Consider the following 113,292-nt stretch of genomic DNA (forward strand, 5'->3'; position numbering starts at 1 on the left):
CATTTGTGTTGAAAATGTCTGCTCTGACCCCTCTTTTCTAATTACTTTTATTCTTGCATCTGTTAAATCAGCCCGTTTGCAAGTTTCCATCAGACAACTTGTGCACATCTTGAATGTTCATTTTAATTCTTCAATTCAAATGTGTGTATTATTCACACACGAGGGAGGGACTAAAGCAATGTTACAGTCTGTAGCTCCTCAATGTGTTTTTGAAGACGTTTACCATCCGTAACGAAACCAAAAGCATGACAAATGCAGATTTTGATACACATAATAATGATACACATTAATCTCTTCACACACACAAATACACAATGTTGTGTCTACCACCATATAGACTTGTCTTCTCCATGATTAAAATAAGTTATTATACCAAATGTTCTATACCTTCTCACATGGACCTACAGTATGTCGGCTACCTGGAGAAAATAACGAACGCTGCATTCCAGCAGGTTTTGATGACGTGCAGTGACAAACCCTCGACCAATCACAGCAGACGGGGCATGATTATAATAAACAACATTTCATCTCCACAAAATCACTGTTTTCAGTGGGTGGGGCTTAAGCACCTTAGTTTGCACTTAAAGAATGATCAAAGGTCTCTTTGTAGTAGTTTGTCAAGTCAAGGAGCAAAGCGTTGCATCTAGTGATGCTTCATGAAGCTTCACCAGCTCATCAGTGACTCTCTGAGTGAGAGAAATGATTCCTACTTGTCTTGACAACTTGTTAAGATTCACCAAGAAAACAACGTAGATGCACTGCTGGTGTTGGTTCGGTCAGATGGCCTCACCGACGGTTCATCTCAACCCTGGGTTGTTTTCATATGAGCATGAAAACTCTTCTCAAATTAGGGTTGTGGATCATATCTTCATGTTTGTATTATATTTGTATACGTTTGTCTGCCCATCTTCATCCCACATACCACCTGATGGTTGACACGTCGGGAAAAAAGAACAAAAACCCTCTTCGTTGTCCGGATCTCTTCAGGGATCCCTAAGCCCCTCCCTCGACTGGTCACATGATGTTATGATGCCGATACATCAACATCAAGCTCAACAACAAACGGATTTATCGGGAATCTGCTTATCCGGCCTCCTCGCTGGGCAAAACACCATTTGGGATTAAGTGATCCGCTTCTCCAATTCCTGGTGTACGACTTGTTATGTTTGTGGGATTACAATGATGGAGGCAAATCTGCGTGGCTTCATCCCACTTGACTTAATCGTCCGTTTCCCCAAAAACACGTTTCCCGAGAGAGAAGGCCTGTGATTGGTGCACTGTGATGACGGTCTGCCGTGACCTCAGCTGACCTGCTGACAGGAGCCCTGATGGCTCCTGGAGAGCTGAGCAGGATTCCTAGGAACAATCAAATGAAATGACGTTATTGTCCAGATAAACACGCGCTACGACAACAAGGAAGAACAGAACAACAACAAAGAGTAGATTTATACAAAACCAGACGCTAAACCTTTGAATAAACCAGAATAAAAAAGTGAATTGAGAGTCTTCTGTGGCGACTAAAGCTGATGACATTTCTTTTAACTTTGTGCTGACACTTCCTCAGACACGTTCACCATCACTGATGTTGTCGTCGGCATCTTAAATCATTGAAGAATGTTATTTAGGTATAGATGTTCTGCTTCTATAGCAAAATAAAATATTTTAAAGTAGGATTCACATCATCCTTTTTAACTGTATTGATTAGAACTAAGTCATTTTAGATTTGTGTTTACATTTAGGAAAAAACATTTGAGCATTTACCAATAGAAAAGAAGCTGCTTTTATTAAGAACCAGACAAGCGAAAATGCTATCCTGACCCACGACTGAACAAGCGGTACCAGAGCAGGACAAAATGTTCTTCCATCGGTTCTTATCGCTGACAATCATCAAACAATAAACACTATAGTGTGTGGATTTATTGTGAGTTCTAACCCATATAGCATTGTTGTTTATCTCGGCTCAAACTCATCTGACGTGACACAGGTGAGTGCTCTCGAGATCAAACATTATTTCACTGTCTTTAAAAAATATATTTTCAAGGGATGCAGACAACAAAAAACGGTAAAGATAGTTCATCCAAAATTCAAATGTCACTCATTTTCTACTCACGCCGACTTAGAGTTGGGATCATTTTCCGAGTAATATTTTTTAGTTGTAGGTAAAAATGTATATACATTTTAATGTAGGAGTAAGAACCCAGTTGTCTTCGTCTTCATGTTTTCCCTAAAATGACACTTAAAACTTAAAATTGTTCCTAAAAGTAGTAGCATGTTAGCTTTTTAACTTTTGCTACGAACAAATTTAAAATAAAGACTTGTTTAATTGTTTTTCCGAACAATTCCTCATGTCGGGGCTTCAATACAAAATGAACATTACAGAAGAGCAACATGGAGGGATTTGGATGTTTTGTGTGTCTTTTTAAACGAGGTGGACGAACAAAACGAGCCTTGTTTGGAACCATCGCTCCAAAAACACATGGATTATTCTAAAAATAATCCCAACCCTGAGTCGACATGAGAGTAAATAATTTTAGTTGAACATGCAGCGTAGATTTATTTTTTCAAAGCACATTAGTGTTGCAAGCATCAGGTCTTACAGTCCAATCAGAAGTCACGAAAAATATGGTTTTCAACAGAACAAAGGTGCATAAATCAAACCTAATCCTGAAGCCTTTGCTGGAATTAAAATGAAAACACCACACATGGAGCGCAACACTGCCCCCTGTTGACCAAAGTGATATTCTCAACTCAAATATGTAAACATAACACAGAAAGTACACACAGGTACAGATAGATAGATAGTATACAGCCAGCCATGACATTGGCTGCTGGAAGCACATTTAAGACGATGTCCATGTGTTAATCCTTGTAAACTCACCACTGCATATATTATATTATAAGTAAGGGAGGTTGTTCACCTTGACCCAGAGACAACACAAGAGTTCAATGACTGATTAAACAAGAATAAAATATCTGGATAAATGGAGGAAACTTAAAAATGAATTTATTTTGTATTGTTTGTGTTGAGAACTGAAAATGATGAGAATTTTTACACACTTTATTTTATAGAATATTTAACATTGGCTTACGTCACATGCCAGCATCATACATATGTTATTAAGCAGATCTTTTAAAATTGATTAGAATTTCTAATATCAAATCAAAACATATCCAGGTTTTAAAGACAATACTAAGGCTTTTAAAAAAAAAAAAAAAAAACAGTTATTATATACATGTCGCATCCCTTTTTAATGCAAATCCCCAGATAAATGAAAATAATCATAAGAAATCCACATGAAAAACAAAATCTTGGGTCTAAAAGGCACGTCCGGACATTTCTGGCTTCCCCTGGTGCATCTATAAGGAGTCAGAGGAGGGCCGTGAAAAGTTGGAAAAGGTTGAGAATCACTCATGGAACTCATCAGTAAAAATCTATGGTTAAATTCTGCTCTCATATATTCGTCTTTGAGCTCTGAACAGTCTTGGTTGAGTCTAGAGACCATATTCTGTGACTCCTACTGATGTGCATTGATGGACTTCATGAAGCTTCATGAAGCATCGTCAGTCCACTAGACTCTTTGTTTTATAATCTTTGACTTTAAGCAACTATTGAAATAAAACATCATTGATACAGTTTCTCTAGACGGCGACTGTACCAGCCGTGATGGGCTGATGAAGCTTCATGATGCAGGGTCAAAGGTTAGACAACTAAGAGTGACATCTAGCGACAATGTTTCATAAAGGTCGATCAGTCCATCACTAAAAAAAAGGTTCCCAACAGAATGACATCAAGCAAATGTATATGAAGAGAAATAGCCATTTTATTCAAGGTGATAGCATATCCAGTTAAGAGTGTGTTTGTAATACAAGGAATCAGATCATCTCAGATCATCTCAACCCGAGTCTTGACCCGATTCAGGCTGAAGAAGCTGCTTTAACTCCGGATCATCGAAAGCTCGTTGAACAGCTGACATCTTCAGTGTTGTCAGAATAAAACTCTTTCTCTCCCACACGTGTCTCTACATCTGTTTGTTCATCCGCTTGGAATGTTGATGCACTGCTTCCACAAATGCTCCCACGTTCTCTGGGTCCATGTCGGGGTACAGGCCGTGACCCAGGTTGGCGATGTGGCCCCGCGTACCAAAACCCTCCAGCATCGTCTTCACAATGTCAGAAATTCTTTCCTGCACAGGCAAGAAGAACATTTTCGGTAAAAGCTATCGCTATAACTGAGCAAAGATATTTTACTTATTATTATTATTGAATCATCTGCTGAGGAAAAATGACTTCTATACTGTTGTTGTGACTCATTAACCCTTGTGTTGTCTCTGGATCAAGAGGATCGACCTTCACCCCTGGATATGTATTCATGGAAGCCAGGGAGGTCGTTCACCTTGACCCAGAGACAACACAAGGGATAAGAATCCTTAAAATCAATATGAAAAAAATAATTATATTTGAATATGAGCTAGAAAGGATTAAATCATTGGTAAAATTATGACTATATTGAAAAGTAAAAGAGGAAGAAATGAGAATTATCAATGATTATAATCTCACATTTATTATCCCATTTTAATTATAGGAAACAACAATAACAACATTTTGGATTCGGAAATGTATGAAAGATAAAATCTGTTTACTATTAAACATCTCGAGTAGAAAGAAGATTTATATTTGGAATGTTATAATCTCATTAAAAAATATTTCAAAGATGGTTTTCAATAAAATGTAAAATATGAAGAATAAAAGGTATAAACAATATGACTTATTCATATTCATTGAGACTATTAAAGAGAAAAACGAGTATTTGAAGGAAAGAATAATAAAAAAAGAAAATTGGGTGAAAAAGGGATGTTAAATTTAAATAAAAAAGGCAATATATGTAGGTAAAGTTGAAAAAAGATAAAGTAACAATCATTTAATAAATCGACTACATGTCGACACATAATGAGTACATCTTTTAAAAAAGCCAAATTCTTAAAGTGGGATAAGAAAATGCACAAAATCAAAAAGAAATAAATGTTTCATTATTTTGAATAGACATGATGAAGCGAGGGTCAGAGCGAAGAAGAAGGATGAAGGGAGGATCTCACCTTTGGAGAATAAAGGGCACAAGGATCCATGTTGCCCTGCAGACTCACCTTCCCTCCAGTTCTCTCCCTACAGTCACAGAGAAGCACAAAAGAGACACGATGACGCCACAGGAAGATGTTGATGTTGATTTTATGAATCTATGCAGCAGTTTATCATTAACTTTGTGTGTCTGTGTGTGTTACCGTGCTGCACGTGGGTCCATGGTCCAGTCCAGACCGACCACCTCGTAATAAGACTGGGACAGATCTTCTAGAGCGTAGTGAGCATCTTTGGCGAACACGATCTGTGACACAAAAGTACATCAGCAGGAAGAATCTGGTGAAGTGGCGCCATCTGTTGGTGCTTCTCGGCACCGCAACACTTCCTCCATGTTTAACAAGGTTCTCGAGAGAGATTTTCGTTGCAGGATATAAAGATAACGAACAGTTGCACATGTGAAAGTGGGAAAGTCGCAGGGAGTTGTTCCAGCTATGAAACATAATATTTGTTAAAAACAAAAGTCATACACATCATCAGTAAACGAAGAATATATTTCTTCTATACTGATCCGTCTTCCTCCTCTCCATGGTAACACAAGGCGACCATGCTGACTCAGCACTTGGATGGTTTCACTCATTTACAAACACACAAGGATTGAACTAGTCTTTTGTGTCAGTGTTGCTCAAGAACACAGAGACACATATGCCTTAGGAGCAGGAGAACCATGTGATCAGAGCTGCTGGACATACATGGTTCGGTCAACCTTTAGACACTTTCTTTCTCTTGACACTGCCACGACAACAACAACACACAACCGCATACAACCGCTCACTCACACAACCACACACAAGCGCATACAGCCGCACACTCACACAAGCGCATACAGCTGCACACTCATACTACCACAGGCAAGTGCATACAACTGCATACTCACATTAATGCATACAAGCGGATACAACAACAGACTCATACGAGCGCATACAACCGCTCACTCACAAAACCACACACAAGTGCATACAGCTGCACACTCATACTCCCACATGCGCATACAACCCCTCACTCAAACAAGCGCACACCAACACACTCACACACGACAACAGTGACTTGTTTGTACTTAATAATAAATTGTTTATACAGATTTTTATGATTTAGTTACATTGTTTCACCAACAGATTCATATTTAAAGATCATTCATTGAACTGGTGTGTGCACTTGAAAGGAGACAGGAGAGAGAAAGGGTTGAAGAACCGTCTCACCAGGGGAATGTCCTGCTGAGCCTCCTTCAGCTGGTCTTTGATGCGGCGAGCGATGTCTCGTAGATAAGGAAGTGAGAACTCTTTGAACTCCACTGGTCCCAAAATACCAGCATGGGAGTCAAACACCTGCAGCGCCTGCAAGAATAGACGGTTGTTTTATCTCCATGATTAACAGTTTCACATTTATATGCACAAAGCATGTTTTTTAAATAGTTAGAAAAGAAAATTTACTTTATTCGTTTTAGCTCAAGTCACAAATAACGTCAAATATGATTTGTCACAACAGGTCCAACTGATTGATTCGCTCATTTCAACTCTTAGACAAGAAGGTTTCATCAAAAGATGATATCATAAAGACTGTTCCTCGGTGTGTGTTGTACCTGCGCTCCAGCTGCCGCCTGTCCCAGCATATAGTCCACGATCACGTCGGTCAGCATCTTCAGCAGTATGTGACTGGCCTCCGGGTGGCGGTAGAGCCAACGCTTGGCCTTGGAGTGAGTGGTGGAGCCGCCTCCTTCGATCATGTAGGACATCAGGGTCCACTGCGGTCAGACAAACTGCCGTTACTCTTGATGTCGACCCTCACGTGCACGTCCTTCGCTGCTCACCGGAGCGCCGCTGAAGCCGATGAGCGGGACTTTGCCCTCGATCTTGTGCCGCGTCAGCGTGATGGCTTTGAAGACGTAGCCCAGCTCCTTCTGCACGTCCACTTTAGCTCGAAGACGCTGCAGGTCTTCAGGCTCTTTCAGAGGTTCTGTGAAAGTGGGGCCTTTTCCTGGCAACATCTTCACATCCATCCCCAGCGCCTGAAACCACAACTCACTTATATAGCAGTGGCAGCTGGTGAAAAATATCCTAGGTGGGCTTCTTTTCCAGTACATTTCTCTGACTGATTGACAGAATCAGTCGAATATTGTCTAAACAATATTATTTACATGTAGAAATCAACCCTTTGAAAGCTAATGATGAATAATATTGTTTATTATGCTCCTCGTTTATATAAAAATGAAGAAAAGATTTTAATTATACTTGGACATACAGTATATTATACACAATAAAACAAATTATTAAAATATTACTAAAGGAAAGCTTTTAACAACATCTGCACCAAGACATCAGATATACTTTTTACCCACTCATCACAGACAAAGACACTGCAAATAAAAATAATAATACTTTCTTTTAAAACTCCAAAAAAAAAGTAAATTTCCAGAGCCGGAATCAAACCGCTGAAACCTCCAAAACTTCCAAAAAAAGTTGTGCGCACTACCAATTGAGCTAACCGATCTCCTGCAGCCTAACGTTAACAACCAGGGGCGCTTTTTACCAGCGCCCCGAAATTATATTCAGAGACAACGCTTCTCTGTTGCTTTTGCAGCGCTGTATGATTGGCTGAGTTACAGAAACGTGACGTCACTGACGAGCTCACCTAGATAAACCGAATATGACAAACCAAGATTATAATCATAACGTGGATCAGCGTAAATAATACTTCAAACGTACAAAATCATCATTGTTGACAATTATATAAAAAAAGTAATAATAAAAAATTAAATACAAGATAAAAGATAAAGAATAAATAAAACAGCCAATTTATGGGCCAGCCGCCACTATTATAAAGCATCATGACGGTGACAAGAATAGCATAAACACACAATATACACTATATAATCTCATTTGACCTCTGAATAATCAAACTGATATGAAGTTGAGTTGCACAGACCTGTGGTACCACCAGGATGTCTGAGAAGATGATGGCAGCATCGAAAGCATAACGTCTCAGAGGCTGAAACAAAGGAGTTTAGAATTCTGTTAGAAAAGAATGGTGAACCAAGATAGGAAGAAATATATAACAAATATTCAATTACTTGTTTAAGATTATTTGGATTATACTTCAGAGTATACACCCACCTCTAGCTGAGAGGGTGTTTATTTTGCCGACGATACAAACATTCTGATCCAAGTCAAATAGTTGCTCATTATGATTTTTGTTAGTTTTATTGGATAACCATGAGCAGAACAGACCAGAAAACTATCCACTGTTAAACGATGTGTACAGGAAAACATATTCACTTAATAACAAAGAAAAATAACCACAAAAAAAAAATATATATATATTCAGATTCTCCATCGTGTCCAAACAGTGCAAATTCAAGGATTTGTTAATTAAAAAAGATTATGGCTTTAGTTGTGTCCACTTCTCATTTATTCTTCCCTTAAAACACTGGTATACCATAAAATTTAAATAATAATAATAATGACAAAAAACATATTGTTGCTTTAAGTCTAATTCACAACTTTCATTCTTTTAATCTACGTTATTTCTTCATCATATTTTCTTAAACATTTAAGGTATAACATCAAAAAGTCTCCACCTGAAGAGTGAGTTCACAGCAGGCTTCCGGGGATCTGCATGTATCGAAAAAGTCCTTCCCAGCCCTGAACTCACGAAACTCTGCCAAGATGATTTGTAAGGGAACAAGTCAAGGAAACTTAAGTACAAAAAAATAGGATGTAATGCTAGACTACCTGGCAGATACCGGCCTGCTTGTCTCATACACCAGACTGGAACATGTTCCGTTTCTTCTCCTCGCGCTGCTCGCAGGAACGTGTCGTTCTGGAGTTGAGGGAAGTCTTTGGGGCTGCAAGACAACAGTGAACCAAATATTGTTTTATTTTCATTCATAAATATATCTTTATATAAACTAAATTGGACAAACTACATTTTTCTTGAATAGCTTGTGTATTGTGCTGGATTATTGTTCATGGTGCAGAAGGTTTAAGGAGTCTTAATCTTCCTTGAAATTAAATTTTAACTATTTGTTTGATGGCTGTGACCAAATATGAATGCATCAATAAACTTACAACTGTATTTGTCTCATCCTTTTTCATCTTTTTCAGTTAAACATAAAAGAAAAACTAAATTAAAATGTTTATTTTCTAAATACAGTTAGCCACCATGATTGGCCCTAAATGTTACCATTATGTTTATTTTTTTGCAGTTTTTACAACAGTATTTTCCCCTTTTGATATAATAATTGAAACCAATTTTTTCTCCAACATCTTTTTGCACCATGAGCCGGTTTCATGTGGGTATTATATTTACAGACTTACCATCATATGAAAACATTTCCTCCTAGTTTACAGATTAACTTTTGGAGTAAAAGCTGGAACAAGCGTATTGACGTCAAATGAGTCACAGGCTGATGTTACCCAAGAGAAAATACCATCTTTTTTGAAAAATACTACACCTTTAATAGAGTAATAATCAATATAACAGAATTTACTGTATCATTTATGTAACAAATGCCTCATGGACCGGTACCGGAGTAAAACAGTACATACATACTAATAATATGCAGTCAGTTCTTGGTAAATAACATAACAAACTGATTTCCATTGTCGTTTGTGTACTACTGACGCTGTAATTGTAACACAACTCAGTTCAAACAGTTGATTGTAAAGACACCTTAAGGGTGGTTTGTTAGAAGCAGTAGTGGGGTTATCTCTGAGAACAGCAGGCTCCACCCGAAGACAATGCAAGGATTCGGTTGAAACGGTCAGAATGATGCTGACTGATAAATCTTATCAACCTCTGGCGGATCATTTACGGTATTATAAGGCGCGCCTTCAAAGTTGAGGACGATTATAATCTATGAACATGTTTCAGTGAGAAGTTTGCCAATTTTAAATGCGAAATAACAACATGAAACTGTGGCAAACAGCATTTATTTTTTCAAAATTGTAAGGAAAATTAATGTTTTGTATTTTAATGTAAATGTCAAATCAAAAAATGCACATCTTATTCGAACAAGAGATTAAAGAACGTCTGTAATGCAGTTTCATAAATAAATGATGCATTGTTGTGATAATAAAACGACTATTATAAGAGGAATGACTCAGGTGACAGTTTTATAACAACAATTTGTTGGATAACAAGGAACAACGACCGATTTGAAAGAGAGACGAATACTTACAGTATTAGGTCGTCTTTGCTCATGTTATTTTGGAAAGATGACAACTGTTTGGAGAAGCGTTGGTTCTTACAAGTTCTTTCTTCGGTCACTGGAGCAGCTTCTGTCAAGATGTCCCTTCAACTATCAAGTGCTGCCGCTTCAGGGGGCGGCCATCTTACTCTCACGTGACCTGTCCAGGAAGCACTTTCTTCCTTCAAAATAAAATACAATACAAGCCCAATTCTATCGTGTTAAATTCGCGAATAATATCTTACCGAATAATATTATTATTTATTTGATCTCTTTCAAAGCCTGCTACTGTCTAACTCTCTACCACTTGACTGACACATCGACACGAGAGCATTTTCTCCAAAGTTTCGTTCATTGAGTCAACAGCGCGAACATCTATTATATATTTAATCTTTACATCAATTCAACTTAAACATAAGAATGTTGGTATTCACAAGTTTGACTGAATAAATCTAAATATATTTAAATTTTCTATGGTAATAATAATAATAACAATAATAATGAACATGCTTTAATTTTCTCTACAAGTTAAACTACTCTTTAAAAATGGCACAAAAATAATTAAACTTCTTATAGGATTCCATTTTTTTTAAACATGCTAGGTAAAATAAGTGTCCAACACTGAGAATGGCTGAGTTGACTATAGCCACACTTCTGTCATAATAAAGAACAACAGAGGCAAAGATACAAACTAGGGTGACGTGTTTATTCATTTGTATAAAATCATGTACTAGACAAGACAGAAACTCAACAGAATCATGCACTTTCCCTCATGCAGAAGTTCACCGTGTTTAGAATCATGAATGTTCCATTTTCACAAATCAACACAGCTGGCCTGGATCCATTTTTAAAGATGACATGCACGACAGTATTGTAGACGTGAACCATTTTAGATTACAACTCTCTTTTTCTTTGAATACAGCAATTTAGGTAAACTACTCGTACACATTATTACATATGAACATGTGTCATATCCAGCACTTATATTTCATCAGTCTTTTTCCTCACACTCACTGACACACAATGAAATCAAGGTACCTACGACTGTGCAAATAAAAAGGAGATGTAAATGCTAACAAACATGATGTCAATTATTTCAATCATCAGGAGCTTTTTTTTTTTCCAGATTGCGAAAACAATAAATAAAAAACTAGTAAAGCTAGTTTTATTATTTTACCCTAAAACAAAACTTGTTTGTAAAGTTATTTTCAAGTCATGAAATTAAAATCACCCACATTTGAATAGAGTGTACCTCAAATATTGACGAGTTCATTTAAATCACTGTGTTGGCTTTTCCCACTTATAGAGCTGATGGTGGAATTAAACACACAAAATATGTTTTGTATGTGTTTTTCCCACCAGCAACAAGGTTATCATCATGTTCACAGTGTTTAATGGGAAATAAAGTTAAAAATAAAAGATAAAAGTAACAGCTGAGAACTGGGTTAAATGAAAAAGTGATGAATGAGCGCAAAATGTTTGTATTTATTTAGTCTTGATAGTCAGTAAAAATGTGAATGTAATGAACAGACATAACTATTTATCCACATACTGTTGTGTAAAATAACTAGTTTCTTCTTTACAACCGGAAAGTCATTTGCAGTAACATTTTTGATCAGGGAACATATATTTACCATTAATGAACTACTTGTGTATTATGTATTAGATATGTGTGATAACAGCATTTTTGGCAGTCAAGTAATCATGTAGTAAAGTGACTCTTAAGAATCTCTTACCGAATTAGTGATTATTTACAGTAAATAAGGAATTAGATACTTTATTAATAGATGACGTCGTTGATGTTTCCATTATGAGTGAAGCATATCTTATTACCAATATCTTATTTAGGAGTCAAACTATGGCAGTACTGGTGAGCAGTAAGTTAGTCTGTAAAATCGGTTACTTTCAAATGTACTTTTTTGTGCACTCACGTTAACCTCATTATAAAAAAATACAGACACAGTACATTTGATTATTTGGTAAGTAAACTGAAGTAGTGAATGTTTGCATGTGAGTGGTTGTCCTTCTGTTCATGCCGTATGATGGTCTGATGTCACGTAGAGAGGTGGTGATGAAGCTTCATTTTTACAATATGTGGCTCTCTGGGCTTAAACCTGAATTGATTTTAAATAAATAAATAAAAAACTCCCTCTGATACAAGAATGATACCTTGAAATGTTGCTATAATAATAACAACACTATTGTGGATTGTATGGTTCAAATCAAAGTGTTGAACAATGCACTCAAATCTGTGTCGACATGTTGCCTATTACACCAAAGTATTGATGTAATGGCACATTTTTCTTTTAAACAGTTCACGTAGCTTAACAAAAACTCTTGGTAAGCTTGTCATCACAACCCTGGGTGAAGTAGCTGCATGTTTGCTCTTGCATATTGCCCAATAAAAAAAGATTACAGTGTAAAACTAAGTTTTGAATGGTTAATGTTTAGGAAGCACTAGTATTTAAGAGTTCATGTCACTTGGCTGCTCTGGCTATGACCCGTATTACACACGATTCTCGAACAAGTAAAGTAGCATTTTACATTTTACTGAAAGTCTATCCGTGTAGATACAGTCACCGTCATGCACAGTGAAGCAGAGGGCACAAGAGAGTTCGCATCCTGATCCTTTGAAGCTTGTGTGGCTAGGATGCGACAAGGTAGTCGCCTCAGCAGTGGTGGTGCATAGACCCAAGACCTTCCATTGGACGACGAGGTTTCAATCACAGTGGCAAATTTCATTTGTTTAGTTCTTAGCTGTTCCTAGACTGAGCTTCCCTCTGAGCCGAAGTTGGGGATCTTTGGGAGTCCTCAATGTCCTCTCCATCTGTTTGCACACAAAGAAAAAAAAGATGTAAGGTTTGTATAGTTGTTACACCTATGATGTGCGAGTGTACCTCCAGCACTGATCTGAAGATGGGCCAGAGACAGACTGAGGGGAAGCTCTCGGCCCTCCGGGTCACTGGGACTTCTGAGAATGTCATGCAGGGCGTTCCTTCGACCCGTCCGGCCAGAGGCGATGAAGTCTGCGTAGGTGAGCTCAACATCAGACATCACTCGAGCATCCCTCTCACACACAATACCTGCAATACAAAAGTGACATCCCAATGTAAATAAACACCTCTTTTATGACACAATTATCCAGACCGTGTTTACATTCAGAGTAAAAATGAGCAATAATATTCAGTAATATCACCTTAAAAATACTGATAAAAATATTTACATTAGTATATTATTATTAGACGTGTTTCTTACGGATCAATGGTTTCTAAGCTAGCAAGATAGCTTTTCTCGCAAGTCAGCAATGCTTCTACAAACATAGATAACGAGGTAAACCTATTTTCGCTGTTTTAGTCTCGTCAAAGAAAACCTTTTACCGTCAGTAGTTGTGATGATCAAACGCTGCAGTTATACATGGAACACAAGTGAAGGGCCTGACATCACCTCCCAGCACCCGGTCTGTCCATCTCACGCTCTGGCGAATAACATCACGGTTTTAATGGACAACAACAACAAGGGTCTTCAAGCGGAGACAGGCAATGATCGAAAACGAGAAGTATGACTTGACAATATAAACGTATTATTGAGAGATGCTGTTTAAAAGCCCTTAGTCTGCAGTAGCATCATCCTCCTCCTCGGTAGCCAATGAGAAGCAGCCGCACGGCGTATCCAGGCGCTGATTGGCTGCTGCTCGAGCGTCACCGCGTGTGTTGCCTTCGCTGATCCTCAGAAAATTAATGAACGAGTTATTGACCCGTTAATCGTGAAACGAAATACAATAAACATTACATTTAAATTTAAATTATGTGAATATATATACTGCTTTCCTAAGTTGACAAGCCTCTGAAAAACTTTAAAATATAAACTATAGAACAATCTTGAATGAAAAACATCAATCGGCACCACAGACACATGGACGTTTTGAATTATGTGTTAAATTTAAACCTATTGAATAAAAATGTGTTGAAGACATTTTAAATCAGTAGAAGGGCAGTCCAAGTCTGACTGACTCAACCTAATTGTAATAACATTGTTATGAACATTTTTCTTTTCTTTAACACCCACACACTAGTGAGCTGGTTTATTTGAGGGGCCTTGAAAAACATGTTGACATTGTTGATTTATTGTGCTTTCCCTTCCCTTCTTCCGTTGTTGTTTAACATACCCTTAAATAATGTAGCACACAATGGGTTTCATTTTTCCAGACATCTGTAGTCAGTTGAGAAAAAAATAAGTATATAACTATAAATCCTAATGTTGCGACTTGGCTATGTTCTATTATAAAGAATATGGATCTCAGTTTCAGGTCTGGTAATGTACAATATAAAAAACAAAAATGCAGGTGTTGTTCAGTAAAGTGGTTGGGTCTGGTTAAATATTATATGGGTAAATCATCAGTAACTCACTTTCTGCTCACAAGATGTCGCTATAGCATAACAAACATCACGTTTCCGCCGTAAAAAAGCCAATCAAGTTTAAGTATGGTTACATTTCTGTCTGTTTTTTTTAACCAAAAAAGGGGCCTCTTGACATTTAAAAACAATCCTTATTTTTGTGACCTTTCATCTTAACCTGGTCTGCTGCACTGATGGACGGCACAACATCTGATTTCTGTACTTGGTTTGCTACACAGAGTAGAAATTCCATTCAGTGTCTTAGCTTGATGGACCAGTTGCTTACTGGAACCAGGACGCTGTTGTGCCTGTTCACGGATCACCGATCTGGTCAACTGCCAGTTACCCTCCCTGCTCAATAATTGTGCAGCTACAACAAGTCTCAAATTTACTACATTCAGCCTTGTGCCAACGCGACATTGATCCCTTAGTGTCATGAAGGGATAAACAACAAGCCTGTCTGTGTGCAGCAGACACATTTTATTCGTCAGTGTCATTGCTGACATTTGCAGTTAAGAAAAGTTAAAAATAAATAAATAATTAAAACAGGGGAAAAAAACAGAATAATAAGTAGATTGTTTGTTAAAATACTTTTCATTTTTAAACCAGATTTAACTAAAACTTGAATTCAAGTGTAAACACTTTTCTTTTTGGATGGTGTATTTTTGGGATTTTTAAGAAGACAACTAAGAGACACTTAGAGGAAAGTACCTTCTTGACAATTTGTCTTGGGAAAAACCCCTAAATTGACGCGCCAGTGATTCTATGCTATCAGGTGATTGGCTGAGAGTTCAAGTAGCTCAGTTAGTGTCACTGTTATACCAGCATTTCATATTGATTCAAAAAGGCTTTGCATTTTTTAATATTGTATTTAAAAGGCTTTGAATTTTTGAAATATTAAATTAAAAACATGTATTTTTATTATTGGAATAAGCATATCAAACCCTACGTGTAAAAATAGATAGTCTATTTTTAAAATACTCGATTTTTAATTTAATTTTTTTTTAAGATATTTGTTTATTGATTTTTTACATAAAACAACCAGTACAGCTCAACAATGTAAATGGTATGATGCACAGAGAAAATTAAAAAAAAATATGAAAGAAGAAAATGTCCATCAGAAGAAAGGAAATAACATTTTTGCAGCTGTAAAAATAAAAGTATATATATATATATACAGTATATATATATATATATATATATATATATATATATATATATATATATATATATATATATATATCCACACACACTCAAACATATACAGTATATTCATAAAAAAAGATGTAAAGATACATACTTGTATAATTAACAGAAAAGATAAAAAAGAACTAAAACAAAAAACAAAATATAAAAACCAAAAACAAAACAACAATAAAAAGAAAGAAAAACACAAACAAAACAAAACATGCCTGGTCCGTACATACACACACCCCACCCCACATCCCGTAGATAATGACATTGACAATGTAAACAAGCATTTATCATAAACAAGAAATAATAGAAAAGATTTTCATGAGGTGACAGTCAAGTGCATTGTCCTTGCATATGCCGATGAGGCGTCGAGCCAGTAATGTTGCAAAGGCTACTACATCTTTTTGGAGTTTCGTTAGAGGTAGATCAGAAATACCAAATAAAGCGGTTAAAGTATTCGGTCCGATATTGGTCTCGGTGACCTCTGACAATGACCTAAAGATGTTCTCCCAAAAGATGTTCAGAGAGGGACATGACCAAAACATGTGTAGATGGTTAGCTGTTCCATTATGGCACCTCTCACAAACTGCATCAACGTGGTCGTATATTTTAGAGAGTTTCAATTTAGTCCAGTGTGTGCGGTGAACAATCTTGCATTGGATCAGTCCATGTCTGGCACAAATATTTGAAGTATGAACACGCTTCAGAACTCTGTCCCATTGGTCCACAGAAATGATCTCCCCAATCTCCTCCTCCCAGAGAGCCTTGATCCCATCCAGAGATGTTGAAGTGAGATTTTGGATTCTATTGTAGTTATGTGTTATTAAGCTCTTCATCATTGGAATGTGATGAAGATGAAAATGTGTTTTGGACAAAAGTACGGATTTGTAAATATCTGAAGAAGTGTTGTTTAGGAAGAGAGTGTGATTCTGATAATTCTTCAAAGGTCGCAAATGTGTTGTCCTTGAATAGATCTTTAAAAGTGTTGATCCCACATCTTGACCAGGTCAAGAATGCATCGTCTACTAATGAGGGGGCAAATATGTGGTTTCTAATGATGGGAGCAGTGATGGGGATTGACTGAAGATTGAAATGACGTTTAAACTGAGTCCAAATCTTTAAGGTGTTTTTGATTATAATATTCTTAATAGGGGATAAGTGGGACAGTTAACAGAAGGATGTATCAGGGCAGACAGTGAAACTGGTTTGGAACATGCAGCTTCCATAGATATCCAAGACGGGGGATTGTAAGACGCCTCAAAGTTGATCCAGTACTCAACAATACGGATGTTTGTGGCCCAATAATAGTGTTTTAGATTGGGTAAAGCCAACCCTCCATGTGACTTTGACCTTTGCAGAAGTTCTTTACGTATCCTTGGGTTCTTTTTATTCCAAATAAATTCCAAAATTGATGTGTCTATTTTTCAAGATAGACAGAACTTTCACGTGCAACCTTTCAATATACAGATTTTTTAATTCATTCAAAAAATAATTCAATGTTTGAAATGATTAATTCAACCATTCAATATTCCGATGGCACTGATATACTTCTATAGGCCTGGCATATGTACTAAAAGATTTTTTTTCCCTCCAGGAGAAAAGAGATGTTCATGCTGATCCAAACTTTAACTGCTATTGCATTGTTAACTGCTCAGTTCATTCATAGTTCAACAATAAAATCAGATTACAACTACACTGCTCAAGAATGTTGGAGGTTTGATAACCCAATGTCTCCATCATAACTTTTTCATTTAGCTTTATGAATACATAGGGAATGTTCACAGTTCATTTTCGTGCATGCTGCCATCAGCTTATCCATATGATTGCACAGATTTTCTGAACAGTTAGAAGGAGAAGTCAAAACCATTTTGTGTATAATGAAGCAAATGGTGCGTGCAAGAACAATGTGTTCAATATTTAGTTTGCCAGTGATGCCTTTGACTCCGGCATTTGAAAAGCACACGCTCGACTGAATAAGGAGATCAGTGGAAGAAAAGAAGAGAACAATAAAAGGAGAGAAGAAAATATGGAGATGATCGCAGTGCACCCATGGATTTAATAAATGGTTCTTGCTTTATTTTTATTCATGTCACCAATTAGGTGTTGCTTTCAGACACTTGATGCATAATATACTCAGGGTTCAGTATCACATTAGAGGACATCATAACTGGCCTATAGCAAACCCTTTAAACTTTTTTGTGAATTATCATTTTGTAATATCAACACAACCCTAAACCAGTAATTAATGACAAAGTAAATGTTAACTGGTTGTAGTCTACCTGTAGTGTAACCGTGGCCCCCCTGTGACCCGGGGGACTCTCACCGGCGGCTTGGGCCCCCGTGTCTGGATCCTGCTGTGCTAGGTATGTGCCCTCTGGCCTGGCTATTTCAACCCCCCCCCCCGCCCTCCCCTCTATATATCTTCACCGTCACCGGAGTCTGTATACCTGTGTATTGTATACATTTGTCCCAAACCCACACCTTTTAATTCTCTCCCGGAGCCCCAGGGATCCACCTCCAGAGCTGCTGCTGATCCAGGGATCCACCTCCAGAGCTGCTGCTGATCCAGGATCTTCACCACGTCATCAGATCCCGAGTTCTCTCCAGCACCCCCATGGACTCTCCTACACTCTCCTCTTTTCTCTCACTATATCCTCCCTCACTCCTCTCCTTATCCATCTATCTACCCCCCCATCCTTCCTCCCAGCCGGTCAAAGCGGCAGGCCGTCAACAATGAGTCTGGTTCTGCTCGAGGTTTCTGCCTTCTAAAAGGAAGTTTTTCCTCGCCATAGCTCACTGTACAGCTCACTGTACAGTGTTTTGTTTCTTGCTCTTTGTTGAATTGCTGGGATCTATTTTTCCTTAATCAACTGTAGTCTTATTTCAACTGTATAGTGTCCTGAGATAACTTTGTTATGATAAGACACTTTAAATAAAATTGAATTGAATTGAATAGTCTTTCAAAAGATCTGAAAAGGCTCTGAAAATAAGAATACGGGTCCTTGAATGTTCGTACAGCCTAATAAGACTTCAGTTGACAGCGCTTTTAGCTTAATAATTATGGAAGGTTTCAATAAAATATTTGCTCAAGGACAAAGATTAAACCCCATCTAGCAGGCTATTAAAAGAGTGTGATGCTTCATGAAGCTTCATTGACATATCAGTACTCTTCAGCACCCGAGTCAGCAACATTTAGGTGTCTATGAAGTTAGTTGTTTTCTTGACTTTCTTAGCATAGTGTCCCCCTGGCGACTCAGCAAGTAAGGTAAGGTAAGGTAAGGTAAAACTTTATTGATCCCTCAGGAGGTCTCCTTCGGGAAATTGTTTTTTTTCCAATAGCCAAAATTTTTTTTTTTTATAAAAAAATAAATCAAAATAAAACAAAAACAAGAACATAAAGAGAAAGAACAAGATGACACAATCAAAGTCTAAAGATAAAGATAAAGAACATAGTTCTAAGATCTAAGATCTAAAGTATGTTAAGAGAGAAAGTTGTTTGGATGTATCCATGGTTACAATTTTTTTTACTTTTTACTATGACTATGTCTTTGGATAACGTTGGTACCTTTTTGATTTTGAAATCTAAAACTGTAAGCATAAAATGGTAGACAGATTTCAATGTATGAATGATGAAATCCTCATTCTCCATAAATGTTGCTAAAGCTCCTCTCTTTATCTAGGTATATTTGGTCTCTGCCTTGGTCACTGCTATGGAAATGAATAATGAATGCTGCTAACGTGTAGCAAGAAGCATCAAAAGGCCATAACAGTTTACAATACCCCCAAAAAGAATGCACCTGACCTACTTGTGTCTTGTATCGTGCAACTCTCATCTGAATGCGATTTTCATAGATTGTCTCAACTCTTGGGTTGACATCAAAGAAAAAACTTTTTTCTTTTTTTTTCTAGTTTTCCCCCATTAACCCTTTTCATCAGAGGTGAGTTAATTTTCTCAAAGTATTCTCATTTATTTCCAATTCAGCCTCAGTTCATCGTGTCTCACTCTGTGTACTGTTTTTATCTGTGTTTCTTTCTGGGCCCTTGTCTACAATACCATTTAGGGGTTCTCTCTTTTAACAGCCATAGGAGACCAGGTCTTTGAACCTGCAGGTTATGGTTCCATCCCGCGAACACCCACAATGGTAGAAACCTTACCTTTGTTTACTGACAAATACTGTAGCTGTTGAGCTTGTTTTGACACCACTACCATAGAATCACTAGTACTGACAGACACTTTCAATGTCAGGTTACTTACGGTTCGCAGGGGTTTCACTGTTACCCACACCTAAGGTATCACACGAACAGGGCTGGGTGTCGAACTTTGGTTCTTTTGTGGCACCAGCTGAAATGCTTCACAGAGTACCAAGTGTCTAAAGTCTAGAGTATCAAAACCTGCGTTGCGTTTCCATGCTTAGTTTCGATAATCAAAACTTGATAATGTGTTGATTTTTAGGGAGAAAAAAGAGACGAAGGCATTGAACCTGAGATTGATTTGTTACTTTCTAGTAGTAGTACTAGTAGTAGTACTTCTCAAGTGTTTTTTTGCATTAAAAATTACAAGTTTATTTTTCAGTAGGACTGGAAATTTACCCCAAACTGAAAAATTCAACTAAATATCGTTATGTCATTTTTGTTTTGTTAGAATTGATCTTATGAAATTGCTTTCGAAAAAAGTATTGCATAGGAACCGGTATCGAAGTGAAAACTTTTGATCGCCTTTCACACATCTTTCTCAGATACTGCTGTAAATATCAAGAAATTAGATGCTAAAATAAACATTATTTATACCTATGTTTAAACGTTTAAATGTCACAGTTGAATCAATAGGTCAATACAACCTTTAAAAATGTTTAATAAAACCTAATAATATGGCAGATTGTGGTTATGCAGTAGGTCACGTGCCTTTTCTTTTACGATTATATCTCACTAACATAATAGTTCCTCTCATCACCTGCTGGTGCCGCTGCTGCTCGCGTTGTCTGTCAGTCCGTCCAGTCAGGGATGGAGAGAGACACCGAGAGAGGGGGAGAGAGAGGGGAAGAGAGACTCCAAGAGCGAGGGAGGGGGAGAGAGAGAGAGCACCTCTGCCGCTCCTGCTGCCTCATCTCCTGTGCGCAGTGCTCCGGCTGGCCGCTCCTTCCTTCCTTCCATCCTTCCTTCCATCCATCCTCGTTTCCTTCCCCTGGCAGCCTCCGCTCTTGTCGGGAGCCGGGGCGTTCTCGCACGAGGGCTGCTCGACAAACAATTCTGCCGATGGAATGACTGACATCCTGCTTTTATTGGTCTGAATTTTTGGGGGAAAACGTCGCACGCTGGAAAAGGAGGGGAGTCGCGAGGACACCGGAGGCTCCATCCCCCGCGGGAGCTGATTCTACAGTAAGCGTCAATGTCATCCCTCTCCCAGCATCCTCTCATCCTCAGCCACAAAATCTGTCGTTTCTCCCCGAGATGCGCCCGTTTGTCGTGTGTGTTTGGCTAAAGGGCTGTGGTAGTGATGCTCTCGCATCGATCAAACATGGAAACCCCCTCCTTCATCCGGGCCTGTCCGTGTGGGGGTCGCAGGAAGGATGACTGAAATAGGACTTACTTCTAGACTGACCTAAATTTCAGTGATGTATGCGTTAGATTATGGCGACTGACAGCCGTCGGTGTGGGATTGTGGTGCGTCTTACGTGAGCGAGGGAGGAGGAGGAGGATGCTGATGAAGAGCATGAACATCTGCATGTTTATCCTAGGAGCTGTGGTGTGTTCGCACTCCCTTGGCTCTGCCTCCTCTGTCGAGAGATTAATCTCATTCATGGCTGAGATCACTGTGTCACCAGAGCGCCTTCATGTCTGACTGTCAGTGGTCTGTGGTTGTGACCCGGCAGCAGTTAGGCCTGTTCTCTGCGAACTAGCAGCCTCGTGTCCCCCCCTCTTTGAGATGCTAAATACACATAATATTCAACAGTCAGTGTCAGATCACAGATTTAAGCAGAAAGTTAAATGTCCATAATTTCAAGGTGTAAACCTGGTACATTTGCAGGGCTAGTATCCCTGTCTTATGCACTTACTGGGTAAGACGTTGTGATTTCATCTATTTGATATTTGGCTGACTTTCTTACAGTAATCCTTTTATTGTCATGCCTGAGTTTATCGCCATTATCACAGTCTTTCTGTTTTCCCTTCTTGACAGCCATACAATAAATATATATGATAGTGAAAGTCATTTCAAATCCCAAATATTACATTTGTTTTCAAGCATATCATTTTTGAAATGTGCCAATTAATATGTGAGTTTTCACAAGCTTTTATGAAGATTTAGCCAGTGAGTTTTATCTCATAAACATCTTGTGAAGCAACAGTTCAACGAGCTGGGTATTTTAAAGATTGTTTTCTTGGAAGCAGCAGTCTACCAGTGTTAGTTATGGCACACCACAGTGAGCACGATCTGTCTATTAATCTAATACAATCCATCAACGTCTCTATCAACCATGTCATAAATGCATATCCAATAAGTTACAATCGCAATATATATCATTCACTTTTTTATTTTTATGAAGCATCGTCCTCATTTTTAGAAACCACTAGATTGAACTCTTTGCTGTATATAACGTTTGGATTTGAGCAACTATTTTAATGAAGCCTCTCATTCATTTTTAGGCCAAAAGCCAACTCCATAATATGATGATCAGCCCATTTCTACTTTTATATCACCCAGCTTTGTCATAGTCTCTGGTTTCATTTCTCAATGAATTCTAATGGAGAAGTTCATTGACTAAAGCTCCAAATTCCCATTCTCTCATGATGCACACAAGTTTATTATATAATACTTTTTACTCTCCTTCATTAATCAGTATAGAGGGAACTGTTAAGCTGCTCTGGGTAACAATAGAGTGTAAACCTCTTTATTACTTCTTTACCAATGGTTTTCTGTGAACAGAGCAGTGACACAGCAACCATGTGAGAAGCAGTAAAAGTGAGGAGGTTCAAGCATTGTTAAGAGTTCGCTTTAATTCTTGAGAACTTCTATTCCTCTTCACACTTAACATTTTTTTTTCTACAAGGTCGTACATGAATGTAGAGAGGACTGATTTATCTAGCTTATCTTAACCGGAGTCCAGCTAAAAGTTAAAAAAAAAAAAAGAAGAAAAACAGTTTTAAAGAAAAGTGTTGCATTGGTTTGTTTGTTATATTAACAATTCATAATCTCAATATTACTTATTAAAGAATTATTCCTAAACAAGAGAGAATTGTCACTTGTTATTTAATGGTGGGGCATTAAAAAAAACACTTGTCCTTCTTGTCCTTCTTTAAAACAAAGTAATGATGTTTAAAAAAAAATGGAAATAGTAAAAAACATGTGGAACTGAGAAACATCAAGAAAGAAAGGTTTAAGTATAATGTGTAGTGACTATTTTATCTTTCTTGCAGCACATCAACTTCCATGTCCTTCAGAACAACTTAATTTTTCTCACACTGTCTTCTTCCTCACACACCAGCGAGTACTCGATTCAGGTGAAAAATATAGGTGACATCTGTGGACACAAACTGTCTACAGCAACGTGGTCGTCCCTTTATTATATTTTTTTTCAAAGCAGAAATAAATCAACCTGAACTCAAGTATTGTGGCACACAATTGAATTTTCCATTCGCATTGACTTGAAATATGTTGGCTTGTGTTTATCTGTTGGAGTCCTAGGGTAGCTGGTACTAGCATGAGGATTGAGTCATGTTTTCTAGTTTAGCCATGTGACGCCACATAAAGCCTGTGTCTTCAATCAATTTGATTGGCTCCACTAGTGGAGGGAATATGAGTAGATACTCACGACAGTGCCAGTTTTATTTGCAAACTAGTATAATTTATATGTATTTTATGGACACACTGATGTTTACAGAGACTTCTCCTAAACCTAGCCACTTTCGGTTCATCCAAGTAGTGTAGTATCACATGCATTTATAGATAGTAAACAAGGTTATGATTACATTTATTTTAGAAATATTTGTCCGTAGTGGATGCAGTGGGTGAATATCTGTTTTATCTGATATGATCTTTTACTGACTAGCACAGAACCAAGAGCAGTTGAACACTGGCCCCAACTCTTTAAAAAATATAGTGCATCAATGAATTGTATGTGAGTAGTTTGTATGCGTGTGAGTAGTTTGTATGCGTGTGAGTAGTTTGCCACAGCCGTGTACTTCGATGACTTCTGTTATAATCCCAAGAGACACAACGTATAAGAGTATGTATAGGAGCCGGACAAATAATAAGTAGGAAGGATTCTATGACCCACTTCTGAAACAGTATTTTCAGGCTGTATCAGGTTCAAAGTTGTTTCCTGTCTCTTATTCCCAGAAGAGCTCGTGGTTGTACAGTAGAAACAGGCAGATGCTAATGAGGGAATTCTGAATAGATTAAGGAATATAAGCTCCGTTGATGAACACCATTACATAGATTCAAAGCCAACGAGCAATAATATGTTTGCGCTCATTTAAAATGATTCACTTCTGTTGATTAAAAGAGTCACATTAAAAGGTTGCGTCTTTAGGGTCTTCTTAAAAGGGTCTGACACGTTTATGTGAAATGGTTGAATACTTAATGTTTGATAATAATAATACACTTTAATTTAGATCAGACTAGGATTTCACCACCATGTTTCATGATACCTCGCATTCCTGATTTAAAGGTATGATGTTTGGAACAATGAACATCCATCTAAAAGTTTACAGAATGGTATAATTTTGTGTAAATATACTAAAATATACTGTTGTTTGGTGCTGGAGTGTGTTTCTGTGTATTGGCACACCAGTCCTTTGCTTTCTTGAGGAGAGTTCACACAAACAGTATTCTGTTGTTGTTTTTTTTACACCGGTAAACAAACAGTGAGTAAACAACCACCTCATGGAAGTAATAACAGTGATACACCTGAGATAACTATGTGCTTTTCATGTGTGCCAACCACCAGAATCACAAAGCAAGTACCGAAACAATCTACAGCCAGTTTGACAGCAATTCATTCTCCCGACATGATTATCTGTCGATGACCTTGAGAGACTACAATGCCATGTTCCCAGGTCAGTCTGATTCTTATCGCTCCTCCTTCATGTACAGAATCATGAGGATACAAACCTTTTAGAGGCGAAACACATAAGAGATGCACTATACAAAAAACTGCTCCAACTGCTTCTAGTGACCCAGCGTAATGATTTGGTTTATTTTGAAGCTCTTTGAGTTTTTTACTTCAAAGCAAAAGATAATGAGAAAAGCATAAATACTGTCTGACAAAGGAAAGGAAGCTATAATTAGCAAGCATCTTTTTTCTCCGGGTCTTTTAAATACAGAAATTAGCAAAGCAAGGTATGATGAGGACAGTTGAACTTCTTTGACATGCTATTTCTTGTTTAAAATATCGGCAGCAATAATAACTGACAGGCAACATTTAGTATTAAGTGTGGTCAATAAGAAAGTTCAAAAATAGCTGAAGTTTAATAAGCGTCTGGCTGCTGAAAGACAGGAAGTCACACCAAGTAAAAAATCATACAGTATTAAAAAAAAAACAGCTTAGGCCATAAACACTACTTTCAATTGACGGATGGAATTTTCGCTTTTGATTTTGCTGAATTTGACTAAAAAGGGCCGTGTTTGACTTGATTTACACCGTATTATTCACACTAGCCTAAACTAAATGTGCGGAGATTCATCACCCAATAACAATTCTTCCCAAAATCTGCCTGTTAAACAGAGTCTGGCTAAAGAGGAAAACAGGGTATCCAAGATGACCACGACCCCAAAAGCATCTTCAAAACCTTGGTTAGAAACAGGTGACATCACGGATGATACTTCCGTATCTTACACAGTCTACTCTCTCTCCACCTATTCATAGAGTTACATTTGGTAAATACACAGTAATGTTTTCTTCCCGAGCATTTAAATAATTTGGGGACTTTATGTTTTGTTTTTTTTTAGGAGGAAACCTGTGAAAGAACCTACTGCCCTAAAATCTTTGACCTGTTTTAACTAACTATGTTTTAAGATAACGCAGATGCAACGCTGATGATGAACACGAACAAATTTTAGGCCTGAAAAGAGCCTTGTTTCTGTTTTTGATTCTAGCTTTTACTACTAATGGACGGTGGCAGTCAGTGGCTGCACTTTGCCTCTCCATTTCTATCTTCTGAGTGGTTTTCCCTCTTCCCTGACCTGAGCTCCGAGAAGCACTGGAGAGGGTAAATGCTTGCTTGTTCCAAGTGTAATTTTGTCATTGAGTGTGCACTTCAACGCTTTCTTGAACACCTCTGGAGCTCGCAAACCTCGTCTGGGATCCGTGGACATGTGATAATGTACTGTCTTAATCTGTCATGTTCTTATGACGTACCTGGGCAGTGGGTCAGACACCACAACTTGTCCTGTGTGGAAAAGGCGTAATACTCCTCCTAATCCACCCCTCACAGCACTCCTCTCCCAATCAATCCCCAGCGGAGTGGAACGTTGCCAAGAAGTAGTTGCCAAGTTGTTGTTTCCATAGCGACAAGGAACCAGGGTTTCGCTGTGATGTCAGCCAGGTGCAGTCAGTGCCCTTACAAAGGTGACCATTGTGGAGCATAATGAGCATGACTCCGCTGCCATGACGATGTCTCTTGTTGAGTGTCAGTGAAGGTCAGCGGGGATGACCATCAATTAGCTGACTGTGTGAGGTGCTGCGAGTGAAATGTACCCCGGTTGCATAATCATTCAGAAGGATCCTGACCGTGTCAGCAGAGAGCAATCAAAACCAAAATAAGACGTTGTTTAAAGACAAGATTTTCCTTTAAAATAAATTTTCATGTTGAAACATATTTCCTTGTGTCATTACGTTTTTTTATGCACATATATAATTTGAATTTATGCATGTCATTTGGGGATTTGACTTTTGGGGTCACCAAATACATTTTGTATGCAGTATTTTGAGTTCCATACTGTTAACTGAAACAATGAATTGAATTGCCTTAATCAAAAATGTGTTTCTGCTAAGTTCTAAACCCATTTTGAATATTTGTTGCAAGAGCTGGTAAAGTATCTTGACTTGAAGTAAAACCATTATTTGGCTGTAATGAATGAATACATGAGAAATTATTATTTACAGTTAAAATATGTTTTGCTGTGTTTGTGTACGTACCATATTCACAAATGTTTTATCAAGGGGTGGAGACCAGAAGACTCTTGGTGGTCTTGAGACTGTCTTGTTATTCTCCCAGAAAAGAGAGAAAAGGTTTCTAAGGGAAAGTCTGGGCCTTTTTTCCTCTGGCTGTCACCTATGTTACCCGACCTTGGATAAGCAGTAACAGATCCATGGATTTAATTTTTGTCTGCGTATAATTTCCCTTCTTTTAAAAATTTCCCTCCTCTGCTTCTGAAGTGTAAAGTGAGACATTTAAAAAAAAAAAATTACAACATGAAGACAAGGTTTTTAGTAAATCAACCCCTAATTTAAGTTTCAATATACTGATCCCTAAGATGGTCATAACTGAATGCTAAATATCCTAAAATAAAGCTAAACTTTTTGAAGACTTAAAAGGGCGTCTTGCACCTCCAGCCATAATTAACTTCTTGCTGTGTGAGAGCAATTGCTCGCCTGCATGATTGTGTGTCCATGCATGCGTGGGTCTCTGCATGTGTGTATTTGGGCCTGTGTGTTTGTCTACGTGTAGAGGAAGTGGCGTCAGGCCAACGCTGCTCAGTATTGTCTGACTTAAATGCCTCTTCATTCACTTGACTCACATTGATCCAGAACTCTGACTGCTTCTAAGCTCCGCTTTGTCCTAAAGGTTTGCTCAGCACTTCCACTTTAGACTGCAGCAAACATTTTAAGGACTTTTTTTTGCTGTTTTCTTAAAGCATATACTGTATATAAATTGGAATTTGAATGAAATGTCATGTAAGATATCCAGAGAGATATAACGAACAAAGACATCATCTTTATATATAAACTAGTACGTCGCTGTGTGTAAATGTGTCCAAAAACAGCTCCAAAAAATTTCCAAAGGTTAATAAAGGGGCCCGACGGCCATTGAAATCCAAATACACCCGATTTCAATTTTAATCCTAAATGTAAACCATGTGTTTTAAATACATACAACATTTTAGTAAAGAAGACATTTAAGTGAAGAAGATTTCATGAATTTAGAATGAATTTCATTTGACGTTATTTTCTTTTCTAATCTTTATAATACTTATTTTATTGTCCTTTGTCAATCCTTTTTATTGTCTTTTTTCTATTCCAGTCATTCATCCCACCCTTTTCTTCAGATCTTTACTAAGTCCATCTAATGTATTTTATGTGGTCATGATACTTTGTTCTCATGTGTCTTGTCATGCCTCTTATTAAATATGTCTTGTTTGACCCAACTGCAGGACTACATGAAAGATTAGTAAGATTTTCTTTGAAAATAGAAAAAGCAAGACAATAGCAGGATAAAAAGAAAATTGCTTGTTTTATTTAGACTCAGTGATGAAAATCGCATTTGTTTCAGTTGCTATTTTCACCTGCCAAAAGTCAGAGTGGCTCCCTAACTGCTGGTTTCCACCGACTATGTTGTGTTACTGGAGCGTTGTGCCACAAATTGAAAGCATTTACCAAACATAGCAAACATCAATGAGCGCCATCACAATCCTAACCATCGGACGTTTCAAGGTTTTAGAAATAACTTGTCCTTTGTGTAGTTGAAAAGCTCATCAGCCTCTTTGTTTAACACCTTGCATTTTTTTTCATTCCTTCTAGCAATGCTGTAGACACCGTTTTTTTAATGTGTTCTTGAAAAACAGCTGTTCTTGGTGCTGTAATTTGATCTATTTTGTGTGGTTTTCGCAGTAAAAAGCAATTGCAGTGAGCTCAGCTGCTTCATAACTAGAACACATGATTCAAGGAGCTGGCACAAAAATCCAAGGGTGGTATGAGGTAGACCGAATGAGCCAGAGACAACAGAGTGGGCTGAAGAACTAGCATATTGTCTCACTAGTGTGGAAATGTGTCAGCACTGATGGATGCATGAACTGTGTTCATGTTACGATGAATAATCACGGTGATGTATCAGTCTCTGACTTAGTTTGAACCAGTTGCCGAAACACACTAGTCATGGGTCAAGAATAATTTTGTAGTTTCTACAGGTGTTTGCTTTCATATTGTTATACAGATCCCCAAATCCTAAAAAAGAAGTGATATATGTATTAAACAGAGATACATTTTTGCAAACTATGACCCTGTGACAATTGAGTTATTGTTGCCAATGTTTCTGGACTGTCGGAGACATGCTATCAAAGATCAATTTGTTAATTTAAAATGGCTTGTGCTGTGACTGCGACTCTTGTATTAGCTAAGGTGCATATTTTTGTATTATACAGGATACACTATGTTGCACCTTCGATGCAAACTCATAATCTTGATGTTCTGAGAGCTGGTAAACCAAGTGATTGACGTTATTTCTGTCAGTAACTGGTTAAACATTTTGAAATGGGATTTGCTGCTTCGGTGTCATCATTCATTAAAAATCACTAAATGTGGTCTTTGTCTTGACAATCGAAATTCCCAAATATTAGACTGCTAAAGTGCATTACTTAAAACCTGTTTTTCCATGATTTACTTAAATGTATCTTTGAACGTGGAAGAACTTAAAAAAGATACATTTTTGTACTTGGAATACAAACTGAATATTTTATCATCATATAGCAAAAAAATATTTTGCTTCTTTGAATCTATTTATTTATTTATTTATTTAAGTAGAGTGTCAGAGGAAGAGGAATGTCTGAAGACGATTTCAATCTTTCTGTCATTATGCCGGCTTTTGTCATTTAAGAAAGTCTAAATTGTTTTTTTACATGAATGTGTTATTATTAATGTTTCACAATTTAAAACGTTTTATGGTTTTCCCATGAAACCACTATCCGAGATCAGCTAAAGCATGCTAAGACACTGTAATAGTCGACTATGGGAAGAATCATTGGATTGAGTCAAACATCTGCCAGAATGTTTGTATTTAAAATCTCAAGAGGCGTCACAGGAATGTCAAAACCCCTGAGAAGTTAAATAGAGACTTACTTAAGACGGTCAATGCAATATTATTATTATTTCAAAAATAGTTGAGCAGCTACAACAGATTAATTTACGTGTTTAATTCATTAGAAAGATGCTGTTTAAAATAAGCTTCATCCACAGGCCTTCATGTTGATTTCCACTCAAACGGAAGCTGGGGGGTTGTTGTGCCATTCGCATTAGTGTTGTTGCTTTGTAACAACTCAACCATCTGTAGATATTGCGCTATACAAGCCTTGTGCAGCTAAAAATGGATCCTTGCTGCTGGGAACATCACAGTATGAGCGGGTCAGCGATCAAATGAAGCTGCAGAGAAAAGAAAGTCAACATCGTGAAAAAAGGGGAATTTTAAGTCAAAGGACGTTTGGATGTGGTTTGGCCGATCAGAAGGATGGTTTGGCTGTGAGGCTGTGAGGCTGCAGGCGAGTTGTGATTTTTGACCAACTCTCTGTTTTAGCCCAGAGATTGTTTATGTAAAACATTGTTTACCCACATCTGTAATTGCCCTCCCCCTAAAACCTCCATTCAGGGGTCAGTATCTACAAGATCATTTCAAAGCAAATTGTATCGAGCGGTTTGGGAGGCTATAAGACATTAAGATGGACACACACACATAATTGAACTCGTGTTTGTGAAGTTAGAGTACATCCCCAAAGTGTAGGAGAGAAAAAAGAAACAGCGTCAAAGTGATGGTGATCTATTATGGATGGTGCTACAGTAGCACAGCGGCAGCCTTTGAGAGCCTGTAGTTGTTCTCTGTGCTGAGAATAGTAACTGTGAGCTTCTCTCTTCTCCCACAGTCATCACTGCTGCACTGGAATGATGCTTGTTCCACCATTGTGTAGTTGAACAGCTCATCGGCCTGGTTGTTTAACATTGAGAAAATGTTTTTTTCACTTTTTCTAGCACTGCTGTAATCACATTCCTTTAAACGTTTTCTTCAAAAACAGCTATTCTTGGTGCTGTAGGTTTAGGTTACCAGCCTCTGTAAAGCGTTTTTTCCGAGGGCATTACCAAGTTGTTACACACATCTGGAATAGTAAAGTTTGAATATAAATATCAAAACACCAAAAACAACTTGGCTGGCTTTGCAGCAGGACCTGATCGAAGCTTTGTGAAGATTGCGACGTCTTGAATAAATATGTTACATATATGTAAAAATGTATCTTATAGTAAGTTTCACATGCTCCCTTTAAAAAAACTAACTCAACTGGATCTTTATCTGTGAACAATATTTGTACTTCACTGCATAGCCTAGTGCAGGGGTGGCCAACCCAGTCCTCAAAGAGCCGCACTGGCTGCAGGTTTTTGTTCCAACCAATCCAGGATGCCCAGTTTAACCAATGAGGTTTCAGCTAAAACAAGCAACACCAGACTGACGATCAACTGATTACACTCCTAAGACACCTGATTGGTGAAAAGTTGTCTACTTGATTGGTTGGAACAAAAACCTGCACCCACTGCGGCCCTTTGGTATTGGTCCTGCAACACGATTCCCAAAAAACCCAGGCCTTGTTTTATTTTTATTTTACTTCATAAAATAATTCGCTTCAGTTTCTTAGTAAGTCTTGCCATAATGTTTTACAAATAAAACATTAAAAAGTGGATAAAAGTAAGGAAACACACTCTGAACGTTAATGTTTCTTCATAAATGTTGAAGCATTTTATGTGTCATTCAAAGGGGATCCCGGCCATAGGCTAATGTTGTATGGGTGGTGAGGGAACCCCTGGGCTACAAAACTATTGGCCTGAAGCTGGATTAGGAAAACTGTTGGTCCTGTAATCAATTTTCATGAGAAAGATAGGGATTCAGCCTATTGTAATGTAATGGAGAAGCTTGTTAGTGATCTTCAAGAAGTTGGGACCCCGGACACCAAGACACCCATGGATAAAAATCCTGTGAAGTCCTTTGTGGGTAGATTGTTGCCAAATGATTTTACTTCTTTAATAATGGGATGAGTCACCTTTGACTTTGTCAAGTACATTGTTGTGTGAAATAGTTAAGCCCTTTAAATGCACCCTATTGGCAGGTCCTAGGGAGGCGCCGTACCAAGGTATTATCCTGGTTTGCATGTACTTGAACACTTGAAATCAAGATAAACAAAACATTTAAGTGCTGTCATAAAGACAAAAAAGTCAACATATCCCACACGGTTCCTTAATGCCCATTATATCACCCTAACCCTAATCAAGAGGCACTGTCTTGAGATCTGTTTGAGTCTCTTTAACTCATCAATGGATGAACATATTTCAATTACATTTCAGGATTTGTCGATCATCAGACTATAAACTGATGATTTCATTCTTTTACTATTTTTGTACTGATACACTGATGTAGCTGAATGTAGAATTTTCATTATTTTCAGTAGATGTCGCTCTTGATATTAAAAGCATGGAAGATTTCATTAAAAAAGTTCACAATACTCCATGAAGCCACATCACTAGTCAACTGTAGCTCCATCTGGAGAACCTTTTGAAGGTTTCGTCATTTACTTGTATTTATGGCTTCTGACTGCTGCTCCTCACATGCCTTGCTCCTATAACTACCAGCAAAAAAAAGAAATCCATGTGACTGTAGTGACAAAATGTTTTGCAATTGATCATTTGACACGTTTTAGTTTTAGTAAAACATTAAATGCTTAACGATGATAGTTTTTGCAATGACCCCGAATAGTTCTTGAATTGAAGAAGTTATTTCTGTTTTTAAAGGTTGCTTTGTTAATCAATTAGTTATTTAAAGTGATCTTCTAGGTGGAGCCATGTGCTCTCTTAGTGTGATGTTGTGAAATATTTTTTTACTGGTCTATGCAAAAGCCCAATGACCACATGTACTATCTTTTGGCCTATTTAGGTTATTGAATTTTGCATGTGCACAAAAGCTGTTTGTTTTTCATGCTGAGCCCTCAAGGTTAAAGACTTTTGACTGGTGGTGTCAACTGGGTTAACCATTAATGATCATGAAGGTCATCACTTGTTAAGCTAATGCATGTATTTTGATTATAGATTAACTCAGATTTGCACATATGATGGACTTCAACATGTCTGTTGGTTTATTAGTTTCCTCAATCTAAATCTTCTGGCTAATTAAACCCACCATTACTTTACTTTATGACATGTCTTCGTGGATTAATAGTGAAAACATCTCAAACCAGGGAAAGTGCTGTAAATGCAACAACTGTGCTGTGTGAGGATTCAGAGGGGATTAAAAAAGAGGAAGGGAAACCAAAGCAAAGGAATTTACTCAGGGATTAAATTTGTTTTGGTTTGCGTGCAGAAAATGAAGAAATAAATGAGATTGTTTGCTTCAGATACAAATCCTGAGACAGTTTTGATGACATTTGATACAAGCAGAAAGCGTGGAGAAAAAACAATACAGAGGATGATATATTTAGAGCAAATTTAGGACATAAATAAAACAAGTCTACTAACTGAAATCCAGACAAAGCATAAGACAATGACTCATTAGATGATCACAGCCCAACTTTGTAGGCAGATGGAAATAAACATTTGTTATCATGTGCAGCGTAAACAGTATTCTTGAACTGCCATGCTCAAATCAAATCCAACCCCCACTAAAAATGTTTTGGCAGAATCTTTTCTATATAAACCTGTTGATGAATATAGGCCTGTTATTGTTTTTGCACGTCTGATATATTAACCGGGTTGTCAGTGAGTGTTGTATATGTAACACAACTTGTGACTGTGTTTTAACGGCGATAGCTTAATTTTTTTAAATTTTTTAGCCACAAGAGTCTTTGGTGTCTTTGTGTGTTCGTGATGGCCTCCATATATACAAAAGTGTGGTTTTATCCCAACAATGAGTCTCAGTTTTGTTAAATGTTTGATGACAACTTAACGCTATGGTTTGCTGTGGATATTACATTTATGTTCCATAGTCTAGGAATAGTGAACCAGCGACGTCATAAATTCTCCATTTCCCCAATGCCAAAACAAGACAAAAACAACCCAAACATACCATAGAAAGTGACACAAAGAGAGACTGACTTTGTAATCAAATTCATATGTAGCCTTTGAGAACTAAGAACATAGTTTTAAAATTACAGTTACAGTGTTCAGACACAGGGGGAGCCAGAAAAAATGTTCTAGAACTTGCAAACTGTTGCTTTAATCAATAAACTACTTGAGAAATGTCCTAAGCAAAACTGAATAATCGAAAAAGCACGTACTTTATATTTTGAATCAGCATTTATTTAATTAATTTGATTTAAAAATGACAACAAAGGCCAATTTGCAGTTAATATATTTCAACTAAGTAGGTTAGGTGTCAGTAATGGATGGGTTATGAACTGATGATTCTGGGGCATGTAAGAGTCAGGTATCCTCTGTTGGTTGTAACATTTTGAGTACAACAACTCTTGCAAGTAAAGAGCATGTTGCCTGTTTCACATGCCAGACGAACAAATCAAAGCCAGCAGGAGCAAGAATCAGCTAGAATTCCTAGAAATACATGAGCCATTGATTACGATTCATTATTTCATTTCAATTTTGGCCAACCTACAGAAATCTATTCATAACTTTAATGGTCCACTTCATGGAGGTAATACAACTTTGTGTCAAACGCTTTTCAACAGATTTGTTCTCGCCAACAAACAAAAAATAACAAACTTAATCTGTGAATGTACCAGAAACGTAATGAGACGTGAGTAATTACATTACAAACACAATGTTAATTTGAGTCGTGGGGCAACAAAAGGATGGCTGACTGATGAAACCCAAACAAAACACCGGAGCAAGTTTTAATGAGACGGCGAGGGACTGGCCTTCAAACACATGACAAACACTGAGACACACAACTACACAACTTGGGGCCCCAGAGTGTGGAGGAATCTACTCAAGCATGCAGGTGCAACAAAAACTTGGCGTCCACATCAGGAGCTGATTTGTTGCTGATCTGTGATGAATTGAGCTCAACACGTCTGTCTCAGACACACTCTGATGAGCTTTGAGGGTCATGAGATTAAGCTTGATATTCCTCATGGCGGCCAATAAAACCACAGCGTTAGCTGCATGTACAATGCCACAGCAAACATCCCAGATTACGAGTTTGAAATGCATGTCTAAATACCCCTGCATTATCGAATATAGACGGCAAAATCCAAGATTATACTTCCGTGAAATAAAGCCTTTAGGCCTAATCCAAATTCAAAGTGTCATCTGTGGCCGGGGCTCTGGGTCCCGTAACCCAGTTCTGGCGGCTGTTATTGGGCAAAGCTGCTTTCTACTGGTCACTTCTGATGACGGATGCTGTGTTGACCTATATTTGGCTGTCTGCCCTGTCTGCAAGTCAAGGAGAGCGTTCCTCCTGTTTCTAATGGTCACACTCGACTACCAGCAGTCTCTCTGCTCTGAATGTAACGTTCTGTTTCATGGCTCCTTTGAGACGAGGAAATGAGAGAATTCAAGCATGATAAACAATTGCTGCTCATTATCAGTGTGCACCAGTTTGAGACGTTAAAAAACGTTTGAGTCCAGAATGCTCGGCCAGTTCCTGAACATTTGAATGACAACAGGCTTATTGTCATGCCAGGTGTGGTCCAACGACGCCACATTCTCAACTTTTAATACAAATAAAAATGAATAACATTAAAAAAAAGAAATTCAAATACATTTGTTATGAGGGGTGAAACCCTTTTTTTTCACTTTTTCTTTACAACGATGCTCAGTGATGTTGTTGATCAATGTGACTTGATGAGTTTCAAATCATCAGAAGTATTTTCTTTTAATTTCATCTTACAATCTTTTAGCTACTTTATATCAACTGTTTCTCTAAAGAACAATTCTGTCATTTGCGCAATCAAAGTGTCTTTTTTTGTTGAGCTGTATAACTTGTGGCATTTGTGGAGCTGGATATTTGTTCAATTATTTGTGTTTGCTAGATAAAAAAAAAAAAAAGTCAAAAAGATTATTGAGAACAAACATTGCTGCCAGAATTGCCGCTCTGTCAGTTGCATCCACTCTTTTTCATTATTGCACTATATTATGAATGTTGGTAGTGGAAAAATGCAAATATTATCAATGTTGTTTTGATTTAAAGCCAGCATAGAGCTACCAAAATCCATTCTTCCGGCCTGCATCATGCATCGCACACTCACACCAAATGTTTCCTGTCCAAAGAGTGTTGGGGGCTGCACATGTAATCCGTCATTTAATCACATTATAATTTTTGTCCATCCTCTTTGGTATTTTGTTCTGTTAATGTACAATCCAACTATCAATTAAAATTACCACGTTTAAAGTGTTATTATTAAATGTGTCAGATTTGAAAGCATTAAAAAGCATTTTAACATCTACAGATTTTGAAAAATTAGAACTCCATTCTATTTTAAAACACTGGACCAATTTGATGTTTGCCAAGACACAAAGTTAGCTTAGATAAGATAAATGTAAGATAAAGTTGTGCAGATTCAGAAGCCTTTGTAGTATCTACTAATATGATAATGGAGAGTTTCTTGTTTATAACATTTGATATGGAACCAAAGACTGTGAGATTTTCTCCATACATTTAAGCTTTATGTGTTGGACAGGTGAGCCTAAGGATCCAAACTTTGATATGAAACATCCCTTTGTAATCCTTAGTCATTGTAACTACTCAGTTATATACAAATTCTCCATAAATCCCTTGTTAGTACTCCAAAAAAGAGCTCTGAGAATCTTAAATCATGCCAACTACAGGGCTCATACAAATCAGTTATAAATCAAATCCAACATTCTTAATTTAAATGACTGTTTTATATCACTGCACAAATGATGTACAAGGCTGCAAACAAAAGCCTCCCTCACAAAAAAACCCGGTAAACTCAACCATTGATCGGTACAAAATGGTACATGATGGCTGATAAAGGTCAGAGACGCAAGCCAGACATGGTGTTGAGACGACATGGGAGTATAAACAAAAGACATTTTGTACCCAAACAATGAGTTGAACTAGAGAAACCTGTGTCAGTTTGTACATAGCAGGATGTTACATAATGTGTATCAACAAGGTGAGGATCAGCTACAAGAGGAGACTGATGCTGCCTATTGTTGTAACATGTTATGTCAAATGTCTAAGAGCCAATCAGCTGCCATAATTGACACAACCAATTTCAACTGAATCTAGACTAGCTCTGTGTGTGGTGTTTAAGATCATCAAAATGTACCTGCACTTATCTACTGCCTTTTCTCATATCCAATAGTCCAGCTCCAAAAATCATTGAAGTAACCATTTGTAAAGGTAATTGAATGACAAGATGTATTCTCCTGCTAACTTGGCTAATGTCTGACACTGGTGTGCTTAATGGTTATTTCCATCTCCTGGTGTGGATTGTATTGTTTGACTATGTGCTAAATTGCTTTTTTAAGCCAAACCTTGAGTTGCTATGGTGAGTAATAAGAAATGTATATTATTTTTCAGTTCAGTACAACTCATCTGCTTTGGTTTATTATATAATAACACATTAAAATGTGCAAATAACAAGTTAAAATAGCAAAAGAACAACAACAATGTATTTATACATTATTTAAAAAAAAAATGAAACGGCAGTTTCAGTTGAGGCAGACAGCAGAGGAAAATAAATTGTTGTCAAACCTACCTAAGGGGCGAGTTTCAACGCGCTTGCAAAGTGATACAAATATGATGAAATCGTACCAGCATGTATCAATTTCCTGGAGAAAGGAAACTCCTTCTATGCAGGATATATAATCCTCAGTGGTCACTGTCAAAAAACTCAAATATAATTTAAATATAAAGCAAAGCATCTCTGTCTCGTCTCCTCATAAGCTCCTCATTTCGCTTGTGGTTTGTCGTCAAGTGTCTGGTTTGATTGACAGCGTATTTTCAAACCATGCCTTAAAAAAAAAAAAAAAAAGGCAAGTGAAGACATTTCTTAACTGATATTGTGAGTCAGCTGGAACCCAAAGAGATTTAAATCAAATGTTTCAACAGAAACTTTGTTGCTGATTCATCAGCTGCTGTCTTCGCTGACAGATGTGAGAGAAAAGAGCCGATGTGTCTCTGCAGCGTCACAATTTTGATTTAACAAAAACCTGAAACAAATCATTCTTAGGCTGTCGTACAGAAATTGAGATAAGAGGACGTGAACTAGCAAATAATCAGATTTTTAATATGATAGAAGTCAGGCTGACGTCATCACCTAATGTGCATAAGAAATTGAGGGCTGTACTTTCTAACAGAGGACTGGATCAATTTAAAGCAGTTTGTAATCAACAAAGGAGACAAACTAGTACAATTACTTGTAGCTCTGCCTCCTCCTCAAGTTGACCTCACTTCTGTTATAAAGGTAGTTTATTTTTAAAACTCTTCTTTCTTACTAAAACATTAATGTACAATCTTTTTTCTCCCAATACTTTTATTTTATTTAAAATAAACAATTTCAATATTGTTTCCCCTATCATATGAATGAATGAATGAATGAATAAATATTGTTTATTTTGGGCATGTCAGTTTAAATCATCAACATCACACTTCATGCTAATTCACATATAACATGCATTTTCCCTATCATATTATATTATAATCAAAAGCACTTTTTACATGATAATGATAATATCATAGGCACACCATAATGCCCACATGAGCCTTTCGTATCATCCCCTGATCACCACACCTCTTTATCCTCTTCCTTTATGTGTATATCAATCTCAAACTATCTAATTCCCAAACTATCTGGGTCTTGTTGACGAACCTCTTCACATGAGCGGTCAATCTGATTTCTTATCTTCTCCACTCACACAAACATGTATATTGTCTTGCTTCAATGGATCTACATCTCTCTCCCCTCTGGCTTTTACTCCAACTCATATGTAAGTTCAAATAACTATATAATCAGCAAACATCATGGTCCAAGGAGACTTCTCCCTAATCGTGTTTGTCAGTCCATAATCATAGCTAACAAGAAGGGTCTGGGATCTAACCCCTGATGGGGGTCAATCCTAGTCTCACTTTGAAAACCTATTTCACTCCCACAGTTCACAGTCTTACATATCCTGAACCACCCTTGCATACATCTCACCTGACTTTCACATACTATACCTCTACTCTTGGAAGTCTTATTCTAGAAAAACATTAAACATCTCTGATCGTTCTTTGTACAACGGATGAATCTTAATGAGGCATGTCCTCATTTTCAGAGTCCACTAGAAAGCACTCTTTGCTGTATATGCTTTGTGTCACTATCTAAATGATTAACGACGATGACATTTATTTCTAAACCAAGATACCAAAGTGCCATGTGATCAAATACTCAGCGGTGTGTTGCCGGGGTTAATAGGAAATAGAAGGATACAGATTAATTGCAGCGTTATGGGATCCAGTGTAACCCATAACCTTTGAGGCTGCTCTGCCTCTGTCACCCTCTGCTAGACGCTGCTTAATAAAGCAGAAATATGCTGAAAAGAGGAGATGGAGAAAATAGGTCAGTTGAAAGAAGAGAGGGAGGGAACGTGGTAAGGCAGAACACAAGCAGGAAGATCGGGAGTGGGAAGATTGTATGGTTGAAATGGTGTCGAGGCACAGATCTGGAGTCACGCAGGTTAGTCACTTTTGGTCTGCCAATAACCGTCGTACCGTCTCGTCATATATGCAGCTTCTAATGGGATTACAAGCCACACATGGAGAATGTGTCTTCTGCATCTGAGTATGGTGGAAACATGACTTCCACTGTGTCCGTCTAATGTAACGAGATGGCTTCGCTGGGAGAGAAATATTGTTGCAGGTACAGGTAGAAGGTTCACGAAGCAGGTTCTCCAGCCACAACCATCCATAAGAGTGGACTTCAAACTCTACCCCCCCCGGGCCTTTCACAACAGTTCAGAATCAGTGTTGGAGCTGATGTTATTAAATAATTGTAGGCCTTTCATTTTTATTGATCGATCAAGCTACTATTATCGCTAGCATCGGCTTCAGCGTCGGCCATGTTGATGATGATGTGAAGCCCTGACGATGGGGCGGAAATAGCAGGGACCAATCAGAGCGCTTCGTCCACAGTTGGGACTAATTATGGAATTCCAAACATAAGCAGGTCAAGCGATCCAAGATAATCTTTTTAGGGTAGCGCGTGTATGAGCCCCCGGTAGAAATAGGATGGCACCCAGGCTAATTTAAAGTTATATTTGCTATAAATTATTTCATACAAGGTAAGGTAATTAACAGACAAAGAGAAAACCAACCAATGCAAATAATTTTTTCAGATATTAACGTAGTATCAGTAGCTAAAAGTGTGTTTATTACTAAGGAAGAGGAGGAGGTTGGGGAGAAGTAGTGGATCATTTGAATCACTTCTTGATAGCTTTCATACTATTGGATAAGCTGGATGACAATTTCTGACTATCTGGCCCAGGAAATGGACCAACTGTCACTTTCTTAACTTCATTGATTATAAGGTGTTCGAATGTGAGTTCATGGATTTCCCTGCAAAAAGAATCCACGTACATTGTATTCTTACTGTTCAGGACCAGGTCGTCTCTCAGTGGACAGACGAGGACTTTGAATACTTCACATGGTGCTCTGGGAGCAGAGACAAGGTTTCATCCATTGGATAAACAAGTTCAATTGCTAAACTAAAAATATGGTTTTAGTATCTCTATTATATCCCTTTTGGTTAAACGCTCTTTTATTTTTAATTGAGTGTCTCCCTATGTGACAGTGAGTCACTACATCTTGTGGTTCAGGAAACATCTTAATCTTATTTTCATTATTTATTCACAAGTGAGAGGAAACAGAAAAGAATAAAATGTTTGGTGTGCTTTTGCAGAAAACAACAACACCACTACTAATTCAATTGATGCCTTAATGTTATTTGATCAATGTATGTGTAAAAAAAAAAAAAAAAGATAGGCACATTGTTATAACTTCATGTTTGTGTCTTTCTTGTATCCAGTCAGAATATTGTTCATAATAATGTGTTCAAAAATATTTAATAATGGGCAGATGATCTTTTTTTCTTCTGTTCAATGGAAACATGAACTGGGTTAAGATAATTAAGCCTGTTTATGTCAATAAACGTTTCACAAAGAATACTGTTTGTCATAAAATGTGTGCGAGTGAAAACGCCAATGTGCAAATTCCTGCATGTGTATCAGTAGTAAAAGTCGATGACCTCTTGTCTTTCAGGAGGTATGCCAGTGCCCGAGGTGAGGTCTGAGACTGCCAGCGCTGCGACCATGTTGAGCCCCGTACTTCATGCCTCCAACGGAGACGGATCGGAATCCGAAACCACGTCTGCCATCCTGGCCTCGGTCAAAGAACAGGTATGTTGGGGGTCTAACACATAAAGAGCTGTCACATGAGATCGTATTGCCACCGTGGGGCAGCGATCATCAACTCAGTGGCACTAAACAATCGGGACAAGAGCTGTGATGTCCGACTTAATTATTTTGACACAGATATGGTGCCTCTTTTGATGGCGACAAACCCTGTGGCTGCCAAAAAAGTTGTGCTAATGTGACAGGATGTTTTCTAAGTAAACAGAATAGTGACACTGAAGGGCTGGGAAAGCACAGAGCTGCTATTTTAGTCAACAATTTCATGCTCTATGTTGTGTTAGTTAAGTATTTATAAAGCTCAGAATATTTATGACTGCACCATCGGTCCATCTGGCTTCAGTCCTTTCAATTTGGTCCCTTCAATATATTTCTCAAGAAGACTGAGCTGTTGTTTGATTGATGCACAGCAAACAGGGTTTCAAATAGTAGCCTTGTTCTCCTTTTGTAAACATGTTTGTATTTTGTAATACATTTTTAATTTTAAAATAGTTATTTAGGGATGACCTGGGTCTGAGAGGTCAAAAATGGATGCTGGCAAACAGGATGTGACCTAGCATGCTAACCAAATTCTAAATACCTGGACAAACCTGCAGGCAAAATGAGGAATATAGAATTGATGAAAAAACAACAACCACACCAATAAACAAAACAAAAGCTGCTAGTCCTCCCAATTGATCTGGAATATTTAACCTTTTTCACATCTTTGTTTTTGAAAATCTTTCCACTTGTTTTGAGTTATTTTGCTGATCACAGTGGAGGTAATTAATGTACAAGAAATGTTCACAACATTACATCCCCTTTAAAAAAATAAATGGAAATTCAACATTTTCATAGATAATAGATTAACTTTACATTAAAAAACGAAAATAAAAACAACAAAGTTCACAAAAATTCTTTCTTTAACAAGCGGATAGCAGGAGAATGATAGTGTATTTTTTGGACAAAGAAAAATAAAATAAATATGTTGTTTTGCTCAGCACACAAAGTTTAGAAAGTACCAATGCTATTTTCATGCAACAGGCAAAGGCGGAAAGTCCATCTTTTAGCCTTGATACTGTTGATACTGTTGATCATAAACATTTTACCAAGGCACTCATCCATTCAAAAACAGATGTTCTAGTATTTATTTTAAAACCTGCCTTGGTTGAGAACGTACTTGGCAACTTCTCAAAGAACACTATTCTCTCACCACAATAATAACAAATTCCATACCTAAATAGAAACAGAAAGGTAGACCACAGTCCAGCTCTAGATTTGGGATCTCGGCCCAAATCTGTGCTTGGTAGGTATTATTTTAAACAATTTTGAGAAAAAATAACCAATTGAAAACTTTTCGGGCTAAGAATCCTTTGTTTTAAACTGAAGTCTTTTTACTTGTACCTCTTCTCTCGCTTGAACGTGCCACTTGGTTTAGGTAATTTGTAGTAGAAGCTGTTTTAAAAAAGATCAAGTTTGTTTACATTAATTTTTGAATTGCCTCAAGTCTTTGGGATAGACTTCAACCCCCTGTGGCCCAATTAAGGAAAACAGTGATAAAATATGAATGAAGCAATGTTTATGCAGAAACGTGATTGGACAGAGATAAACAGAACTTTTATCTGACAGTTGAGCATCTGCTTCATTCGCTTTAATCTCAATTCAAGATGAATAATTAAAGTTCACTGTGGCATGAACAGCAGCATTGTCATAATGTCTGCCTTGAAGAAAAAAGATTAAAGAAGAAAATCAAAAAGCTGATTAGATTAGTGACGTAAAAATGAGCACAATTGAACAAGCTGACCTTTTTTAAAAGCATTGAATAGTGGAGATTACTTTTCTTTTTCTAAATAGAACAGTGGAGCTTGCAGCGCTTGCGGGTATAATCTTACATGGACTTAAAAATGATCTTACGACATGGCAGAGCAGCTCATACACATGTGGCCAGCTGTTCTGCGAGAGTTATCGGTATAGTTCTGACACAGATCACTAGCTATGGGTTTATTTAGGTTTTATCCAACACCGGTGCCAAACCGAGACTCTAGATATGGTGCTAGTGCATAAATAGGGCTTGAAGAATGAACGCAAAAAAACGAACCCCAGAAAAAAACATGTATTTTTAAATAATAATAATAATAATGATATAATATGAATAATGATAATGGAAAAAATTCTCAGTTATGTCATGTCAGTTTTAACTTACATTTATGTCAGGTGCCATTATGGCACGATCTCCAGATGACCCACTAAATTCTTCAGTCGGAATCAAGTTTATTCAAGAGAGACCATGATAAGACGATACAGGGGTTGTAGGGCGGTGGTTTCAGGATTATCTGATGCTGTACATTTGTGTAGGTTTTGACTCTGCCTAGCCTGTTTAGTAATAGACTAATTACTGATCCAGATTTGGATAACCACTGAACATGTCATACAACACAGAAACTAGCTTCATACCAATTGCATTATCAGATTATCATCTTTTCTCCAAATCATGTGTGTTGTTGGTATTGACAAAAGGTTACCATATTCCTTTAGATAGTTCTTGAAAGCTTGAGTGCCTCGTCCCACTCCATAGTAGAACGTTTCTTAATACAAAACTGAAGTCTCGGATTGATGCGATAATTGCACACACAAATTTAGATCAATAATTGATTTACCTTGATTTACCTTGGGTTGTGGTTTCTATGATATCCTCACTTTCCTTCAAGGTATTGTAATAATTACACCTGAGAGAGCAGATTTCTAGCATCTGGATGGTTCTCTGGATATCTCTAAGGAAGGTTTTCAGTTGCATGCAACACTTTTCATGATAATCCGTTAAGAAATATTTTAATGATAAAGAAAAATGTTGAAAAAATGGCTAATTTACACCTAGTTTCACCCGCAGAAGACTAGTGTTGTGTTTTTAAAGTGACTTTAAATCTGTTTATATTCTTAATAAAGAATGTGGACCAATCATCTGGGATTAACTATAATGTCAGATGCTGATGTGTTCATTGCTCTGTTGTTGGCTTCTGTAGGGCTTGATGCAAAGGCATTGGGTGGTTCTAATGCATTAACAAATGTATTTTGTATTTATTATTAATTTACATTTTCACATAACACTTCACTCCTTTTTGTGTGTAATTTTTTGGGTATATATTAATCCCTCAAAATATATATTTTTAAGTTAATTGAAGAAATGTTTAGAAAAAAACTCATCTATACAGGAATACAATTGCAGCTTATTTAGTTCAATAAATGTCATGACCTAATGCCCACCCCTGACCTAAACTAGTATGTACTAACATTATTCAATGTAAGGAGCACCAATCAAAGATGGTGTTGTTCACTGTTCAAGAAATGTTGTTGTTGGCTTGAAATACATACATATCTGGAACACACTAGACATTTTCATGGCAACTAATATATTTACTTGATTCAATCTTTTTTCAAGATTTTTTTTTATATATATTTGCCAGACACCATCATTCAGAGTCTACCAAACATGGACTGGTGATGAGACTGCTGACTCCCAACAGGAGGTCCCTGCTGCTATTTTCCCTGCTGCCCTCCAGACCGTATGAGGCTGATTAGTCATTCAGCAGCAAATCTATCACATCTGTCGGCCTTTGTCTTGTTATCATTCATCATCTTCGCTGTCGACACTTCTGCCGCTGCGGAGCTCAGCTTCAAGTGCCAGACGTGAAAGACTTCCATTACCATTTGAGATATTGACAAATCTGACACATTGTCCAAGTAACTGTTACATAAAGAGGAACTGGATCAGGATTATCCATTTTTTAAGAACATGTCACGGTAAGATCGGAGAGTTTATTGTGAAAAAACAAAATATGATAAGCATAGTCGGAAATTATTGTATGGTTACTTGTATCTACTCATCCTCCTTTAATATATTTTTTAATGAAGACAAAATGGCTGCAAACGTTCAGTGTTTGCTGAAACAGGTTAACAAACATTTTTCAAAGAAGAGGAAAAAGATGTAGTAAATGTATTTTCACGCACCTGAGCATGTAAAGTGAAATTGATATTTAAGACCTAAATATTTTTTCCATAATATAACAATAAAATAATCCCATCATATGCACTACAATCTCTCATAGTCTTATTCTTCAATTAAATATACTCCCTCTTTTTTAAACACAATATTGCTGCTTGGTTGAATGTTTTGTTTTAGAGACGATCTATTTTTTCTAGACATGATGTTTTTGCTTATTTTGTCTGCTTTGTCACAGCTTTTAGTAAAACAAAATTGCTCTTTCAGCCAGACGAAAACCAAAAAAAAAAAAAGACAAATTACCTTGTTTAATAGAAAGCCTTTTTTGTGAATCAAGTAAAAGAAATACGTGACTTCTCTTGTGTTCATATCCAGTATTTTTGTATCATTGTATTTTGTTCTTTGTGGTTAAAAAGTAACATCACAGTTTTCCTGTTCATTAACTCTAAGTAATGTACAAAGGAAATAGATAGAGATAATAGATACAATGTAAAATAAAAATAGAGTGATCCACGTCATTTTTTTAGAAGGTTTCAACCCTCCTCAATTACTTATTTTCAAATGTTGATGGGCTCTGCTCTGCCCCAGTCATGTCTATGTAAGCTCCCCCTCTGTGTTCTAATAAAATCTACAATAACAATGAGTGTATTAAATAATTCATTCATTCATAAAAAATGAAAAAAATCGAGGCTATATGAAGAAAGAAAAAGGCAATTTATATTTTTATTGCCAAATAAGATCAGTCTGCAACGCAGTAGTGGTTCCTTCTTGGTTACCGTTGCTTACCAGTTATTCTCACAGATGGATCCGAGTCATCCTATTGATGAAGTTCAGCACTTTCACCTGGGATTCAATAAATGATATAGCATGTCCAGACACAGCAGAATGGTGTGGTTGGGTTGATGAGATTTTATCTAAGACGTAAGAAATGTTTTCAGTGGGCAGGCCTTAAGCACATTTTATAATGTATGTAATTTCAATTAAATGAGAGTTTTGTGCAAACAGACACTTACTAATGAGTACAATAGAGGTCAAAGATCAATTTTATGGACACTCAAATCAATACTTTACTTGCTTTTTAATGGACTATTGTTTATTTAGCAGATTTATCAAAACTAACTTGACCAAGATGTTCAACACAATGTTTAAAATGACTTATTAGAACGTTTACTGTGGAGTCATTTTCTGACATTTGGAACAGGAAGGAAACCTCAGAGTGCAAATGAGGCAATTACAACAATAAAAAGTTTTAATCACAAAAAATAATTGTCCAGAATCACACGCACAATAACAAAGTCCAAAGTTCTTAAGAAGTGCAAAAACCCAGAGTCTTAAACAAATGAGAGGCTCTGCATAGGAAATTGGAAAGTCTGCTTCGAAAAGGCAAATGATGTGTGGTCGTTAAATCGTTATATAAAAAAATATAGATATATATTTATATAAAAACAAGGAAAGTCTGCTGGGCTGAGAGAACAGATGAGGCTGATTCATGCAATACAAACTGGTACAATGTGAAGACGGTCAACTACTAGATAAGTGATTAGATTAGTTTTTTTTAATCTGTGGCCTCTGACACACAGAAGATAAAGCTGAGTTTTGTAAATCAAGAGATTGTTGGGAATATTATCTGAAACCATGCCTGAAAAGCTGCACAGCATTGGAGTGATATCTCTTCCTCATGGCTCAAAGCAGTGGAGATTGACACGTCTGAATCCAATTACCACAAACAGGCTCCTCACAAGACTCTATAGTCCACAGGTGACTTGAATGTTTCAATTTAGGGTTTGAGCATTTCATACATGCCAGCAGACACCAGGACACTGACAACAACAAGAATGAACAAGACTTAGACCAATGCCGTGTCTCAAACCGCATACTTCTCTTAGTGCACTGGGGGTAAGTATGCATCAGGATAGTGTACGTACTAACTAGTACGCAAATTCAGCTTCTTCTTCTACTACTATTTAACGATGATTGCAACCAGCTGTAGGAACACTATCGCCGACACCTGCTCGCAGCACGTTTTGCAAGAAAGCGTCCATCGATCCAATTTAGTGTGCATGGCGCACTACATTTCGATGCTAAAAATTGAGACGCACTTATGCAAATACTAAGTTTAAGTACACAAGTATACGATTTGAGACACTGCTCAAGAATTTTCCAGATCAAGACCAAAACTGAGACCAACAAAAAAAACATCAGTCATGAACAAACTCTTTTTAAAAGTTTAAGAATTTGAGACATTTTTCATCAATTATACCAATGACTTACCGTTAACATCAAGGTACCATGTTAGTACTATTTGATAATTCCAAAGATTGCTTTGATAATTAATGAAAAGGAAAAAAAAAAGACAATCCACAAAGATTTATTAATGATAACGATTTTAACGTTACAATATATTTCAGCACAATTTAGTTTCATAACCACATTTAGTCCAGTTCTTTTTTTGATATCAATTTTGTATTATACAGCTTGCATTAAGTGCTATCCTCACACGACCAGCATTTGCGGTGTGGCCCGGGCTTGACAGAGTGAACGCGATACAAAGCCAAGTCCATGAATAAGTGCTCTCGACAACTACGACACTAGCTGCAGTAAAGTGTGAAGAGGATTTCAAGCAATAAAGTAAAAAGGATCGACCTATTTAAAAATGACAAAATCACATTGTTTTCATGTAAAAACACACACAAATAAATATGGAAAGAATACTGACTTATAAACAACTCTAAACACTGGATCTTTACGGACGAGAGCAGTCATGTGAAACGCTTCACAGACTTGTGTGAGAAATGTTTGCGAGAGGCAAAAACCCACGGGCAGAGTCACATTATTCACCAGCTCTTTGTCTGACTCAACCTGACAGAGTGCAGGATGGTAAACTCTATTCTTCCTTCGTTCTCTTCTATTTTTGCTTCCGTCTCACCAAGCTGCTCTTCCATGTCAGGTGAGGTTACATCGGAACCTAGCCTCCGTGCTAACGTCTGACAGACGAGGATATATCCCTTTATCAATGTGTCGATTCAAGAGGATGTTTCTTGTCATTGTTTACTGAACCACCAACTACTGTCTTCTGGTGTAAATACGAGCATGTGTCTGGTTCATTGCCGGAAACTAGTTGGACGAGTGTTCAATTAGGTCTTGACCATCTTTTTTTACATTTGATGTGCTTGTCTCTGTCAGAACATTTGGGAGAGATTAGCCACTTTAAAGATACAAAAGACTATCTTATATAATGAGATTTGAATCAATACAGTCAAAATTTCTCTGTTGTTGAACGATAACTGATGATTTAATACATCTGATACAACTTTTACAACATCGTAATTCTTAGAAAGAGGAATATATAAGATATAGAGATTTGTCTCCGTGCGCTCTTGTGATAATATCAACATTTGTTCATCGTTCTCTTGACTTGTTTGTTTGTAATTCCTGAAGCCTATTTGCTAAATCCCACTAATTGAAGACCCAAATACAGTTTCTGGCACACACCTCACAAGCTATTCCCAAATGCATCCCACACTTGCTCTGTGTGTTGTCTCACTCAGGTTCTATACAGGGAGAGAAAAAGTCACACGTTTACAGGAAAACAGAAATGTTCTTGACTCTCCTGCCTGTTGGAAACATCCTGGCCTTTGAGAAAGTCTCAGTTATTTTCAGTTTGAAGTATAAACCCAGTACATTGGACTAGTTGCCTTATCTGACTTGCAAAAGTAATTTGGAATATTTTAGTGTCAATATCTAAGATCTTATGATAACGTATTACAGGGTTTATATAGCATTACAAGTGGTGGCTTTAATGCATGAGAAATCTAGCTTTCACAATGTTCCTAATAATGTTATATAATTCCCTGCAAAAGCAACAAATCAACTTAATTCACCCCATATAATTACTGTATTATAACTTAATTTGGTTATAAGTGATTAGACATATAATGAATTAATTTACAAATATTAAATATTGAAGTCTAGGAGGACTTTAATATATATAAGTCAAGTGTCAACACTGTATTGTGTTATTACAAATTGCACTTTATACTGTTGATGTACGATTTTAACATTTTTAGAATAAAATAGTATGTCATTTTCCCCTTTTTAGTGTGTCTTAATGTTGCAGCTCAGCGACTACTGTAAACATGTGTTGCACACTGGCGGAATCTCTTTTCTTTTCTTTTTTTACACCTAGGGGGAAAATACCGTTTACATTTTTAAAAAGGTAATAAGTCCTGAATTTAAAGCGTTGCAGTATTTAAATTCTGAAAAATACATTGTTTCTTAACAATGCCAGATGCGCCAATACATCAATGCTGGCTAATGCTAATCACAAATGTTAATAATAGGATATTAGGATAATACACATTATTTATTCTCTTGTGAGGATATTTAGTTGACAAAAGAAAGTACATTACAACTAAGCGCAAAAAATGTATAACACAAGCAACAACAAAATAATAAGCAATGACAATATTTTGTGACATAGCTCAGACAGAAGAGAGGATGGCCAGTGAATGACAGGTTCCTAGTTGGATTTCCCAGACATTTATTTTGTACATTTTAGAGTCTGAAACTAAGTTTGCATTAATTGGATAAATACTATGTATGACAATGACTTAACAATGAAGCCTTTCTTGAATGCATTTTTGCTCTCTTTCTTCTGTAAAATAGGAACAATATTGTGTGTGTGTATGCGTGTGTGTGGTGGATGGCTTCCGCAAGGTGTTTTACTGTGATTAGGGAACCCATGTTGAAAATCTCCAGAGATCATGTAACCTTTAGCTGTTTACCTTCTGTGTCACTTTCAATATGCTCCAAAACATTTTAGTCATGCAGCAGCAAAACAAAAGATACATTAAAGCAGAATAATTCCTCTCCGACAGTAAACCTTGAATTGTGTACTTTAGTTAAATCCAGTTTTCCCATCAGGGGGTCGTGACATGGTCTTAAACCCCACAGGAGCAGCTAACAGGGAAGCTAAATCTGTCTGGTTGGGATGAAAATGTTGGGCTAAACCTTCACCAATCCACTATCTTTGGGCAAGTTCCCCCTCCCCTTTATTGGCTTTCAATCCTGGATTTCTTATCACCAGACTCAGACTGGAGCCTCATTATTTTCAGGAAGACAATAGTGAACTCCAAATAGTGGTGCTCTTAGCCCTCCATACAGTGACATTTTACCAACACCCAAATGTCAGGTGGACACTAAAGGGCATAATCAGAAGCACAAATGAGACTCCCATAACTATACCAGACCAGAGCTCCCACTGTCCTGCACCTTATTCCAAGAGTTATTATGATCAATTCAGTACAGAATTCATAGACTATAGTATATAATTAATCATTTTATTGACCAAGGTTGACAATTCTTTAGAAAGAGGAATCACCTGTTGCACGCTTAGTACTATTAGTTCTGAACACTATTGGATCTCTTTAACAGACTCATCAATATATTTGGATCTGTCAAACTCAACTTCCATTTGAGAGTCTAAGAAAAGGGGGGTTGGACTTTTAGATCATGCCAGGGTCAATTTCACCCAAAGGCCCATTTTTGTACTTTCCCTCATGTTTCTTCTGGGTCAAGGTAAACAACCTCCGGAGCTTCCATAGGCAACGTTTGTCTTTGAGTCGCCTTGACCTTGAGATTAGGACAAGGGTTAAGAGCGACTCATTTTCTGTCAGAGATTGACCCATTAGAATATCGAGGGGTCATGAGATTTACTAGTGGACTGAAAACACTTTTGCATACGTACACCAAACTACACAAACAGAAAAACAATCCTACCCAACATTGTAGGTACTGTCGCCCATGCACCTCGACATGAACACTTAAAAACCGTACAAACTACATACAACTGATCAAAAACCATTTCCTTCAACTGAGTAAAATCTACAAAGTTAGGAAAATGATGTCACAACACGATCTGGGGCTTATAATACATGTGTTTTTGTTTTCTTGTTTAGACTAGTTATTACAGTTTATTTTTGTGTCTAAACAAGAAGGAGCTTTCTCGCTTGCAGTTAATACAAAACTATGCAGCAAGAATTTTGACCGCTCTAGTAGGAGAACTCACATTTCCCCGATCCTTAAAACTCTTCACTGGCTGCCAGTTTCTTTTATGATCAATTTTAAAATTCTGGTTCTTACTTTCAGGGGGCTGTTGTGTTTGTCATTGTGTTTTCTTTTCTTTTTTGTTAAATTTTTTTTTTTTTTTAACTGTCTATTGTTCTGTTGTTTAAGCGCTTTGTAACCCTGGTCTGTGAAAGGCGCTTTACAAATATAAATTACTTACTTACTTACTTAAGCTGTATGCAATCAACAAAGACATAAACATATCAATAGTCTTTGACTCTGTGAGCTATTATAACACCAAGGGTACAATTCAGTTGAACTGTGTGTGTGATATAATGTTCTAGCATCTGCTTTCCTGCTCACTAAAGTTGAGTATGACAAGCTGGCTCCACATTTGAATAAAGAAATGAGAAGAGAGGCTTTGCATGTGGAGAGTTCTGACAGGTAAAAGTCATTAAAATAGAAACCGTGTATAGGCTGAGTTCAGTACAGGTGTAATACAATCTTAATTAACAATATCCAGAAGTCTTTAAAACAAACAATAAAAGGAAATACACTGTTCTCATTAAATTACTTACATTGTGTGGCTTATTTAATATTTGTACATCCTGTGACCACCAAAGTGTTCACCAAATCTCTCACGCTCCCTCATTAGTCTCTGTCCAACAAAGTTTCATTTAACAATGTGAAATGGATTCAGGAACATGTGAAGTCCATAAGCATTTTTTTCCAGGTGGGAAAACACTTAAAAATATATATATAATCCACACAAAAATAGGTCTCACTGGAATACTAATTTTTGAAAAATGACACTATCCGTTCTTTGTGCCGGATCTGATAAGAATATTTCCCAGCGGAGTTAAGTGGAGGAAAGATCCCACCAAATGGAACTGGCAGTGAAAAGGCCCAAATGCTAGAATTACCACTCACCAGTAATAGTGTTCCTTACTCTTCGGAACATCTGCTAAAGGTGGTCAGGAAATGTTTCAGGCCTGGATGCTTTGCAAGAGCACAGTAGTAGATCAACACAAAACCCTCCCCACTGATGAAGTGCCAATCTGCTGTGAGGCTGACGGAGTGAAGACCTTCAGATCTTTTTAGTCCTCATTGAACAGATGCATTAGGATGGTTTTATTGAGGTGTCACAATCTGCCTGAGGTGCTACAAGATTCTGTTTCAGAAACCTGATAGCGCCATTTGGATTTCCATCGCCTGATCTCAAAGAAACATCCCGATCCTGAGATCTGAGCTTTTTTTGCGGACAATTATTTGTGTTATTTGGGTGTTTTCTGACATGGATCAAATGTACGCAGACTTTTCCTTTTCCTGATCCGAAGACTTTTGCCAAATCTCTGGATGAAGTTAACCTAAATTCCCTTAGCAGCTTTGGTTTGTTTGTTGGAAAAAGACTCTTGAAGTTGTATGGATGTACATCTAAAATACTTTCAGAGCTCAATTTAACAAGACCAGTCTGTGTCCTTTTTTATTGTTTGTATTTGTTTGAGACTGAAAATGATTGGCTGTATTACACCCGATCTCGTTCTTGTATCAATGGTGTTGGTTAAATATAATGAAGATTATGGAAACTATATTTATGTTTCCTACTTTCACAAGAACTCCTTGAATGACACTTGTTTATCAATATTAATGTTATATTATTTACTATAATGGGCTGATGTGTGGCGATCTCTCGAGTGTGCTGGTATGCATGTATATGAGTGTGTGTGAGTGTGTGTGCCCCCTTCATCCTCTGTGTGTCCCCTGCTATTCAGTGACTGAGGGTGGGGTGGGGTGCAGATGGTCTGTGCACGGGGAGGATAAAGACAGAGAGAGAGGTAAAGAGTAATGGGCGAGCGGCCGGTTCTTTGCTGGGGTGGGCCGGTGGGAGGGTCCTTTGTGATGCAACGTTGCATAAATAATGCCACGGGGCTCCTAAATGCTCCGTCGCCATGGGTACCTTTGTGCCTGAGTGAACACAATACGAGTGTGTATGCCTGTGTCTGTCTGTGGAAGAGAGAAAGAGAGAGGGACTGAGGGGAGTCAGCTCAAGTGACATTTGTAGTCTCTTACTCCATTGCTGGTGGAACTTTGAGCAGAATAAAGTTGTTGTTCTGGCTGATGGAAGGGGGAGAATATCAGGATATTTGGTGTTGGGTCTGAAGTATGGTCCATGTGAAGGTATGCTCATGTTTTTCCTTTTTTTACTTACTGCAGTAACAAGTAGTTTTGAGGAGAGAAACGGTTTGGAAAACAAGTTTTGTTTTAGTTAAATGTCGTCACTGCTGGTCAAGGCTGAACAATCCAAACGTAGTTCTGTGTCCAATTAAATACCTGCAAACTTCTAATGAAGTTCCTTCAGTTTCAAATAGCTTGTATTAACAAAGATGAGGGATAGAACAACAGCTCGATGCATGTACAATCAACATCAGTTTTGGTTACAACATGTTACAAGAAGAGATTGTACTAGTTCCTCATTGTCAGCAGGACGAAGTTTGTCAAGTTTGTAGCGACACGAGGGGACAAAGCCGTGCGATACAACACATTTAATGGAGCTTGAGTTGTACAAACACAAAAACCATTCATAAAAGTGCAACCTTCAGCTGCATTTCCTTCTCCTCCTCAGGTAGTATTCAAACTAAGTGTAAACAATAGCAAATTGCATATTTAGGCAACATAAGTACTTAGTGTTAGTTTGTATATTTGATGCAAACCATTTGCATGCTCTTGGCTCAATTTGTATGTTTTTTTAGCATGAGCAAACAGGTCCATGTGTGTTTTGATACCATGAAACCGAGCTTGTTTAGTGATTGCATTAGAGGATCTTTCTTGATCTTGTTATTGAGCAACCATTCCTCAATCCCTCTAGAAAAACACAGGCTTTAGATGTTTGTGAGTTTTAAGTGTCAGAGTGGCAGGAGCTGAATTATCCATTGATTCAAAGAGTGCGACAGATGAGTGGTGATATGAGTTTTACACCAATATTAAGCCCTGACAACAACACACATGGAATACATCGAATATGTGTCAAGGGTAGCAATATACGGTTTACTGTAATGACATGAGCTTAGTACATCTACCTTTTAAAAACAAGGCTTTAAAGAAAATGTTATTCAAAAGGGTTTTAAAGAAATGCAACAATAATAACCACCACTGACTTTGTCTCAAGCTTACCATGGTGTGTTCTGTCGTCTAACTGAGCTCAACTATTGAATGATAACCAAGGCAAACACCGACAAGACTCATGTACAAACAGCTGACCTCCACTCATCATAGTCAAGACAGCAACAGGTATACCTGGAGTTACACAGATTGAACTGTAACTTAGGGCCCATAGGGACAGCCAGCGACCAAACGTCAAGGAGGTCGACTCTGGCAAAAGTCAAGATTGAGGAAAAAGACATAGAACTGTAGCCGCTAAAGTGATAGCTCCATGGGTAAAGGGAGGACTCAGATCCTGGATCCACTACCACCCACTGCCAGGCACAGATGTATGAAAGTGCATTTTAACCTATAAGAAAAAATCCAAAAGAGATAGATTGGATCACTTTGCTTGAACAACTCAATGCAGGAGTAGGATTGGCAGGGATGATAAAAGGCAAGCTGAACCTTGCTAGTTAGAAAGGAAGCTATTCTCCACCTGGTTCTCCAATAGATCCCCCAGAATATTGTAGCAGAATATTGTTCTGTTCGGCAAATCTGAATGTCTTTGAGTTTGCTTCCTGGTTATATCCTGCATATTCCTGGTAGGAGCGGTCCGGGGGTGAAAGATTGCTGCACTTGCTTTGGCCCTGAACAGACTGCAGGCTACCCTCTAAACTGCAGACTCGACAGAGTTCTTCTTGCTTGGGACAGACTTGCCTTCCAGGAAAGAAATAGGCAGAGTGGACTGTGAGCAACAGACTCCTTTCGTGATGCATGATGGCTTCATCTTCTCTTCCTTGCATTGATATTCAGAGGCCCCATTAGCACCAGGAGGGCCAACAAGGGGCTGAGAAAACGGGTGGGAGTTAAATTCTCATGTGGCAAGCCGAGGCTTAGTCCAACTGCTTAAACCCTTCCCACTGCTCCAGAAAGCCTTCGGAAGTGCTGGCCAGGCCATACAGTACATGCACAAATAACCACTGTCAGAGATACTTGACTAGGAACACAGACAAAATGAAGGAAGTGGTAGTTTGTTAGTTTGTTAGCAAGTTTGTTGAGCCTCCATAGCTCTGAGGCAGTGCCTCCGAGAATCAACCAATAGCAAAGCTCATCTAGAGAACAGAGCACTCTGACGTGGAACTTGTTGCTTGCTAGATTTAAATGTCTTTCACCATTGTCGTAGTTCTCACTACAATATGGAAAACTGTCATACATAAGTGTGAAGAGCATAATTGTTGATTATACGTGTTGGTTTTATGGTGTCTTAGATGATTTCACAGGCATTAAACTAGGTTGTGTTTAATCAGCACTTGTGATCTAAACAGTAGACAGATACGCCGTAATCATCTGTTCCTTTGTTTGAATACTAGCTTATTAGTTCTCATCGCGACTTCAGAAGAACTGTCACACTTCTCTGTTGTCTAAATTCTAGAGACTTAAAGAAAAGAAGACAGCGATGTTTCTCAAAAACTCAATTTGAAAAATGTTCAATTTGATTACATTTTTTTTAACCAAAGCTCTACAAATATCCTTTAAGGTCAATCAACAATCCATAACTTGTTTTTTGTGTCCTCTCCTCATATCCATGTTTTAAGGTAAGGTAAGGTAAGGTAAAACTTTATTGATAAATTGTTGACTAAATTGACTAAATTGTTTAATTTTGCTAGATAAGGTGAAAAGAACACAAAGCGAGAGTTGAATAACAACTTCTAATGAACATTATCCATCCTGCAGGAGCTGCAGTTTGAACGTCTGACCAGGGAGCTGGAAGCTGAACGACAGATCGTGGCCAGTCAGCTGGAGAGATGCAAGCTCGGCTCTGAGACTGGAAGCATGACCAGCATCAGGTGTTTTTCCTTTTCAGTCTGAGTGTTCAAACGTGTGTGTGTGCTTCATATTTGTCGCTTGTGCTTTTCACAATTATAAATTACTTACTTACTTTGCTTTGCTTAATTTGCTTACTTGGATGGATATTGTTTTAAAAAGAACATTTGTGTTGCAACTAACTTAAGTTCTGATCAATAAAGTTATGCCTTTAATTATCTTTCTCAAATACAAAATGAACTCCTGTTTGAGAAAAAACTGCAACGACGAGTTTTTAATGATCATACTTTCTTTCCTTCAGTTAAACTACATTACTAGCATTAGCTCAACCAGTGCATTTGGCTAAAAACATTTCTAGAAAAATCTCAATTTCAAGCACCAATGACTTTAATACACACATTTTTTAGTAGTGGAAGTGTGGAGGTAATGACAGTGATACACTTAGACCGGCGCTCTGGATAAAGCCAAATGATTAAAACACCGTACTCTGGGTCACACTCATTCCATTATCTTCTCTCTTTATCATTTGAGTATGTGTACAGGGATTCGGTCTGTATCGGAGTAATTACTCACAGCAGCATTCCCTTTGACTTCTTTAATTTGGAGGCAAAAAAAGAAAAATAGATTAAAAGAAAAATAATAATAATCACCTACCAGCACAATACATGGTTGAATTCAAATCACAAGTTGATAAATTAGTTTTTGTACTTCATCGAAATGTGTACATGTAAATTTGTAAATATAGAATGGCTGAAAAACCGTTTTCTAATGACTTCTAAAGAGCGATTTTGTTTACTAGCATGAAACAATGAAAATATCTAGATATCATTAACTAATCCTATTCTAATAATAATGCACATATTATCTTTCTTGTTATGACTGTTTTTCACAAATGAATGTACCTTTACTTATCTTCCATTTATTTGTACCAGACAATTAAATGAACAATGACTTAAGGAAAACAAGGATGCTCGAGTTCTTTGTTCCTTGACTGTACAGCAAGTTTGCGAGAAATACCCACACATTAGTGATGTCACACAAAGACCATTTAAATCTGTAAATGTAACATTTTTTTTTTTCTCTGGTTGGGAATTAAACTGTAACTTAATTTACTCGATTTTTATAGCTGTTAAACTTTACACAGGAATAAAAAGACCATAAGAAAACGGTATTTTACACATAAGAGAAATTATACAAAAATCTACTTAAATAGGTAGCAAATTGATGTTTTAATAATTTAAATTTATGTTAATATGCTCTTTATTATGTAGAGTCTGTGTGTGTCATGTGACCACTAAATTGCTACAGCAGTGGGTCGGAGACATTGTTTTCATAGGTTTCATAAGTACTGAGAGACTTTTTGTATTTACCAAGAAAATAAAACAAAAATCTGACACAACAAGAGTCTTTATCTTGTTTTGTTACAAATAAAAAGTGCATGTTGTTCATAACAACCGCAAGCAAAGGGAGCTATAACAATGCAGTTGCACTGTTATGACACACGGGTGGCCAGAAACAATATGTTCATCCTTAGGTATGGCTGCTTTAATGCACTAAACAAGAATGTTATACGTCGTATATTTCAGTGCAGTATGCATTGTATCGTTGCTATCCTAGGTTCTCACTGCTACTCCTTAAACACTGTTTTATTCGACTCTCAAAACCATTACCAGCATAGCACTACATAAATATGCAAGAGGGTCTAAAACATTGTAAGATTGATGGTTTGCTATCTGGGGAAACATTTACTGCCGAAAACTAAAGAGTGGGTTGCAATGTTCCCGTGAAGAGAAGCCACAAGCATTTATTTGTCAGCCACAAATCCTCCTGCACTGATTTATCGGCCTCATGTTTCACACAGACACCGGGCTGATGTGCCGGAAAACAATGGATTTAAGGAACGGCTAACTTCTCTGTAGTGAATTTGCAATCTGTCTTTGCTCACTTAAAGTCAGGATGGATCTGCAGTAAAGAACTCTGATGGAAAGGAATTCAGGAGACACGTGTGGGGTTACACAAGGACATAAAGAAGAGGCTGAAATAGGGGTTTGATACTGCCTTGAGGCATTGGAGACGACTGCATGAAGAACTGACTCAATGCAAACAGATTGGTAAAGCTTTCAGAGGAAATAAAAGAAGATGGCTTAAATTTAACAATGCTGGTTTTTTTTTTTTATCTTGCTGTGTTACTGCTGTGTTACAAGCATGGTTTGGGAAAAAATACAAATATAATTTAAAAAAAACAACCCACTAATCTACTACACAGGTGCAGCCTATATATTTAAAGAATGTTTTAAATGTAATGCAACTTATATCAAGTTTCACTCTATAGTCCAGTTATGGTATTTTGCCAAAACCAGTGTGTGAAAAATGGATGACTGTAGTGTGAAGTGTCAAGCTGTGGTGGGTGTGAGTTCCCAGAAAAAGCTGCTGTGTTGTGCTGATGAAGGATTACAGCAGGTCTGAGAGGTGCTAATGAATATTCTCTAATGCCTTTATCTCCTTCGCTTATCAATCACCATCAGTCGACTCATGCTGCTGCTTCACCGGCGTGTGTGTCTCAGTTTGAGCCTTTAGAAATCAGCCATGAAAAGTGATGAGGTGTCACTGAAACAATGCAGGAAGTTTCCTGCATTTAACACATCAAGGCATCACATCCTGGCTTTTTTCCTTTTTTAAATCATTTTTCTTTTCACCTTCCTTCACGGCAGGCAAGCATCCTCCATATCTATTCTATTCTATTTAGATTTTTTTCGTTTTATTATTTCATTTCTGGGTGTTTTATTTGTGGTATATTGCTCTTGCTGTTGTTTAAACCGAATTTCCCCTCACGGGACAAATAAAGGATTTCTGATTCTGATTCTGATATGAGCCTATCCTGGTGTCCTTTCTAGTAACACCCGTACTCATCATCCACTGCTTTATCACATATATTTTCTTTATTGCTTGTATATGAAGACAATTCATGATGTTAAAGAAAATAATGTAAATCTGTTATAAAGACATTGGTAGAGGGAAAAATAAAAAAACTATAATACAAATACAAACATTTACACATGCATTAATAATAAATTGTAATAAATGACTAGATATAATAATAAGAAATGTTTTCATAGTCCTTGGTCAAGTACAAGAATGGCAGAATCAAATAAAATGTCCTATTTTACCATTTAAAAAAAGGGTCAAAATTAAAAAAGAATGGAAATATTAGTGGTTAGTCACAATGTCAACAGCACAGTGAAAGTATAAATAGAACGAACGGGAATCAAATAAACGCACAAACTGAAACACAGACACAGAAACACACTATTCATCTTGGAATTCGTCAAATATTTAGCAGCAGTGAGCGCTTTCATGAGGTCCTCACGCTCTTATGGCTGCTCTTGCCAAGCCGTTTGCTTCCAGACAGTTAAGCTGCAGAGCTCTTATCATGCAACAGGGAAAACTGTTGCAGATTGTCTGGTGCGAAAAACATCACCCCGCCCCCGCCCCAGTGGGCTTATTACGCACGAGCCTGCAAGAGTGACATACTGCCAGCTCACCTCCAGACACTTGCAGGATCCTTGTTCATCTGTGCTTCTCAAAGGTTACGTTTCCTCCTCTGAGCCAGCATAAGATACATTCATCTGTGCAGCAGCTAATACCTCTTCTCTACTGTACTGCTCATGTGAATCGAGGGCTGTAGACATTTATTCATATGGAGATAATAAAATAAGAATTACAGTGAATAAGCCAGTGTAAAAGGAATCTTTATGTGAATATAAAAAAACACATTAAAAATAGGTCATTTTTGTGTGTTGATCAGTGGAAGGGAGTTAGATAAATATTGATAGACTGTTTTGATAAACTTGTTTTCTTTTTATCATTAAAGAAATTAAAAATGTATGCAGATGCTTGGTGCTTGGATCTGCTTTTTTTTTTTCTTTCTTTTTTTGTGTGTTATCTTATTTATTTTTATTCTGTACTGATTCTTGTAAAATTCAAATGTGTCTAATAATAATGCACATATTATCTTTCTTGTTATGACTGTTTTTCACAAATGAATGTACCTTTACTTATCTTCCATTTATTTGTACCAGACATTTAAATGAACAATGACTTAAGGAAAACAAGGATGCTCGAGTTCTTTGTTCCTTGACTGTACAGCAAGTTTGCGAGAAATACCCACACATTAGTGATGTCACACAAAGACCATTTAAATCTGTAAATGTAAATTTTTTTTTTTTCTCTGGTTGGGAATTAAACTGTATCTCAATGTACTAGATTTTTAGAGCTGTTAAACTTTACACAGGAATAAAAAGACCATAAGAAAACGGTATTTTACACATAAGAGAAATTCAAATGTGTAGGATTTCAATATCTAACATCAGGCTCCACAAAAAGAATAACATCCTATAAACACGATATCAAATTAAAAAAAACGATTTCAGTTGATAAAATACTTCAAATAGAAAGATTAATAATTATCAAATTAAGTTTTCAGTAAGAATTGTATTGACGTCTGATCCTGGAGTCTCTCACAAGTCCGAGGACGACTATAAAATCTTGTTTATTAGCCGGGGCATGATGAGATCGAATAATGGAAGATCAGTGATCTAGAAAAAAGGTCATCTGGCTGGTGCTGCAGATACATGTGTGTTTTTGTCATCGATCCCGTGGCAGAGGAAACAGGAAGAGAGATTCAGGTTGCATTTTAAAAACGAACATTAGCTCTTTTACTGCTAAGGATTGATCGTCTATTTAAAAATGTTCTTTTCCTTGAAAACCTAGAAGATCTGCGGCTGACATTTAGCTAACAGTCAGAGGCAGATTGTTCACGTCTGCTGGTTTTCTGTTTGACTTGTTGGACAAAATCACGTCTGTTGTCAACTTGCTGCCAGTCGGAGCTGTGTCAGTCGCAGCTCATGGTGACAAAACTCCCTCAGACTGTCAAGTATTCTGCGTGAGTTAGTTCACATTACAGATGATCATTTCAAACTGTCCTAATTGATTACCAGTTCATTAGAACTAGAAGGTTCTTAAAGCAATCTTATAGAAAATATGTGAAAAAATCCAAGCACTTCACAGATTGCAGGGTTTGCAGCACTTGATACGTTTTGTCAGAGGAACAAGACAGCTTTTAACACCTGGAACCTCTGAATAACAGTGTGGTTGAAGGCTGTTTGTGTCGTTAAATATAATGTTTTTTTTACAAGTCTATTGCTATTTTAACACCGGAGATTTTATTACACACACCACAGACTTTATTACACGCACCAGAGACTGATCCATCTAGATCTGGGATGGATAATTACATTTTCTAGGGGCCACATTAAATACTGCGACAGTTGTAAGGGGCCATCAAGCGAAAGAAAATAACCCAAAAAATAGAGGTTGTCTGTATATTACAAAGTGTAATTATAACATCATAGAAATTAGTTGGATTACGATTTTATTTCTCATACATTTTATTCCATCATAAATCATTCAAGATCTGTAGACAAAATTTGTAAATTTAATATTAAAAATGTCAATTTATCAATTATAATTTTAAATTATATATATTTTTAAGTACAAGAAATGCTCAACAAAAACATCAGCAGGAAATACAATTAATTTAGATTGTCACTGACTTGATAAGGGCCATGTATAGGCAGTCAAAGGGCTACCAGTTGCTCCAGAACCCATGCCCGATTACTCTGGAACAATAAAAACGTTTTAACGTAAACATTTTTAAAAAAGGGAACCATTAAAATGAATAGAACTTTTAAACAAAATTACAATATATAAAATATGAGATTCAAATCTTTTTGGAAATTTTATCACTGTCCATCATTTATGTAACTGTAGTGCAATTTATCAGTTTTTAACTAAGGAATATATTTTATGTGTACTGTGTATATATATATATATATATAATAATTAATTATTTATAATTTATAATTGTGAAGGAAAAATCGAAATTAAAATTAATTTTACATTTTAATGTTTTTTTTAGTACAGTACGTACATACACAAAAACAGACAAAGCAACTCAATTAAAGTAACATAAGTGAATGTAATTAGTTGTTCATGAAGAGATGAGTTGTTTTTTTTTACAGATGTAAATGACAGCTTTGAATCCATTATGAAAGTAAAAGCTTTCTTCTAATAAACAAGAAGTAGAAGCAGACTAAGCATAAGAAAAAGTTGAATGTGAGAATCACTCCACCAGGTCTGTTCATTGTAGAAATATAGTATTAAATCGAAACAAAGCTTTTATGGAAGAGAGAGACCTGACAGAGGTGTTGACCGGACCATCCAATGCATTTTGCTGTGTTTAGCCTTCCTGATGCTGTCCAGTGGAAGGGTTGCAGGAGCAGATCGATACTGATGAAGAGACCGGCACATGTCTGATAGCGAGCTTTGGCGTGTGCAGTGGACCAATTTCAAAAGCTGGGAATTGATTTTACGTTACATTGGCTTCATGGAGCAGCTCAGGAGTAAATGGCCACAGCTTTGGCCTGTCAATCTTGTAAGGCTGCTGCTGTGTCTCCTATTTATTGCTAGTGTGAGACTTCTATAGTGTTCAAGTAATGTTGGGAGAACTTTTTGACTGATCGATGAATCAGTCGATTGATCAGTATCTATTCCCCATTAGCATCTTGTTTGGTGGTGATTCTGTTGTTGGTTTGTTTGTATGTAACCAGCATAAACATTTTAGTTTTAGAATTTATAGGCGTTTTTTCAAAATTGTTGTCCAAAGCCAAAGATTATACAGGGAAGAGTGCCATCTAGTGGGCTCCTAAATGAGGACAAGGCATCAGGAAGTCTCATAAGTGTGTCATGATGTTGAAAGGCAAATGTCATGTAAACTAATCTTGACCTCAGTTACAAAGTAGTAAAATAACCTCAGTATCAAATGTCTTTTTTTCTGTATTATTGTCACAATGTACTTGATTATTCTGTGTATTTCAAATTATTATGTATTTTATCTTTCATCTTTCTATGAATTTCTCTTTGAATTTGTTCTATGAACAACAAATATAAAACATTTGATTTAACAAAAATCGATTTATCGATGACCTATGAAATATAACACTTTCTTTGATTTATGTTTAAATTGCAATGAGATATGCAGGTGACTCCGTTTCATCAAATGTCATCACTAATAAAATCAAATTCATATTTTTCAAATTAAAAACGCTGCACAAAAAGCTGAACCCAGTTCGCACTTGGACAACTATAATAGAAACGCCATGAAAGACATGACATGTTGTGTGTATTTAAGTTTCTTTACCTTGAAGAACAGTCATCTGGTTGAATCAGAGGTGATTGAAAATGTTTCTTTTTTGTCTTATTCTGCATATCCGGACTGTAATGGAGGTAGCAGCAAAAACACCATGGCAACATTCTGCTCATCTTCTTTGTAATGGACATGTCAAAAGAATGTTTCTAGAATCCAATATAATCCACTTCTTTGGGTTCTTAATAAAAAACAAACTCGCACACATCCTGTGAGTACACGTGAAGCACACAAAATGTCCTTGATGTTTTTAATTAAAATCATTAAGAGTAGTTTTTGTGTTTATTTATTTGCCAGTACATCTTTCTTTATAAGAGAAAATCTTGTCTATTGAAGCTGCCACAGATTTTTGCTCAGCCATTTTGATGCTTTTGAGCTTTTTTTATTGCTCTTGACATGATATTTTAATGGGCAGAAAAGAGGAGACGAGCATGATTCTGTCTCTAAAATTAAAGAAGATATTAAGGCCGGTTTTAATCTTTTAACAGCAGATTTTGGAGACATTTTTGTATCCTTCACTGGAGAAACGTGACCCGATGAACAGAAGGGTAAAGAAGGACACCGACATGGAGATCTCCGCGTCTCTCTCTGGGCAATCCAGGGTGAGAAGCAACATGTCCTCACCTTCACTTCACATCTAACTCCAGTTAACATAGCTGCCACCCACCTTGGCAGCCTCGGAAGTCAGTCTGACCGATTTAGCAACTCACAGGAGACTTGTGTTCCTCTAGCTCACACACTCTTCGCCGACCATTTGGTCTGGAGCAGGTAGATGACAAGAAGAAATGGTGTTACTGTTCCTCCCCCGACTTTCATCACTCGATTCAAAGACTCATTTCTGTCTCTGATGGCGGAGAGGGGGAAAAATGAAGTGCTTCAGCGCTTGAATTCGATTCCTGCAGCTCAGACGAATATCAACCTCCTATGTCCTTGCATTTTGAGTTGTTTGTATTGATTTTACTGTGTGTACTTTATTTTTTTCGGAGGATTCACAGTAGCACTAGTGGCTGGCGGAATGACTTTACCCTCTAATGTTTCCATCACTCTGAACTAGCTCATCTTTTTAGATGCTCTCCAGAGATTTGTAAACACAGTCAGGTGTGACAAACCAATGTTTGAACAAATACTTACAGCATTACTGCTGCAACATGCTTTTCCTTGGAGTCATAGAATGGAATCAGTCCACCGCAGTTGTGTTTATTACTTGTCATTTCATCTATAAAATAACTGTGCTTGTTAACTCATGGTGATGTCATAGTCCTCCGCAGTCTGGTCCATATCTTGATATCACTTATTTAATGTCTTGGTCTGGACAATATATGGTCTTGGCCTGGTTTTTTGGGCTATAATAGTTGTCTGGAAGAATCATGGGCTATCATTTTTCCCCTGCTCTTGTGATAAGGAAAAACATGCCTCCTTACAGTTGTCTCTGAATTGAGAAAACAGAATGTTGTATAAATTAGATCCAATTGTATGTCTAATCATTTGTAACTTGTTATTTATATCAAATGTGTAAAAAAAAAAATTATCTTGGTCTCGACAGTGTCTTTGACTACAAGACTCCTGTCCTTGGCCCTTGGGGAACTCCTTGTTTTCACACCTCTGTCATAAATCCTGGTGTACAACAGCATTCAGGGGAAGACTCAGAAGATAAATACAATCTGTAACCAATGTAACCAGCTTTTGAATACTAGAGAGCTCTTTGCATGATTACCAACTAAATGCTTACTGTGTGATAATTTTGTAATAAAAACACATTTTTAATGGCTATTATATTTACGCTGAGTAACCTGATCATTTGCACTGACAAGGGGTACGATTGGTATCGAGTACAGATATACCGACAGAGATCTTTAGATGTTTGGCTTGACAGTATCAGCTAAAGGTACCTGATAATTCATTGGTTATTCACAAAGTGCACTAGGCCGAAAGACCATCACCTCTGTTTTTCAATTGCTAAAATGTTAAAATGGCATTGAGGACGTAAACGTCTGTCAAAGTGAGTTCTTTAATAAAACAAAGTTATTTAGCATTAAAAGGTAAATGTGTCATAGCAAGTAATATGATGTCGTATATAATTAATACTTTTTACAGACTAATGTGAAAAGATCTATAAACAATATCAAAGTTCAATCACCCTAAATCTACCGTGTCTCTAAAAGAATGTGTATCTTTTACCCGTGCACACAGACAGTGTATAGAGATGTCATTAGCAGCGATAAAGTGCTTGGCTGAAGAGTAACCTGCAGCAACAAGGTCAATGATGCAGTCTATATGTTCCCGCCAACAGCACTAATTATACTGTCTCCTTCCATTGTCCACTTGTCATGACAACATACCTTATTTTTAATACAGATTAAGTCCAAGTTTGATTACAGCATGATGTTGATCTCCGTCAGTTACACATCCTTTGAATAATGAAAGATTCTACTGGCAGTCAAGATCACTAAACGTTTAACATTTCTAATATCTTCTGATCGGAGCAGTATCAGCTGTTAGTTGCTCCATAACTGGATCCAGATGGAACTACAGAAAGCGACCAAAAAAGAAATACCCTTAAAGTTCAAATTTAAATTTAAGGTGCTGTTTAAGTTATTTTCAGATAAATTCTTTATTATGGCATTATGTTTTAAATGACTCTGACAAATCAGTACTTACAATGTAGCACAATGTCCAAAGACTCTTATTAATATTAGGTCATAATTAAAATATATTTTTGTGATTAATAATTAGGATCATCTACCATCAACACCATCTCTGAGCTTCTAAAGAGACGCTCACATGACAAAGAGGGTACAAATAATGACCAAAGGTTGCCATTTCTTTTGGGACAGCAGTTGGGAAATCATACGTTTTAAGCTCATCCACATTGCATCGGATTGATTGACTCCCCTGACTTCCTCCTTCACCGGCTTTGTGAGCTTAGATGATTCTTGTTGTCCTGGGATTGAACCTCCACTCTAATGCACTTATGTTAAGCTGTGGGTAATAACATTTGCTAAATAACAAAGATTTCAAATAACCATCCTGCACAAATAGTCGAAAACCCGTGATGTGCTGACGTAACACCTGCCTACACACACTCGAATATCTGCTGCCTGGATGAGGAATAGTCAGTGCTGGCAAACCAGTATGATAGTAGTTCTCTACAAAAAGCTGTGTGTTTACCTGTGTCTCGCATTAGTGTATTCGCCACAGTACATCAGAAATTCTCTCTTTACAAGCATTGGAAGTCAACTGTAAGTGGCATTTTTGGGTTGTAAAGAAAGGTGTTCATAAATGTGTAGAGGAGTTTCTCTACTTAATTTGAATTTCAATAGAAATGTAAATAAAAATAAAACATTTTTTCTAGTGCCTTTTGAAAATGATTATTAGAAGACAAAGCAAAAGAACAGGCCTTATTATCGACCATTATCGATAAATGAACTACTTACCAAAAAGTGTTTGTTTGTGTCTCTTTGCAATATAAACAGGAAAATCGATTTCAATCACATTTTCTGAACACATTAAAAAATGTGCTTTTTGGAAACAAGTTCCAAAATGTTACTACTACCTGCTGTCCCATCCGTATCATCTATGTGTTTGTTAGCCCAGTGGACCACAAATTCGATGCATCTAGACACTTCATCTGAACCAGGTATCATAGTGAAGACGAATGAAAACACTGCAGCGCCATGTCTCTGTTCTTTCTTCATAAACGTGGTCAGAATAGGGAAGAGTTTATAGTAGCAGCTGTTAAGCTTGCAGGAAATATTGACTGAGCACAATGCAACTCCACGCACAGGCCTAGCATGTACACAACAGCGTTTTCAATCTTTTACAGCAGATTCATGTGGAAAGACAAATCAAATGAATAATGTCGCTTCACTTTTTTTTAACTGACAGAGGAGATACAGATTCGTGCTGACAGGCCCCTATTGGCTTTCAAAATTGCTGCTTGAGGTATAAACACAACAGATTGCAGCTGGTACCAGAAATAAGAACTCAAAAATTCATGACTTATTTATTTAAATATTAAGTTTGATTTAAAAAAAATAAACATAAGCCATAGCAAAGATGTGTAGGTTTGCAAATCTTTCCCCAGGTGGAGGAATTTTGGTATCTTTTGATTTTGTTATTTTTGTTGGTTTTCTTTCTGTTTCTCACATGTTGAATGTCTATCTTTCTCTAATGTGTTATTTTTTTCTTTCTTTCTCTCGTTTGTTTTTAATAGTTCGGCTGAGGAGAAGTTTCGATGGAACAACCAAGGTACTATTTCCTTTATGCATTTCCAACTAGATGCACATACAGAAGGTTGAATCTAATATGTCGGTTTGTCTTTCTGAGGATCTAAAGCAGGGTGTGTCATAAAATGTATCGAGCTAAAAGTCATTAAGAATGAAAAGATAGAGCCTTAGTATGATAGAAAAACTTAAGGTAAAAAAGGACAAAATGAAAAAAATAAAATGGTGTAAACTAGAATAAGAATTGTAATCATCTCATCAAGTTATTACGTTATTAATATTTATCTATCAATTATAAAATATTAGGGACACAACATTTTTGTCCATCTTCAAAGTGACAGCATTGATTCATTCGAAAGGGCTGTTTACTTTTCAGCTTTGATACTTTAGGAAATGGTTCTAATCCTGACACATCTCGTCTTTGGAAGATGGGTTTATCTATTTTTCAATTTTATTGCTGAAAAAAAAAACGGCACGGTGCCTGACATCTCCTACTCTGTCTTTGTCAGTCTGTTCTGGAAGGAAATGAATGACCTCTCCAAATAAGTTGAAAACCAACAGGAGGACGGTTGAAACTATACAAACTTTCAATGTTTTGTTGTGTCATTAACTGAGTTAGAAAGAAAAAAGAAGAAAAATAAAATAATTATACAATAAATACAATACAATTAAAAAAAAGCTGAGTAGGACAAGACTCTCAATATCCTGATCATGTGTTTCATGCAAAATAAATAAAATAGCAGTATATTTGTAGAAAAACATAGTAGTTTAAATATTAGGACTGTATCTGTAGTGATGGATTGATATTACTCCATGAACAATTGTCAATTTCCTATCTCAAAAGATGGAGCTTTTGTCTTTAAAATGATGGCAAATGAGAAGATAGTAGAACACAGCATGTATTTCTTTGTATCCTGACTTCCACTCTCTCTCTTGAAGATGGTCAGAAGGATATCGAAGAGGAGCTGACCACAGGCCTTGAGCTTGTGGACTCTTGCATCCGCTCGCTGCAGGAGTCAGGCATCTTAGACTCACAGGACACATCCACAGGAGATAGTAAGTACAAAATACATTTTAAAATCTCTGAATATTCCCTGTTGAACCTTGCAGTCACTGTAGACCATGTCAAAAGTTCAAAGTAGATCCAGCAGAGAATTGTTCTACTGATTCAATTTTGTTGTTGAGCATCCTCAAAACACACCAAGTCTCTGCAGACCTTAAATTAATAAAAGGTACAAAATTAATGAGGTTCACTTTTAGCACGATGGTTTGTTTGGGGTTGTTAGCATATTTTTTTTTTATCATGAAGGTCTGCTAATATTTCTTTCTTTCAACACTTGTGTGTTCTGAGCGGCTGCTGTGGATTTTCTTGAAGTTTATTTTGTTCTTCTCGTCTCACCTCAAGTGCATCGATATGGAGGGATTTTAAAGTCTAGACTCCAACTGTTCCTGCTGTTGTGTCAGAGGTTAACTTTGCCAACTTTATTGCCAAAGGCTTACACAGGAAATAAGCTGAATATCACTGCATGTAATTGCTCATTAATATGATGTCTGATTACAGCAACTCTCTCATTAAAGTTCTTTAATGAAAGAGATCCAGGTCTTAAATACACTTTATTGAGAAGAGCGAATAATGGCATCTTGTTCTGCCCTTTTCCATAATTGGAGATTATATTGTCTGTTAAAAAGATAAATTAATACATATAATTATAATAAAATAGATATATTTTCAAATGTATTTTATGTACAGTATTTCTATCAGAAGCATTATTTACATAATAAAGATAATTTATATAACATAAATTATTTATTATATTTATTATAACATAAAACATCATTTTTAATAGCCACTTGGTTCCGTCTCTGTTTTTTAATCTCTTATTTGAGCAGTTACTAACAAAGTTAGTCTGCTGGAACCTGTCAACCAACATTAGTTTCTCAACAGATAGTTGTCAATAAAAATATCTGAAACAGAGCTCTTGACCCTGAAGAATCACTCGTGTCACAGTAACTACTGACATGATTGAGAGTTCATATTAGTACTCTTCCCATAAGGCCGTGATCACACAGATGTCATATGAGTTCACAGATCAGTCTCTCCTACATACATATCTGATGTTTAGCGTGAGCGTACCTGCAACTTTTGAAACATCGCCCTCCGATTAGTTTGTAAAAAACAGATCTAAATCTCTGTCTGTGCTGCTGATCTGTAACTTTTAGAAAACAAAATTGACAGATACTAAACAACTTCCGGTTCATGCTAACGTAGACAGTGCTCAGTCTCATTTCTGAGAAGGTCCAGGTATTTCTTCTTGATGGTTGTTGAAGAATAACAGAACCACACTCTGGCACACAGTTTCAGTCACAGACCGAAGCACATTAACAGCTGTTGAAGTCGATGCCTCCCTGCAGAAGCTCCAGCTTTCTTGATGATGCCAAACAGAACTTACACGAAGTTCAGAAAGTTTGTCCATGGGTTAGTTGCGGTGTGCCTCTGTGTTTTTTTAAGAACCCTGAGAGAAAGCTTCTCTGCTGCACTCTCATTTCTCTGGAGCGGTCATGGAGATGACACTTTTCCACAGCGGACCCCGAGAGAGGGAGAGGAAGCTGTCAGCAGACACAGCCACTGGTTTGATATGCTAATCCGCCCGTGCTGAGGTGTCAGCTGGCACCCTGCGAGATGACACACTCACACACACACACCAAACGCATCCACACGCACACACACACACGCACATTTAACTTTAAAAAGTCTGGCGCAGAAGTATCATTGCTGTTGTGTTTGATATTGGAATAATGCTTATATAATGCCAGAGGCAGACGGACGGACGAAAAGAGAATTTTGCAAAAGACTCAAGTCAAAGATCAGCTGAGCTCATTTCCTAATGAAACAACATAAACCCAGCTTTATTTGTGGATACATTTATGTAACTAGAAAGCTTTACCGCAGCTTTTTTCAGCCCATTATGAACAAATGTCTCCTTATCTCATGAAAGTTCAGATGTAGGACTTAAGCAGTTATTCCTAAAGGATAGTGAGTTCGGAAGTTTGCAGGGCTGACCCAGTCAAACATATTAGTTTAGTCCAAAAAATGTATTCAAAAATCCAGGAAACAGAACATTCTTAAAAAACTGAAATAAACCCCTGACAGACTGTATCCTGGAATCTCAGAGGAGTAAACAAGTTTTGAGTCCAGGAAAGGCTAAACATAATAATGTTTTTTTGAGGAAAGGTTAAATGTGTTATTATTCTTGTCAGAATACAGCTGCCACTGATGTAAAAACAACCAACAATTTAAGGCACCAGAAATATAGTGTTTTTTTTGCTTGCTGACTTGTCAATGCATTTCACCAGTCATTTATCCAGGCACACTCGTTTCCTCTCAAAGTACAAAGAGGTTGATTGATTACTCTAGTTTATCTGTAGGTGTGAGCCGTTGTTTGTGTCAGTGTCACAGGGTGTGTCCCCCCTCCTGCCCTATGTAGCTGGGATAAGCTCCACCTCCACACGTCCCCTATATGTGATGAGGAACTTACTCTACAGTACAGTACTATCTTCTTACTGTTAAAGTTAAATATTGCATTTGCCAGACCATCTGGGATGTGAAGAACACCACAATTCTAAATGAGATCAGTGCAGTGGGCTGGTTCAGCTTTTTTTTCGAGCACTTATGGGTTTATTCCAGTATGCAAAGTGCTCATATAAATAGACGAGTGATAAAATATAGAAATATGTCAATAGAGAATCACTCAAGGGACGGTGAACTACTCATGTGGATGCAGTTTGTGTGTTCCTTAACCATGTCCAGTTGTTCTAATGCGTCTATATTCAGCACAGTATTAAATTTGTAAAAGATATTTTGAAGGTTACTTTGCCTCTAAAAGCTGGATTCAGCCTAAACACTCCACTCACCTCAGATGGAGTTGCTGCTGTCTCTGTGATGATGTATTTATGAGGTTCTTCTCTGTAGGCCTCTCAGCCTCATGACACACATGAAAGTGTCAGAGATCTAGAGGTGTGTACATACAGCTGCTCCAATCGAATCATGGGCACAAAGGGTGGCGCATTGTATATTTTCTCATTCAAAGATGGGCCGATATAGGATAAGAAGGCCTCGACCCAGTAAACTCAGGTGGGACCCTCAGATGTGTATCACCTCCTCAATAATGCAGAAGCGTCAGCCTTTGCTGTGCCTCAAAGTGGCTTTTCACTTTAGCGGCGCTCTACTTCCCATCATCCGGAGTGACTGCATTTGCTATTAACTGCTGACTGTGGCTTTCGCTTTGGATACTGATGGCCGCTACTTTCAGAAGCTCTATCTGGTTGTTAACAGAAAGTATTCAGTCTCTCCATTTTTCCCAGAAAACTTGTCCACACACTCGTGTCTTTCTTCCTTCCTCATGTCCCTTATTTCTTTCTCCTGACTTCCTTTTATACTTGCTTTGATACTGCATGTTCAGTTCCAATATCATGTATCAAAGCATGGTTGAAATTTTTTTGTATCAAAATACGTCTCAGATTAAGAGAAGAGTCTTAAATCTTGATGTAGAATCATCAACTAATACAATCTTAAAGTTTCTTTTAGTCCATGAAGCATTGTCATCTTGTTTTGAGCTCACATAAAACGATCTTGGTTTAAGCCAAAACTGACATCAGCATGAGAAAGCTTTGTTGATGGAAACTTTGTTATCTTTGTAGCAGCGGATCTGAATTCCCTTAACTTAAGATTCACAACTATGAAGTGTCAAAAAACTCAATATATTTCATCAATTGTATTTTTATCATTATTTAAATTGTAAAATAGACAACCTATATAACTTAATGAAAATGAAAATGAAAACCCTTTTTGAGGTACACCAGTTCTTATTGGTTAGATTCAACAACAAACGAAAACAAACGGTATACGTCTCGTTTAAAGGAACACAATTATAAAGACTCATTACATGGCAGAGAGAGAAAGAGTCCACTAAACCTGAGGTGCACAGACTTCACCTCAGGGATCTGTTGCCTCATACAATAAGATTGTGGAAACTGCCAGATCTGATTACATTCAACTGGTAACAACAAATAACAAAAACCCCAAAGTGCTGACATGATAAATTCTGTCATGTGTCCTGCTGCTCCAATTACCACATTGTGGTCCTCCTTAAATGTTAATGTAATGCCGGCCTATATTTCGGCGGCAAGTGAGCAAGATGAAACCCTCCTCTTGCTCATCAGATGTCCTTACTTCTAGGCTCTTTATCAAAGTGTTTGATGTAATTACCACTGGTTTACCGAAATGATAAATCTTTCCCTTTCCTCAGGGTTTTTTCCCAATGTATTAAACATGCCATTGTGGAGCCTTTACTCAAAAAGCCAGGCTTGGACCCAACTGACCTCAGTAATTTCAGGCCTATTTCTAAGCTCCCATTTTTGTCCAAGATCTTGGAGAAGGTGGTGTCTGAGCAGCTGTCTTTGTTCCTGGATCAGAGCAACATCCATGAGAAGTTTCAGTCTGGCTTCCGCAAACATCACTATACGGAGAACGCTTTACTGAAGATGTCCAGTGACATCATGATGTCGGCTGACTCGGGTAAATCCACTGTTCTGGTTATTTTGGATCTGTCCTCAGCCTTTGACACAGTTGATCACCAGATCCTGCTGAGAAGACTGAGGGATGAAGTGGGACAGTCTGGGTCTGTGTTACAGTGGTTCTTGTTATACCTTTCTTGGCGCAGTTTGAGTGTATCTGCCAATCAAATAAGGTCTGAATCAGCGGATCTGTTTTGAGGAGTCCCTCAAGGTTTCTGTTTTGGGTCCTCTATTATTTTTGCTGTACCCCTGGGTAAAATCATTCAAAGATTTCCTGATTTTTCTTACCACATTTTTGCTGATGACATCCAGCTCTACTGCTCATTTGATCCAACTGAGCCCCAGAGGCTGAGCAGCTTAGTCAATTGTTTGCTAGAAATCAAACAATGGCTGAGTGAAAACACTTTGCAGATAAATGTGGACAAAACTGAAACTCTGGTTATTGATCCTGATGATAAGGTTCCAGGGTTGAGTCAGTACTTGGATGATTTAGGCCAGTCTGTCCCCAGTCTGGGAGTTGTATTGGACAAAGACATGTCTCTAGTACAACACTGCAAACTGACCAGAAACTGTTTCCTTCAACTGAGAAAAAGCTCGGCCTCTGAGGTCTGTGGATCAGAATCTACTGACTGGTTCCTGAACACGCTTCCGGAACAGAGGAGAGAAATCCTTCCAGGCTGTTTCTCCTAAGCTTTGGAACGATCTTCCTCTCCTTCTGTGGTTGAAATATCTTAAGACATTCTTATTTGTGCAGGCTTTTCCCTGAGTTTCTGGGACTCCTGTGTCTGTCTTATGTGTCTTGATCTTTTAAGTATACTTTTTAACTGTGTGTTGTTTGTGGTTGTTAAAGCGCTTTGTGACCCTGGTCTAGAAAGGCGATCTAGAAATAACCATTACTTACTTACTTACTCATCACAAAGGAAACTGATAATGCCCGAAGATATCTGATGCTTGTTTTATGGACATTACTGAAGTAATTTTTGCTCAAACCATGGAGAGTAACGCTCATTAGGGGAAAGTATAGCAGTGTATGTATTGAACAGTAAGGCATTGAACAGTTTTGTGTGTATGTGTGCGAGCCGCCGCGTCACTCTCATCCATCATGGTGTCAGTCCTAAATGATGATGTGCGGTTTTGTTAATGTGAACATTTGCTGCCATTGACGACAAACACACATCATGAGGAAATAAACGACAGCCATCTAGGCTGGTTTTAAAGTTAATGAGGTAGTAATGAGGCAACATCCCAGGTGATCTGGAGAAAGAAAAAACTGATTCTTGTTACACACTTTGTGCAATACGTTTTTGGTGAGTGGGACGAATCAACTTGGACGAGCTAAGTGAGAATTTAAATGGTTTTATGATGTTGGTTTTATGTCAACATTATGTCGTATGGCAGGAAGAGCCATCTGATTATAGGGTGTCTTACACACACATCTACTCACCTACACACACACACACACACACACACACACACACACACACACACACACACACACACACACACACACACACACACACACACACACACATACACCCCCCCCCCCACACACACACACACACACACACACACACTCCACTGAAGGAAGGTCAGGATGTGAAAGAAAAGATTAAAGAGTCGTGAGTCTCTAATAAGATCGTGACTAAGCCAGCGTCATTTATTCATTTTGTTTTCAAGGTTTGTTACTCTTCTCTAAAAATATGTATAGTATCTTTTGGATTCAAGCTGATTGACTGCTGCTACCTCTTGAACTTAATAAGACTACCTATTGAATGAAATATTTACCATCGAAATCACTCTCAAGAATTTCTTCTGTCTCCCACCAGGACAAGGGCTTCTGTCCCAAAGCGCCTTGCAGCTTAACAGCCAGGATGCCTATGCAGCAGCCGGTTACCATAGCAACCAGGGGCTGGCACTGGGCGAGTCGGTCACAGGCAGAATTGGACACATAGGAGGCGCCGTTCACAGTTACAACCAGGTACAATTCATGCTTCTTCTCAACCGACTCATGTGTTTCTTACCCGTATGCTGGACTTCCAGGTCACGTCTGGCCGTGTAGCCTCACAACTTGCTGGAACAGACTCCCCGTCCCAGTCCCAGAGAGACTCATATGCCCAGCAGGCTCTGAGCAGCGCCTTCCACATGGCCTCTGAACCTGGATCTGCAACAGCCGGACCGTCCATGTATTACTCCTGTGCTACTTTACCTGCACAGGTAGTTACCTCACGCTCTGCCGGACACTTGATTGTGATGATTGTTGGTCCTTAAAGCACTTATTGTCATGGGTCAGGCATAAAATTATGACACTAACAGAAAAAAGGAATAAGAATTAACATCTAGAGAAGGGGAGAGCAATTCCATTTCCTCGGGGGCCACATTATATACTGGAGTTAGGAGATAAGTCATAAGAAGGAACGGACAAATAGAGAATGAAATATGATGGGCAATAAATAAAAGAACGTTCTAAGATAATGTTAATGTTAATGATCGTGTATTATTTTATTTGTTTTTAAATCTAATTTGGTTACTAAAGAAAAACATGGATATTTCATTTAAAAAATACGTCAAGTTGTTTAATATTAAATGTTATACACAATCCATTTAAAAACTATGGTTAGAAGTAACTTTTAAATATAAAACCAATACCCATAAAAGGAAACAAAAGTCAGACGAAAATGTAATCTTTAACAAGTTATATGTAGAGTTGAAATATTCATTAAATTCTTAGCCATCGGAAACATTAAATGGTTTTGGCATTGATAGAATCACTTTGGCCAGAACTAGAGGGTAAATGAATGAGGAACGAGGGATTCATGTTTCTTAACCATTGTGTTGTCTCTGGGTCAAGGTGACCCGGAGGCGGAAAACAAATGTGTTTGAGGTATCCCTTGTGTTGTCTCTGGTTTAAGGTAAACAACCTCCCTAGCTTCCATAAATACATACGCTGTGGTGGAAGTCTTTCATCTTGACCCAGAGACAACACAAGGGTTAAAATGGTGGATTAAAACCACATGTTCCTTGTACGTTCAATGACATATAAATTTCATAATAATGGTTAGAAAGTGTTTTTGATTAGTTCATAAGGTACACAACTCTGATTTTATGTTTTCAATTTTTTAATGTTCTCTAATTGTGATGACATTTTTCCAGCGCGTCAGCTCACCACTGCAGGCGGTGGGGTCTCCTACGAAGCTGCAGCGTCTAGGATCTGCGTCCTCTGACATGCCCAGCTATGCGACACTACAGAGGGTGTCTTCTCCCAAACAATCCCCCAGCAGACTGGCAAAGTCCTACAGGTATCTTGTGTTCAGGCTGCTATATTGTATGTTCAGTTTGTGTACATATAAGACCTGCTGTCTCACTTCATTCATGGTTTTAAATATTGTTGACAAACACGCAAAAGCAAAGTTCAACAACCATGAATAAAATGAATTCATTTTAGCGCTTAATCATTAGGAGAAATGCTGTTTACAGAAAGTGATGAAACCAATGATGACTGTCCAATATTAACATCTCTCTCCGCAGCACCTCATCCCCCATTAACATGGTAGCATCAGGGGGTGCCGGCTCCTCCTCACCCCACAACATGGCGTCTCCTGTCGGGAACCACAGCTCATCCCCTCTCCACCAGCTGAGCTCAGCGGTGGGCAACTATGCCACGCTGTCTCCCACCAAGCGCATGCTGCATCACATCGGCTCGGACAACTTCAAGATCTCCCACGAGCTGTACGCCAACGCCACGCTGAAGAGGCCCGGGAGCCTGGCAGGTAGAGGTCAAGATCACTCGATTATCTCTCGATGTTGTCGTGGTGACACAAATATTTCTTGAGATGATTACAGTGTTTTTAAAATGGAATACAATTTACCACAATAGCGTTTAAGGAGCTCCTCATGTTTCTCTAGCAGGCTCCCGAGGTTCATACAGTAGCCAACACAGCCACCTGGGCTCTGAACTGCGACCTCTACAGTCACCCGAACACCACATTGACCCCATTTATGAGGACCGCGTTTACACTAAACCCAACCTGAGAGGACAAGGTAAGTTCTCTTGACTGCTTCTGCAACCTGTAATTCTTGGGTTCACATTTTACGCTATAATATAAGTTCATCAATTACAACAAGAGCATGTCTAAATATAATGTGTGTACTTGTATGGATGATGTGTGTACTTGTATTTTTCAAATATATATTTACATGTAAACTAGTTCCACAAGTATACTGTTGGTGTTCATTTAGTAAAAAACATGTTTTAATTTTCATTTTTTAATGACTTTTTATTAAAAAATGTTTTACTCATGATAAAATAGAATCATGTTTCACAAATATTAATCACTATTTAAAAAACATTTTTAAAGACATTTTAAATCTATTTATTACCAAAGGTTAATTTTTATTATTTTTATTTTTACACCATCTCAATTTTTAACTGTCACGTTACTGTACACGTTCCACCAAACTAAGATCCGAAAAACTCCCCTAAAATGTACAAATTGTTCTGAGTGTGGAAAGCGTGATGTAATATGGAGTCTCAGAGTAGATGTTCTCCAGGAAAATGATGAAATACTACAGAAAGGATGAAAATAGCTTTAAACAGTATATATAGCTGCCACGTGCTGCGACATCTAATTTTAGGGCTGAGGAGAGGTGGACTGATGGAGGAGGAGACAGAAAGTGACACTGTTCCGTTCCAGGGCAGTTCTGATCATGTCGCTTTGTTAACTAAATCAGGTGGGCAAATCCAATCGGGGTCTCCGTGGCAATTTCTCTTTCAGTCACACTCTGTTAACTAAATACCTTCAAAGCTTAAAATGAATCTCAATTAATCCTGCGGGCGTGCATTCAGCGTCAGTAATTACGAGAGGAGTTTTTCTCTGCATCCAGAGCAGTCACTGCATGCGAGCACGTTAGCGGGTTAGCGGAGCGGAGGCACGTTTCTGAGCTTTTAAAGAACAACTCTGACCACGGCACAGAAGTTTAATGTCATTACAACAATTTACTAATAATAATTAGCTGATCCATCCGTCCAAGTGGTAAAATGTGGCAACATTTTGTCATTTATTTCCCAATGTCTAATATGCCGTTCCTAAACTAATGTGTTGATTTAAGTGTTTCTTATATTGATCTTCTCTACAAACACATATTCATCAGTATGTGTTTGTACAAAACTCTCTTTTTATTTAAATATTTACATTAGAAAATGTGATTAAGCCCCACCCACTGGAAACTTTATAAGGTCTTGATTATCATCACCCATTCCCACTCTGCTATAATTGGTCAAGCATCAAGGTTTGTCACCGTGCATCATCAATCCCTTTAGTCTCCCCCTCCAAGGGACTCATTGTATAAAGAAAGCACGGCGTGATTACAGCTGGCTGGAGGAGTAATGAAGCCATTATTACACCATAATGGACTCCACTCTCGTAACCTCGCATTCGCTGAGATTTCAGACAGGAGAGAACTTTAAAAAGTAATAACAAAACATGGTCATGATGAGGGACTTACTGCATCTTGGAGAGGAAGACTTCAACATGTGAAACATGAGTACGTTGGGGAGAGTTTGGTTTTCACATTATTTGACCTTCAACATTTTGTAAAGGACTGTTAAAGTGACAAAATCCATATTCGTGACAATCTAATAGTAGTGAGCAGTGATCAGTTGATGAACCTTCGTTAAGCATTCTCTTCATTTTCAGAGACCAATATATGTAAATAGTTTTGTTTGTCTTAGTTTTTTAAATTTTAATGAAACCTCTAACCATTTTTTTCTGCTGAGCTCAGAACATTAGGGCTTAACCATCTCATCACTTATTATAAGTATGTATAAGAAAGTCAGACTAGCTGGAAAAAAGGAGCCATCCATCCATTTTCAACTGCTTACTCAAGGTCTGGTCACGGAGGTGCATTCGGAACACAGATGATTTTTTGATTTTTCTTCAGGATTCATTCTGGCCACTTGTAGCATCGACCTATTTTTAGCATGTGGCCACATGTGAAAGTATTAACATCGATGGATGGTAACAAGACCATGACAACGAGTTTACTATAAACGCTCTTCTAAGGTTCATCTTATGTACTTGACCATATAAAGGGCCTTCCTCTGCCAAGGAAACCTGTAATAAATAATCCAAACTATTTCTTGGAGCATTCTTTACTGGTCCCTAGGGGACAACATGAGGTACTGGTACCAATGTCATTGCTGATTGGATGAAATAAATCTCAGTAGAGTTAGCAAGGTCCACCGAAGCAAGATGACCAAAAACAACAAACAACAAATAAAATCAATTATGAAGAAGAAGAGACAGTGAATGAATGAGTGGGTTGAAATATTGTATTGTACATCAGCCACATTATCATCGACCGCTGTGAAATCTTTTAAGACACAATTATTGCTTTGCTTTTTCATCTTCTTTACTAACGCATGAATAGCTTTAAAATAGAAGATTCTTAAACATTGAAGTACATGATCTGCAAATGAATACTAAACTGTCATAGAGTGTTAGTTGTAACTGTGTTTAAACTTTTGCTGACAGCATTTTCTTCTGTCTTTTATGCTTTTGATTTTTCTTTCAGTCATTGGTAATTATTCATTTTTTATTTGACCATTGTTTTTCTTTTTTATTTTCTCGCTTCTTCCCTTCCCTTTGTCAAAACTCCATGGCTTCCTGTTGTTGGATCTCAACCCCAACCTTGTTTCCTACATTAGCTGTGAACCAGTTGTACCATGAGGTCCTCAACTATTTGCTCTCTCCCTACGCTCCTCTTCCTGTTCTAGCCCCGTCCTCCCCTGGTGTCGATCCAATCCCTTTGCAAAGAACAGCAAGTCAGAGCACGGTGGGAACCTTCCAGAGGGGTAGCTTCGCCGCAGGTGGCAGCGCAGCGGACTACGGCAACCCTTACCGGACCTTGCAGTTCTGCCCGTCAACCGAGTCGCCTTACAGCAAGTCAGGTCCGGCCCTTCCTCCAGAGGCGTCCCTGGGCAGGTCTCCGTCTGTAGACAGCATCCAGAAGGATCCCAGGTGAGTGGTCTCCAGCTGGGGTAACTGAACGCCACTTTACTGCCCCCCCCTCCACCCTCTCTGTTTACTGTGGGCCAGATTCATCATCCAGAACCAAAGCCTGACTGCTGACAGCATTCTCCACAGAGCAGATGTGACTTTAGAGCACTTAGATGAGATGTCTGGCCCTTCAGACCTCTGGTTGAATCTGGCCTCAGTATGAGTCACACCTCACATCTCTCACCTTCTCTCTGCTCTGAAAGCACATCAGGGGAACCAGGGACGTGGAAATAACAATTCTTCCTGTGACAGTTGGATACGCCGGCTACGTTTACATGGACAGCATTGACTCTGAATACATAGTTAGAGACATTCAGATGTTTTTATTTGAAGCGTAATGCAGAGAGAAACATGCTGCGTTTTTGTGTTGTCACATGTAGCACTCACACACAGTGAACTCTGTACATACAAGACAATATTCTTGAGTTTAGCAACATTTTCATCATCTTCTTGTTCACCCATAATTAAAATTGCACTCATTGTCTTCTCACCCTCATGTCGACCAAAGGTTCAAATTACCTTCAGAGTGTTCCGTTATTTTTTAGAGTTATATGGAAAAATGTAGGTCCAGTCTAATGGAGCTCAGTTGTCTTTGTCTTTGTCCAAAAGAGACACACCTCTGTGGTGCTCGTCTGTAATGTCTTCCGCTAAAAACAAGCTTAAAATATAGACTTGTTTAATTTTTGGACAGGAAAAAGACGACGACAACTAACTTCTCTGAAAACTTTTCTAAGCCCAGTCGACATGAGTGGAAAATCAGTTTGAATTCTTCAAATTAAGTATCAACATTTTATCTTAGATAACTACTTTTTACACTCATAACAATTCAATCAAAACTCTGCCGCGGCTTCTTGACATTGTTTTTTTTATTTTGGTGTTCATGGAGATTAATCAGAGAGCAGTATTTTCAGAAACATTCCAGTTTTTTGAAAGCGCCTATTTCTTCTGGTAAACCCCTAAGAAAGCAGTAGAACAGGATTCCAGTCCAATTTGGACGGACAATGGCTTGTGATATATGTATTTCCTCGTGACATGAGTTGTTTTTTGGGCTGGTCCTTTGTTACCGTAACATAGCTGTGTTTGTTTTACACGGTGTCTCTTATATCTTAGTGTAGGTACTGTAATTTCTTTCCAGCTTGAACTCTCCCTCACACCAGGTGAGCAAACACACTTCCTAATATGTACTGAGAGTGTCAGGGGACGTCAAGTGAAGTGAAATTACTTTGTGGGACAGGAAATACTTGCAGAAAGAGACAATTGAGTTGGAACTGTTCATCACTGTGGGCAAAGAAAGAAACATACATAAAAATGAAGATTTGTCAAAAGGACAACAAAGCACATTTTTATTTGTTTTTCAACATGCCTCTAGGCAAGCTTATACACAAATCCTGGTTCTTACTCTTTATTCAGTTAGTACAATTAGGAAATAATTTAATTGACTTGAATTGTTGCAATGAAAAAAAAATCAGACATAGAAATGCAGATAAAAATACATGAAATTGTTATGTCAAAAAGCTGTTAGAATAAAGAATATGGGTCTATATGGGTCTATACATAGATAAAAATATTAGAAAGGCTGTGCTGTCCAAAAATGACATGTTCTTGATTACCCAAGGTTTAAATCTATCTTTAAATCTAGCTATCTTTTTGTTTTAAATGCAAGCATTATGAACCTACAGCCTGAGGAGAGCCTCTGATATTCAACATGTTTGGGTGGGATTCATCTTCTAGGATGTTCTAAAGGAGCCTCAGTAGCTGCCTTTTTTACAGCGTTACTAATTGTTGCACCTTTTTGATTATCCTGAAAAAAAAGCAACGGGAAGATTTACTCAGAATAGAACTGTCTCTAACTGACGATCTAAATTGAAGATTATTTTCATTCTGTCCATGTAAATGTAGCCATAACTGAGTGTTTAATTTACATGAGTGAATGTTTAAATCAGTGTATCTCAACATAAATAGGTGCTAAAGACCACTTTGTATTATTATTAATATAATCACTAACTTCTCTTTGCATACTAGTGGTGCCTCTGTGTGTCGATACTAATTCTACTGAAGTTGCAACCTTAAGTGTATTTTTTTCAAAGTGAAGCTCAGATTTTTCAGAAAAAAAGTGTATGTGCTCAACGCTAGCTTTTTGTGTTCTGTGTTGTTTTCATTGCTCTTGTGTTGGGTTCTCTTTTATGCTCTCCTTCCACATCCCACTCACATCGCCTGTGTTTGGTCAGCATCCATGAGCAGCACTAATGCATGCACAGAAACATGCACAGTCTGCATCACAGCTGTACACACGTGTATCTCTCTACATACATGTGTTTTATTCTGTTTTTAGTCTGTTAAAGCGAGGGCTCCAACTGAGAACACTAATGAAAAATTTTGGGATTTTTATTTGTTTATGTATTTAATTGTATTAAACCATCCACCCATAAAAAGTTAGATGAACAATGATGACCACATACATGCAAATTATGTGTATTGTTTTTTTCTGATTTATTTAGTTTATATAATTAAATAAATAAAAGTGAAATTTAAAGTCTGAACTACGGTTTTGTTAAATTATTAATAATCCCTAATTTACCCTTTTCTCGTAAGAATATATAAAAATAATGAAATTTGTTTATTTTCATTTATTTTCAACTTTTTTGTTGTTGTAGTTTTCAGAATAATTACAAATGTATTTGATGCTCCATTGGATAGAAAGATGGATAAACTTCATTGAATGTCAAGTTTCCAGTGACATCTGAAATCTAAATAATAAATAATTTAAAATCGATTTTATTGCATTTACATAAAAAATTGATTTGCTAATAAAATGTATTTACAAATGTAAAAAAAAATTAATAGTAATACCAAAAATGGATAATAGTAACCTTTATTTGACTGTCACTGTCACTGGACCCTCTCTTTAGCAGCCTCCCTCCTCCATCGCCCTGCCTTCTTTGCCAGTGCATGTCCTCTTCTCTGCCTGACCATCATATGTTGAGAGGGAAAGACGAGTCTGGTGCATTCCTCAATCTACTGACAGTTCTTGAATCTTCTTGCCAGACACGACCAACATCTCCCTCTCTCTTGTTTCTCTCTGCCTGTCCCCCCTCGATAGGTTCGACCCTGAATTTCTTGTGTGGAATCAGAATCAAGCTGAGCAAAGAATGACAAAGTAATTCAACAATTTCTTTTCTTTATATCTATTTACATTCTCATTCACTGATTCTCTCCATTCCTCTGAGACCAGACATGTCAACATCCCACATTTTGACTTTCACTCATTCGCCAGCACACCAAACACTGAGAATATTAAAAGTTCTTTAAATATTTTAGCTCTTAATCATTATTATTGGGTGTATATACTTTACCTTTTGCTTTCCTCGGTCACTCCATCTCTTCATCCTTCCATTCATGTATCTGACTGTCCACTCCTTTTTGCCTTGTCTTCATTGTCTCTGATTGTCTACATCACCAGTGGATTTTGGTTTAGTTCATGCTTGATGTTGAGATATATATATATGGATATATATATATATATATATATATATCCATATATATATCATCCAGAGGGAAAAGCAGGAGAGACGAGTCCAAAGTAAGATATAAACGAAAAATATGTATATTTAAACCAGAGAAACCGAGAACCAGAAAAACAGGAGACGTTCTTTAAATGAATGTTTTAGGTGCCGTGCATATCTTATCGTGGTGAGGAACAAGTGATGCAACTGGTGGTAAACACAACATTTACAACAACCATAAACAAGCAAACATGAAACTTTGCTTCCACATGGTCAGTGTTTGTCACTATTTTAGTTAGTTAAACAGTATTTGAAACAGTACTGGTGATCACCTACATGCAGTGTTAATAGAATAATGTTATTTTGTTATTCTGGATAAGATATATAAATAAAAAATAGTAAATATAAAAACATCTGAAAATAGACTCTAGGCTTTTTTGTCAATTCAAAATGCAAATGTTTTCTGTTTATGGAAGATAAATAAAAAATGGGAAAAGATTATTCTTAATTCTTAATATATGTACCATGTGCAACCGAAGTTATAAAGCCTTTAGGAATTAAAACAGATGCTGTATTTATCTTGTATGTGTAAGTAATTGCATACCTTTGTGCAGCAACTTCCTGTTTGGAGTAGTTAATCTATAATCTTATTTCAATCCATGGAGTGGAGTTCAACATGCAGTAGTAATTCGGCATGAAACCTGTGAGCTGTAGCAGAATTTTTTCTTAAAGAATTCCAATTTCTTTTCTTTTAATAAATCAAGTAATCATTAAACAAGTCATCATATATATCATGAGGCATGATTATCTTTTTTATAACCCACTAGATGGCTTTGCTTTATAATCTATGTCTTTGAGCAACTATTTCTATGAAACCTCCTATTATGCTTAAGCGAAGAGTGCCCTCTACTGAGCTTGGAAAATTCCAACAGTGTTTCATGAAGCTTTATCTTTAGCCATCACTAGCCATCCGATGTTCAGTGATATAAAAAGAAAATCGCGCTTCAGGAATCGTTTTTAAAATCTCTTCACACCACACCTCAAAATACTGCCATAGATTTGCTCTAGCAATATACTTCTTTTTTTTTTAAGAATCTGAGATTATAGTTGTAATATTTGTGGCAAAGGTCTGTTTCCCTAACCTATTAGTTATTTTCTAATTGAATACTGGTGATAGTTTCACATAAGTTTGTTCCTGGTGTTCTTCATGATCTGTCCTGATGATCTATCATGATCACGGGCAGCATGTACACTACTACTCTACTACTCATTTAGCCCCAGAGGCTGAGCAGCTTAGTCAATTAATTGCTAGAGATCAAACAATGGCTAAGTGAAAACACTTTGCAGCTAAATGTGGACAAACTGAACTGAGCTCTGGTGATTGCTCCTGATGATAAGGTTCCAGGGTTAAGTCAATTCTTGGGTGACTTAGGGTCAGTCTGTCAAACTGACCCTAAGAAACCTGGGTGTTGTTTTTGACAAAGACATGTCTCTAGTTCAACACTGCAGAAAACTGACCAGAAACTGTTTCCTTCAATTAAGAAAAATCTCTAAACTTGAAAAAATGTTGTCACAACATGGTCTGGAGCGGGTTTTTTCCTCCATGCGTTTGTGTATTCTCTTCTGGACTATTGCAACAGTTTGTTTCCATGTCTTAACAAGAAGGAGCTGTCTCACCTGCAGTTGATACAGGACTCTGCAGTGAGAATTCTGAGTCGCTCTAGTAGGAGAACTCACATTTCCCTGATCCTTAAAACTCTTCACTGGCTTCCAGTTTCTTTCAGGATCAACTTTAAAATTCTGGTTCTTACTTTCAGAGCTATTCATGGTCAGACTCCTCCTTACATCACTGATCTGATCCAGCCTTACACCACAGCTTGGGATCTGAGGTCTGTGGATCAGAATCTACTGATGGTTCTGCTCTCACGCTTCCATGCGTTTGATGGATCTATTGACTCCTTCAAGAAACATCTTAAGACATTTTTATTTGTACAGGCTTTTTCCTTTTCTGGAACTCCTGTGTTTGTCTTTTGTTGTCTTGGCCTTTTAGAGTTTTTAAATCGGTAGGTATTTTTAACTGTGTATTTGCTTTGGATTGTTCAAGTGCTTTGTGACCCTGGTCTAGAAAGGTGCTTTACAAATAACTATAACTTACTTGATCACTTACATGTGTTACCAATGTATAAAACCTTAAGCACAGGAGTGAACGAAGCCATACCTCCTGCAAATGTGTTTATTCAGCTCTGGCAGACTTCTGTTGACCTCTGACATCTCTCCTGCCGCCTTACATGGCCAGTGTTTGCTGTCCATGCCTCATGAACACTCATTGTCTGTGCCTCAAAAAGATTAAATCGGCTCTATGTCTCCTGCCAAATTCTTCTCAAACCCCCTCCTTACACTTCAAACCACACACCCTTGATAGTTGTACCTCTGTGCTACAGTTACTAAAATAAGTTAAGAGTTTGTGTTTAATTATATTTTAATAACTCATCTCAAACATAGTCATTTGTGTAGATGTGATATACAAGTAGAGGATATTTGTTTTATCTGATCAACCAGTCAGAGGACGGTAAACAATTGTGATGCAATGGTTCTTCCTTGTGAGGTGAGTCTTGGACCTCATTAATCATAGAAACTGCCTCAATTGCAATTGTGGTCAAAGCAGCAATACACTGCAGTCTGTCTCAAAATCCATGAAAAAGCTTTTGGTTCGAAATTTTTGGTTAATCAACAAAGCACTCATTCCTGTGTGTCTCTCTCAACCTTGAAAATGATTGCTCAGAGATTCAGCCACAACATTCTTGCGTTTTGCGTGACAACTCACAAAAATGTTTTTATTAACATAAATTTATCTGTGACAAATTGCCAATAACAGGATATAATAGTATTGTGTTCATCCTGTGGTGAGGTATCCATCCAGCTGTTCATCAACAGCAAGTTTAAGCTTGGTTGTTGTTGTGGTACATTAAATGTTGGACCTGATAGAATCAGACCTTCGTAAAGTAAGAAATATTTGCATTATTTTACATTGACGTTCTGTGATGTTTCATGGTTTATAGTATATACATTGTTAGTTAAAAGCTGCTCAATGCTATCGGTACAGCTGGGGTACCCTGTCTAGAGCATGTGATAACATCACTGTGGCAAGGAAAAAACGCCTCTTTAAGGCAGAAACCTCAAAAAGGCCGGACTCCAGGCAGGCATTCTTTTTCATTAAAAAAGTTGTGACTAAGCTTCCGTTTTTTTCCACATCTCATATTTTGTGCAGAAAGTGAGTGAATTTATTATTATTATTATTTATTTTTTTCTTTCTGTAATATATAAATATGTTTTTTCACCTTGGCCTGAAGATAAAGCAGCAATATTAATAATAACCTCCTCATCTAAATGATAGCTATGTGAGCACTTGACAAAACTAGATTTTGTCACAATGTATTTTCTACTCATGAAGATCATTTTTACATATTGAATGAAATGTTATGATGAATTATTTTCATCTTTTACAACTCTGTCTAGTTGTTTGCAAGTGAATCGCTGACATGTCACCAGGTGCATTTTGGGTAGCAACTGTCCAGTCATCCATTGTTGACACGACAAACATGACATCCGTTAGTATAAACATAACAGTAAGCCGACAAAGCACGTGAAAAATGAGAAAACTGCAGACTCTGATGGTACAACAGAGATAGGTTAGTTGTACACTGTTGATAGAGATACGGTAGAGATGGGCTGATGAAGCTTCATGAAACAGTGTCACCATTTTCAGAGCTCTTGACTTGAAAATGACGAGCAGTTTCATTCAAATATTTGCTATAAGCTAAAAGTTAAGAAAACAGCAAAGAGGGCCATCTAGTGGTTAATGCTTCATGAAGCTTCAATTATTCATCACTATGATACAGTTGTTGTCATTACAAAGCCAAATTGATGTTTGAACTTTGTACCGCATCCCTTTTATTTAATTCTCTTAACATGTTGCAGCCTCATAGTTAAAATAATTAAAAGTAGACCAAAAGAGCAAAATGTTGACAAAACTAAACTATATATGAAATGGAACACAATGTTTTATAGTTAAAAAAAAAGAAGAACCTTCCTATCAAACAGGAAGTTGTTCAAATAAATGATTCTGCGAATAGTTCATAAGAAAAGCTGACAATCATCAAGTAAGATTTTATTTTAGGAATTTATTGCAAAGGAAAGTAGGAAAGGTGTCACATGAATGTCACATAAACACAATTGATTCAAAGTGGAGTGACTTCAGTTGTTGTACCTTTTTTTTCTATGACTATCTGATACCAAAAATACCAAACACAAAGCAGATCTGTGTTCTAGTTTTCTATAAATACACTGAGTGAGTTTGTCGGTGTTTCTGTATCTGGGTGTGTATTTGTGTGTGTGTAAGTGTGTGTGTGTTTGTGCGCTTTGGATAATTTTAGAACTCTTCAGTTGTTTCACCTGCATGTTTTGTTTCAAGTCACACACGCACACTCGCTCACACACACACGCACACACCTACACACACACACGCACACGCACACACACACACACACACACACACACACACACACACACACACACACACACACACACAGACACACACACACACACACACACACACACACACACACACACACACACACACACACAGACACACACACACACACACACACACACACACACACACACACACACACACACACACACCCACACACACGACAGGAAAGCTGGCTACTCTTTAATGACGAGTGTGATGTCACTAGTGAGCTCCAGGTCTCAGGCCACTGAGCAGCTTAATGAAAAAGGAGAAGCTCAGGCTAAAATAAAAAAGTGGGAGACAAGAGCTCACTGTGTTGTTTATTAACTTAATTTAAATTTAATTTTTTTTTTTCTCCCCATCCTCAAGTGTTCCAACAAGTGTTCCAATCAAACCATGTTTTACCATCACTGTACAACAACAACAACAACAACATTCTATAATACACAACTACTGCTGTCTTCAATTGTAAATAAAATAAAAATCTCATCAACAAAGGACCCACGCGTATGCCATCTTCAAATCACAGATGATTTGTTAATCAACAACAACACACGTTAAGACAAACACTGACAAATCCTTGCACTGAAGATGTGGCTGAGAGGTTCCGCTCAAGGCTACAGTAAGTACAGGAAAATTAGTAGGGCAGCTTTTTGGAGCGTAAAGAGAAACATACACACACATGTGCTCACTCCATCTTGTAGCTTCCATGACTGTTGTTGACTGTTGTTTTCACAGGAGGTGAAAAAGATGAAAAAAAACTTCTCTTTAATTAAATATTTAAAGAGAATTTAAATAAATCCAGAGACAAAATCTCTACTCATTACCTCCTCTAACAGCATGTGTGCGAAGGCAATTTTGATGTGTTGTTCTTCTGATATACAATATTGAAACCTGTGCTTGTTGCTGCAGATAGATGTGTGTGGTTTTGTTGTGTGTGTGCAACAATTCATGCACATTGCTTCTTTTTTAGCATCTAAAATCCAATTCGGTTGGGCTTGAGCTCTCGCATCACATCCTTCTCTCATTAATTGTGTTTTCAATTCAAGGCCCCCCATCACACACACATGTACACACACACACTCACAAACTCATGCACACACACACACACACACACCTGTGCTAGAACACACACACAAGAAAGACGCAATTTTGTGTTCTCTTTTTTTGCCTCCAGCATGTCTTCAGGCTGAGTTTGAGTATAAAGGGCATGATAGAACTGATCGACGACTTATTCCGCCAACATATACATATGTTGCTTCTATAGCCTCTACTTTAACTGTGCACTCACACACATGAAAGCAAGAGGAAAACATCAGGCACATTTCCTAAGGGACCTGTTGTGAGAGCAGACACATTGGAAGAAGGAAGGGATGGAGAAAAAAGACCTAGATACAAGATCCTATATATGGGAAAGTTGGAAGTAACAAGGGAAAAAAAGAAGATATATATATTACAATATGAGATAAATATTGTAGTTCAATAAAAAATATTATTATTTTAATTACATTTAATTGTGTGTTAATTGATTTTACATATTTTACATATAAGAAAAACATACCCATAGCTGAGACAATATTATAAAAAATGCACTTCAAAATAATTCTTAGTTCAAACAAGCTGATGTTCATAGTAAGAAAAGGATGACAAGCCACACACATATCACGTCATCATCATCCCTGCATTCTTCTCCAGTGTTAGACTTGAACGTTGCCTCATCTTTTGTCTTTGTCTCTCCAGAGAGTTTGGCTGGAGGGACCCAGAGCTGCCCGAGGTGATCCAGATGCTGCAGCATCAGTTCCCGTCAGTCCAGTCCAATGCTGCCGCGTACCTGCAACACCTCTGCTTTGGAGACAACAAGATCAAGTCAGAGGTACTCATGAAGACCCACACTAATGCACACACTCACAGTAGCAATGATGGAGGAGAGCAGTGTTGAAAATGAAGGAAATTTGAGACAGAAATCAAGCTCACCCTAAATCCATTAAGAGTATTTGAGACAATAATATTCTCATTTATATTTAAATAATAATACAAAACCATGTAAGTTCCTGCTATATGGACAAAGGATCTCATATGATTGTACATAGGAATCGTTACGTTAGTAGCATCTACCTTGTCCAAGATATTACTTTATAAATTTCTCCTCTGTCTGAAATCTCAGCGAACAACAGGTTACGAGAGCGGAGTCTATTTTTACATAAGCATGGTCCTCACTCCTCATCCAGTCAGCTGTAATCACGCCCGCTTTGATTATACAACAGCATCCTTGGAGGTGGAGACTTATAAGATTGATGATGCGCACTGACAAACATTGATGCTTGACCAATGACAGCAGAGTGGGCGTGGTTATGGTCAACAAGATGTAATCTACAGAAAAACAGGGCTGCCAGTGGGCGGGGCTTAAGCACATTTTCTAATGTAAATATTTAAATTAAAAGAGAGTTTTTTACAAACAGAGAAGCATACTGATGAGTAAAATAGAGGAACAAGATCAATCAACACATTAATCGTCCTTTAAAAAAAAAAAAAAAAAAAGTAAGAAGAAACAGTGAGACCGCAGAAGGTGAACATAGTGAGGGACCCCCGTATAGCATATTTTCCACATTCCTTTTGAATTATCACACCTTTCCTTGAAGAAACCTGGTCATTACTCAATACATATTTCAAAGGTATATACCAACAATTCGTTTTTTATTTTTATTATTTTAGTAAATGTAGTGACTCGGATGCTAGAGTGCTGGTGCGGCTGAACTGTCTGCCTGTCCTCGTGCATATGAGTTTTATCTTGATCTTTAAATTAATTACTTTATTGAATATTGTTCAATATTGTTGAGGGACAGAATGTGTCTTCTGGGTTCAAGACTCAATTTCTGCTGAAAATATGCACAGTGAAGAGAAAAGGTGAAAGCACAGTCCCTTGTGGAGCCCCTTCGCTACTGACCTGAATTTCACAGAACACCTCTCAGTCAAACGACTCAGGTTTTACCGTTGATCGGTAATCGTTGAAGCTGGAGACCACTGAACCGCTGACATCACCCACCCCCTGCATCTTTCCACCCACTAGTAATTGCCAAATGCTATTTAAGGCAGTAGAAAATCAAACATCCTCACAGTTTCTCCATCACCGTCCACAGGCAAGCAGCTCTTAGCAGGAGGTAGATAATCGCATGCTCTACTTCTTCCTCACGAGGGATGTAGGGTCACTGGTCAGTAGTCTGTAGCTCTGATGGAGTCGACTTCTGGCATGATATCGTCCACAAGAGCAGTGAAAATGAACCCCTGAAGTCCAATTTTAATACTATGACAATAAAAACTGAACATTTTGTCTTGGGAAGGCAGAAAAAACTGCAGTTAAGCTGATTTCTGCCTCTACAAATCCTCCCAGAGATCCTAGAATTTGAAGTCTTTCCTCTTGTGCTCATGTTCATGCTACACAAGTGTGTCTAAAACACTAACATGTGATCTAAGCACATCACACAAAAGGATTCTGCCCTCACAGTTTACCTTAATTGAACCTGCTCTTTGGGCATCCTACGTCCCTGCCACAGCTCAGATTACCGGAGGAAACCAGTCCGTCTCCTCAATGTCGACTCTATTAACTTTATTAATCCCCCTGGAGAGAGTAGATTTGTGAGCAAACAAAGTTCTTCAAACAGCAATATGTCAGGCGGCATCCAGACGAGTGGGGGACGGAAGAGGACGAGCAAGATGAATGACATCCAAGGTTTGATGGAGTGAAGTCTGGAGGAACTACCAACTTGTTTTTTGACCTTGAGGGAGCGACAGTAAATAAGGGCTGGTGATTTAATGTATGACCTTCAACTCCTAGTTATGACTTTTTATTAACTTCCTCATGGAATACATTTTCTTTTACTATTATGTTTTATATGTTATGGTATAACTATGAAATTGGGGGGAATATTCTATAAAGTATTTGCCAGTAAATAGCCTTGTGAGCACCTCACTATTTGAATGGGATTATTGCCTCAAGAACTTCGATCTTCTTCCGGCCTCAGATCCGGCGGCAGGGTGGCATCCAGCTTCTTGTGGATTTGCTGGACCACAGAATGACGGACGTCCACCGTAGCGCATGTGGAGCCCTGAGGAACCTGGTCTACGGCAAAGCCAACGACGACAACAAGATCACGCTGAAGAACTGCGGCGGCATCCCGGCTCTGGTCCGATTGCTGAGGAAGACTACGGACGCGGAGATCAGAGAGCTGCTGACAGGTGAGACGCAATTGGGGACATTTTATGGACACTATCTCAGGGCGTCCGCCAGGTCATTTGGACTGAATCGCGTCAATTCAGGATATAAACTGGGTCTTAAATTGGATTTATTAGTCTCTTTAAAAGCTGAAACCTGCACAGACCAACAAACTGTGAGCTGGAGATGTTTTTCATTGGAAATGTTTGGTTTACAACTTATCTTTTCTCTTCACACAAAAAAATTTGAGATGTAGTTTCAGCAGTTTTGAGCTCTTCTACAGAATGCAGCATTTTAACAGCTGATCAAATCCAAAATCAATAAGCAAGGGTCTGCAAAAGTAAAAAAAGTATCTCCTACTGATTAGTCTGAGGTTTAAAAAAGAGTAACAAGGTACAATCAAATGCACTTCTGCATGGACCTGCATGAGTGAGACTTTTCCCCTCCAGGAGGTCGAGCGAGGGAAACCAAACGGCTCTCATTTTAAACTGATCCTGAACAAAATCCCTCCAGACTGAGAGCAATCTCGAAAACAAAATGAGAAACATGGATTGATTTTTCTTGTGTTCTGAACACAAGCGGCATGTGTCTGATAGCAGTCAGCTTTTTTCATCAGAAACGTATCATTTAGAAAAGGGTTATTTTAATATTTGATTCATCCATTTTATTCAAACACAAAGCATTTAATTAAAGACAAATTACAGTGAATAAAAATCAAGAAAACCAACCAAATTAAACAAATAACATGAAAAATGATTGACATCTATCAAATATATATTGAATGTTTAGTGTAGAACCTTCGACAAATTAATGGTGAAAAATTCCTCAAAAAAAGGGTGATGTAATGGTGAGACACCAGCCCAGGGAGTCCTCCAGACACTGTACATGTTTATGTGTCCTCACATGTGTGTCATGGGGAGAGAAAGGGATTTTGGTTTAGCAGCAGGGACATAAAAGGTTTTTTTGTATGCTGCTGGAGTCTTAGGGAAGATTACCATATAAATTAGAGCAGCAATTGAAGGCATGGAGCACAGAAATCCCTCCTGTCACAAATTAATCAGCTGAAGCAGTGATCTGACGCAGACGCAGCTCTCTCTCTCTCTCTCTCTCTCTCTCTCTTCTCTCCCTCTATCTCTTCCTATCTCTCTCAAGAGGATATGACTGCCCCATTCTTCCTCTCGCTCGTCCTTGCTGATCCCTCCGAGGTTGAGGTTTTTCTTTTTTTTTATTTGTCCCAGCTTGCTGTCCGTCCTTTCCTGTCGTCTGTCTCTCTTCCTCTCTACATGATTTCTGTGTTTGATGATCAGTTTGAATCAGGACCTCAGTGGGAAAACCACTCGCCACCTGCTACACACAAACCAAACAGAATTTCGGTGACAAACAAAAGTTGTCGCTCAAAATAACTCAATTTTAAACTGTTAATATTAAACTATATCATGAAACACGTTCAGCTTTTTGAGAATCTTATCGTAACAAAAATATTCTTTGAACTAAATTAAAACTTTAAAACAGATTTTTTTTTAAAGAGAATATTTTGTTCCGATCTGAAGACTTTGCTCCTCCAAGATGTGAAGAATAAATCCTTGATGCAAGATTGAAACAGAGCAGGTCACGACGTATGATGTTTCGATTAAAGATTCATGATCAATGCGATTTTTAACGAGAAAAGCACAGAGATGGTGTATACCTCCTCCAAGGAGTTACTTCAACCTGACTTTGTAAAAATACAGTCAAATCACTTATACATTCATGATTGAAAAATGGGTTCAGAGGGTATTGTTGATGGGGAATCAAAGCCTTTTATTATCTTTCTTTCTATTAGCTGTAAATCTTAAATAGTATCAAGACTTGATGTTAATTGTTAAAAAACAGACATTTCTACATGTTTGATATGAAAAGTGATAAATAAGAACTACAAAAACTATATATTTCATATTATTCATGTTCGAAGATGAATCTTCTTCCATAGTTAAAAAAAAAAATGGTGCCTTTGTCAGACAGAAATACTAATAAAAAACTAAAATGCGATACATTCTAATTATTGTTTATGCAAAGGTAGCGATCGATGGCCACGATGGCTAATCTTTTGGACACATGTATGTTATATGGTAATATAACATTCTACACGTGGACAGATGGTTGCAGGAAATTATATGAGAACACACATCAACTTTGCAACATTAGATGAGAATGAGGCCACTTGTTAATTAGAGCATAAAGTAATCAACACGAGTCCACGGCAGCAGACAGCCTCACCTTGCCATCTGGCTCATCCATATTATTCTTCAATAAAACCGATAATTGATTGTGGCTGTTTTACCCGCATCGGTGCCTGCTGGTCGTCCTGTAGATTGTCCAGTGGCTAGAGTCAAGAATCAAATTTAATCCTGGTAATTTTCCTTCTGTTTGGCCAAAAAGGCTGGCACCGCTGCTGTATTGCCATGGCAACAAGTGTTTTTCAGATAAAAGATTTTCCTTGCTTTCTGTGTCTTTCTGATGATGGACTGCTATCTCAATGAAAGCATTTTTTTTTTGTAAATTAAATCTGGTGGAACAAGAACAAGATGTTTACTTTATTCTCAAATGAATAAAGGTGTTTTGTGTAAAGTAAAAACCACAACCTTTATGTTCACAGTGTTTTATTTACCTTTAATTCAGTGACAGCATTGGTAAAAAAAAATGATACAGCAACACACTTTTAAAGTCCACTTTAGACATAGAAATAAGTAATCCTATGATTTACGGAGGCCACTAGAGGACTCTAAAGTGTTTAATTTTTGGCTGTGAGTAACTATTTTGATGAAACCTTCAAACCTTTTAACCCACTTGTGCCATTAACTGATCTTTTGACCAATAACTTATGGCACTGTTTCATGAAGCTTCATCAGTCCAGTTTGGAAAGAAAGGGAGATCTTCTTATATACAACTCACATTTTTTCTGCTGCACACTATTCTTTATACAAACGTTAGTTTTTAAAAGTTTTTAAAAATAAAAATTGAATGTCAGCACATTTCTTCAGTACTTTGAAGATGAAACGAGCTGCGACGATGTCTTCTGCGTCTTTGAGGTTCTATGTGCTACTGAAGATTTTGAGCCAGAAGAAAAACAATCTTGTAATCAGTTTATGATAATTAGCTAGCTAAAAATCGGTTTTCGAAATCATAAATTCCATCCTCTCTTAAACTCATTGACATTTTACTTTCTAGCCCTTTTCTGAACAGCTTGTGAAGTCTTTGGAAAATGTGAAATGAGTATATTGTGGCTGTAAAACCTGAAAAAAAAATCCTTTCACAAACAGCGGGCTTCAGAAACAGCACCTCTGTGAAGAACAGAGGTTAAGAGATGTACAGACACAGCTGAGCATGGGGTGTCTGCCTTCGCTGACTCACATCCAACTTCTTCAATCCCCTTTCTATTTCACACATACTTCTTAAAACCACATGATGTCGAGGGCTGTGGCTTCACTTGACACCACAATGAAAGCCTCTCATCCCGTCACAGAAGCAGGCGTCAGTTGAACTGAAGGGTTCGGCCCTGCTCACATGGGTTTCCACTCCGTCAGAAGCAGATATGAAAGCTGTCAGGCTCACGTTGGGATAGGAATTCTTGATGCTTTCCGTCTGAATATTCATCCAGTTTCTGCAGAGGCATGCTTAACACTGACAGACATTTTGGGGTGGAAATAGGAATGAATTTACATGTCATTGTTAAAGGGCAACTTAGACGGGATAATGGAGCATCATGACACAGTGTCATCATTTTCTAAGGTCAGTAGATGGCGCTCTTTTAAAAATGATGCCAGGTTTTATTAAAATAGTTGCTTAAAACCGAAGATTATACAGCAAAGAGTGCCATCTAGTGGAGAAATAATAATAAGGCTTTCCTGAAGCTTCATCACTATCAGCTCATCAGTTAAATATAGTTTTTACTGTTAGGAGAACAAAGGTTATCAAGCACTGTTTCTATTTAAAAATGCATGTAAGTAGTTTTTATTCAGCACAAAATTATAACAAACATGCAAACATTGTGGGTGTTAATGTGTTGAGTAGTTTCTTAGTGGTGGGCTGAAGAAGCTTTAGGAATCATTGACCTATTTTTAGAACCCACTGGATGTCACTCTATGCTATATTCTTTTGTGCAATTACCTTAATAAAGATTTGTTTTTAAAGAAAGAGTGCATTCTACTGAACGAAGAAAATAAAGACGCTGCTTCATCAGACAATCACTAGTACATGCAAGCGGGGGTTATAGTAATCCACCCCTCATTGGTCTATATGGTGTCAGAACTAACAGTATATATTTTAAGCCTTGGTACGTTCGATTATTCAAACAAATCCGTAATCAGAACACATCTTGTCAAGTTCCGATGCAAATGGAGAAATCTGAACCTTTGGTGAAAATGCCTGAAGTGAGAGCATCTCAGATAAAGGAGAACCGACACGTTCATTTCCTGTCTCGGATTCCAACTCACATCCTTCTTCTGCTGCTCATGATGTAATGCAGAGGCAATTAACTCCCTCTCCCAAATCATGAACCTCTCTCTCCTCCACTTTCACACGTGTTTCTTCTCGCCCATTCGGGTTCACTGGCAGACACACTGACTGCAGGGCGGGGTGCAGGAGTGAGGCAGAATGTGTTGGCTTTAAAAGATAAGCCCCCACCCCCTTGTTGATTCACGACTCTCCTCTAGGGGGGTGATGTCATGCTTGCAGAGCAGGAAAGAACTTGATGCAAAAATTGTCTGCTCGTTTGGAGCTGCAACAATAGGTTATTATGAATTGTTACTTCTTAAATAAATAGAAAAGTAGGAGTATACAATTGTCACTGACACTTATATTTATTGGTAAACATGACAGCTTCTCTTCAACCAATAGATAGACAAACATTATTTGTTGTATTGCATTAAAACATATTATTTATTCTTTAGAGACTCTATTGCTTACCTTTTTTTTAAATAATATTTTAAATGAATTTGTCCCAGCATAAAAATAAAGCTAAAATAATAATGAATGAAAGATAAGATGATCGACTTCCTCACCTTTAGAAATAGGTTGCAACTATTACAGGTACAAGTTAAATGGTGCATAATAATTGAAAAGATTCAGGAAATCATGTCTTGATGAAGTTTAGTTTAGTCTTTTGCATGCGCTAACCTAAAGTAGAGGTTAACTAGTTTTAAGTGTTAGGAAAACCTGATTCAATAATTATTCATTTGAAACTACTGGTAACACCGAAGTTCTGCTGTCGAGGAAGACTATGTAGCGTTCTAATATGACAGTATTCAGTGTGAAGCTAGTAATACAGAAAACATCTTTCGTAGACTTGGCGAGAGCACACAGAGTTCAGATGGAACAAGGTCGACCACGACTTATGTTCCACACCAACATGAGGACAGATAGGAGTTATTACACTCTTGATGTTCATTCAAGGGTGAACTACATGATGCTGGAGGAAGGACATCTTACCTCACGCACGGTCAGTACCCACAAAGTGTGGTTCAGCACCCGCAGCAAGTTGTAGATTGCAAATGGAATTGTGGCACTCAAACCTATGTTAAGTTTCCATTTGAGGGGCTTCTAGCTGCTAGCTATGATCGAGTGTCCACATGGCTGGACTGCTGTACTGCTTGAAGTTACTATGAAGATAAAACCAGAAACTGATATTTAGCTGTGATTTGTGGTAATGGGGCAACAGAGGTTCCACGGCATTGCAGTTACAACGTACCCACACTGGAGGGAACCAGAAACTACGTTTTCAATCTAACAAATTCCTGCTTTAATAATAATGACATTTAGAAAACGATTCAAAGGTAAATCATTCCCAGCAATCTGAAATATTTTATAGGGGGAAAAAGTTCAGATTGTCTCTTTTAACCACACGGTATCTGGAGCTCTACATATGGTTTCAACAGTTCATCCATCCAAACCACTCACTTCCCTCTTGCTCGTAGGTGTGCTGTGGAATCTTTCGTCCTGCGACGCTCTAAAGATGCCCATCATTCAAGACGCTCTGGCCGTGTTAACCAATGCGGTGATCATCCCACACTCTGGCTGGGACACGTCCCCACACACCCAGGAAGACCGCAAGATTCACCTCCACTCGTCCCAGGTGCTGCGGAATGCTACCGGCTGCTTGAGGTCCGTCTTCTTTTATTCTTCGGTCTCTTTGTGACTTCCATCAGTTCAACACTGCTATTAGAGTTTGAGTTGAGACTTACTCAGTGCTGTTGATGTGACTGTTCATGATGCTTCTGTCCATTTGACTGTGTGTGTTAATTGTTTAAACTACAAATCAGTGAAAATGTAAAATAGAAGAAAAAACTTTTTTTGATGAATTAATCTTACTTTGAAAGACCCGGAATACGGACTTTTGATGAATCACGATTAGATGTTTTTTTAGTGTCTGCAAATTGCTAGTATCTAATCTAGTATCTAACCAGTTCATTTTAATAAAAAGTGGCCTAACAATACAACATTCTAATACAAAGCTAAGAAAAGATCTAAAGAAAACTTGAAAAAGAATACTATAAGTACTGTTAAAAAAAGAGACTTAATAGTTTTTTTTTCATTTCTTATAAATAGCGCCCTTTTAATTAATATAGCTACTGAAATCAAATTTTCTAAAACTTTTTTTTTTTCAAACTCAACTAAGTTATGATACCTTATTTTCATTAGAATTGAATCCCAAACTGGATCTTATAATTTCATGAGTTGATAAAACGGTTCTTATCATATATTCTGTAGCACACACCAACCACAGAATACACCACACTAAAGCAAAACTAACTAGACTAGTGTAAATGAAATGTTTAAACCTTCATTCACACAGTAACAATAAGCACAGAAACAATTTGTTTTACAAACAGTGCTTGTAACACAGCAGTAAAACAGCCACATTAATTAAATATATAACCCGAGCAGACACAATCATTTTCATTTTTTCTTCTTCTTTTAGTCCCTCTGGAAGCTTTTGTCATCCTATTGCATTAAGTCAGTTCTTTACGCTGCCGTCTCCAATGTCACCATTTATTTTATAATACCAAGCTTACATGCAGTATCTCTTCTTCCTTTATCTTGTTCTGCTAGAGCAGCTGTCCAAAAATCCATAGATTAGAACTATCCTTACCAAATGTTTCAAAGAATCTGATAAAAAGTACCGTTTTAAGTCCGGAAACGTATGAATTGAAATAATAGAAGAGCATGTAAGTGCTTCTCATGCTGTTTGTATAAGCTGCTCCTCTTATTATCAAAAATAATTATAATAATTACGTAGTCGTTGAAGGTTTTATAAGCGATGATCAGAGAGATATAAACTGTGAAAGAAAACAAGGAAACTACTCTGGGAACGACTGCTGCCTGTTCTCTAAAGTCTATTTTTTCTTTTGAAGCCTGATGTGATATTTTATGTCCTTGTCTCCCAATATTACTGTAAAATCCATCTTTCTACTTCAGAACATTCTTAATAAGACGCCTCCTCAGCCTCACCCTCTGTGTGACTCCCTGTCACACTTGCACAAAAATGCCGACATCAGCAGAGCTAGAAAGCTGAATGTGTGAATTGAAATTTGACAAATTTCAAGGTAACCATCCAGGATGACACAGCAGTTTCATGGACGTGCAGATTTTTGGGATTAAAAGGAAAACAAGAGAAACTTTAGTTGATTTGCTGTTGTCTTCATGATGCTGCACTTTCAAGCCTTGATATTTTGACCTTATTGGGAGAATTTTTATTAGTTTTTTTTGCTGTAAATACAATCTTTATCTGAAAAGATTGATCCAATTGTTTCAACAATGATTTCTATAAACGTTCTATAAACATTTTGATTTCCTCAATCTGCAATATCACCACAACAAATTAGCCGTGAGCATTAAACGAGAGAAAGCTTAATGGAATCGTTGTTGCTTGTTTGTGCACAGGAATGTGAGTTCTGCTGGCGAGGAGGCCCGGCGGAGGATGAGGGAGTGCGAGGGTCTGACAGACGCACTTCTCTACGTCATTCAGACAGCCTTGGGGAGCAGCGAGATTGATAGCAAGGTAGATCACACACACACACAACACACACATCCATCTCCACGATCACACACACCTGCTCCCACGGAAGCATTAAATCCACAAATGAGGGGAAAAAGCGTGTAAACGTCCTTGAAGGGATATTCTTGTTTGTGTGTCAAGAACACAACAGTCACATAATACGCATGCTAATGTGTGTATTTACATCTGTTCTTACTGGATACATCAATTATGCATCGTAAAGCTTTTTTTTTTTTAAAACATTATTTTAACCTTCACCTGGTTTTCTTGGATATGTTTATGATCACAAGGACTTTTCTCGAGTTGCCTCCATCTTTTCTACTCCTTTATCAGCATTCAGCTGCTGTGATTGACAGGTGGTCAACAATGACAACATGTGCAGGGTGTGTCAGTCGGGTCCTTTAGGTGTGTGTGGAGGTGTTTGTGGAGGCTCTTCAGAAGGAGTTTCTAATCCGTCCAAATCCCCGAAACAGATCAAAGGCACTGACTGTTGACAGCATTACCAACAATGGGATTAGTGCGTGTGTGTGTCTTTGTGTGCGTAGGTAACCGCCTGGCGATGTGTGTGAGCGTTTATTTTGTTTGTTTGTGCTTATTTCACTGTCTAAAGTGTGGATTGTTTCACACACTCCTGCAGTTTATACAGCTTTGAAATGCTTATATCTCTAAACACACACACCTGAGAACTACACTCGTGTGTCCCAGCACACACTTACAGTTGTGAGACCCTGAACTGTACTCCTGTGCTGTACTCAGTCAAGTAGCATGTATATCTGTACATGATATTAATCAAGCTTTATGAAGCATCATCATTATTCAGAGCCCTTATGTGTTGATTAAAGTAAAGTAAAGTAAAGTAAAGGTTATTTGTAAAGCGAGTGTGCGAAGTGACTCTTAATAGATCTTGGAACTCTATTGTACTCATCAGTATGTATCTGTTTGCACAAAACTCTTTTTTTGATTGAAATATTTACATTAGAAAATGCACGTAAATGTTGCCCACTTTCTTTGGAGATTAAATATGTTTTTCGCCATAACCACACCCACTCTGCTGTGATTGGCCAAACATCAACAATCCTGGAAGTCTCCAACTCGAAGGGACTCGTTGTATAAAAAAGGGGGCGTGATTAAAGTTGGCTGCAGGAGGAGTGAAGACCATTATTATGTCGTAATGGACTCCGCTCTCGTAACTTTTCATTCGCTGAGCTTTTAGGAGGGTAAAGTTTATAGGTAATATAGGTATATGTAAGTAATGACTACAAAACATCATCATGATGAGGGACTTCGTATTGGAGAGGAAGACTTCAACATTTGAAAAATGTGAGTGAGTCAGGGGAGATGGATTTTCACATATTTGTCCTTTAAGCAAGTATTTTAATGAACCTCTGATCATTTTGTTAAAGAGCTGAGAAAATGAAAATAGTGTATCATGAAGCTTCATCAGGTAGGCCCCAGATATTTTAGTGATTCCATGTTGAGAATAGTTTTTTCCCTTGTAGTTTATACATTTTACAGCTTTTAAAAGATGCGCCTTGACCTATGTCCTTTGTCTTTGTCTTTAGACTTAGATTGTGTCATCTTGTTCTTCCTCTTTATGTTCTTCTTATTTTATTTTTTATGTATTATTTTTTTATTGTTTATGAAAAATTGCTGGCTATTGGTAAAAAACAATTTCCCAAAGGAGACCTCCTGAGGGATCAATAAAGTTTTACCTTACCTTACCTTACCTTACCTTAAATACCCACCTGGATACCAGGATCAGGAGCACGTTTTTTTTTCTCCTGCCCATACTTTTCTGAATTTTTGTCATGCTTCTGGCATGCAAGACTGTTCAAGTCAGGCAGGAGCAGGCTCTGCTGAGAGATCAGAACTCTCAGTCAAAAGAAACACTTAAAAAAAAAAAAAGTAACATAAGATCTGTACCCGTATTTGAAGATTGCAAATACGTAAATAAATATTTCTAACTGTAAACCACAAGGGACGTTGAAGATTTGTAGTCGTAATATAATGAAAAATAAAGAGAAGGTACTTTTAGATTAACATGTTCAATGGATAGAAACGTATGCACCCGTTTTACTTTCAAAGAATCAAGGATCTCATGGAAAACCTTCCCTCAGAATCATGTTTTCGTTTTAGGGTTGAAACCTTGTCTTCAGAAGTATGAGTTGTGTTGTCATGTATACAGCTGGATCTCTTCCACTGAGGTAAATACATCTTACCCTCTTGTTTCTCCATCAGACTGTGGAGAACTGCGTGTGCATCTTAAGGAATCTGTCGTACCGGCTGGCTGCAGAGACGGCTCACAACCAGCAGGGCGGCTCCGAGGAGCTGGACGGTCTGTTGTGCGACACGGGCGGGAAAGACGCCGAGAGCTCGGGCTGCTGGGGCAAGAAGAAGAAGAAAAAGAAGGGACACGATCAGGTGAGAAAACTGCTGAACATTGTCAGAAACAGCTTAGTAAGTTAATATTTAGGGAATAAGGATGGATAGTTTCTCTAAAAGATTTGGAGCATTCATCATTTACTTGGGTTGACAAACACATTTGTCGTAACTCTGGTTTGAGGTGAACGACCTTCTTGGCTTCTATAAATACATTTGCAGGGTGGAGGTCGTTCATCTTGACCCAGAGACAACACATGGGGAAAATGTTTAATAGACATCATTTTAATAGACTTCAAGTTATAAACCGCTCAGAGTAATTTCAGGCAATTTCTTGATAGGATATAGATTTGCCTGTAATGCTGGGTAGAGTAGCCAAAATCTGTCAAAGTACTGTTAAATCTAAATGATTATACCCAAGTTAAAGTAAAAACTATTAGTAAATAGTACTGAATAACTGTTTAATAATCTGATTAAAAAAAAAAAAAAATCAATTAATTACCAACCTTTTTTTTTTTAATCAATAAAATAATAAAATCAATAAACTCAATTAATAAGTAATATAATAATAAATCAAAATAAATATTTGTTTTGGTGTAAAAGTAAAAAGATTCATGAAATAGTTGATAGATATAGTATATAGTACAGAAAGTATAGTACATACAAATATTGATTCAATTACAAAACAAAAAACTAACCCGTCCCGCCCCTGATACTGAGTACTGTCACGTGACGTGTGCACGGCTACGTTTCATTGGTCGGGAATGAAAAAGAAATAACCAAATAACTAAGTGAAAGGAGAGCAGAAAGCATTAAACATGGAATACATTTCAACAAATATTAGACATATTTTAATTATTATAAACATCGTCTGACCTCCTTTGTGCACCCTTGTCATAAAGAAAATATCGAATGTCATTTTAAGATGCAACATTGCTACAACGTTGTCCCAGGACTTGATCAGTTGGTCCATCAAAGCAAAGCTGGATCACTTACTGCACGGGCTGGAGGACTCGGAGGAAACTCTAGCCATCACAGTGTTATTATAGAGAGAAAAAAATATGTTTTCCAAGTGTGACAGAGACGACAGTTCAGGGGAAAGAGCAGGATCATCAGCATTCACACCGAGTAGATGATTTCAATAAGCTCCCCAATAGACACCTGCATCGACCCCGCGCGACCTCTCCTGTTGTGGAAGGACGAGGCGGAATCGTACTCACCTTTATCCGCCTCTTCACCGCAGCTGTGTCTGCTTACGCTGAAGGAGAGCGACGATCAGCTGAGCTGTAATTACAGCGGAGTGGAGGAAGTCTGAGTCAAAGGAGGCTAGGAAACCAAAACCAAAGGATGAGGATGTGTGAAACCCTGAATGGGACGTCAAAAGGAGAAGGAGTGGAGCGTTAAAAGAAGCTTGGGTTTATTGTGTTGGCAGCGTCTCAGTCCTGAAGCAGGTGTTCGATCACAGCCGTCCAGATGGAAGATGTTAGTCGCAGAAACAATGTTCCACGAAGCAGGTGCAACAATATGGTTTGACTCGTTTTTCAGTGACGTAAACTTCTCTAACCATAGGATGAAGCTCAAGGAAACAGTGTGGTTTGGAGTACAGTCGACACTGAACACACCGGGAAATACACTTTTACACTTTTCATATACTGAGAAGATTCTGCCTTAACTGTATGCGGGTGTAATCTGTATGTATGTTTCCTGCAAGCCAATCACGTGTGACTTTACCAAGGATGTCACTGATAGCAAAAAGAAATAGATGTTTATAGGTTTCTGTTTATTAGTCAGAATTAAAATCAGATTAATTATTTCTAATGATTTAGATACATTGTTGTATATATCTTATACTATTAGTTTATAGAAAAATACCCTAAATAAGTTGCTTTCATCAATTTTACTCAATAATGTGACAAAGAAGAATGATGTGGTATTATTTTAAATAAAGCCAGGAAAGTAACGCACATTTGTTCAGGTCAGTACTTTGGACATGCATGACGGATGTCCAAAGGGCGGCTCGTGGGCCATTAGTTGTGCTCTAGAAGAGTTTATGAGGCCCTCTGGCTCCTATTTAAAATCCTTTTTATTGAAAAAATAACAGTCACACAAAGTGAAGCTAATAAAAGTGAATGCTGTTTCCTAAATACTAAAATTGTTGTTCCAGTCTGTCCGTGAAGAAATTCTCAAGGTTGTGTTGAACTGGTTGAAGAAATAGATAACCAAGGACATCCTGATCCAAGTGAATTTTCAAACCTCTCATTGGTCAATTCACAAATATTTCTTAAACAATAAACTCACTCAACATCTCTTCTTAACCGTGTGTCGTCTCCTGCAGTGGGACGGTGTCGGACCATTTCCAGACTTGGCTGAGCCTCCTAAAGGGATCCAGATGTTGTGGCACCCGACGATTGTCAAGCCTTACCTCACCCTGCTGTCTGAGTGCTCTAATCCAGACACGCTGGAGGGCGCAGCAGGGGCGCTGCAGAACCTGGCTGCTGGCAGCTGGAAAGTGAGTACATATTTTGTCCACTAGAGGGCGTAAATCATCATCTTTTACGGTCCATCATTATTGTTTGTTAAAAATATTAAGGACATTTGTCAAGAAGGTTCTGATACAGATGAAGTGGCTGAGACAATTAAGGGGTATTAATATGTCTCTTTTCACATGTGCAGTGGTCAGTGTATATCAGGGCTGCAGTGCGTAAGGAGAAGGGCCTCCCCATCCTTGTGGAACTGCTGAGGATCGACAACGACCGGGTCGTCTGCGCCGTGGCCACAGCTCTCAGAAACATGGCACTGGACGTCAGAAACAAAGAGCTCATCGGTCAGAATCTTCTCCCCTATATCATGCTTGCTATGATGTTGAGGGTTTACCTTGACCCCATCTTTCATCTCCACACATTACCACAGGTAAGTACGCGATGAGGGACCTGGTTAACCGTCTCCCTGGAGGCAACAACAACAACACCACTGGAGGAGGGGGCGGAGCCAACAGCACCAACCTGGTGACCAAGACCATGTCCGACGACACCATCACTGCCGTGTGCTGCGCCCTGCATGAGGTCATCACCAAGAACATGGAGAACACCAAAGCTCTGAGGGACGCCGGGGGCATCGAGAGGCTCATCGGCATTGCACGCAGTAAAGGAGACAAGTAAGTTACTACATCTTTATTGTCAACTTCCATGTTTAACCTAAAGAAATGTACAAATTATTTACGACCCTGGTGTGGAAAGGCGCTTTAGAAATAACCATTACTAACTTACTTGCTTACAAATTTAGTTATTTATTAGGTTTTAATAACGTTTATAGAGATTATTTATTTTTAAACAAATGATTATTAACATCCAGAATATTTATTTTTCTATATTTTTTACAGTGAAGACATTAACAGATACATGTGAAAATTTAATTTTAAGGTCTTGAAGGACGAATCATTAGTCATGAAAAATTGTCATTCTTTTTTTTTCCATCTTTGTGATTCCATCACGCTTTATCCTGCTTCTGCTTGTGCTCTGCTGGATTCCCAGACATAGTCCGAAGGTGGTGAAGGCGGCTTCGCAGGTGCTCAACAGCATGTGGCAGTACAGAGACTTGCGCAGCCTCTATAAGAAGGTAGGACACACACCAGCACAGTCTGACCTGAAAGTCACTCACTCACTTGTCTCCTCAGGATGGATACTCTCAGTACCATTTTGTTGGCTCATCCTCCACGATAGAGCGAGACAGGCAGAGACCCTACTCTTCATCCCGTACCCCGTCCATCTCTCCTGTGCGAACCTCTCCCAACAATCGATCAGGTGCGTCCAAACACTCTCCTAGTGGTCCATCATGTCCGTGGAGATGAATGGCTTTAAACAGCTGCACCTACTGAGAAATGATCAATGCAATCACCTCCTGTGACAACATCATCATCCCTGGAGTGTTGTTTTCTGACCTCTACAAAAAAAACAAAACTTTTTTGTTAGAAGAGCTTGAAGTCACATAATTGTCAACACACACACACAGCTCTACACACATGTCGCGTTATTGGCGACACAACAACTGAGATTTAGTTTTGGATCACAAAGTCAATAATGGTCTTAATGGTATCTTTCTGTGCAGCGAGTGCTCCGGCATCACCAAGAGACGTGCTGGCACTAAAGGAAAGGAAAGGCGACTATGATTTGACCAGCAATGCAAGTTACCATGGCAACAAGGGTGAACATACATCTAGGAAGGATGCCATGATGGGTATGTCAGACACGCCAACACTGTAACATGTGTTCTCTCCGAGCCTTGTTATAATATAGACGTTGTTTGTGTAAATAACGTCAACACATGGAACTGAAAGCATGTATTTTATTTACAGATTAACCAACTTGTTTAATATTTTCATTTAAATTAAAATGTGTCAAAAATAATCTGGGAAAATTATGTCATCAGTGAGATGGCCCTCTTTTATTTATAATTGTTTACTAATTTTATAAAACCTCCCATTATTGTTAAGACAAGAGCGCCATCTACTGAGCTCAAAGAATGATGACACTGTTCCATGAAGCTTCATCAGTCAGTTCTTGAACCTGTAGGAAGGAGTGCCATCAATACGAGTGTTGATTCAGAATGTGCGACTGTGTCATGTTACCATCATGAGAATTCTATATTGATATAGTTTAAGACTAGCTTGAAATGGCCAAATGTTTATATTGTCTTAACAAAAAAGCACAAAGACGTAGCAGTCCCTTAACCTTTCAACTCAAATTCATTTTTGTTTGCAGGTCAAATCCCAGGAGGCTCCTCGACGCTACACAGAGGAGCTTACGTCTCTCCTACCGATGACCTCAAGTACAATCAGGTACGTCTCTAAGAACCGTCAAGTTCAATACTTACTGCCAAATCTGTGTGAGGCAAATTAGAATCAGATGTTTTCAAACACCAACAACACTGATAACTTGAAGTTGAGTGTTGAAGTTTTATTTATTATGTTTGCTTTTTGTATTTTTGGGTCAGTTGTATACTTTGCTTAACTAAGTTTTATTTTCATGAATTTACTGGTGAAGGTAGATGGAGTAGTTGAGTTTGGTTGTGAAAGGAAGATAATTATTTTTATTTTTATTTAGAAATGTTTTTAAAGCACGTAGGAGAGTCTTAAATCTCAAATGTGAACATTAAGACTCTGCTCGCTGTTTGATAATGTTAGTCCAATGAAGCTTCATGAAACCTTTTGTCATTTTCATAGTTCAATAAATGGCACTCTTGGCGTTAAAATAATAGATAGAGAGATATAACTTTATGATAGTTTAATTAAGAGGTTCATTAAAACATTTGCTCAAATACAAAGATTATTCAGGCAGGACAATGATTTATGAAGCTCCATCAGCATTCAACCTAGTTTATCATGTTAAAAAAAAAGGAAAAACTGTTCTTTTAAGTTATCGCAAATATTAGTCAATGTGTGTAATTTCCTTTTTATCTACTTCTCCTCATTATATTAACCAAAACTGCTCTTAGATCTTATATGTTCATCACATTAACCTGTTTTACCATTTACCTGCAGATCTCATCTCAAGGCCTCCCATCAGAACCCTACCCTCCCTTCCAGAACCCTCCACCGCCCGACTGCAGCATCTACGAGGACCAGACCTTCTACGAGAACCACGCCGGAGGGCGCCCTCCGCAGCAGGGTGACCCTAACATGCACCTGCAGGGCCTTAAATCCACAGGCAACTACGTGGACTTCTACTCGGCGGCGCGACCCTACAGTGAGCTTAACTACGAGACCAGCCATTACCCAGCATCCCCAGACTCCTGGGTCTAAGGGTGTGGCACAAGGGCACAAAGAAAAGGGAACACACTGAGGAAGCATTAAGGATGGACGCCTCACACTCTCAACTAGATTCTGAGTAGCATTGTAGTTAGCAGGAGTCAACTGAGGGGGGGTTGCGACCCACTGGGGAAGGACGGCCATGCATGTGCATGTTCACCACAACAACAACAACAGATACGTTTTCTTTCTGTGTTTGTGAGCCAATGACTGAAGAAGGAAGGAAGAGTGACGGGAAGTGACTTTGATGGACAATATTGGAGATTTGAAGGATCGCAGGATGTATGTTTGCTGTAAATATGTGCTGTAGAGTCGTAGTCCTGAAGCACAAGAAGCCGTTGGACGTCTGACACACACAAACACACACACACACACACTCACACACACCATCAAAAGGCGGTGCATCTCATGCTCGCCTCCCTGAACTTTGTCATTTGTAACTATATTTTGCTGTGTTTCTACTTTTTTCCAATTCCTTCTAGCTGTATAGTATTGGGTGTATATTTATGGAGATGCATTGTATGATGTACATTGCACTACTTCCCGCCATGACACGTCCCTTTTCAGTCCACATCTGAACTCTGAACTCCACTTGACGGCGGAAGGCGACCCCGCACGCAGCCACCTGCTGACATCGTTCAACAGTAGCTGGAGATCTGTGACCAAAACTTCAACACCTGACGCCATCTTGTTAGTCCTCCCGAGTCCACTTGTGTTCCCACAGGGTCTTACTTTGTAAATAACTGTGCCAAAATGTTAGCCGCCCTCAGAAAGGGTTACAAAAAGGGTCCAAGTTCAGCTTCGGCTGATCAACACGCGTGATGCTAGTTTGTAAATGCTTGTGTTTTTCTAAACTGTGTTTTATTGAAAAGTGTAACAAAAATAGAGGTGAAGGCTACAGCCAAAATAGGAAGAAAAAAAAAATGTTGGCAGACAAACTCCTGTCTCCTCCAAAGTTGTACAATTCAGTCAATATGTGTTGTAAAATAGTCAATGTTGGAAATCTTTTTTTTCTGAGATGTTGACAGGAAACTCCACGGTAGACGATAATGTTAAATAGAGTATGGATATATATTATATAAATATAAATATAAACTTTTTATGTGCAGATGTGGATGTCACGTATAGCGACAACATTATGGAAGTCCTTCCAAGAATAAACCACCCGTAGAAGTTGCGTTCACCTCCTGATTTTATGGTCAACACACTGAACCTGTCGTCTTTGTGTTGTTGTTGTTGCTATGTGGACTAGAGTAGACAGGAATAATGGTTAGTGGCACGACTACGACGAGGCTAAAGAGTGTGCAACATCCTCATGTCTGTGACTTGAAACAAAACTCTTGACAGTTTGTGACGGAGGACTTTTCGAATGTTCATGTGCATGGATCTGCCAGTGGAGCGACACACTCCAAAACCACGATTGAGTGCACGTGTCACCATTTTAGTTTTCCTTCAGTTGGAAGCGAGAGAAGGTTAGATTGTGACCCTCTGCTGTGTAGAAGTCGTCTGATGCTCTCGTGATCTCCATGCAAACTCTGCATAATAAAAAGGTATTTGACAGGAACTCTTGTTGTTGTGAAATCTTTGCTCCTGATCAGACTTGAGTCACATGTTTTTGACCAAATGTATTTTCAAAAGAGGAAGATCAGCTTTTCTTTTGCCTTAGATTGCAACAAGAAATATAACGACTCCATCAAACAACTGTTGTTGTCTCTTCCTCTGGAGACGTAAATATTCATTACTGATGGTCGGTGTCTTCACATTGGACAACGTAAATGTAGCCTAGGTCCTACGCTATCTCTGGATCCCTCAATAGGTGAGTCACTTTTTCTCTTGATTATTGGACATTTTTGACTCACCTCTGAGCCACAATGACAGGAATCAAGGATGTATTGACCTAGGAGACAACCCCCAATCAGCAGACTGCCATAAGTGAGTCCTACTAGAGAGGAGGGGAGGAGAAAATGTTTTTACTGAACAATCAAAATGGAATCCACTCACAAAAAAGACTTAATTACAACAATCATAGATGTTAAAACACAACTGAGTGTCTCAGACTGGTCGGATAAGCCTCAGAAAACAAGCTAACGAAGAGCAATGTCAAAACACAGTTCAAACAACTTTATATCATCCAGGATTATTTGTATTTTAAAATTACTCCTCAGACTTTAATACTGACATATAAGGACAAAGAAGACAAATTTAACAGAAATATAACGACTTTAAGAGCAATTAAAATAAATGTCTAATATAATAAATCTTGTATTGAAGCCTCCACGAGAGAAATTGTTCCGGAAAAAAATGAACAAGTCCAAATGTTAAACTTGTTTTTAGCAGAAGTGTAAAGAATATTAAGCAGTTCAGGAAGTACTCCGGGTAAATATGACTGAGCTTTCAGAGCGCACAATGTCTACTGTCTACACTGGATGTGCTTGCAATGTTATCCAAGGTATTTGCCACAAACATGCGTAAAATAAAGACTTATTTAATTTTTTCCCTGAACAACTTTTTTCGTCAAGGCTTCAATACAAGAGGGACATTTAATACGAGCAGTATGGAGGTATTTGGATTGTATTTTTTAAAACAGCCCGCGGCCTACTCTAATGGCCACTGAGGGCACCATGGTGCCCACGGACAACATGTGTTGACCCCTGGTCTAGAGTATAAAAGACAATGGCAAGAGGTCAACACAGATCGCTCAATAAAGATTAAAATAGTGAATTATAGGAGCAACTCGACCTGTTCCACTCATTTCAACACCTCAAGTGTTTAACTAAATCTAGTCAGTCACCAATGAGAGCACCTTGATCATTGATATACTGTATATACCAATAGTCAGCACCTTAAAGCTAACTGATGAAACAAAACTAGCCCCTAACTCAAATCAACACACTTTAAAAAGAATCTGGATTCCTGTCGGATGCTCTGCAGGGGGAGCCCACACTTCCATCCGCACTAATAATTTCAGGAGTCACAAAGTTATGTGATTCACGTCTCTTGCCTATAAGAACAACCACATTTCTCTCTGATAGTTTCTCAGAACATCTCCACAGGGGAGAAATGTCAGTCACAGCTCAAAGAAACCAACAATATCAGACACAAACCCATTAACCACACAAAAGACTTAGGCTATTCATCCAGACAACCATACTCTAGAAAAAGATAAGCTACCATAGCCAGAACATAGACTGCACAATTAAAAAAAAAAAAAAACCATTAAAAAATGGAATTAAAATGGAAAAAAACAATCAGCTCATGTGTGAGTTCATCTCACATTTTATTGGACCTTCTATCCACAAACCATACCTTGGATCCCGGCACTAAGTTGTGGAGTCGTTCTTTAGAACCAGCTCCCCCCACTTTTGAAGTCTTTGGTGGTGGTAAAGACACAAACTAAGAAATGATCTTAAGAGAAAATATTTGTGAAATGGGACAAGGTCAAAAGTCTATTTTGGAACGATTGAGGACGTCCTCTCAACCAGGAGACATCTCCGTACCTCATATGACACACTGAGTCTTGTTCTGCTCAAGGTTTCTGCCGGTTTAAAGGATTTTTTTCCTCGCCACCTTCGCCAAATGCTTGCTCATTGTGATTTGCTAGGTTTATTTTATCTCTAATTTAGTGTTATTTAAACTCTTGTGTCTTGAGATAACTTTGTTATGATTCAGCCCTTTAAATAAAATTCAAATTGTTCTGCACATTTTCCGATAAAGCAAACTTTTCTGGTTTGAGGCTTGCCAGATTATTCTTGTTTTACTAATCCTAATAATGTCTTCTTATCACTGTTTATTTTGATTCATCTTCCAGGTTGACTCCCAGGAGCAGCTCATGTGTAAATCTGCAGATTCTCTGCTCAGAATTCACAGCTTATCTGTTTTTTGTCCTTTAAACTCCTATAAAGCCTTGCTCAATTTGCTCAATTTGCTCAATTTGCTCAATTTTCTCCAAGACTCAACAGCACTGGAATCAGTAAAAGTTCTGTGTTCGGGGACCCAGCAGTCAGCCACATGACTCTATCTATGACTGTCATTCTTTTAACTTCCTCCAATGTTTTTAAGCTTTTTTCTTTTGCCAGAGCTGCCGAAACTTTGCCAACTTTCTTTTCTAAAAAGTACTGTGACAAACTAACAGGCTGGGATCCAAACCAATCAAACAAATACAATACTGTTGTTTGTATAAACTTCTAGTTTTTTTCCACACACTTATGCGATGGTAAACTCTATGGAAATTTTCAAGTGGGAAATAGCCGTTCATTGTTTTTTTTATCTTGCTGTATTACTGCTGTGTTACAAGCACTGATTTAAAAAAACATTTTTTTTATATATTTGTAAATATTTTTGTTGTAAAACAAACACCTGATCTTATAGAAAGATGTTGCCTTTATGTTTTCAACTTTTGTTTTCCTTTTAAATGTTGTTTTTTGCAGCATATATTCAGGGGCGCTCTGTAGTTTAGTTCAAGAGTGTACACTTTGTTCTCATA

At 37.8% G+C, this 113,292-nt stretch overlaps 3 protein-coding genes across 4 annotated transcripts; 1 reads left to right on the forward strand and 2 right to left on the reverse strand.

Annotated features, from left to right (window-relative positions):
- Positions 1 to 3,799: 3,799 nt before the first annotated feature.
- Positions 3,800 to 10,451, reverse strand: urod (uroporphyrinogen decarboxylase). Its single transcript, XM_087810798.1, has 10 exons — positions 10,307 to 10,451; positions 8,859 to 8,971; positions 8,705 to 8,784; positions 8,053 to 8,115; positions 6,938 to 7,135; positions 6,710 to 6,871; positions 6,330 to 6,464; positions 5,277 to 5,377; positions 5,094 to 5,160; positions 3,800 to 4,184 (listed from the first exon to the last, which is right to left on the reverse strand). Exons 1-10 carry the CDS (start codon positions 10,327 to 10,329, stop codon positions 4,020 to 4,022), a joined length of 1,107 nt encoding a protein of 368 aa, XP_087666924.1. The 5' UTR covers positions 10,330 to 10,451; the 3' UTR covers positions 3,800 to 4,019.
- A 575-nt stretch (positions 10,452 to 11,026) lies between these two features.
- On the reverse strand, positions 11,027 to 13,913 carry LOC148063203 (cAMP-dependent protein kinase inhibitor alpha-like). The gene is made up of 3 exons (XM_087811254.1): positions 13,693 to 13,913; positions 13,213 to 13,398; positions 11,027 to 13,142 (listed from the first exon to the last, which is right to left on the reverse strand). The coding sequence occupies exons 2-3, from the start codon at positions 13,367 to 13,369 to the stop codon at positions 13,069 to 13,071; spliced, it is 231 nt and encodes a 76-aa protein (XP_087667380.1). The 5' UTR covers positions 13,370 to 13,398; positions 13,693 to 13,913; the 3' UTR covers positions 11,027 to 13,068.
- A 7,129-nt stretch (positions 13,914 to 21,042) lies between these two features.
- Positions 21,043 to 110,371, forward strand: ctnnd2b (catenin (cadherin-associated protein), delta 2b). 2 transcript variants are annotated; one of them, XM_087810714.1, is made up of 25 exons: positions 21,043 to 21,279; positions 41,080 to 41,216; positions 56,146 to 56,258; positions 67,713 to 67,747; positions 68,662 to 68,778; positions 75,123 to 75,274; positions 75,337 to 75,510; positions 76,447 to 76,592; positions 76,822 to 77,069; positions 77,200 to 77,334; positions 80,069 to 80,312; positions 83,452 to 83,508; positions 90,126 to 90,258; positions 92,405 to 92,618; positions 98,547 to 98,733; positions 100,513 to 100,630; positions 102,866 to 103,048; positions 105,342 to 105,515; positions 105,680 to 105,830; positions 105,917 to 106,160; positions 106,528 to 106,621; positions 106,680 to 106,806; positions 107,111 to 107,239; positions 107,764 to 107,840; positions 108,543 to 110,371. In XM_087810714.1, the coding sequence occupies exons 2-25, from the start codon at positions 41,085 to 41,087 to the stop codon at positions 108,801 to 108,803; spliced, it is 3,645 nt and encodes a 1,214-aa protein (XP_087666840.1). In that variant the 5' UTR covers positions 21,043 to 21,279; positions 41,080 to 41,084; the 3' UTR covers positions 108,804 to 110,371. The 2 variants fall into 2 exon arrangements, with proteins under 2 accessions (XP_087666840.1, XP_087666839.1); XM_087810713.1 differs by having other exon boundaries at positions 76,822 to 77,063; positions 77,203 to 77,334; positions 80,000 to 80,312.
- The last annotated feature ends 2,921 nt before the right edge of the window (positions 110,372 to 113,292 follow it).

This window comes from Callionymus lyra, chromosome 16, assembly GCF_982586985.1.
Source record: "Callionymus lyra chromosome 16, fCalLyr1.hap1.1, whole genome shotgun sequence".
Taxonomy (NCBI): domain Eukaryota; kingdom Metazoa; phylum Chordata; class Actinopteri; order Syngnathiformes; family Callionymidae; genus Callionymus; species Callionymus lyra.

What these genes read in the sequence shown, in the direction of transcription:
- urod (XM_087810798.1), bottom strand. Translation starts at nt 10,329, where the DNA reads ATGAGCAAAGACGACCTAATACT. An exon ending in AGCAAAGACGACCTAATACT is followed by an intron (nt 8,972 to 10,306) that starts GTAAGTATTCGT and finishes GTTGTCTTGCAG; the next exon opens with CCCCAAAGACTTCCCTCAAC. An exon ending in ACATCCTGGTGGTACCACAG is followed by an intron (nt 7,136 to 8,052) that starts GTCTGTGCAACT and finishes TTGTGGTTTCAG; the next exon opens with GCGCTGGGGATGGATGTGAA.
- LOC148063203 (XM_087811254.1), bottom strand. Translation starts at nt 13,369, where the DNA reads ATGTCTGATGTTGAGCTCACCTACGCAGACTTCATCGCCTCTGGCCGG. An exon ending in TCTTCAGATCAGTGCTGGAG is followed by an intron (nt 13,143 to 13,212) that starts GTACACTCGCAC and finishes GTGTGCAAACAG; the next exon opens with ATGGAGAGGACATTGAGGAC.
- ctnnd2b (XM_087810713.1), top strand. Translation starts at nt 41,085, where the DNA reads ATGCCAGTGCCCGAGGTGAGGTCTGAGACTGCCAGCGCTGCGACCATG. An exon ending in GGACACATCCACAGGAGATA is followed by an intron (nt 68,779 to 75,122) that starts GTAAGTACAAAA and finishes GTCTCCCACCAG; the next exon opens with GACAAGGGCTTCTGTCCCAA. An exon ending in ATGACCTCAAGTACAATCAG is followed by an intron (nt 107,841 to 108,542) that starts GTACGTCTCTAA and finishes ATTTACCTGCAG; the next exon opens with ATCTCATCTCAAGGCCTCCC.